Here is a 144,179-nt window from a genome sequence, read left to right on the forward strand (position 1 = left end):
TGGGCTAGTTTTACCCTAGAGACCATTAGGATTCAAGGGGACCTAATCTCTCAACTTAGAATGGCCACAGGGCGTGTTTACACAGTGGTGAAGGGAGGGGACGGGCCTGAGGTGATGTGTGCAAACACGCCCTGCGGCGCGTTTTAAGTTGGGCAAATAATTCCCTTTCAATCCTGAGGGACCCTGGGGGCCAACTAGCCCACCAGGTGCTTCCAGTAAGCGCCACTGCGCTGCGTTGCAGACAGGTGGTGCAGGCCGTGCCCCTTTTTACACCTCTCTGCAATGGTGTTTACTGGACGTACCTAGTGGGCTATTTTGCCCCTAGGGACCCTCAGGTTTCAAGGGGACTTAATCTCCCAACATAAAACAGCCACAGGGTGTGTTTACACAGTAGGGAAGGGAGGGGAAGGGCCTGAGGTGACGTGTGCAAACACGCCCTATGGCGCGTTTTAAGTTGGGGAAATAATTCCCCTTCAATCCGGAGGGCCCCTGGGGGCTAACTAGCCCGCCAGGTGCTTCCAGTAAGCGCCACTGCGCTGCGTTGCAGAGAGGTGGTCCGGGCCGTGCCACTTTTTACACCTCTCTGCAACACAGCTCTGTGGCGCTTACTGGAGGTACCTTGTGGGCTAGTTGGACCCTAGGGACCCTCAGGATTCAAATGAACTTAATCTCCCAACTAAAAACGGCCACAGGCCGTGTTTACACAGTGGGGATTAGAAATTCACTGAATAAATCATAGGATTCAGGGGCGTTATAGTTAGCTGGACTTTTCACTCGTACAAAACCATTGAAATTCCCCCGTTATAGTTAGTTCAGCTAACTATAACTCGCGCGCCCGCAATGCACTGCTGATGACATCACATATGACATCACTCATGACATCACTGATGACATCTCAAATGACATCTCAAATGACATCACTGATGACATCATCCTTGTGATAGAGTGGCAGACCTCCTCTCACCCTAATATAACCTTTGATACACACATTCAAAAATAGAAACTAAAATTTTCAAAACAATGGACATACCAATACCAGTTACAACAACCTATTCAGTAATTCTATGATCCACATACACATCCACTCATTCACCAACAGTCCTATACAGTCACTCATACATGTACTTACTCATCATATGTACTCATACACCTACACATCCTGTTAGACAACGGCACTCATCCATAGGGTTACTCACACACATAGTCACTCATGCTAATAAAGAATCAAACATCCATTTACTTGCATATACAGTTATACACACACCACCACACTAACGTCTACAGAAAATTACACATACTTAGTCTTTTAAACAATCACTTATAGAAACACATACTTATTCATATAAGAACTCTTCCAATCTCTGACTCTCACATATACTCACTTATATACACCAATAGTCACATATACTAGTTTAAAACTTATGTAGTTACTCATAAAGACACTATTAAGACAGTCATTCACTCACTAACACACCCATACACACACTCATCCACCCATACAGTCCTGCACACATGCTGTCATCAACACATACAAACAGTGAGTCACTCATTCATGCATCTATGCACTACGTAATACTCCCCACTGAACCATACAGACACTCAGACACTCATACTGATACTCAAAAAAACAGCTAATAACCTATATAGACACTCATGTAGTTACTCACCAACCCATGCAGCCACTTATACAATAAGTGAGAGACTGATATAGATATTTACATATTTAAACATTACTCACTAAGCCATGTATTCACTAATATACACTTAATCAGTCAGTTATACAATCAATTTCTCAAACAAAATCATCCATTTAGACACTTATATACCCATTTATTCTTCCATCGACCTTGAGATATACATATATAAAACAAATTTAATTTTCAGAAAAACACACAGTCACTGGATGATGTCATCAGTGATGTCATCAGTGATGTCATTTGAGATGTCATCAGTGATGTCATGAGTGATGCCACTGACCATGTCATGAGTGATGTAATATGTGACGTCGTCAGCAGTGCATTGCGGGCGCGCGAGTTGTAGTTAGCTGAAATAACTATAACGGGGGAATTTCTATGGTTTAGTACGAGTGAAATGTCCAGCTAACTATAACGCCCCTGAAACCTATGAGCCACCCCGCATATATTGTGATAAAGCCCCAGGGGTGGCGGTCCCCAGGGCTTGGGGGGCCCTTGAGCCCCCCCACCCTGTTATTTTCAAAACCCCGGGTGGTGGCGGTCCCCGGGGGTGGGGGGCCTGAGAGCCCCCCGCACCTATTTGAAAAAAGCCCCAGGGGTGGCAGTCCCCGGGGCTGGGGGCCTCTCTGGGCCCCCCTTTACATTATCAATATTGCCCCCGGGATTTGGACCCCCGGGGGCTAAATAGCAAGGAAGCGCGCGAGCCCACGCTTCGTTTTTTCTTTTTGTCGGCAGGATCCGCGCACCCTGCGTGGATTTTGCCGATTTAAAAAAATATTTTTTTTTTTGGGACCCCCTAAGCAGGCCTAGGGGGTAAGGGTATTTCTACCCTGCCCACTTTTTGCATTTTGCGCATTTGTTTTACTGTTTTCTTGTGCCTCGGTTCTACCGAGGCACAAGATGGCTGCCAACACTTCCTGGTTTGGAGTGTTGACAGCCAATTAGCATACAGCTTGTCATCGGGAGGGTGCGAGGATGCTGTGCAGCCATAGATATATATATGATTTTACTTTTGATTTTCTCAACAACTACTGAACGGATTTACACCAATTAACACAATTAACAAAAAGGCACGAGTCTGAACCAAGGGCTACCTCTTTGCCAAATTGGGTGTAATTCCGTTCAGCAGTTCAGGCTGTACCCGCGACTAAAGGTTCCTCTGGAAAATTGCATGTGGAAAATGTGTTTTGGGACCCCCCTTTTTTCTCAGCTCCCGCTTGACGAATCACCCCGAAGCTTTCAGGATAGGAGCGGACCGGAGCGCCCCATGAGTTTTGAAAATTACGCGAAGATTCGTCGACCGGTGCCAAAGTTATTGGAAATAGAATGTTGCGGATTTCCTATGGAAAATAGGTCCTAACTATAACTACCTACTGGCGACTGCCAGTAGGTAATATATATTCAATGTATATAAATGTTGCGCTAAGAATAGTAAATCTATAATTACCTATATATAGTTACCTTCTCAATATTTTTGACACAATATATATATAGACTATCTTGGTAGCTCATATTAAAAACTCCAGGTTTTTTCCGTACACAACCAGCTGACTAGCAGTCCCTGTGATCCTTTAATCTCCTCACCCTTTACCCTAACTTCTACCCAAGTACTTTTCTGCTGCCCTCCAAAACCATCTACTTTGGACCTGCATATGATGTGGCTCACAGTCTTTTGATTCTCTGTTGGTACCCTCTTCTATTAGGCTGTAAACATGTTTGAGTAACCTCCTTACATGCACACATGCACATATGAAAGGCATTTCTGATGTGCTGGGTGTTCCATTAAAAACATTAGCATAGCAGAGGATAAACAATGGTCCATATAGGCCTTTCACCCCATTAAGCCTTCTCTGTTTCTCCTCTGGTACTCTAGAGCATTCTGACATCACTGTCTATAAAATATTCAAAAGGCATCAAGTCTTTCTCCCGCAACTTATATCAGACATAAGATATCTCTTTGTCCATTGTTGGGCGAATTTTCATCCTGAACCTATATCTTGGTAAAGGTTTATTGAGAGCTAAGTTGGTTTCTTCGTGTGGAAAGCTTTGTGAGTTATGCATGCAGTTTTGAGTATAGCTCTTCCCTCTATTGGAAGCTAATTGGGCTGCTTCAGAGAGGGGGTGATGTGGTCATTTCGCCTCTCTCCTGATAGCAGCCTGGCTGCAGCATGCAGTGTTGCTTTAAAAGGGGCTAGGTATGTTTAGGGGGCACCTGTAATCATTGCATTATCATAGTCCAGCTTGGGGAGGACGAGGGCTTGCACCAAGTTTTTTAGGTCATCATTGGGTATGAAGGGCTTGAAATGTTTAGGTGTTTCAGCGGGTATAAGGCACTTTTTGCAGAGGAATTAATATGCTCCTTCATGCTTAGGTGGCTGTTGAGTGTGATTTTCAGGAATTTAACAGATTTAGAGATGGACAGTTTGCTGTTTAGTGCAGTGATGTTGTTGAGCCGCCAGCTTCTGGAAAGGGTTTTTTCTTTGGTTTGGATGAGGAAGAGTTCTGTCTTGTTGGGGTTGAGCTTGAGGTGGTTGCTGGTTAACCAGGATTTAACTGTGTGTAAAGTAGTATTTAGGTGCTGGAAGTCTCTGACTGATGAGATTTTCATGTAGAGTTAGGTGTCATCCACATAGAGGAGATAGGCAATTCCAGCTTCTTTCAGGATCACTGCAAGAGTTTCCATTTAGAGGTTAAATAAGGCAGAGTTGACCCTTGCGGGACACCTTGTGAGATTGGCGTTGCATTTGAAATTTCATCATTGTTGAATTTGATTAGCGGTGTGTGCCTGTTTAGTAAAGAGGCGAACCACTGCAGGACAGTTACTTTGCTACCTGGTCCCTTTGAGAGGGTGTTTAGGAAGATGTCATGGTTGACATGTCGAAGGCAGCTGATAAATCTAAAAGGACTAGGAGGCATGCCTTTCCTTCATCCAGAGATCTGTGAAGATCTTCTATGACATTCAAAATGGCAGTCTCTGTAAGTTGTATTTTTCAATGTGGATGTTGAGTTGTGCAAGCACACATTTTTTGATGGTTTTGGTGAGGAGAGGGAGGTTAATTATATGTCTGTAGTTATTTAGTTTGTTCGGGTTGATGTCTGTTTTTTTGATGAGAGTGGTTACTTGACCGAGTTTGAGGGGAGTTGGAATGGAGCTGCTCATTAGGAGGCACTTATGTTTTTGGTCCATAGAGGAGAGATGATGTGACTGAGCTCTTTTACAAGTGTTGCCGGGAGAGCTCCTGAGATGTGCGGTGTCGGCTTCATGTTTGCAAGTATTTTGCGAACTTCTTCTTCACTGACATGGTTGAATTGACACCAGGTTACATTGTTTTTCAATTGCAGGAAATTAAGGTGGGAGGCTCCAGAGAGAGCTCAATACTAGATACTTTTTAAGAGAAAAATGTTGCAATTCAAAGCACTTGGTCGAGTTGCTAATTACATATTGTGGGAAAGAGGATGTTTGCTGTTTGATGATGTTAAATAGTTTTTTTGAGTCTGTTAATGGACCGTTCCAGTTGTTCATGGGAAAAGGAGGATTTTTCTCAGAAGATATGTTTTTTGATATTTTTGGCGTTTGGCCCAGAGGATGGAAAGATTAGATCCAGATGGTTGCTGTCTCCTGATTCTTTCAGCTAAACGGAGTTGATGCCTTTCACTGTTAACGTGGTTATTGAACCAGGCTCTGGAGGGGATACTAATTTACTTCTTGAGTTTCAAAGGTGCGACAACTTCAACAAGTTCAGTGCTTTTTGTGTTGGAAGGGTTGATGAGGTCATTGAAAGAGCAGAGGCTGGGTGGAGGTAGGGTTTGGGAGTTGTCTAGTGTTTCTAATTCTGCTTGGGAGATTTGGTGCATATTCCTCACTCAGTTCTTGGGACCACTGGGTTTGGGGTGGTCCTTCGGATAGAAGGTATTGAGCTGGAAAAGTAAAAGATGGTGGTCGGTCCAGTCGGATGGAAGGGTGGAGTGCAAGTATAGTATGTTTTGCTTGGAGATTATTGTATCAAGGGTGAAGTACTTTTTTATGGGTTTGTTCCTTGCAATGCTGGGTAAGATTGTTTGCTTCCAATAGTGTGGTAAGGGTTTGGACCGGTGTTAGATTTGGCATCCTTGGTGTGGTTTCCCCATACTTTTTGTCTCTACCTCCTGTATTTTTTACAATTTGCTGGATTTTGTTTTTTTGCTGGTTTAAATGCGTTGAGTACTTTGCCAGTGCTGATCAGTGTCAAAGTGCAAGTGCTCCCTGTGTAAATTGTGATTATGATTGGTTATCCATGATTGGCATATTTGATTTACTGCTAAGTCCCTAGTAAAGTGCACTGTGTGTGCCCCGGGCCTGTAAATCAAATGCTACTAGTGGGCCTGCAGCACTGACTGTGCCACACACACAAGTTTGAAATGTGACTCCTACCTGCCACTACAGTGTCCGCATGTGCAGATTTTAACTGCCATGTCGGCCTGGCAAGTGCACCCACTTGCCGTGCCCTAAACTTTCCTTTCCTTGCATGTAGGTCACCCCTCAAGTAGGCCTAAGGTATCCCTAAGAGCAGTGTGAAGTGTATGTTAAAGGTGAGACATGTTATGGTGTGTTTTACATGTCCTGATAGAAATACTGTGCATTTTGTTTTTCACTATTGAGAGGCTGCCTATCCCATAGGTTAACATGGGAACTGCTTTGCAACATCTTACAAGTGAAACTTTCCATTAGGACAAGATGGAGATTTGGAGTTTCGGCACTCTAAATTCAGAATTTAATAACACATCTTTTAGTGAAAATGGTTCTTAAATTGTGTGCTTGAAAATGCCACTTTGAGAAAGTGGGCATTTTCTTGCTCAACCATCCTGTGTGCCTCTGCCTGTTTGGGCATTCACCATCTGGTTTTGTAGTGACAGGAGCTGGGGATGTGCATTCACTCTAGACAGTCTCCAGGGGGTTTGAGGTTTGTCCTGCCTTTCCTGGGTGACTCATAGCCAGGCTGCATATACTTTTCTACATTTAGAGTGGTGAGAGGAGTTTTCAATTGAACCTGAATAGGCTGTGTCTCCTCTGCACAATGCTGTCTCTACCTCCTGGAGTGAACCTGTGCCAGAGAGGGCAGAATTGGTTTGGACAGGGCTCAGAGACCCTTGCCACAAAGAGAACAAAAAGAAGATGGGGTATAACTATGAGACCTTAAACCCCGGAACTTCCGATCACTCCTGGAAACAAGAGGAACCTTTGCCAAGGAGAAGAGAAGAAGACTTGGGAGGAGGAGTACTGCCCCTTTGCTTTGCGTTGCTTTCCTGGGTTGGCCTGCAGTTGCTGCTTCTGCCAATGAGAGGACAAAGACTGTAACTTTGCTGTGAACCTGCTTGTGAAGAATCTCCAAGGGCTTCTGTGTGCTTGCCTCCTGTTCTGAAGTCTCAGGGGCACAAAGAGTTCCCCACCAGCTTCCTCGAATTTCCCTACTGGGAGTTATGACCTGTCACGAGGTGCCTGTTCCAGTTCTGAGCCTTTGGTAGTTGTTCCCAGTGCTGGGAGATGAAAAAGCTTGAAGAAAACAAAACAATCAACGCATCGCTCTTCCAGCATCTGTCGTGCTTGAACAATTCCCATGCACTGCCGCCCTGTGGCCAAAGAACCGATGCAGTGCCTGTCAGCAGATGAAAAATCTGTTGACCGCCGAGTCCAGTATACCAACCTCCAAAGTCTGAGATCACTGCACCGACTCCGACGCATTCCCTGCTGCGCAGCTGAAGAAATCAATGCAGCGCCTGTTTGCTGGCGCCGCTTCGACCTTCAGCGCACCTGGCTTTCCACGCATATCACTTGTGCGCCAAATTTTCTGACACATCACCCTCAGACCAGAACCTTCTTGGGTTTGATGCATCATTTTCCCAGACAGTCCGGATTCGATGCATCACATCTCCTGCATGCAGCAGAACCGTCGCATTACCTCCCCAAGGAAACTGATGCATCTCTGTGGTTTTTGACACTTCCCCTCTCTTTGGCTGTTTGGTGAATTTTGACGCATCTGAAGGTACATTGTGTAAAATCATGCATCCATAGATTTCTATGGACAGAATTGCTAGAAACCTTTTAAAAGTCATATTTTGAATTGTGTATGTTGGATTTTTGTCACTTGGGTCTTGTTTGGTTCAAATAAAGAAACTTTATTTTTCTAAACTGGTGTCTTCTCCATTGGTAGTGTTTTCACTGTGCTACTGTGTGCCTGGGTGCAAATACCTTATACATTGCCTTAATGATAAAGTTTTCATCTCATGGCAAACTACCAAGGGGGGTGAGCAGGCGGTATCAAAAGTGTGTAACATCCTTATCCTGACTTGAAGCAAGGGTGCCTACTTGGGCAAGGTGCATACCTGCGCCAACTAGAGACCCCCATTTCTAACAACTGGGGGATCCGTAGCATTGTTCAGATGTACTTTAAGGTCTCCTAATATAATGTCAGTGCTGTCATTTAGGGAGCTAAGCGAGCATAGGTCAGCGAAATCTTCCAGGAATCCTGGGTTATCACCTTGAGGGTGATAAATGAGATGACATTTGATGATGATGGGGCCTTTCGAAGGGAGAAGTTCACCTTAATATTCAAAGGAGGGGTAGTTTGTAGTGTGGAAGTGTAGAAGGAAAATACCTTTTTTTGTATAACAGCTACTTCGCCCCCCTCTGTACCATAGCGATTTTTGTGAATGATTGAGTAGCCCTATGAGATGAGGAGGCCGATGTAAGGGGATGAGTGATCTATTAGCCATGTTTCAGTGAGGAAGCATATGTCAATTTTGTGTTGTAGGATAGTATCGAATATATCAGTGGCATGTCTGACTGCTGATCGGCAGTTCGGGATGCAGGCAGTGGGGCGAAGGTGGCAAATTCGGAATAGGTTGACTGTGTTGGATGGTAGTTAGATGTGCTGGTGGCCTGGGAAGGCGAGCGTCGTTCAGGGTCCTATTCAAGTTGAGGACCAAGGCCTAGACGGATTGGGGCATTGTCAGAGGTTTTGCTCAACAATTCTGCTACACGGTGTGGCAATCCAACCATGCTAGTGCTGGGGTGTTGGTGCATGTAGTGGGTGGCTTTGTTGGTGGTGTGGACTGTGAGGGCAGGACAAGTGTGTGATACAGGGCCTGTGTTAGGCATAGATGCAAGGAGTAGGGGCATGGAGTGATTAGTCCTTGCATCGTTGAAAATAGATGATAATTCTTTCAGGATAAGGTTGATTTTAAGTTCTTTTCGGTGTGAGACCTGACATCTTTTGGCGTGTATCCCCTGTCTTTTTGCTTTCTGACCTCTCGGTTTCGAAACTGTTTTTGCTGGTTTAGTGTCTCTGCACACTTTCTCACTGCTGTTTAGTGTTAAAGTGCAGGTGTTCCTGTTGTAAATTGCATTATGGATTGGTGTTTTCATGTTTGGCATATTTGATTTACTAGTAAGTCCCTAGTAAAGTGCACTTAGAGTGCCAGGGCCTGCAAATAAAATGCTGCTAGTGGGCCTGCAGCACTGATTGTGCCACTCACACAAGCAGCCTGTAAAGGGTTCTCAGACCTGCCACTGCAGTATCTGCATGCTGTTTGTAACTGCCATGTCAACCTGTCAAGTGTACCTACTTGCCAGGCCCTAATCTTCCCTTTTCTTACATGTAAGTCTCCCCTAAGGGAGGCCCAGGTATCCCTGTGAGCAGGGCATGGTGTATGTTGAAGATAGATCATGTACTGGTGTGTGAGACATGACCTGGGAGTGAATTACTGTGTATTTCGTTTTTCACTATGGAAAGACTATCTGTCCCCCAAAATTTAGTATGCGTGGACTAACAATATAAAAATGTATCTTTTAGTAAAGATGATTTTTATCTTCTGTGTGTGAAAATGCCACTTTTTAGAAAGTAGGTATTTTCTTACTTAGCCATCCTGTGTGCTGGGTTTGTGGATTGACTGTCTCGCTTTGAAGTGACAGGGGCTGGGGAGGTGCATTCTCTTCAGACAGCCACTAGGGGGGTCGAGGTGTGTCCTGCCTTTCATTGATGAGTCAGGGCTGGGCTGAACAGACCTGGGCTATATTTAGAGTAGTGGGAGAAGATTTCTGTACACCTGACTGGGCCTGGTCCGCTTTAGACAATGGTGGCTCCACCTCCTGCCAGGAAGCAGGGCCAGAGAGGACCAAACTGGATTGGACTAGGTACATACACTCTCTGCCTAAGAGAACAAAGATAAACTAAGTATTAATATTGGGGCCCAAACCCCAGAACTTTAGAACTCGCTGGAATCAAGGAACCTGCCAAGAAAAAGAGCTAGAAGAGCTGCCAGGAGGATTACTGCCCCTTTGCTGTGTTGTTGCTTTGTTGGGTTGGCCTGCAGTTGCTGCTTCTGCGTTGGGCAGTGAAAGGACTGGACTGAAATTTCTTTACTTGCGCTGAGTATCTCGAAGGGCTTGGAGTAGAGCTTTCCTCCTTTTCTGAAGTCTCAGTGACAGCAAAGACTTCACTGACCTCTGGGTACCACCTCTGGAACCATGATTTCAGTTGCCACAGAGGGGGGAAAGCAGCCGACTCCTTCACTGACTCTGTTGCTGGCTCTGTGTCCTGAAGCCACTGAAGAGGGCACCACTGGATCTCGCACGACAACCCTGGGCTCACCAACAACGACCGCCACTGCCGCCACTGAGCCGCTGCTTGTACTGTGACATGTGGGCACCACACTCTGCACCGTTTTGCTTCACTTCACCACCCTGGGCTCACCAACTTGGTCGCTGCCTGCTGACTTTGACACCCATGACCGCACCATGGTTTGGGGGCACTGGATGTAAGTCTCACGACGTATGGCCATGTCCCACACTGCAGTCCGGACTGACGCCAGCTCCCCGTAACCAGCTCTGTTCCCTGCACCGTGATCTGTCAGCACTGCAACAAGCACAGCCTCACTCAGCATCGCAGTCCCGGACTCACCTACACCGCTGGACGACCGTCACCGAGCTGCTGCTTGCACCGCACGCCACACCGCTACACTTCGCGGCGATACCGCAACGGTTGCCACAACCCATTAGCACCATTGTGTCTGCAGCAGCTAAAGGGTACTGTTAACGAGTCTGCTGACACCTCAACCAACGAGGTCAGACAGAACTGTTGGATTCAGTTGTTTTCAATATCGAGGCAGCACCGGACGGAGCTGCCTACTCCAAGGAACTGCATTTTTAAGGTTATTCCTGCAAAGTGCATATTTTTAAGTGCTGTATGTCGGATTTTTATAGTTTTGTCTGGTTTTATATATATAAAGTATTGGATATTTTTCTAAACTGGTGTGGTGTCCTTTTGTAGTGTTTTCACTGTATTTCTGTTGGTTATGTGCAAATGCTTTACACACTGCCTCTGAGATAAGCCTGACTGCTCGTCCAAGCTACCAAAGGGGTGAGCAGGGGTTATTTCAGTGGTGAATCCCCCTTATTCTGACTAGGAAGGAGGGACCCTACTTGGACAAAGGTGCAAACCATTGCCAGATAGAGACCCCATATCTAACAGGCGGGCTATTGTGGGAGCTGTTGAGAGGTAGCAAGAGCTTCCGTAGCAAGCGGGGTGTGGTGGCGTTCGTCAGAGTCTGGGATAAGGGCTGGGCTAAGACCCCACCAGTTGGGATTGGTGGACTGAGTTGGGGAAAGTGGATGTGCACCATGAGGAGGGGAAAGGTAAAACTGGCAGTGAAGTCGCAGGGTGAAGGCGCCCGGAGCTGGGTGGGCTAAAGGGTGTAAGTCAGGGGAGCCAGTGTGATTGGTAGGAGAAGTAGGAGTAGGGTGTTCCTCTGGGGATGGTGAGGTTGCAAGGATCAGATCTCTGGCGAAGGGGAGGGGTGTATTTTCGCTTGGGGGGGTGGGACCGGATGGGGACTTGTGGTTTGGTTTACTGGCGGAGCGGAGCATGGTAGTGAGGGGAGAGGGGTTGAGCTAGGACCGCATGTCTGTGGAGGTGATGGTTCTCTAGGTGAAGGGAGGGGGGTAGGAGTGGAACCCGACAGCTAGGAGGTTCAGAGCATGGGTAAGTGATGGTCAAAGAGGGCTAGATTTTGTTCATAGGCTTGGATTAGTCAAGAATGAGCTAGAGGCAAGATGGCCGCCGTGGTGTAGGCTGTGTCACAGCCCGGCTCCCTCTCCTCGCTTCTGGAGAAGATTTCAGAACGGTGATTAATCCCGGAAAAAAGGGCTGGAGAAATATCTGCACGGAACTCCACATCTAAATAATTTTGTTACTAATCATTAACTTCTGAATGTTTGTCGGCGCTCCCAAACCCTTCTTTGCCACCAAAATCTGCAACGGTTGGAAGGCACTTACCAGCCGATACTGGAGAGAAGTCTGTGCTCGCTTCCCCACTGTTCACGTGTGGTGTGTCCTTCGGAGCTCTGTCGGTGGACGTGGTAGCAGCGTTTGGTCCAAGATGCCGCCGAAATCGACGACGCGTAGCGCGAAGACCCAGGCAGCAGCTACGGAGAACTTTCTGCCGGGGGATCCAGCAGATGGTGCGGTGGGCGTTCAGCGTTCGAGCAATCCACCTCAGAGGAAGGGGGATCGAGGTGCAGGAAAAAAGAAAGCCCGCGCGGGAAAGCATGGAGGAATGACTCTGCCGGAGCTGTTTGGTAAACAGACGGCTAAGGGAGATACTTTGTTGCAGATTGAACAGAATGAACAGACAGGTGAGACTCATTTGACTCTTTCTGATGCTGGCAACATTGTGTCCGGCAATATTTCACCGTTGGCAGAATCTGCTGCTTTACCTCCACCTATCCCGGAAAAAACAGCTTCAGTGGTGGCACAATTAACAGATGAAACCCGGGCATTCTCTGAACCTGGCAGGGGGGTTCTGGGAGTTGAAGTATCTAATACCTCTCTCTCTAAAGACTCAATTGATGATCTTGTTGGTTTAACAGCTGAAACAGTTCCAGTAGAGTTGAATAAGGAAGAGCTACTACAGGTTAATGCTGGTTCTCAAGAAATCACTGAGAATTTCTATTCCCTGTCTGATTTTTCATCGGATGAAAGTAGCAAGGAATGGTCTGAGAATGAGGCAGAAAATAGCACGGAGAATGAAGCTGACTCAAGTAAGGTCTCTCCGATTACTACAGTAAAAAAAGTTAAAAAAGGAAAGGAATGCCCTGTAAATGGTAATATATCCATAGGATCTACAAAAACTGGCCCGATTTCGGAAGAAACTTCTGCTTTTGGTTCTGAAAGTGATTCTGCCATACAACCATCTGAACATGGGATTACGTTGTCAACAATTTACAATACTATGTTGGATCATAGGGCCGAGATCAAAGCAGAAAATGTTCGTATGCAAGCAACCTGTAGGAAAGTGCAAAATTCTGTGAGACGGGTAATTAAGATTTGTTCGGTCACAGCTTTAAGAATGACTGAAGCAGAGTCAAGAATCTTGGCTCTAGAAGATATAGTAGCGGCGCAGAAAACTGAAATTAGCACTATATGTGATCATAAGGATGATGTAGTATTTAAACTGGCAGAATTAGAAAATCAGGCCAGGAGAAAGAATCTTCGTATTTTGGGCGTTCCAGAGAAAAAAGAAGAAGGAGTCGATGTTCGAAAATTTGTGTGTGATTTATTTGTGGAAGCCTTTCCGGAACTTATTTCATGGGACTGGTCTATAGAGATTCAGAGGGCCCATAGGATTCCTTTTAATGTGAGGAAAGTGAGGCTGGGAGAGGCAGAGAAACCTCGCGCTATTCTGGTTCGATTCAATAACTTTCTGGCTAGAGAGGCTGTGTTTGGCCTGGCTAGACCGGATAAGAAAAGACTGGCAAAAGATTGTTATTTTTTCGTCAGACCTGATTTTTGTAAGGAAACTGTTTCAAGACGTTGGCATTTAATATCTAGGTTTCAAGAGAAAGGTGCTGTCGTCTATTTGAAAAATCCTGCCAAGCTGAAAGTTATGCATAAAGGCCAAACTAGGTTTTTTTTTTCCGAGGTTATGGCCGCTGAATTTCTACATTCCTTGTAACATAGGATTTAATATGTATAAGGGATCTGGTCCCTATTAAGCTTCTCCTTGCAGCTGGGGGAGGGAAAGCGATAGACCATCTTATTAGGGCTGCTTGTCCCTATGCCTCATGTGGTGGTTTGGGTGGGATGGGTGGGTTGGGCGGGATGTGGGGGGCTGAGGGGAGGTTGGGGTTGTGGGGGAGTGTTGAGGGAAGGGTGCACGGGGGGTGAAAAATCATCAACTGCCTGGACACACAAATTTTTTGAGTTGGGAAATTTTAATTTTCATGTTAAGGGTAAAAAAAGCTATAAACAATATATCATCTTAATTACTTCGGTTGAGTATTGTGAGAAGATGTTGGTCTTATTAAGCAAACTCGGTTTCTCAAATTGGTCTCATGGCTAAGAAAATAAAAATTTGTTCACTTAACATTTGCGGGCTAAACGATGTGAAAAAAGAGAGGTTTTTACTAAATTTATTCAGATTATAAATGTTGATTTACTCTGCTTACAAGAAACTCATATTCCATGGGCTAAAAGGAACTGCTTGAGGAAACTTGGATTAGAACTGATCGCATGTTCTAAACAAACAGGAGTGAAGAGGGGAGTTGCTACCCTCATGAAACGAGGTCTGGGGGTATGTGTCAAATCGGCAGAGGATAAATGGGGGCGTTGGGGGATCAGTCTATGTCAGATTGGACATTGCAGATTTACAGTATGCAATCTTTATGGACCTAATCTGGACGATACGGAACTTATTCATTTTCTTAACCTCGAGCTAGCTGAATGGCCTCAGCCTTTAGTGTTATGTGGAGACTTGAATATCCATCTCGATGCCAATTTAAATATTAGGACATTTTCATTATATAAGGGTAGGAAGCCCCGTTTATTTACAGCGTTAAGGGATTTAATCATAGATCATGGTCTGTTTGATACTTGGAATGCAACTCATGTGAATGATTTAGGATATACTTTCTATTCTGCTCTGCACAAAAAATTCGTTAGATTAGATTATTTTTTTGTCTCTTTACAATATCGAGGTAAAATTGAGTTAGAGATTTTACCTAAACTTATATCTGATCATAATCCTTTAGTTTTGGGATTTTTTATTGATGCACAAATAGATAATAGACAACATTTATGGTCTTTGAACGGAGCCTGCTCGGAGATAGGGAATATCGCCAATCTATGGTTAAAGTGTTACAGGAGTTTTTTTTGCTCAATAAAGGCACAGCATCCAGACAAACTATATGGGATGCTTTTAAAGCAGTAGTCCGAGGGGAAACTCTTAGCTTCTCCCTATCACGACGTAAACAACTGTTAAGTAAATATAAAGAAGATTTTAGGATGGTTATGTTATCCGAACAGAAACTGGCTGAGACAATTAGGTTGGGTAAGGATCTAGAATGTGCTCAAAAAGAACTTGCTGTGAATAGGGCTAGAGCGTATTCTAATCTGGCGGATAAAATAGCCTTAAAATATAAACAATATAAGGAGCTGGCATACGAATTTGGCGAAAAAACTGGAAAAGTTCTGGCTAAAAGAATAAGGCAAAAAGCTGCATATAATGATATAACAAAAATTAGAGACGTCAATGGGGTTTTGCAAGAAACGAGAGAAGGGGTTCTGGGGGCGTTTCAAAACTTTTATCAATCCCTCTATAAACCTCCGTCTACTGAGATTTTAGACTATGATGGGAAGGATTATTTGTCGGGTATTCCAACCACAGGACTTACCGAAGCACAGGCAATATGTTTAAGGGCCCCAATAACGTGGGAGGAAGTTGAAAGAGCTATATTAGCATTAGCTCTGGGCAAAGCAATGGGTCCGGATCAAATCCCTTTGGAGTTCTATCGTACCTTTAGGAATATGCTAAAAAATTAATTATTGCTAGTGTGCCAACAAGCTTTTTTGGGTAATTCTCCGGCTTCTTGGTCAATGGCCACTATAGTAATTTTTTTGAAGAAAGGGAAGCTAGATACGGATATGGGATCTTATAGACCTATATCCCTCCTTAACGCGGATAGCAAAATTTACTCCAAAATTATTGCAAACAGATTAAAAATTCTTATGCCTCTACTGGTATCTAAGAGACAACATGGATTTATTTCACGGCGTGATACGACAGATCATATTAAGAGGATTATTTCTTTATTAGATTGGGCGCAAGCTACGAGTTCTTCTGTCGCAGTAGCTTTATTGGACGCTGAAAAAGCGTTTGACCGGGTATGTTGGAAATTTTTGTGGTCAACTTTAGTTTGGAAGGGCTTTCCGGTGGAATTTATTAAGGCTATTCAGGCTTTATATAAAAATCCAAAAGCAGCGCTTCGTATAGCAGGCCAACTCTCTGGTAATATCATAATCACTAGGGGGACAAGGCAAGGCTGTCCTACATCGCCTCTGCTATTTGCTTTGTATATCGAGCCATTTTTAAGTAGCCTGGATGATAATGCTGGAATAAAACCAGTTTGTATACATGACATAGCTTACAAGGTTTTTGCATATGCAGACGATATAGCTATTGTTACCTCAGATATTAAGTCTGCCCTCCCCAAGTTAATACAAGCTTCGGAGTGTTTTGGTAGGTACTCTGGATATAAGCTTAACGTTGCTAAGACCCAACTGCTTCACTCAGAGTTTGGACGCCCACAAGATATGCATTTCGAGGCGGAATCTATATATCTTGGAATAAAAATAACTGCTGATATCGACAAAATTGTTCAAATAAACACTGATACTGTAATTGCCTCTGCTAACAAAACCTTAGAGAAATTGGATAACCTTCATTTATCACTATATGGTCGCAGTAACGTTTTGAAAATGCTTATTTTTCCAAAGTTTTTGTACTTATTTAGAACTATCCCACTCTTATTCTCTATGTCCATATTTAATCGGATTGAAAGAATGTGTTCCAGGTTTCTCTGGAGCTATCATAGATCTAGAAGAGCTTTAAAAAAATGTACTTTACCTAGAGATAGAGGGGGTTGGGCAATTCCTAATTTTCAATTATATTATTGGTCCATTTGTTTACAGAATATGGGTGTCTAATTGTCTAAAGAAATTTATTTGGATGAGGCAATAAGACCTTCAATCTATGAGATGCTACTGGGACAGGAAGCTCGTCAATGTTTAGTTCGCATTATTGAACCGAGTTATTATAAGAAAACCAAATTTAAAATTGTTTTAACCGTTTTTGAGATCTGGAAGAAAATTAAAAGAAAAATTGGATTTACTACTAATTTAAACTATTATACACCTTTAATTAATTGCCCTTTGTTACCAGATATCTTTAAAGACCCTATTATGCATAGATGGCATCGGGCTGGCATAAGTCAACTGGGTGATTTGATGGAGGGTCAACATATAGCGTCTTTTTTGTCTTTACAACAAAAATATGGTCTCTCACGATTAGAATTCTTTAAGTTTTTACAAGTTCGGAGTTTTTTAGATAGAAATTGTTCTGAAAATCAAAATGTGTTTCAGAAGGTCAAAATTATTGAAGCACTTCGGAAACGACCAAGAATTGGCCATATCTATCAATTGTTGATGGCGAATTATCAAGATGACATACCGATGCTGGAAGATAAATGGATAAAGAAATTTAATGTGCAAAGACTTGACATGCATAGAGTTATAGAAATTTCTCTTAAAACGCTTTATAATGGATCATTAATGAGTCAACATTTTATGCCCATGTATGATTTATACTATACACCTGCTAAACTAACGAGATGGGCACCAGGTAAAGTGAACAAGTGTAACCGTTGTGATTTAAACGCTGCAGACACGATACATATGTTTTTTTTGTGTCCAAAGTTAAGTCAATTTATTAGAGACATAGAGAATTTCTTGTCAAACTATTTAGGTGTCCAAACACAAATATCAGCAGAACGTGTTATTTTGGGTGTACAAACTAGCAGCGTTTGTTTAAGAACTGATTTGGAGGATAGATTTTTATTTATATGCATTTCAATCTTTCGTTGCTGTATCACTACGCACTGGCTGGATGTTGAACCACCCGTCTTTAGCTACTGGCGAGCTAAATTACTGTCTGTTTATCATTTGGAAACTGCTGTTTATAAAACAAAGGGCAAGAATAGAAGGGCACTTGGGTTAAAATTATGGTCTCCAGTTCTCAATTGGCTATGAATAGAATTTTACGTTTCTGTATTGGTTACGTTGTGATCTATTTGATGATGTAACTAATTGGCTCACACTTAATATAATGTTTGTGTCCTGGCTTTTTGATGATATAAAAATCAATAAAGATTTTTTTTTTTTTTTAAAAGGCTTGGATTAGGATGTTCCAAGATCTGCAGACGTTTATGGACACTTCTTCTCTGAAGGACTGCAATGGGGATATGTCAAGCTTGGTTCCATAGGGTACTTTGTCAGTGTTACATGAGGGTGTTGACAGAAGTTCACCCTCCATTTGGCAGGTTTGTTTGTGTGGAAGATGAAGTCTATCTTATGGCCTCCATGGGTCGGACTGTAGTAGATATCTGTTATTACTGTTTCAAGGTGATCTTTGAGGACGTTATGCTTGAATTTTTTGTGGCAAGTTTGGAAAGGTTGATTGGAAATTTGATGCAGAATGAATTGGGGCTGTGCCTTTCCATAAAGACATTGCGATGGGAGAATGATGAGAATTCAGGGTGAACTGGGCTATCGGACTTTGAGAAAATAGGCCACTGATGCTAGCATGGGGTTGTATAAATATGGTACCGTGTAGGCAGGAGGTATCCAATGTGCACATACAGTCATCGTGCTGGCTGGTAAAGAATGTCAGCCTTATAAATGCGGGGCAGGCAGAGTCATCTTGAAAACAGATGTCAGGGTACATGCTAAAAAACATGGTAGACGTTGAAAAACATAACGCAAACAATCACTGACAGCAGTCTACCCTAATAAATAATATGAGCACAAGGAGCTAATATAGGTGTAGTTTATTACTAGGATCAAGTGAAATTTCCAGACCGGCGGCTTAATATTCCAGAATTTCTGTAATTTTGTGGTAAGCTTCTAACGTGAAATTCCAGAAATTATGCTATTAAGAAATGTCATGTTAGTCAGTCACACAGCTTTATTCGATCTTTTTAAAATGGATCATAAAAGCACAAGTTATCAACACAATATATACACATATATTCACATTTAAAATAAGAATTAAACAGTTGCAGTGATCTGGGTAAATTCATATAAAAACGTTTATGAAAAAATCAGTTCAGAATTTAAAATTAATTAATTAGTTGTTGCTACTAAAATGTCATCCCATCTTTTTCCTCTTCCTAAGAAAAGCCCGCAAAAATGAGGCAACAGAACAGCATACAAATGGATTCAGTAGAGTTTTTAAAAAGTACATGGCCTCCCGGAAATGTCATGTTGTTATGTGCTGTTTGCTGCACAAAATATTGCACATGGACGCAACGTGAACAACTAGAAACAGGCAGCTGCTGTTTGTGGTGCTTGAGTTGTTTGCATTACTTTATAGTGTGAAATGCAACACTGTACTGAAAACGAATGCAAGGACACCTTTAATGCTCAAATATAGTCCTACATGCCGGGTTTGCATTTTACATAATTTTGCGTAGCTTTCCTGAAATTTCACGTAAGAAATGCAAACGCAAAACACATGAATTTCACACACCTATTTCTAACCCTGGAAACACACATAAACTACTACTTGAGTAGTATTACTAGCCCAATATGCCTGAATAGAATGTTCACATGCTATTCTTTGTAATTCGCTAAAATGTCAGAAATATAGTCCAAACATAAAAGTACATTGCTCTGGTAGATGTCCAACCCCTGTTAGCCCTGCTTGATGAATCCACCCCCTTGTGAGAAGGATTCAACAAGGTTATGCTTCTGCAATATTTTCAAAACAAGATAGTTGAACTATGTGACTTTGTATTGAAAGCAAAGTCCCAAAGTTAATGCCCATACACTTATTTTCCGAAGTAAGAATAATGAATGTTATAACTAATTTAATAAATAAGTGCACAACTCACTTTATGAGTAGAGAAATTAGTAAATACAGTGAAAAGCTTTGTTGGAATAATGTAAAAAGTTGGAAAATGCAAACGTTTTAACCCTACACCACAGCACATTGTGAACATTCCAGTTGCTCATTTATAAGAGGCTTGTACAAGAGTGGGCTATAGCATATGGGGTGTTGTACAATGAATAATAAATATCTATCAGTAAAAAATTTGTAAATTCCATTGCTTGAATATAGATATAAACTTAAAATTACAAACATAATTTGGCACTGTCACACTCATAAGACTCCCAGGGTGCAAAGGAAATCATTTGGAATGTCCTCCATACAGCTCAGCAGAAATAAAAAACACAAAACACCACCAAATCCAAAAGAAACATTCATAACTGGTGAACTGGAATTTCCACCAGGTCTAACACTGTACTCTCTAATTAATTAATTGATGACAAATAATCCAATACTGTATTATAAGTGTAAGTGATAATACTATTGATGTTATCAGAATTCATAGCAGACCATGAACAAAAGTAATGGTTTTATATAAAAAATATATGAAATTCCCTTTTTCTTTCATTGCATGGCTCTCAAAACAAATAGAACAACATTAACGTGTCTGCTAAATATGTCTGTTCTTTCGATGCATTTGGACAAAAAAGCCCTTTAAAAAACATATGTTTTATGCCTCTTCCTTCCTTTCTTTCTTTCTTTCCCTTCCTTTCTTTTGCCTTTTTGTTTTATCTTTAATTTTGGATTTTTTTATCATATTATATGATGTATTTCAAACTGTCACATTTCCCTGTTTATATCCAATAAACTTCTCTTTAAACTTAAAAAACATATGTGACAAGTGCCCATTTGGCTGAAACAAAAATCACAAGTTATTAGCCTTATTCCTGACCACTGGGCCACAAATGTGCGAAAGACAAGGATGAACCGAGGAGATGGAAGGTTGTGTATTGTAGCTTCACAAATAACTCGGGAGAGAGAGAGCTGTCAGAGAATTTCAATTTATCTCACTTGTACATAATCAAAAAGTCTTCATCGCTCTGACAAAAAAGAAAAGAGACAGAAAGCTTCCCTCCCAGAGCGTGAAGAAAGGTCAGAACAGCTTGCCCTCATTGTCGAGATTGTAAAAGGTTGACACACAAGCTCAAGGGACACAGCAAAACAAATTAGAAAGCTACACTGATAGCTGGGAGAGCATACTGCTTACACTACACAGTTACTGGCAATTTATTTCTTTGCTATGCTCATTCTCAAAGTCCATGGGACCAAGAGGTATTGTAGGACACCTCGAAAATTGAATTAAGTTACAATTATAAAAACAACTAGGGGGCATATCATCAACGGCCAGCGATAATTATCGCTGGCCGTGTGTATTGTGCAAAATCCTAACACCGCCTATCGCCGGATTCTATTGCCCGGTTAGCGCACTATCAGCAACGCACATCGCTGAGGCGATAGAAATCCTGGAAATAGCGGCGATAGGCGTCAATATCGATGGATTACCTGCCAGGAAAAACTGCTCTAGAGAAAAACATTGCTGATAGGGAGATGTGGACTTAGCATAACAGTCCACCTCCCATGATACACATGGCTAACACTGAAAATTAGTAGGTGTTAGAAACCGGCCATGTAGCCGGTTAGCGCTAGTTTTATTGTCGCTAGGCCGGTTAGCGATTTGATTGATGATAGGGAGAACGCCTGTTAGCGATTAATATCACTGTAGTTCACACGGGAACGCCTGCCTCGCATCTCATTAGCGATGCGAGGCGTGGAAATAAGATTATGGGCGCTAAGGCATGGATTCACGCGTTAGCGTGTCCATGCTGATAGGGCGTTAACATTATCGCCGCTTTTCGCCCGAAAACGGACGCAAAAGCGGCGACAATGTTAATGCCGGCCCTTGATGATATGCCCCTAGGTTAGTGAAATGAACTGAGCGAAACCCTCTATCACATTATGAACAACTGATATTTAAAAATATGCCGGTCACCCAAAATTATTTTGGGCTTATTTTCCTGATAAACAATGTAAAATGTGAAGTCTTAAAGAGACATAAATATGCTGTAGGATATGTTATGCAAAGGTTTTTTTAGCAGTCTACATAATTGTCTATGGAAATTTCACAATTTATCATAAAAATTAAACTTTTTCGCTTTGTTATATTTATTCGAAAATAGCGGATTTTGTGATGAATCGTGTCACATATATCCTTGTTTAAAACTAAAAATGATTTTGCAGAATATAAACTTAGCAGAGTACAGTGTTATTTGTCGAATCTACAACACTACTGTACACAGAACAGCTCTGCAAAATGAGCAAAAATGCACATACATTTTCCAGCATGGGCTGAAGCAACTGACTTGAATAGCACTTCACGAGTGGTTTTGGCTTGGCTGACTTCTATAACACAAGCATTTACAATGCAATGGTCTCGGCATTGGTAAAGTTAGAGCTATTGGCATTGCTCATGACATTATTTTTATTTATGTTTTTGTTTTTAAAACATTTAAATAAACGGCATTGTCATGAGCCATGCCAATAGCTCTAACTTTAACAATGCCGAGACCGTTGCATTGTAAATGCTTGTTATTATTAAGTGCTGCTCTGGTTCTGATCCAGACTTGTCTCAATGAATTGTGATTTTATAGCTTTTATTGCTGAATGAAATGTTTGTTTTATCATTGTTCTACTGATCTTGCTGTGTTTTATAGATTTTATCTGAAATAAACAATGAGTTGATAAAACAAATATTCAGCGATAGTGAATTGTGTTTTCAATGATGTTATTTGGTAGCAAGGCAGCAACTCACTAATATTACTGCACCCAATATCCGTGACACCTTTCTGTTTCCCATATGTGAGGTCCTGTTTTGATTTAAAATAAACTGTTTATGTATCTTGCATGAAACAATAAAACCAATTTTATCGCTGCAAAATATCTGTAATATACGCTCACACATCACACACATTAAAAAGAAATGAAAGAAAACAAAATTTACAACAATCTGTTTAAGAATTATTCAAGGTAATCAGGGCAAGACTGTGCAGAACAGATCTGACTCTATCGGTGGGGTTGGGGCTCTGAAAGCCTGGGCCCTGGGCCAAGGCACACTTTGCCCCTGTCTTAAAACGTCTCTGCCTGGTTGCTCCTCAAAACATTGGCCCCAGTAAAGTGGGCTCTGTGGAGGGTGGTATGTATTTCTTTCACCCCCACAGCGGAAACTCAAATAAAGTACACAATGCGCATGAACTAACAACAGCAGAGAACAGCCCTGTGTTAGCACGCTGATCTTTACAGTTGATGGATATGTCAGAAGCAAGGTTCAAATTCGAAGGAACCAATCCCCAACCAGGTTTAGCATTTAGCAAGGCATTTACAGCAACGGCAAACCTCTTGCATCTTGACTCACTGTGAGTGAAGCAGTGTGTATTCTTTTCAGCACCTATCAGAGTTTCATTTATTCATACAACAAACAGCAAGAAAGAAAATCGCCCGTTTGCCGGAATCAGGCACACGTGGGTTGTGGAAAGGGGCTGGTGTTTTGTTCTGTTATCTTAGGAGCAGGGAGCCTGTCTCCAGACTGTGGAAACCCCTCATGATGGAAGGTCTGCGACAAGGAAGTAAAGCTGGAGTAATCAACGGACCAGTAAATTATCAAAATATTTTAAAAAAATAACCGGGCGCAGAGGAAGTAGAATTTATGCTAAGAGAGACCATGTCAGATATGGCTCTGTGCATTCATTAATTAACGTGTGGAAACATTATGCTTGAACTGGTAGATAAATAGGACGTACAAAGTGTGCTGGTTTACTATGACAGCAATCGGGTGCTCCTCTGCGCCAAACCAAAGGTTTCCCGAAAGATGCTCGAATGCCGAAAATAGTGTTTTCTCACCTCTTTGAAAGAATTCATAAAATTGCGCACAATGCCATGGTAGAGTGCTCCTTTCCTAATCTAGCATTAGCAGGAAGCAACATGCAGCTGTTTGTCGGCCTTATCTCGGAGAACAGCGCGCGCTGATTTGTTCACTTCTTTTTCACTGGTGAGTGAAGACGTGTCAGAGGAAAGCTCGTGGTGTAGACTTGGAAACGGTCTCAAAAGCTGATGAGTGACGACATGCACGCTGAGGGCCTTGAAGCCTGAGTACTGCTGATGAGCAATCAGTAACTGTGGTGTGGGGTTTGACTAATCTTTTTGGATCGCCCCTGTGGTCGAAAGCAAAGGCATTTCTGCCTCTCTCCGTTTGTAACAAACAGCGAGCAGCATCCGGGTCCTCACGCAGAGGCCTCCTATGCTCAAGAGAACCCTCGCAGAGGCAGTGCGTAACAAGTAGCTTCAACGCGTCTCACAGGAATAATTTATTTTGTATTTGTACCTAGAAGTGGAGTTAAGAATATTCGCTGGAGAGAGTCGGTCTTTTTACGAACAATGAGATCAGGTGAGGGAGCAACGCCGGGACACCACCGCCTTTCTCCGAGGCAGAGAAGAACTGCCTCGGAGAAACGCAGCCTCGGTTTCGGATTCGGGGGCGTGTTTCTTTTTCTCTCCTCTTGCCATTGGCTGGAGGAGAGAAAAACACGCCCTGCGAAAAGCAACGAAAAAACACGCCCCCCGATCCGAAAAGGACGGGGCTTCAACGGAGTGACTGGACCTCTTCTCCAGTGGCTGGCCAGCATTTAAGAGGCCAGCCAATGGAGAACAGGAGAGAAGAGGGGCGGGTGCAAGCCCCTCTTCTCAAAGTCACTCAAAGTCATTAAATCTCGGAGCGAGACTGCGCAAGCGCAGCCATCGCTAGCCGAGACTGCGCAAGCGCAGCCATCGCTAGCCGAGACCTAAAAAACGAATGGGCGAACTGAAACTTTGCAAAAACAACGCGAAGGGTGAAAATCAACAACTTTGCAATATGTTGTGCATCCCTAATTTGATAGATTTAAGAGCGATGCACCTAAATAGTCTTACACAGCCCAAAAAGTATTATTCAAAAGTTAAAATCATTGCTCTTGGGTTTTCTACGAATATTTATGGCCTACGGCTAAAGCCCGTTTTGCACTTTGCCAACATGCTGATACTTGTCACAGGCAGTTCCAGCACATCATTTATTCCACGAGCATAATTTATTCCATGTGCACATACAAACATAATTGTATAGAGCAGTGTTATTATGGAAACCAGCTTGCATACGCTTTAGTTTAGTTGCGTAAACCCTTTGTGAATATGAGGCAATTAAAGGTATTGCATAATATGGTAGGCTTTATGGGACTATGCATCGTCTCTTTCACTGTGCTACCTAATTTGGGGTAAAGAGTCATAAATAATTTTTACTTAAGATTTAGGGGATGAATGTAATGCCTTATGGGGAAAGGGTGTCCTGTATTAAATAGTATTAAATATAAACGATAATCTTCCATTATGTTGCATGATAAAAGTCAGGTGACACAGTTATGCTAGACATCATGGGCCCAATTCACAAAGCTATAGGTGTCTCTATCGCTCACTTGGCTGTGCAAACGCCTTCATTTATGATTGCACATTTCCTGAATTACAGAAACAGGAATGGTGTGATATTTACTTATTTATTCATTTATATGTCTTATATATGCTTTCATTAACATTTTGTTACTACACAACACCAACATCATATATACTATAGACTGTTATTCTCTTTCCAAGCGTTGTTGCTCCGAACAATATTAAACATAGTACTTAAATAGGCTGGTCAATCTCACAAGTAGCACAAATTTACCTGTGGGATTAGGCACCACAGATTTGTTTTGTGTGTCTGAGGACCACGAAGAGCTCAAAGAGTGTTGCAGATGAAAACAAACCTCCCACAGTAGATAATGGCATATTATTTGTCGAGTATATCTAAACAACTACACGGAGCATGTTGTTAGACAGTAGCGGCTCCTCGAGGGAGTGCTGCGGGGCGGTGGGGCGGGGAAAGAGCATGGTGGGGGGAAGTAAACTCCGGCATGCGGCCAAATGGGCATTGCAGTGTGAGCAATGTAATTTGTTTTATTTATTTATTTCTTTACATACCTCAGTTCGGCCGTATGCCGGAGTTTACTACCCCCCACCCGGCCCCAGCCGCGGTCGGTAGTAGGAGTACCTGCAGGGCGGTGACGTGGGGAGAGGGAGGGGCAGGGTGGGGGGTAGTAAACTATGGATTACGGAGGTTTACAGGTAAGTTAACATATAAATTAATAAAACAAATTTCGTTGCGTGGACTGCCTCCCCAAATGCGATGCAGTGCACGTAACGTACCTGTAAACCTCCGTAATCCATAGTTTACTACCCCCCACCCTGCCCCTCCCTCTCCCCACGTCACCGCCTTGCAGGTACTCCTACTACCGACCGCAGGTGCCCGGCCCCAACCCTGCCCCGCCCACCGCCCCGTAGCACTCCCTCTAAGAGCCGCTACTGCAAATGGACCAAAGGAATGGTGTGAATTTTCATACATGAACATGATTTACCACACAGAAATCTTCTCTAGTATGCTGCAATAACAGGAAAGCTAAGCTTGTAGTGGATTTGTGAATAGATTTACATATGAAAGTTGGTGAATACCCAAAATGTGCAATTTCTTTTTTCAACCCAGTAAACTGTTTCTTGCACGAGGAAATCCATTTCCAGGGTGGAATTTGGGAGAGAAAAACACACAAAATATTTCCCCCCTGGAGAATCAAAAAAGAAACGTTGCCAAGCGCAAATGCATTACAGGGAGGGTACTTCGCATGCAGAAATATTCACCTACACCTTTGGTAGTTTTCACAGAATTCTTTGAGTTCCAGCAAATTTAGAAATGTACTCAAAATGTTGTAGTAATCATACGTGTACAAATCTGCCATTCCCTACTTTTCTTAAGTGATCCAGAGTCAATGCATGCTTGTGTTTTCCATCATAGGGGCGATTAATTTGGGTTTTCTTTATTAGCATACATTTTGTGCACATCAAGGGTATATGAAGACCAGAGTTCCTGTTGACATTTAGATTTAGCACACAATATATTAGTATCACTATGGAACACCTTGTATTTAACATTATATTCCCTACTGCAAAGATCTCAACTATCATTTCCTTGAGTTTGTCTGACCTAGAATAATAGCCTCATACACACAAAATGTGTTGGATGGATGCTTGCGATAAGTCTAACCACTTGCAATTGCTTGAGTAGCCATCCAACCCATTGTTCTTTTGCCCACCATGCTAGTTCCGATTGGACCCAGCCATATTCAAATCAGTCTTGATCCTGCTCGAATAGAAATAGTCTAGCATGACCTGCAGAGAAAGGGCCTCTGTGAACCAGAACACAAGCAACCCTAGACTGGGTTCACCCTGATTGAGGCTCTTCATTTGGGTGTAAGTTAGTTCCAGTGGCACAGGGAACAAGGGTCCTGCGCCTGGGCATACCCTTGGCCACTTAGTGTGTTATCTCAAACTCACAAAAGGTGATGATAGGATGTTTGCAATAAATCTAACCACTGGCAATCGCTCAGGGTAGCATTCCAAATCATCATTCTCTTGCCCGCCATGCCACATCAGATTAGACCCAGCCATATGCAAATCAGTATTGACTCTGATCCAATAGAAACAACCTAGTCCAAATTACCAAACCACTTTCTCTCTGAACCAGAACAGAAGCAATCCAAATCCAGTTTCCCCCTGATTGGGGCTCTTCAGTCAGGTGTAGCTTGGTTACAAGGCGGAATGAGCAAGGTACCCCTGGCCACTTACGGCAATACATCAACAAGACAAAAAATGATGGTAGGATAATTGCAGTTTGCTTCCTCCCATGACATCATAGGAACTGTAAGCACAAAGACAAAGTTACAAAGCTCACGTATGAGAAAAGCTGAAGTACTAGAATTTTTTTAGACTTCTGTAGAAAGGCAATCTGAGCCTATTGACTTTCCTCTATTTAAACTCAACTAAATACCCTTATGCTTCTCATGAAAAATCTTTTGGATTTGGAATTTGATTTGGCCAGTACTCAATAGTGGTAATGAAAGGGCATCAAGGTAGGCAGATATTTGAAGTTGTGCGATCTCAATTTCTTTTTGCTACAGGTTCTCGTAACTTCCAAAGAGGATGATGGCATACCGTTCAGATCTTCAGCCCAGTAGCTGGTCTTTTACTCATTTGGGGGCATATTATAAAGCCAGGCGATAAAATTATCGCCGCTTTAGCGGCAGAAAACTGCCGCTAAAACGGCGATAATGGGCTTGATAATATGCTCTATGGAATTCCAATTGAAGCCTATGTTAGATGTGAAGGACATCTAACATGGGCTTCAATTGGAATTCCATAGAGTATATTATCAAGCCCATTATCGTCGTTTTAGCGGCAGTTTTCTGTCGCTAAAGCGGCGATAATTTTATCGCCTGGCTTGATAATAAGCCCCCAAGTTACTTTTATTTCCAGACTTACCAAAATGTACTTCTTCCAGGAGTCAAAGGACCAAACTCCAGCTATTTCTCAAACTTTCAGAAATTTTTTATCTAGCAGATGGTCTACTTTTTACTCAATTTTGTCAAGACCTATTTGCCTCAACACTACAACCATATTGATTAAAAATATGTGGAAGCCATCTTTTCTCGTTCAGTAAGGTGTCCACAGTCTTTTTTCCATGTTGTTGATTTTGGCTGAATATTCAAATTTAAATATGCATCACCTAAATGTAGCTTGATTTCTAATAATTCTTCACTGCCTTTTGTGTTCTGAAGAATAGAATTCTTCACTTCTTTCTTTAACTCTGTCAGTTAATTATTAGTCCTGAAGTAAACATATGTATCTCTGAAAGTTCTCTGATAGGTATAAACTGCAAGTTAGACATGTAATCCTTGGAATGTGGAGCACTTGTGCAGGAGGATATTTTAAACTCTTACTAATAAAAGAGTTATCTGGAATAATGTTTCTGTTTAAAAGAGCAGAATGTATATGCAGGTTAGCAAACAAATCTAAGCAAAACCAAAGGGGATGATGGACAGAGTGTTGAACATTGCAAGCTCTCACCCCCAGTCAACTGATCTGGGTTTAATCCATCATAATTCTTTAGCTCACTCAGCCACCCCAGTTCAGACATGGCCATATGCAAATTAGTCTGGCCCTGCGTCTCATGGGAACAGTCCAGCCCAAACTGCCAAGCCATGTCTTCCCTGGACCGGAAACAAGCATCCTGGGACCGGTTTTTGGCTAATCAGCCGTCATCAGCCAGGCTAGCTTGAATCCAGTGGCAAAGTGAGCAAGGGACCCACGTCTGGCCATACCCTGCCAACTTAGGGCAAACAAAGCAAAACCAAAGGGGATGACGGACAGAGAGTTGAACATTGCAAGCCCTCACTCCCAGTCAACTGATCTGGGTTTAATCCATCATCATTCTTTAGCTCACTCCGCCACCCCAGTTCAGACATGGCCATATGCGAATCAGTCTGACCCTGTGCCTCATGGGAACAGTCCAGCCCGAACTGCCAAGCCATGTCTTCCCTGGACCGGAAACAAGCATCCTAGGACCGGTTTCTGGCTAATCAGCCATCATCAGCCAGGCTAGCTTGAATCCAGTGGCAAAGTGAGCAAGGGACCCACGTCTGGGCATACCCTGCCAACTTAGGGCGAACAAAGCAAAACCAAAGGGGATGATGGATGAGTGTTGAACATTACAAGCACTCACCCCCAGTCAACTGATCTGGGTTTAATCCATCATCATTCTTTGGCTCACTCCGCCACCCCAGTTCAGACATGGCCATATGCAAATCAGTCTGACCCTGTGCCTCATGGGAACAGTCCTAATGAATGATGATGGATTAAACCCAGATCAGTTGACTGGGGGTGAGTGCTTGCAATGTTCAACACTCCGTCCATCATCCCCTTCGGTTTTCCTAGCAAACAAATTTAGACATAGCAAAATGCCTCGCTCCATGAGGTCTAATTGTGGACTGTACACCAGGAAAATGGAGGCATGGAAGTGCTTGTGGCAGTAGCAGTGGAAGGAGTTGAGGTATGTAGGCACGTAGGTATACGTCCTTTCCCAAAGACGAAGGTACAGGTTTGTCTTCTGCTTTGGGTTCAGTAGGTTGCAGTAAAAACTGCAATGGCAGATGCCCTGCATGCATCAGTTAATGGAGTTGGCATCACGAGGAGAGGGTGCAATTTCAGTGCTTGAGTTACTGTACCATGCTTATTCCAGTCCTTAGTCCATCATTTTATGCTCGTGGTGAAGATGAGGCAAAATAAGCAACACACAATGAAGATAATAATGAAGACCTTTTAAATATGGTTAAATAGAGAGAGGTGAACTGCAACACTGAGAGAACTGTTTCCCCCCGACAGAGGTACTGAACAGCACACTTACCAGAGAAATAACAATTTAACTGCCTCTTTATACAGCACAGTAACATTTGAAAGAGCTAGATAGGTTTTCCACATATGGGCATGCCTCTAGCATGTAGGACTTCACACTTAGGAAAACAAATAAGTAAGGGGTGGAATGGTTGACTTAATTTGATCACTGACAATTACTTTGGCCGCATTCCAATCCATCATTTTTTCTTAAAAGAGGCTGCAACATTTAGATGGTTTTTACATATTCATGCTCACTTGTATGTGAAATGATCATTGTGAGGAGTGGCCCCTCCCCAAATTTTGGATTAATGTTTGTAATTGTTTGCAACACAACTGGTAATTCCTCTTGATGGATTTTATATTGATTTTTCCACAATCTGCTTGAGCTTAGTTCTTATAGACATTTTAGCTCTGATAAATATTATATGTTTTATTTTTTAACTACAATTATGATGTTTGTATGATGTGCTTCTGTGTATATTTCTTCCAAAAAGCTTTTAATGTATGATGTAAGCTGTGAATGATCATATATTGATCGAATAAAGTACTACTACTACTATTGCTACTCATGCTCACTGTGGCATAATACTGAAGTGGCCCTCACTGATGAGATCAACAAAGTCGAAACTGGAATTTTATTGCTTGTGATCTCATCAAGAGGGGACATGTCCTGGCAGTTCAGACTAGAATATTTACGCTGGAGCAGGACCAAGTCTTTTTTATTAGATGGCTCGTCTATGTCTGGAGTAGATTTACTCACATGGAAATTCTGCCATAATGGTGGATTTGTTTTGTGAGCAAATCACATGTATGAGGGCACACGTCTACCATTCTTGATTCTGCAAAAACAGAAATAGGATATGCACAAGCACTGAAGGGGTGCCAGTAACAGACAAACTGTTATCTTTTTAACAGTCCTGTCCAGGATGTTGACCATAGTAGAGGCTTAAGCAATTATTTAGGAAGTATACAGTCCATACAATGTAATTTTAATGCCTACAGCGCAAGATGGCAGAAACAATCACATTTTATATGGGGGAACTCCCATAAAGCATGTTTGCAGTATATTCAACACAAACAAAAGCAGTAAGTCTTCACCACAGCTTCACCCAATTGTGCAAAGAAGAACTAACAGCCTAACAATCTGGGAAATGTGCCAGGAAAAACTTCTAACCTACAAAAAAATCGAAGTATTTGAAATAACAACTAGTCTGAAAAGTAAATGAACAGATGAGAATATTTTAAATTAAATAAAAAGTGAATTTGAATAGATTCATGAGTTTTGATGAACAAACTCTTCCCTTTGCAGATGCCTGTTCAATCAAAATTCATGAATTTAGTCTGAATAAAAGACAATGATATTCTATAACGTGGTACTTGTTATTACAATTGAAAATCATGCCTAAAACCTCATGCATTTCTGCTGACTAGCCATTTCATCCATTTGCCAATTATGTAATAAATATCTGTTTAGCAATGTGCCAAGAATCAACACTGAGGATAAGAGTTATCTGTGAATAACAGTAATATAAAAATCTCCCATATTAATCTATTTATCCTCCATTTTCAATAACTTAGATCTATTTATTAATATAGATATTAAACATTTTGTTCTTCAGGGTTTTTATTCACAAGAGCGGTTTATAAACTTTTACAGCCTCTTGTGAGAAAGTGCCATCTTTCTTGCATGGTATGCCCCCACGTTTTGCTGAATTGCTGATGTACTTTGACTGAGTGTGCCCTGGGCTCCTGCCAATCAGGTACCCAGGGCCTGTGTTCCTTCCCTAAAACTGCATTGAAGCCTAAACCCAATTGGCATCTCTGGCCACATGTCAGCCCCTGGTAAATGGTACCCTAGGTACCCAGGGCCCTGTGACCAGAGAAGGCCCCTAAGGGCTGCAGCACTTATTGTGCCACCCTTAGAGGCCCTGTACCCTGACACACACACACTGCATTTGCAGGCTGAGTGTCTTGGTGCAGAACAAACCAGAGAGTCGACATGGCACACATCTCTGTGTGCCATGCCCACAAAACACACTGCCCTGGCATTCCTCAGTCACCCCTCTAGCTGGGTGCCCTATGCCAGTGGTGTGGGTACAGGTGGCTGAGCCCTGTACCCCTACAGTACCCAGGTCCATTCCTGGGCACTGTAAGTGCAGTGCTGCCATTAAGAGTATAGGGTGCTGGGAGATCGTCATCACGAACTCCACAGCACCATAATGGCTGCACTGAAGACTGAGAAGTTTGATATCAAACTTCTCAGCACATTAAACCGACACTGATGCCAGTGTGGGATTTAATGTAAAATGCACGACAGAGGGCATCTTAGAGATGCCCCCTGAACCTAACCAACAACCAGCGTCCTGACTGAGAGGCTGCCTAGGCTGCCACCCAGCAGACATGTTGCTGGACCCCTGGGTAGAGAGCCATCCACTCTCGTTGGTCTGCAACAATGCACGTCCTGGACGAGGTGCTAGGTCTCCTCCCCCAGGATGGGCAGGGGAAGCTTCAAAGGCCTGCCGCCTTTCTGAGCTTCTCCAGGCCACTTGCTGTACTCAGCCACTGGTCCCTACCGGTTCTGACCCCCACTCTGGCGGGAAGATCAGCGGGAAAACCTAAGTGAGGAAAGGGGGAGTGCCAGCCTCTGCCAACCCCACCCCTCAGGTGGGGGAGGCGAGGTGAAGCACAACTCCGAGCTCTCGCCATCTTGAGGATGGGGATCCCTACCCAATAAGGACTAGGCTCCTGCCCCCCTCCCACTGGAGAATGGTAGGATAGGGGGTGTACCCACCCCAGGGAAGGGACCCATTGGCCTCTGACCTTCACCTACCTATAACGCCCCTAAATTTAGTATTTAGGGGCACCCTGAACCTTCGTTCCCCAGATCCCGATTCCGAAACTACCAAGAAGAACAAGAAGAAAGAAGACCTGCCGTGCAGCTGCTAAGAAGAGGACTACACCAACTGACTTGGCCCCAGCCCTACAGGAATGTCGACCCTCGAACCTGCTGCTTCTAAATCCCGGCATCTCCAGCGGTCAGCAACCTCGAAAACCCTGGAGGACCTGACTGCCTTGCTCCTCTAAAAGACTGGGACTCTCACGAGCAGTGGTTCTGCTCAAACAAGCAACAACCCCAGGTGCCAAGCCAGGAACCGCAAATCCAGCAAACTCTGCACCCGCCGAGCCCGGCCTGTGCCTGAGTGAACAAAGACCACAAGGACATCCCCCCGGTGACTGTGACCAAGAATCCAGCACCCAAGGACCCACCTCGACGCTCCTGATGAAGCCTGCAGCCTCACAACCAGGGACCCCCCCAACCGTGACCAGCTGAGGGTAAGATGTCCCGATGCCAATAGACACCCCTGCACCCGGCGCCCTGCAGCCCCCTGTGCCCAGCTCCTGGGTGCCTACCTAACCTACAGCTCCCCCACTTACCTCTCGAAGTGGTGGTCGCACCTGCCCTGTGTAAGTGACCAGGAGCTCAGCACCCACAGTCGTGTGGCCTGCCTTCAAGCAGCCACCAACCAAAGGCCCCCTGCCCGCCATAGGCTAACATTGGGCCTACTCTCTCTGCACCCGGCTGCCCCTGTGCCGCTGAGGGTGTAACAACTGTACCTATCTGACCCTGGGAGACCCCTGAGTCTATGCCCAGAACCTTAACTCTTCCAGTCGAATACTTACCTGAAAGCCGATAACTCACTTTTTCTCCATAGGGTAACATTGACTGGTTTTCACTTGGAATTTCTTCTAAGTGTTGAGTTTTGAAACTTTTAAATATTCACTAAAAATCACCTGATCAACGAAAACGAAATTACTCACCTGTTATCAGGAGAGATCCCAGTGCTGGATCTTTGTGCCCAGCACTGACCATACAAAGCAATTACAACTGTGATTACCGATAACCAAACTTTCCTCCATAGGATAACATTGACTGGTTTTTGCCAGCAAATTCTTGTGTCGATTTTTGAAACATACAAATATTCCTTAAAAATCGCCTGTGTAACAAAAACAATTTCTTTCAACTGTTTACAGGAAATGCATCAGGGCTGATTCCAGGATCCAGCCCTGAGTAAGAAAAACCTATGCAAAGTAATTAATATTGCGTTTAATTTAAAATTCCCTTTGAGCTCAATGTTATAATTGTGTTTAACTTGTGTTGCCTATTGCAACAACTGTAACTATTGCATTTAAAAGTCTATTGCTTATTGAAAGTATTTAACTAAAGCATCTCATTCTGAGAAAGTATTTTGATACCTACTTGTGGTTCTAAAATAAAACAACTATATATTTTTATATACAAAACAATTGGCCTAGAGTTCAGTTCTTGAGTGTGTGTGAGACCATTTGCTGACTGAGTGTGTACAACAAATGCTTTACACTGTCCTTTGATACTGCCTTACTGCTCGACCAAGCTACCACTTTAGAGACTTAGGGGCAGATTTATGTTGCACTTGCGCCACTTTTGCGCCGCCGTTGCGTCACTTTTGTGACGCAGCAGCGGCGCAAATCGTGCGCCATGGTGCGGGGTATTTACAACGTGACGCATCTGGGAGATGCGTCACGTTGTAAAGCCCTGCGCCACATGTAGGCGTTCCAGGGCAGGTGGGGGCGTTCCGGCGCAGGAACGCCTCCTAAAAGTGGCTGAGTGAAATCTACAAGATTTCACTCAGTCACTTTTAGGCCCATGCTGCGTCAAAACCCTGCGCCTGCTTGAAGCAGGCGTAAGGATTGACGCAGCATTGTACAGATAGGGCCCCCCAGAACATTGCTGGAGCTGCGTCGCGCTTGCGACGCAACTCCAGCAATGCGCCACTTTTACGGCACAGATGCGTCACGCATCTGTGCCGTTTTTGCCCCATGGTGCGCCGCATTATAAATGCGGCGCATCCATGGTGGCGCAGCTGTGGCGCATAATAATTGGCGCATCCCTGCTGATATGCAGGGATGCGCCAGTTAACATAAATCTGCCCCTAAGGTTATATCTAACTTTAGCCTCTGTCAAACCTCTGGGGACTGTGGAATCTGTGCACACTGAACCTTACTTTGGTGCAGTATATACAGAGCCACTTTCTTACACCTCTCTAACATTTCTCAGAACTTGGTTGTAAAAGAAATTTCATCGTAAATCTGTTAATTCACATTGTATAAAATAACATCAAGTGCTAAATAAAACATTAAATCAATATGTGCTTTTATAGTTGTAAGATGTGGGACACATCAAGCCCTTTTCTAATTCGCTGTCGTGGTAAGTGCACGCAGTCTTTGGAAAGATAGGCAAAAATGCCTGCTGTTCTTGCAAGATCCTGAGTATTATGGGGCAGATTTATGTTAACTGGCGCATCCCTGCATATCAGCAGGGATGCGCCAACTATTATGCGCCACAGCTGCGCCACCATGGATGCGCCGCATTTATAATGCGGCGCACCATGGGGCAAAAACGGCACAGATGCGTGACGCATCTGTGCCGTAAAAGTGGCGCATTGCTGGAGTTGCGTCGCAAGCGCGACGCAGCTCCAGCAATGTTCTGGGGGGCCCTATCTGTACAATGCTGCGTCAATCCTTACGCCTGCTTCAAGCAGGCGCAGGGTTTTGACACAGCATGGGCCTAAAAGTGACTGAGTGAAATCTTGTAGATTTCACTCAGCCACTTTTAGGAGGCGTTCCTGCGCCAGAACGCCCCCACCTGCCCTGGAACGCCTACATGTGGCGCAGGGCTTTACAACGTGACGCATCTCCCAGATGCGTCACGTTGTAAATACCCCGCACCATGGCTCAGGATTTGCGCCGCTGCTGCGTCACAAAAGTGACGCAACGGCGGCGCAAAAGTGGCGCAAGTGCAACATAAATCTGCCCCCATGTTTGTAATGTTGTACTATCCTTTTGCAGCACTCACAATTTTGTTACAGTTTGCCATAAGAGGGGCTTTTTTGAGTGGAAAATAGTATGGTATATGCTCACATGGATAGCAAATAACCTACACAAGTCAATCAAAAACATGGTTCCAATCAGGGAAAAAAGGAATTCTTTATTGACAATGCTTGACTACTTCCTACACATCGTAGAGGTATAACATATCAATATTGTCCTAGAATGTTTGTGTTTACCTGCATTTTGTCACACAAGGTGTAAATGCTGATTAATTTGCCTTACCGTGTCTTCTACACTCAGTTGATCAAGTGCGACCCTGCTGGGACAATACAGCAGAGGTGGGAACTAGCAAAAGACATCTGCCAAAGTGTTAATCATCTAGGTTGAGTGTGGGGACCCGCAGCTATAGGATAAGGGAAGAGTTTGTGGGTATCAGCAGAGCTGAATGGGACAGGGCACTGTTTGCAGGTATCAGGAGAGGTGAATGGGACAGGGCACTGTTTGCAGGTATCAGGAGAGGTGAATGGGACAGGGCACTGTTTGCAGGTATCAGGAGAGGTGAATGGGACAGGGCACTGTTTGCAGGTATCAGGAGAGGTGAATGGGACAGGGCACTGTTTCCAGGTATCAGGAGAGCTGAATGGGACAGGGCACTGTTTGCAGGTATCAGGAGAGGTGAATGGGACAGGGCACTGTTTGCTGGTATCAGGAGATGTGAATGGGACAGGGCACTGTTTGCAGGTATCAGGAGAGGTGAATGGGACAGGGCACTGTTTGCAGGTATCAGGAGATGTGAATGGGACAGGGCACTGTTTGCAGGTATCAGCAGAGCTGAATGGGACAGGGCACTGTTTGCAAGTATCAAGAGAGGTGAATGGGACAGGACAGCAACAGACAAAAGGGTAGTAAAAAGGAATTTTTTAGAAAAACTGTATTTTTAAATATTTATTTACAACAGAGTAAGAACGTGTTGAAATTAAATGCTGTTTTTAAATGTTCTAGTTTTTATACTGTAGCACTCGGACAAGACAAAGGCATCTCTTTTTTTTCCTTCAAACAAAATTAGGAAAACCTATTCCAGCACATGTAATAATCGAAATGGTTATCATGAGATATACGTTATGAACATTAACTTTGTATTCTGTGTATCTTCCTTAACAGTTCTTACTGCTTCTCTGCATTCACAATCATTGTTTCCAGCTGGTAAAACAAAAAAAGAACAGGGTGTCAAGTAAAAAAGATAACTTTTAAATGAGCACATATTAAAAAATTACCACACTCAGACTCTTTATGCAGGAAGACATGGGTGACTGAACCTGTCTTCGCTCTCAATGATAACCATGTATATTAGTAGGTAAGCTTTGCCACTGTCTCCCTTCATCCAGCAACACCAACTACCAAATGATCCCAGGAGCAGATGTAAAGTCCCCTGAAGATATCTTGAGTATGTAAAGAAACTGAGTATCATAGACAATCGCTGATCAATAGAAAAAAGTACTGCAAACACTGGCGGGGCAGTATTAAAAATACTTGAAGTTGCCAACTGCATGCTCTTGCGATGCCTTTAGTTGGGCTTCCCCATGGCCAGATTATCTTTACCAGCAAGCTAATGTTACAAGGACTGAGGTGGGAATTGTTACTGTGGGGGATTGCTACTCAGCCGGGAGATTATCCCCTTAGAGATAGATAATGATCGCAGAGTGTTATCTTCCCATTTAGTTTTTAACCTATGGCACACATTTTGGAGCTTCTGGAGCACATGAATACAGGAACCCTCACAAGATGATCTCCTACAGCCCCTAGTTACCATGAAACTCTAAATAAGATGGTGAGAACAAGTTTAAGCAACATTAAGATGCACAGGGAACCCAATCTAGGGGATCAAATAGGAATGGGAGAGTGTTCTGGCACACACTAAGAAGGTTTCTAGGAACAACCCTATTGAAATATGCACAGCTTAATTCTCTACATAAGACATATCTATCATTCCAAAAATGCAATGAAATGTTTTGGGGAGATTCCATCATATTCATCCATTGTGTGCCCCCTTCAGAAGACCTTGTGTGTATGGTATGGAATTGTCCTCTAATCATTACATATTGGGTACAAGTAACACAGTCTTGAAGTTACACTGTGTTGGAAATAATTTTGTGAGCCAGAAGCATGATTGTTGTGGCTGTTCCAATGTCTTAGCTAAATAGGTAGTTAATTGATTCCTAGATTTAGCATTGGTGTTAGTCAAAATATCGATAGCAATGACATGGAAGGAGATGGGAGGCCCCTTCTACATCCGGTGAAAGAGAGAAATGATGCAGTCAGCCAGGGCTGATGAGGTGGAACTGAGAGAGGAGGAATCCATGGCATACAAAAACGCAGTAGCTCATTTATGTGGCGAAGTTCGGCATGCTTTTTTAAAAAAATCCTGAGGAAACAGAAATGTTGGAATTGAAAAGTTGATTTTATACACCCGGATCTATTTCATTAATTGAGAAGACCAATAATTGATGTATGGGAGGAGCCTGCCTGAGAGGCGCAATCCAATTCACCCTTGGTATGTGCTCCTGACCCTTGAATTAACCTGCTCAATTCATAACAAAAAAAGCGTTACTGTACTAAGCTGGTTTATCGTTGACACTATGCTTATAATGTTCACGTTTGTCGACTCAATCAATGTAGATAAGATACTAATGAAAACTATTAATAATGTAGCAGAAGATGCTATGTGTGTTGCAATTGAGAACATGTATTTAGATAATTTTCAATAAAGAAGATTAAAGGAAAAAAATAGTACTGACTGCACTTTTCAATAGAGGCAGATATGTATTTCAGGTCATAAAACAGAAAAAAATAGACTAGTGGAAGCAAAGCGTTGTAATTTGATACCTTTCAAGTGGTTCCTATGAATTTTTCAAAAATTGATTGAAGGGTTTTAAATTGTGTTTTGAATGCCCCCATCCCTCCCTGGACAGGAAGGTGGCCCTAACATCCAAATTGGACCCTAGGATGACCATCTTCCTCCAAAAGTTCATGAAAGACCCAAAGAAAGGTATAGAAAGATCCTGACGGGCGTGCCAGGACAAACTCCTGGATGTCCTTGGACCACTAACAAACATTTTAGGCATGCCAAGGGTGCCTAGTCTTCGGGCTCATCAATTTTCCCAGAGGTGCTTTCTGAATGAGCGCAGCGCGCTATCATTTTCCTCAATAACGCAAATTGCACGTTGTTGATGCAGCGTCATCGATCCCTGCTAATAAAGGTGGACCTGAAGTTTGGGGACCTGGCTACTCTGAAGCAGGTGTAGTAGCACAAGGGCGGCTCTTTGGGGAACCCTTTGTTAAAGAGTTGGGAAAATTTGTGAACAGGTTCTGTTACAGGGATTCTGCCCATACACAGAACTATGCGCAGGAATACAGGACCTTGTGTATAGGGGCTAAGCCTTCCTACCGCCTCAGTACCCACAATCCCAGGGACCGACTAGTTATAGTGTCTCACTCGCTCTCCTAAACAATCATGAAGATGCAAACGATTAGACACCACAGAAAACAACACTCCCGACTCTCAGGAATCACATTAACAAGACATACCCTTTTGCTCACTCACTCGTACTTGTCCGCAATAAGAAAAGACAGAGACACTAGTATAGTTTAAAATATTTATTTTAACAATTGTGCTCTATAACCCAGTATACGAGCCACTACCAGCAGCAAAACGCATAAACCTAAAACAGCAATGTAGCAAGTCAATATATTATAACGGGAGATGTCATCTTATAATGACAGTGGATAAAGGGCTATGAGGCCTAACCACCCCCCACTTTGCAAGAAGAAATATTATTATATAATAGAAGATCTCTGGGCTTTGTCAGCACTTAGTGCCTAGATGGTGAATCTACATCATAGGAACCCCATGGCTCTTATCCCTGAAAAAGTCCCTCTTCAAGTGTGTATCAACCAAACATGCATTCTCATAATATCAAAGCACGAGTCTTCCGCAGCCGCAGCTGTATTAGCGTGTTATGGATAGGTGCTAGGGACTGACCAGATTAGAATAACAAGGGGCATTGTTTATCGCCCTTGCTCACTGTGTTCAGACTAAACTCCAGGAAAAGACTGAGAACGCACAAAGCTGGCGGTTCTCATGTGTAATACAAAAACAACAGTTGATGGACAGAATGCAGAACAATGTCATACATTCACCCCAGAACAGAGATCTGGGCCTAAATCCATCGTTTTTTTGCTCACCATGCCATTCCAGTTTGAACCCAGCCATATGCAAATCAGTCTTGATCCTGTGCCTCATAGGAACCGTCCAGCCCAAACTGCCAAGCCAGGTCCTCCCTGGACTGGAAACAAGCATCCCAGGACCGGTTTCGGGGTTTCACCCCTCTTCAGCCAGGATAGCTTGATTCCAGTGGCATGGAGAGCACGGGACCCACGTCTGGGCATACCCGTCCCACTCGGGGTGACAAATGCAAAAACAACAGTTGATGGACAGAATGCAGAACAATGTCATACATTCACCCCAGTACAGAGATCTGGGCCTAAATCAATCGTTTTTTTGCTCACCATGCCATTCCAGTTTAAACCCAGCCATATGCAAATCAGTCTTGATCCTGTGCCTCATAGGAACAGTCCAGCCCAAACTGCCAAGCCAGGTCCTCCCTGGACTGGAAACAAGCATCCTAGGACTGGTTTCGGGGTTACACCCCTCTTCAGCCAGGATAGCTTGATTCCAGTGGCATGGAGAGCACCCGTCCCACTCAGGGTGACGAATGCAAAAACAACAGTTGATGGACAGAATGCAGAACAATGTCATACATTCACCCCAGAACAGAGATCTGGGCCTAAATCCATCGTTTTTTTGCTCACCATGCCATTCCAGTTTGAACCCAGCCATATGCAAATCAGTCTTGATCCTGTGCCTCATAGGAACCGTCCAGCCCAAACTGCCAAGCCAGGTCCTCCCTGGACTGGAAACAAGCATCCCAGGACCGGTTTCGGGGTTTCACCCCTCTTCAGCCAGGATAGCTTGATTCCAGTGGCATGGAGAGCACGGGACTCACGTCTGGGCATACCCGTCCCACTCGGGGTGACAAATGCAAAAACAACAGTTGATGGACAGAATGCAGAACAATGTCATACATTCACCCCAGTACAGAGATCTGGGCCTAAATCAATCATTTTTTTGCTCACCATGCCATTCCAGTTTAAACCCAGCCATATGCAAATCAGTCTTGATCCTGAGCCTCATGGGAACAGTCCAGCCCGAACTGCCAAGCCAGGTCCTCCCTGGACTGGAAACAAGCATCCTAGGACTGGTTTCGGGGTTTCACCCCTCTTCAGCCAGGATAGCTTGATTCCAGTGGCATGGAGAGCACCCGTCCCACTCAGGATGACAAATGCAAAAACAACAGTTATGGACAGAATGCAGAACAATATCATACATTCACCATAGTACAGAGATCTGGGCCTAAATCAATCGTTTCTTTGCTCACCATGCCATTCCAGTTTGAACCCAGCCATATGCAAATCAGTCTTGATCCTGTGCCTCATGGGAACAGTCCAGCCCGAACTGCCAAACCAGGTCCTCCCTGGACTGGAAACAAGCATCCTAGGACCGGTTTCGGGGTTTCACCCCTCTTTAGCCAGGATAGCTTGACTCCAGTGGCATGGAGAGCACGGGACCCACGTCTGGGCATACCCGTCCCACTCGGGTGACAAATGCAAAAGCAACAGTTGATGGACAGAATGCAGAACAATGTCATACATTCACCCCAGTACAGAGATCTGGGCCTAAATCAATCGTTTTTTTGCTCACCATGCCATTCCAGTTTAAACCCAGCCATATGCAAATCAGTCTTGATCCTGTGCCTCATGGGAACAGTCCAGCCCGAACTGCCAAGCCAGGTCCTCCCTGGACTGGAAACAAGCATCCTAGGACTGGTTTCGGGGTTTCACCCTTCTCCAGACAGGATACCTTGATTCCAGTGGAATGGAGCGCACGGGACCCACGTCTGGGCATACCTGTATAACTTGGGTGTGACAAATACAAAAACAACAATTGATGGACAGAATGCCGAACAATGTCATATATTCACCCCAGTACAGAGATCTGGGCCTAAATCCATAATTTTTTTGCTCACCATGCCATTCCAGTTTGAACCCAGCCATATGCAAATCAGTCTTGATCCTGTGCCTCATAGGAACAGTCCAGCCCGAACTGCCAAGCCAGGTCCTCCCTGGACTGGAAACAAGCATCCTAGGACCGGTTTCGGGGTTTCACCCCTCTTCAGCCAGGATAGCTTGATTCCAGTGTGCATGGAGTGCACGGGACCCACGTCTGGGCATACCCTTATAACTCGGGTGTGACAAATGCAAAAACAACAGTTGATGGACAGAATGCAGAACAATGCCACCCCAGTACAGAGATCTGGGCCTAAATCCATCGTTTTTTTGCTCACCATGCCATTCCAGTTTGAACCCAGCCATATGCAAATCAGTCTTGATCCTGTGCCTCATAGGAACAGTCCAGCCCAAACTGCCAAGCCAGGTCCTCCCTGGACTGGAAACAAGCATCCCAGGACCGGTTTCGGGGTTTCACCCCTCTTCAGCCAGGATAGCTTGATTCCAGTGGCATGGAGTGCACGGGACCCACGTCTGGGCATACCCGTATAACTCGGGTGTGACAAATGCAAAAACAACAGTTGATGGACAGAATGCAGAACAATGTCACCCCAGTCACCCTAGTACAGAGATCTGGGCCTAAATCCATCGTTTTTTTGCTCACCATGCCATTCCAGTTTGAACCCAGCCATATGCAAATCAGTCTTGATCCTGTGCCTCATGGGAACAGTCCAGACCGAACTGCCAAGCCAGGTCCTCCCTGGAGTGGAAACAAGCATCCTAGGACCGGTTTCGGGCTTTCACCGCACTTCAGCCAGGATAGCTTGATTCCAGTGGCATGGAGAGCACGGGACCCACGTCTGGACATACCCGTCCCACTCGGGGTAACAAATGAAAAAACAACAGTTGATGGACAGAATGCGGAACAATGTCATACATTCACCCCAGTGCAGAGATCTGGGCCTAAATCCATTGTTTTTGTTGCTCACCATGCCATTCCAGTTTGAACCCAGCCATATGCAAATCAGTCTTGATCCTGTGCCTCATGGGAACAGTCCAGTCCGAACTGCCAAGCCAGGTCCTCCCTGGACTGGAAAAAAGCATCCTAGGACCGGTTTCGGGGTTTCATGAACAGAATCTTGCAGAAATAAAGTCATGTAGTAACGTGTGCAAAAGCGACATCATGGCAACAGAGCTCATGCTAACTTAGCGATGTCGACAATGTCCCTATCGGCCATTTGACAGTTCACCTTTTTAGATAAGGCCCAGTCCTCTATTAAGAGAGTGTTTACCTCCCGGGTTTTCCACCGGGCTGGTCGAGGTAGGGGCTGCTCGGCCGGCAGTGCTTATTCACAGTATCCTCATGGATGGCAAGGCTCCCAGAAGGCCAATACCAGGATCAAGCTTGCTTCACCAATTACTATCCAACAAAAAGCTAGCAAATCCAAACCGAAGGTGGCAGAGGAGCGGACGCTTCCTCCAGTTCTGGTGAGTGTTCTCCCTTCTAGAAGTAGGGGGGCGACTGGTGAATTTTCCCTATGCCTGGAAGTCCATCACAAAGGACGCGTGGGTCCTGTAAATGATTCACGGTTTTCAAATAGAGTTTTACGGCTCTCCTAGACAGGACTCCTGTCCAAAGCTCATACAGTTCTACTTGCACGAAGCCTAGCTCGTGGACGCGGATGTCGCAGCACTGCTTGCCAAAGGAGCCATATGCCTCTTGATACCCAATCCCCACGGCTCCATCAGCAATCTTTTCCTATCAACAAAGCTGATGGGGGCCAGGGACCATTCATCAACATACAAGAGTTCAATGACTGGCTGAAATATCAACACTTCAAACTGGGGGGTCCTGCGAACCTTAGATTGGTTGGTGTATCTCGACCTGAAAGACGCTTATCTGTCAATCCCAATTTTTCCACTGCACAGGTGGTTCCTCCAGTTCATCTGGCACCAGCAAACTTTCAAGTTTTCCACTCTGTCCTTCAAGCTCTCCCACCTTTTGTGGGAGAGCTTGAAGGGCTTGGTGCTTCATGAAGGTTCTCAAACCAGTTGTGGAATACCTGAGGGCGCAGGGGGTACGCCTTATTGTATACCTCGACAACATGCTCCTCCTGAGTCAGTGCAAACGGAAGCTGTTGCTCCATGGTCGATCTTCTGAAAACTCTCGGGTTTGTCATAAATGAGAACGAGTCCCTCCTGGTTCTCTTGCAGAAGGTGGTCTTTCTCAGGTTTGTAATAAACTCTACCAAAGCGATTTTGAGTCTTCCATTTCAGAAGGTGAAGAAGATCCTTCACGAGTTGTGACACACTCTGGCCAGACAACAAGTCTTGTTATGACAGATTGCTTGGCTGGTGGGTCTTCTCTTGTCCTCAATCCAGGCCATCTTTCCGAGCCCCCTCAATTATCGGCCATGTTGCGCCTGAAGGCCACCCATCTGCACAAGGCCCTCACATATTCTGAGATGGTCACCCTTTCAAACGAGGCCCGGGAGGAAATCCGATGCTGGGTTTTCCATATGGATGCCTGGAATGGGAGAGCGACAGGAGGTTTGTGGTCTCTGAAAGAACAGAGAATACATATCAACTGTCTGTAGTTTCTAGCCGGAACCTTTGCGGTCCATTGGTAGACCAAAAACCCGTTCCAGTCGTATGTGCTCCTGAAAATGGACAACGTCTCAGCGATCTGTTATATCAATCACTTAGGGGGCCCTCAATCTAAGACTCTCTCTGACCTCGAAATCAACTTCTGGAAGTATTGCCTGGACCGTCAGATCTCGGTCACAGTGGAGTACATCCGTGGTCAAGCCAATCAAGTAGCGAATTATCAGTCCTGCCATTTCCAGGACTCCAGCCTTTGGAAGCTCCATCTGGATATATTTTCGGCTCTCCAGGATCACTGAGGGCCATTCTCAGTGGACCTGTTGGCTCCCCAATTGGATTGCCAGCTGCTCAGGCTCTTCAGCAGGAGTCAGGACTTGCTGGCTACGGCCACAGATGTGTTTCTCCAAGATTGAAGTCAGGAGAACGAGTACATCTTTCCTCCTCTACTCAGTTCAGGCTCCAATGGGCAGACCTTGTAATGGTCACTCCGATCTAGAAGTCTCAAGTTTGATTTCTGGTTCTTCCAGAACTTTCTTGAGATTCTCCAATCTGTCTACCCCTGTTTCCATCACTTCTCCACAGTCCAGACCAGATTCCTCAACAGATGGTTCTGGAGGGATCGCTATCGCTGATGGGGTGGTTGATTACAGGGGACGATTGTCGGCCCTTGTTCTTTTGAGCCAAGCTGAGGAGCTCTTGCCCAAGGCCTGGGCCAGCAGTACGGTTAATCGCCTGAATTCGATGGACCTTTTGGTGTCTGTGACTGGGGTCTCAATCTCGTGGGCGCAGATGTAGTTCACGTTCTTAACTTCCTGGCTAGCCTGGTGTTGTATGGATTGGCATATCGCTCCGTTAATACATTCCATTTGGCCATTTCAGAGGGACATGTTCCAGTAAAGAGCTCCATGCTGGGGATCATCCTTTTGTATGCTGTCTCTTTCCGAGATCCGATTGTCTCTTCCCCTGGAACCACGATATTCTGCGCTTTTGTATGTCAATCAAGTGCTTAACTTGTTTTTGTGCTATCTGCAAAACCATTTTTTGTCCAAAAAGGAGCTGACAGCTAAACTGTCTGTGCTGCTCTGTCTTGTATCCTGTCAAAGGGTTTCAGATGTGCATGACTTTGATATCTCAGGCAGTACTTTCTCCCCTTTCGGAGTGTCATTCACATTCAGCAGGAGGACAAAATGTAACACTAGGGTTATTTCCTCTCCGTCTTTTCCAGAATCTCCCAAGTTGTCTGTAGTGCAATGGCTCAAGGCAAATGAGCAGGAGTCTGCAGAATTTTGCCACCCAGGTGAATGTCAACTCCTCATTGCCCTACAAATACCACATAAGGCGGTTTCTTCCCCCAGCATTGCACGTTGGATGAAGTGGGTGATGCAAGAGGCCGGTATTGACATGACACACTTTGGTGTACTTCTGTGCGGGGAGCAAAGGCCACCAAGGCATTACATTTGGGTGCCCTCCTGAGGATATCATGAATGCGGCAGATTGGTTTTCGGACTCTACGTTTAAGAGATTCTATTTCAAGCGGGTATTGAATATGGCTCATCTGGTAGTGTGCAAGCTTTGAACTACCATAATCTTCGTCTCTGGTCCTGACATAGAATAAAAACTTTTGTAGCTATCGTAACAGAAAGTTTCAATTCCATTAAGGACTCGGAGGCGAGTATTATCCCACCCTGTGAATTCTGATTCTTCTGAACCTCCCCGTGGCTAGTAGGTATTGAGTTTTATTATGCTCAGTTTTTGTCTTATATGTGAATACCACATGCACTCGCTGTTCTGTTGAAATGCAACTGCTGGTTTTTCTGCAGACTTTGTTCTAATTGAGGTCTTTTGCTAAATTGTCCTCTATTTCCTTGGGATGAAGCTGGGTAGACAGGAAGTGTGAGGGCAGAGCAACGGCATTACTCCCACAACAAAAGAGGCCAAGGGGACACAAACAAAGGACTATGTTACGGACTGGAGATGACTGACTGACTAATGCCTGGGACTGTTCTCCCATTGGATGTTATTGTTTTTTTCTCATTCCCAGAGTTTCATGGGAATGGTAGTTTGTAATGTGATGTTGTGAAATGGCTGCTATTGAATAAAGCAAAGGGAGATTAGCATAATCCTTGCCTCCAAGTCCTTAATAGAATTGAATATTTCTGTTACAATAGCTAGGAAATTCTTCATTGCTGTTATTATCTGTCCATGCAAATTTATTTTACGTAGGACACACTACAAAGATGGTGAAAGATCCCTGGTGGAGGCTGCACCCCTTGTCAAACACTGTTTAGAAGCAGGTCATAATGAGGATGACATCAAATTGCAAGTGTTGGAGGTGATATAACTTTACTAAAGAGGACCTAATATTACCTCAATTCTGTCCATCAGAGAGTTCACATGGATGGATCACCTAAAACAAAAAGACTTAATGATATGTATGAATTATGGAGCATGGTAGATCTTGATGCATAATGGAACATTAATGGGGTTAACAACCATAATGTAGGTGGACCTTTACGTATGTGTTGTGTTTACATGCCCAGACGGTTTTCACACGTTTGGTATTGTAATGATTATTTAGGAATATTTGTCTAGAAAGTAGACTATTGACCTTGAAATGCCGATTTGGATATAACAACCAAGTAATATATAATATAATTACTTTTGTATACACCAACAACCCATGTTTTTAGAGAATTTGTGTGATACGTCAAACCGACTAATGTTAGGTACCATCAGCCAATAGATGTTCGACTTGTACAAGTAAGAGTATTGGTATTGAGCCTTTTCGTGCACAAATGACTAAATACAAATGGTGCTGGGTTATGATGGGCTTTACGTGAGGTGAAGCTTCACCACACAGAGAGCACAATATACACTTGAAAAATGGTCACCTGACATGATCAATGTGCTGTCTATCTACAGTCCGTTGATCTTATTAGGTTGGCGCTACATGATGGATCTTCTTTCCATCCATAGTAGGGACTCTAAGTAGATGCCGGCGGACACATTGTATCCATTAGGTGAGACTCATTCACAATTTACTGGGGAAGGATAGACCCATCCTAATTGGTTAAATGTAAGTATGTTATAGCTAGTAATTGTTCTCCAGCTCACAACAGAGAAAACATGGGTTGCTTTTTCCTGAATAGATTTACTCCCCTAACGGCATTGCAATTGAGATATCCGTCCCTATGTGTGGGATCGTCTTACTGTGCACAGCTGAATTTCTGCTTTTTATATGTTTAATGAGAAAGGCGAAACATATCTTGAATGATTATTTGTAAAATGTTACAACTAGCAATATTTCTCTAGCTCATATTAGAAAAATCACACTGTGTTTTGTGTGTACAGATTTACTACAGAAATAGCATTCTGGCTTCTATTTCCCAGTAACTTGTGATACTCACATGGATGGTATACTACAAATAGCAAGTTATCAAAAAGTCTATTTACTACAGATGTGTTGTGCATAATGATGGCCTAGGATTGAACCCAACAACCACTTTTGATAAGCAGAAATGTCGACACAGTTTACTATTTTATGTAGAACTGTGGTATATTTTTACTCATGTATATTTTTCGTCATTTATTTCAGCATTTATCACACACGACAAACGTTCTGGAAGTTGGCTATCCTGAAATTTCCTCCTATATGACATACAGTTGTGTAGTTGTTGAGAGGTATGTGATTTTTCAATTTTTTAACTGTAACTGAGTATTGATAAATCACACTTTCTACACATAGAACTAAGCACCTTGCTCCATTTACCTTTTCAGGTTTTTAGACAGATGGCGCCTGTCCTCAAGAGACCGATCAAGTGAACATGGAGTTGAAAAGGTCGATTACACCCCTTAGGTAGGATGTAACCTGATTTGTTTAGATATGGAAACCTGAGCATGGGATTGATGAAATCCTGCCAATTTTTAATGATGTAGCAATCGACTTGTATATTTATGTGCTTTATAACTAGTTTTGTATATGTTCACTTTCGCAGCACTGCACCATCTGCACCAGGACCAATTATATGTAAAACATTTAGATCTACAAATATACTACATGCTTGAAGAGAGACTCTTGTATACATTTTTTTGTTGATGTGTCTAAACATACATGGATGAATGCCTGTCGGGGGAATATTGATATTGTGATCCTGATCTGAGTAACTCCCATGGGACAAAGCAAAGTTGTTTTCTGCTTGATTTTTTAAATCTGATTTAATGATGAAATCAGATTTTAAATAACTTTACCAGAAAAGTAACTTTATAAAAATGTACTTTAGACTGCCTGTGCCAGAACTGGCTTAAAGTCAGTTATACTCATTCATCACGCTTCCAGAGCTGGAGTATGCATGGTTGAGAGAGTTAACGATCCTGGCTCAGAGGATAGGAGCCTGTGGATGAGCCCAGAAAGATCCAATGGGTGTTAACTACTGACTACTTAGCAGGAATTATCTATCCAGGAGTGGACAAAACAATTGGCAGATAAATAGCTACTTTAGCACTACCTCTACAGATGTGAGGATGTCAAGGAGGGCTTCTACTATTCATTTGCAGGACCATCCTAAACAGCCAGGCTCCAGTCACAGTAGGAAGGAAAACCAGTTTAGATCCTACAAGATGTGAGAGGGAGAAGAGCTCATGTGAATAGTAGAGTTGTTAAGAGCTGATGAGAGACATGCCTGATAGCAGCTGAGCTTTGCCATCTTGAAACATGACACCTGAGTAATTTTATAATAAGGCAAAGAGGAAGTGCTGCACAAGGTGGCAACTGCAATACAATAGTTAGGAATGGTGGAAGAATTTCTACCATCACTGGCTAATACACTAGATAAATCTGACACCTCCAACTCCACAGAACATTCTTGGACCAGAGAATACCTCATCTGGAGAACGTCCTGCTGGAAGAAGAATCATGACTCCTGCTAGAGGGAGAGGACTCACTCAAGGACTCAAGTACTCCTAACTCATTCTGGCACCCAGAGACTGGAACTGCTCTCTAAGGGTCAAGTGGTTAGCTTCGGTTTTTCCTACTTCAAGTACACAAAATGGAGAAGCACTCCTGATACCAATAGGGCCCAGCTGGCTACTGAGGACAAGACCCTGAAAGACACATGACTTGGGGCAGACCTGGTGCCCAGAAGCCTGCCCTGAGGAGCTGGGGGTTGAGTGGCTCACCAGGAGGAACTTTCCAAGTACTCTGAAAAAGTTGGAACTTAGGGCCTAATTTAGAGTTTGATGGAGGCTTTACTCTTTCACATATATGGATACCTGGTCTGCCTTATTACAAGTGTCATAGGATATAATGCACTTGTAGGGAGGTTGATGGAATATCCATCACATTTGTGACAGGGCATCCCATCCACAAAACTCTAAATCAGGCCCTTAGTAATGTGTTTGACCTGCAGAGGACCGGAACAAGGTGCTAAAGTGTTCCCAGGGAGTGTGCCCCCAAGGTGGGCATGGAAATCAGGTTTATCCCACTCAGAACCTTTTGCTGCACTGAAAACTAGTTTAGCTGAACCTCCCAGCAAAAGTATCCAGCCATGTGGAGCTCTGCCCAGCTACAGCTTTCAGCCTTTCCCGCTGGTGGATTTTGACTTCCCAAAAAACTGACTAAACGCAAAGGTAAAATTTTGGACTAGAGTGAGGTGACATACCCATCTGACCCTCAAAGTGTTCTCACTGGCTTCAAAATCCAGGTTTGAACCCCTCGTAGCTCTTGGCACTAAAAGCAACAGCTTCAGCTGGAGCTCGATGACTATAAATCCGAATTCAAGGGAACCTCATTGGTGACAGCCTTGAACCATGTTCTGCTAGCAGATTTCAGCTTCTATAAAAAAACACTAAGGGACTGATTTAGATGTTGATAGACGGCTTTCTCCATCACTACGGTGACGGATATTCCGCCGCCGAAATATTAATCCCATTACATCCAATGGGATTTATATTTCGGCAGACAGGGTATCTGTCACCGACATCTAAATCAGGCCCTAAGTCAGAAAATAAAAACTTTGACTGGAACATGCCACTTGGTGTATCTGACCTCAGGCCTAAAATTATGCCTATGTCATGGTTCCACCACGAACAGTGACTTTTGATTAGTGTATTATTTTTTCTTCAATGACACAGAAAAGGGATTAAAAAATCACCTCATCACGAGAAAGAGGGAGCTAGACCTGAATCTTTTAAGGACAGTAGTGCAATGGACTACTGTTAGAAGTAGGTAACTCTTTCAGTGGTCTCATTACAGAGAGCGTCCGGAGACAAATAATCTTAAATGGCCACCCATATGTGCCCTTGTATGCTGATGCACCAGAGGCCACTTTTGTCATATAAGAAAAAGCAATCCAAGATGGTTGCTTATGTGTGCACATGTGTGATGATGCATAATCTGCCATTTTGAATTTTTTTGCCTTGGCCCAATTGCAAAGCACAAGCATTTTTTAAAGCAAATATCTTTGTGTCTCCGTATTACATGCAAGACTAATTGGCTTTACCAATGTTTGTTAGCTGTTTATTAGGTTTCTCTTCATGAATACTACTTGCACCATCCATATTTCAAAACCTTTTGGAATTCTAGGAAAGAGGCTAAAAGTATTGTCATTTGAATTGTTGAATTTGCTATTCGTTAAAGCTGTCTGTCAGGACGTTGGTTCAAAATGGAGTTTAGGTTCTACAAAATTACATTTTCAATTTAAAAAAAAAACACACTTAACAGCAATTACTTGAGTGAGGAAGCACACAATTTAATTATTCTTTTGCCTTTTGCACAATAATTTCTTTTCGGGAATACCTCATGCCTGCAGTGATGTGTATACCCTGGCTATGCGTTATACACAAGCTGTAAGGGAAAAAAAGTGCAAAAGTTATTTAAGACACTTAGTTGTTCAGAATTTTCGACCCAGAAATAAGCAGAGGACGTTTATAACCAGAAACTAAAAACAAGTCAAATGTTCAAGACAATACATAGGACATTTTAGCAGCAGAATGTTGTTTCCGGGACTTGAAATTAGTTGTGCTTTTACCATTTTCATAACCCCGTCCAGGCGGCGAGCACTCCCTCCCCGCTCCCCCATGTTGTTGCCATCGCTGCGCGCTTTTCCCTTAATTAGCACTTGACCACTTCTTGGTGCCTGAAAAGGTCGCAGTTTTATTTTCACAACAAACATTTTGGTAACAGGAAATCTTCATATTTCAAATTTCAACATTCATGGTCTTACTATAGTCCTTCAATGACCATGTTTCCCTTTTATCTATTGTTCATTATTTTCTCTATTCGCATTCTGGACCCAGCCGCCTCAATTGCCTGGGAGAGGAGGGAGGGGCCCCACTCCCTGTGTTTCGATTCACGGGTCTAGGCTTCAACTTGCTACCGATTTGGAGGGTGTCCCTTTCTGGGCATGCCCGGGCTGCAAGTGCCGTCCCGCTCGTCCTGTATCCTTTCGGGGCCCTCCCTTCTCCCCGGGGTCTCTGCCGTTTGGCATCCCAAGGACCTTACTTGAGAATCTACTCTATTTTCTTGCGGCTGGGTCCTTGTCATCTTCTCCGTCTGTACCCCTGCCGTAAGGCATCCCCGGGGTCCTGCGGGAGTGTCATCTCTGTTCTTTCTCTGGCGGCACGCCGCCCAATGGCTCCCCCAGTGCCCCTGCCGTGAGGCATCCAAGGACACTGTGCGAGCCTATCATCTATCTTCTAGTAATTTCGTTCTCTACTAGGTTCCTCGTGTCCGCTCCGCCACGCTCTCTACGGTTTTTCGATCGGAGGGAGCTCCCCCCTTAGCTCGGCCTAACCTCGCTACCTACTTGCCACCTCCTAGCTCGCATATGCCTACGATGTTCCGCGTGAACTTGTCTATTCCTATCCCCGTGTGGTATACCTCCTCCTCCAGGTGTTACCCTGACTACCACCAGTCTATGAACCCGTGCTGCCTGACATCCACCCCTGGGCCTTGTCAGCTTTGACCCTGGTGGTGTTTAGCTCACTTCTGGATTTTTTCTATGCCCTCTAGCTTCGCCTCCTCTAACTATGCTTAGTGCGTGGAGCAGGTATACTGGACTAGCTTTTCGTAATTGACATTAGGGGCATTGTTTTGGCCATTTTTTTTTTTTTTTTGCCAGGCTGGCTGCTTGGTGGCGTATGCCTCAGCGCAAATCGTAGGAATATGTCGTCATGCCATTGATTGTAAGCGGATGGTCATGCCTCTCACGGGCAGAGATTCCCTGCCTCAATTTGCAGAAATCCCTCGCTATGCAGAATAATTTTTTCATTTCTCGATAGAGATGCACCTGTATTCTGTCTCAAAGCACGACTTTACTACCCTTCAGCCGCTAGGAAGGACGTGGCCCCCGCTTCGCGTCCGTTTACGCGGTACTTGAAGCTGTATGGTCCACATTTGCTCCCTTTACCACCTCTGCCCCGCTTTTCTCCCTAGTTCAGTTGGGCGTTCCTGAGGTTGGCCATCATGCTTCTGGGTGCCACGAGTGGTGCGTGCCCCGACGAGGCCTTGCAGAATGCTGCCCTCCCATCGCCAGGCCTGTTTGCTGGCATCTGGCGTCAGCTGTGTATCTGTTCCCACGGCAATCTGGATTGTTATAGCCCCAGGCGGTCTTGGTCCCTTTCTGCTGTTTTTTAGCCTTTTAGACCAGGTTGGTGTACTTTTTCTTACGGGAGCCCTCCGTGGGTACCCCGTGACCATGGGTAGCTTTTGTACCGCCCTGTCCGGGTTTTGCTCTTTTAGAAAATTATAATATTTAATATGACAACAAGAATTGGGTTGTCCTACACACCTCAGGAACACACCGCTCTCACTTCATGTATGCCCCACTATTCATGGTACCACCACTATGCGTATTTTTTTTTTTGCTCTGTTTGTTCTTACCAACTTGTCCTTTAACTGCAGTGACCTGCAACTCACAGATCTTTGTTTAATAAAGAAAGAAAAATCAAAATGTTTTGCTTGTATAACAGAATACCATAGCCCCGAAACATTGTCTGAGAAAACATCTCTTAAATATTGCTTACTGCAATATCGTCTCATTGGATGTAGAATTTCTATTAACTCCAATAGGGCAATATATATTTGTTAACAATATTTTGCACACCAAATTTATGTGAGAAGATATTCTGGCAACTATAGGCTAGTTGCACATTCGCTGGACACTATACATCTGGTTTGTTCTAGCTAATGAAGGACTCTCAAGAGCCAAACCTCCCTGTGTATTCCATGTAAGTGTGTTTATCGCTGCTAGTTTGGTAACTTAATATGGTTGTACAGGTTGAGTCTCTTCTGAATGGTATTTTGTAAGGTACTGGGACTTGTGAGGTAATTGGGTCGTTTGTCATGGCTGTGCTACACCAGCATTGAACCTTTGAACCCTGCTATTTATCTACTGGAGGTGGATGGATTGGTTTGGCATCGCACCTCTGGTGGAGCACAGCGGAGTGGGCACCTTGCGGCATAATGCCGACATAAAGACTCTTGATTCTGGGAGCCAGCATGTCATAAGCAAGACACAGTTTTTAGTTTATGATCTCATTCCTGGTGCCTCTAGACTTGCCTCTGCTGGGTAATGTTTGTCACCAATATACCAAAATACCGCTCCCGTCAGACGAATAAATCCTTGTCATCACAAAGCTTCGAGTGATTTCAACAATTGAAGCCACCTCTGCATGCCCGAACCCATGCACGTCCATTAAGTTACGGGGGAACTGCGTGCTCTGCCCAGAGTCACCGGAAGTTGCCAACGCTTTATTCGTTAGGCCACCTCCTCTCCCCCTCGATCAACCTCAGAGCAGGGTAATAGGCCACACCTCTTGGCACTGCCTTGCTCTCTGGGTAATTAACCTCCCAATGTGCTAGCCCGGGGCTTTTTTTTTTTTTTTTATTGTTTAACTCTTCCCTCGCGCCCCGTGCACCCTTCGTGCGCATGTGTACTGCTGGGGGGCCTAGGAGACCCCCCCTCATGATTCGACCTATATTTGGCCTAAAAGTCGATTCCTGCCCTCGAAATCGCCATGTGCGCGTTTCTCGCCTTAAACGCGGATCTTTCTAACTGGGAGGAGTATGCCGCTGTCGCCGTGACTCTCGCGCGCAAGTACCCGGCACGTGGAGATTCAATGGTGTCTGCGGCGGGAACATGCACGCCACACCTTTTTGTAAAATGTTAGGCACGGAGAGTTTGCGGGATTTGCCCCGAGTCACAGGATGTTGAGCGTCCCTGCTGAGACTTGAACCTGGTTCCCCTGCTTTGAGCTCAACCGCTCTAACCGTTAGGCCACACGCACGTCTCATTTTTCCATATGTCAGGGTGGGAATTATTTTATTTCGATATCAGCAGACAGCCTGTCGGGGAAATCACCTTCATTCAAAAAATGGACTACATGGGAGGCAGCGTTGCCTTAGCTACGTGCTCTAAAATAATCGACAGTGACTTGCCTCGAATGAGATAATGCAACCTTTTACTCAGTTATTCTAGTGTCGCCATGCAAAACATTATGACAATTGCAAGCCTCAGAATCGGGCGACGTCCTCTGTCCTGAAAATTAATTATAAACCCCTCATTATGCCGCAAATTTTACATTTCAGAGGGAAGTGTTCGCAGGTGTGCAGTCGATGAAAAAATCGGCCACCCTGAACTCTATCTTCTTCCAGGGCCGGCTTTAGGGCGGAGCACCGGGTGCTTGCTTCCTGAGGGCGCCGTGTTTGAAAGTTTATTAAGCCTTTGCAGCACCTGCTGCAGCGTTTCTACCCGCCGGCAATTACCCGGCACCGCATAAATGTCAAGAAAAACTCGTGCGATTAATTATCTTCCTGGAGGGAGATCAGTGTTTTGTAAGGTTGAGGTTTTGACTTAGTGAAGTTAGTGCAGAGGTTAATATGCCTGCTGCAAAGAACGTGTACCAAGTAGATTGCAGACTGCATATAATGTAAACAGATCAGCAGATTACTGCTTTCAAAAGAGACATCTTTTCGTTACTTGCAATTTATAACTTAAAGTCCCAATATAGAATAGTGAGCTATTAACTTTCATCCCCGAACTGCATATACATCGCAAAATATACATTATTAGCACATTCCTTAATGTTGCAAAAAGTGGTTAATTTGGCTATAAATCGCTTCTTATTTTTAAAGAAAAACTCAACTATGCTGTTTCTTTTCCGACTCTGCGTGTGTGCTTCTCCACACCAAGCACTCGCAAACTATACTGCCTACCAGTATGAATGACATGTGACTCCTACAATTTCCATCCTTTGGCTTATGTATCATTTCCTATACACGTATTTACACCTATGATTGATTGTCTCTGTGTAATGCGTGTGTGACGCAAAGTGCTTGGACCACTACACTGGTATGAAGGCGCTATATAACTAATTCAATGCATCTGCGAGAGTGTGGTTATGGTGCCTTGGTCACTGTTAAAGGGTGCTAGTGAGCGAATGCGTGGTGGCGGTGATCATTGGGGGGGGGGCGCCGACAAACATTGTTGTACAGGGCGCCACCAGCACTAAAAACCGGCCCTGTCTTCTTCCCAGAGCGGTTCACAGAGATTGGACCCAGGCCGGGAAGGCTCAGGACTGTTTACCGGGCTCGAACCCTGCTCCGCCTTTTCGAGGTCGACCCACCACGTAAGGTCACATTCTTTCTATTATCAATGCCGGGGTGGGGTACTTAGCGATTGTGAGTAGGCTGGCCGCAATCCTTCTTACCAAACTGAGTCGGCCGTACCCTAGCTCCGCGCAGCCCCGCTCCTTACCTTTTTCACTTAATGTTCCTTCCGGGCTCGTTATGGGGGCACTGTCGCCCGCACCGTCTTCCTCCTTTCGGGGGCACCGCCGCCCGCACCGACCCACGCGTGGTTCGTGTACTGCCGTGCTCCTACCCAGTTGCTGCTCAAAGTCTGCCAACCGCCCCGGGGTGGGTTTTCGCGAGTACCGCTGTTCTGGCTCCAGGTGCCTCCGGGTGGCGGTACCGGCGTACTGCCCAGTCTCGATCCAGCTCCTCGCAAACCACCGGCCGTTGCTCCTGTTGCTCCGGGCACCGCCGTATTGGCTCCAAGTGCCCGTGAGTCCTGACTCTGTGGTGGACCCTGCCCGTACCCTCGACAATAGATGGGGCGGGGTTGGAAGTCGCCTTTTTTCTTTCCGACCAAAGGCGCGAAATGCCATATAGCGTCCTTGCGTCGTCCTCTTCTCCGGTCAGGTCGGTCAGCTTCCCAGGCATTCCTTTCTGTCTCTGCCTTCCGTGTGTTGGCGTGGCTTTCCGTCTTCGCTGCTAAGGCGCGAAACCCCCTGATACCGTTGTTCCTTTCCTTCTTCCTGCCTCAGGCGTGTATACCACAAAGGCCCCCAGCGACGCCGCGCAATGGCCGGAAGGTAAGGTCTATTCCCAGGTCTTTACTAGGCAAATGGGGGTAACAGGGTACTTCTCTGGGAAGCAGGCAGTGTCCGTCGCCACCCGTAGGCCCCCCGCTTGCGCCTCTTGGTTTATGCTGCTCACGGCGGAGGCGGCTCCACTCCTCCCGTGCTTTTCCGCAGCGAGTCGTCCGGCGGTACTTGGCGGCCAGCTGCTTCGCTCCCTTTTGAAAGGCGCTGTGAACGCCCGCTGCCGGCGCTGCCGTTGGGGAGGGAAAGCCGATGCCTGGGCCCCCTTTAGTTTGGGCCACGGTTGTGCACGCTCCCCCCCGGTCTTACGCTGCTCACGAAGGGGGGGGTCTCTTCTTCTTCTTACGCAAGGGGGAGGCTTGAAATGAGATTTCCTGGGCCGTTGGCCCCTCTTAACCTCCCCCTTGCCTACCTTTCTCGCCCCCTGATTGGGGGGGAGCTTCCTTTGTTTGCGGGCCTATCCATGCCCTCCCCGGCCTAGCCGGGTTTCCTAATTGCGGGGGCGTGGCGTGGGGGGGGTCCCGCCGCCGGCCGGCGTTCTACCCAGGCCTCCATCGGGTCCGGCTTTGCCTTCCCCGGCCCTGGTCCTTATGGGCATGAAAATCCCAGCAGCCTTGCTGGCCAGGACTGACTCTCATGTGTTACACATGACAAGGTGTCTTGCGCAGCTACGCAGGTGTGCATGTGTGCCTTTATGTGAGAGATATATGTCTGCATATGTACTTTTGTATCAATGAGCCAAGGATGTCATGCTAATATAAATATGCACAGGTAATATATCACAAGGAAAACCCTATATGCCCACGGGGACCAGGTGCTGTGGGTCTCATTTAAAATGTAGGAAACCCCTTCAAGTATTTGTGGAGCCCCCCAATTAATGTATTCATTTGACTATCCAGTGATATCTTCTTATTTGAATCACATAAAAAAAGAAAAACAAACAGACAGAACAGGTTCCTGTTGCTAGTATATATTATCCCAATGTTATGCAATATTTAGAATGACATGATATCAAAAGTGAAGACAATGCAGTGTTCATGGTGAGTGCATAAATACATAAAAAAATATATATGCAAGACACTGTACAAGGTCTACATGATTTTCAATATGCATGTGCATGAACAATTGCTAAATACTGTAGATCACACTTAATCTGGGAACCTAGGGGGAAAAATGTCAAAGTTTCGATCCTGTGTAAGTAAAAAGGTATCTTCAGGACTAAGGGGCATATGTATCAAACGATTTTTTAATCGCAAACGCTGCGATTCGCAAAATAACAGCGTTTGCGATTAAAAAATCGGTAATCGGGATGTATGAGCCAAATCCCATCGCAAAATTAAGGAATTGCTAATTTAGCGATTTCTTAATTTTGCGTAAGCATTTAAGAAATCGCAAATTGCGATTTCTTAAATGATATGTCAAAAGCACCCAAAATGTGTGAATTATCCTTAAGAAATCGCAAATTACCACCAACTTCCAGTTGGTGGTAATTTGCGATTTCCTTTCAAAATGCACTTTTTTGAATTTTACAAAGTGCCACGTGGCGCTCATACATGCCCTTAGGGCATGTATGTGCGCCATATGCACACACACGCTCATTTCAGGGGTGCATCAGGGTGTCATCATGACACCCTTGCACCTTTGAAATTATTCTCAAATTGCGATTAGCAAATTGCGATCCGCTATTTGAGAATTACTTCCCATTCATTCCTATGGGTCTCCTGGCCCATAGAAATGAATGGGCAGGTATTCCTTAATTGCGATTTCGCAATTTGCTAATCGCAATTAAGGAATTTTAAGAAATCGCAAAAAGTTTGCAATTTTTTAAATACATCCCGTTTTGCAATTCTCAAATAGCGATTCTTTAAAAATCGCTATTTGAGAATCGCAAATGGTGATGTTGATACATATGCCCCTAAGGGGCATATGTATCAAGCCCTTTTCCCGTTCGCAAATGAGCCGATTCTCAGAATCGGCCCGATTGCGAACGGGAAAAGGCGGTAGGATGTATCATCCCAAAAGGGCATCGCAAATTAGAGAATTGCAAATTTGCGATTCTCTATTTTGCGATTGCATTTAAGGAATTGCAAATTGCGATTCCTTAAATGCGATTTAACAAGTACCCAAGTTGTGCGAATTCTCCTTAAGAAATCGCAAATTACCACCAACTTCAAGTTGGTGGTAATTTGCGATTTCTTTGAAAGATGCACTTTTTGGTATTTTTCAAAGTGCCATGTGGCGCACATACATGCACTTAGGGCATGTATGTGCGCCACATGCTCACACATGCTCATTTCAGGGGTGCATCAGGGTGTCCTTACGACACCCTTGCACCCTTGAAATTATTCTCAATTTGCGATTCTCTAATTGCGAATCGCTAATTGAGAATGTCTTCCCATTCATTCCTATGGGCCTCCTGGCCCATAGGAATTAATGGGGAGGTATTCCTTAATTGTGATTCGCAATTTGCTCATCGCAATTAAGGAATGCCAAGGAATCGCTAAGAATTTGCGAATTTTTACTTACATCTCGTTTGCGATTCCCAAAGGGCGATTCTCAAAAAATCGCTATTTGAGAATCGCAAATAGAGAAATTGATACATATGCCCCCTAGTCATATGGCTCAGAACCTGCATATAGATAGAGACAGAAACCAGGACCAGTCTCTCAACTTCCAAAAGTGTTAGTAATTGAGTTTTTATTTATCCACATACGAACTAGATTCATAGAGACTTACTTGATTTACGGAGGCTTATCCCTGAAGTAGGCAATATGTCCACTAAATACTCCTCATTGGGGAGTGTTTTGTAGGTCCTTCTATTTTGCATTTAGACTTTAGACTCTGACAGTTCAGGTGCATATTGACTGATGAGTGGTCCAGGTTTTTGTCTCCATCTATATGCAATCCAATTCAGCCGGCAACTCCTGTTTGCTGGTCAAATAAGGTTTTATGAGACATATGTAAAATAATGGGGGCCTTAACTTCGTAGTAGGTGAACCATTTTGACAAGATTCTTTTTTGATTAGCAACATCAATTAATTAGAGGTCATGTTTTGTCACATTGTTTGGAATAAAGGCAGAGCAGTGACTACTGTTTTCTACTACACACAAAGTAATCAGAAGGCAATTTAGATAATAATCCAGCATGCAATGATTTATTCTTCAAAGAAACAGTAGGTGAAAATCTCACAATGAATGTGAAAGGAGTGGGCATTAACTGTTTTGGCTTCTTTGGCAGAGCCCTTCTAGATCCAGATCTTTAGAATTACGTGACAAAGAACGTAAAAGATAAAGAAGCATGTTTACAAATATTGAAAGCACTAAAACACCCTCAAGACTCATGTCAAAACATATCCTAAATAGTGTGAAAACTAAGGCCTAATTTAGATCTTGGCGGACAGGCTGCTCCATCACAACGGTGACGTATATCACGTCTGCTGAAATATAAATCCCAGAGGATATAATGGGATTTCGTTTTTTGGCGGACGGTCTATCTATCACTGTTGTGAGGGAGTAACCTGCCTGCCAAGATCTAAATCAGGCCCTAACTATGGTGGCTTTGGAACCATAGCAAAGAAACAAAATCACCAGGCCTGTAAGAAGCATTTGCAGGCATGGGTCAACAACTTGATGCTGGGCCCACAGAATACTTCCTATTATGAAGATCAATGTCATAGACAAGGCTCTCTGTTGATTTATTTTCTATTTGTCTCATCGTTTACAAGCAGTATTTCTGAGACCTTTTGTCTTAGATTTTAGAAAAAATGATTCGTGGAGTCCCTCAGGAGTCGGTACTATAACCTACCCTGTTCAACATTTATGTGGCCTCCTTTAAATCTTTGATCTGCACATCTGAAATCCATTTCTACTCGGGGGAGAGGACACGCACCTTACAGCGCGCATGAGTTATACCAGCAAAAATTAACTAGGGGTGGGCGGAAAGCCCCATTCCGCCTGTGGAATTGGCGTAATTTGACAACTCTGCATTACTCTTGTAACACAGAGTTGCAGACAAATTTCTCCAATCGCCGTGTAGTGGAATTTTTTTCCCATGTGATTTCAGAAATGCGTGCCGGCGAGCGAGAACTGGTGTCCCTTAGTGTGATTTTCTAACATGAGCAGACGTGAGTGGTCACGGTCGGAGGGCTGCTTCTCAAGTAGATTTGCTGCCACTCTAGCAGATTTTCTGATCAAGTGGCAGCAAAATTAACTTGAATGGCTGAGCGCTCTTGCGCACCGCATGTTGCCATTCATGCTGCTTGCGCAACTAGTGCCAAACTGCAGCGCAACCTGCATATTTTCTGCCCATTGGTGGAACTCTGTGGAATCTTGCAGAGTTTTTATGTAACTCGGCAGTATTCCTCAGAGTGAAACGCTGCGATTTCCGCCTTCCCCTATTATTAACATGGCTGACTGAAAGATTGTCTGCAATCTGTCATTATTTGAAAGACAACAAACATTTTATGCAGCAATACAGACAAAACAGAGCTAAAGCTATATGGGTACATCTCAATCAATCAATCAAACATTTGTAAAGCGCACTACATACCCGCGAGGGTCTCAAGGCGCTGGGGGTGGGAAGGCTGCTACTGATCGAAGAGCCAGGTCTTGAGTGTTCTCCTGAAGGTCAGCAGGTCTTGGGTCTGTCGTAGGCTCAGCGGTAGGGTGTTCCATGTTTGGCGACGAGGTGGGAGAAGGATCTCCCGCCGGTGGTAGTTCTTCGGATGCGCGGAACGGTGGCAAGTGCGAGGTCGGCGATTCGTAGCTGGCGGTTGGGGATGTAGAAGGAGAGTCAACTGTTGAGGTAGGCAGGGCCGGTCTTGTTGAGTGCCTTGTGTGCGTGGATGAGGAGCTTGAAGAATATCCTCTTGTTGACGGGGAGCCAGTGCAGGTTTCTCAGGTGGGGGGTGATGTGGCTGTGGCGTGGTACGTCGAGGATCAGTCGTGCCGAGGCGTTTTGGATGCGTTGTAGTTGTTTGATGAGTTTTGTCGGGGCTACCGCGTAGAGGGCGTTTCCGTAGTCGAGTCTGCTGCTGACGAGGGCTTGGGTGACTGTCTTTCTTTTGTCTGTTGGGATCCATTTGTAGATTTTGCAGAGCATGCGGAGGGTGTTGAAGCAGTAGGAGGAGACGGGGTTGACTTGCTTGGTCATTGTGAGCGTTGAGTCGAGGATGATTCCCAGATTGCGTGCATGGTCTGTGGGTGTCGAGGCAGTCCCTAGTGCCGTCGGCCACCAGTAGTCGTCCCAGGCTGAAGGGTTGGAGCCGAGGATGAGGACCTCCGTCTTGTCCGAGTTCAGCTTCAGGCGGCTGGCCCTCATCCAGTCGGCGACGGCCCTCATTCCTTCGTGGAGGTTGGCTTTGACGGTGATGGGGTCCTTGGTGAGGGAGAGGATCAGCTGGGTGTCGTCGAGGTAGGAGATTATGTTGAGGTTGTGCTGTCGGGCGACGTGTGCAAGCGGGGCCATGTAGATGTTAAACAGTGTGGGGCTGAGGGAGGAGCCCTGGGGTACGCCGCAGATGATCTCGGAGGCTTCGGATCGGGGGAAGGCAGACGCTCTGGGTTCTGCCTGAGAGGAAGGATGTTGTCCATTCCAGAGCCTTATTTTGGATCCCTGCGGGGTGGAGTCGTGCGCGTAGTGTGCGGTGGCAGACGGTGTCGAAGGCGGTGGAGAGGTCTAGGAGGATGAGTGCTGTGGTCTCACCGTTGTTCAGCAGGGTCCTGATGTCGTCGGTGGTGGCGATGAGGGCGGTCTCGGTGCTGTGGTTGCTGCGGAACCCTGACTGAGAAGGGTCCAGGATTCTGTTTTCTTCGAGGTATTGGGTTAGATGTTTGTTGATGATCTTCTCGATGACCTTGGCCGGGAACGGGAGCATGATGATCTACTGAATGGAGACCTAATGAATTATAGTTGAAAAAAAATGATTCTATGCTTTCATTTAAAACACTCATTACTAAACTATTGTATAGTTGCCTTCTTGCATTACGGACTTTAAGGAAAATTCTTCACTTGCTGTCAGAAGCTAAAATGAAGACAATACTCTAGGCCTTAGGGCTTTCCTGGCTAGATTGCTGTAATTCTCTTTATTTGGGATTTCCTGTATATTTAATGTAAAGACTTTAACTATTCAAAATGCAGTGGCTCGAGTTTATCTAGGATTAGTTAAAAGAATTCCCACATCTCGAGCCATCCTAATTCCTTACAATGGTTGCTATTTGAACACTTTCGTGCTGTGTCACAAAGCCATCTATTGTGCACCTCCTGAAAGCCACTGCATGCAAACACAAATGTAAGCATTATACTCCCTATAAAACCCTTCGATTGCAATATGCGAATCCTTTACTGCTTCTATGCTTTTCTGAGGCTGGTTTTGAGGACTGAGCATTCTCTTTCATTGCTGCTGAAAGTTGAAACCGCACGAGCTTAGAACAATTCCTAATCTTCTCTGATTTTGAATATGCCTGAAAACATATTTTTTCAGTAGACTATGGGGTATTGTCACAAGAAAGTGTGATAACTACCGCAAGAGTAGCTTAACGCAACTCTCAACATCGCAGCCCATTGCGAGAAAATAACCCCGTGTCAACGTGGAATTCACAACAAGGCGGTACCATGCGGTAGTCTGCCAAAACCGCGGACAATGTTCGCGATACAACCACCACGATGGAGATAAAAACACAAACCACAACACAAAAAACCTGCAATGGGCCAAAGCGCGATGAGGAAATCAGCGATAAGCAGCGCCAGGCCTGCAACACACACCTGGCAGGCGGGAAAAATCACCATAAAACTAGAAAAAACACCCAAACACAAACTGACCAATACCCAAGCACCATGGAGGCAGCTGGAGCAGGCGCAGAGGACGAGCGCAACCCCACAAGCACCCCAGATGACCAGCCCAGGACCTCGGGGACAGGGAAGGGCAAGGACAAGAAGAAGAGGAAGACAAAGTTCAGTCCGCAGGCGAACAGGATCATAGTCACGGAGATGATGGAACACCATCAACAACTGTTTGTCACCTCCAATGTGTCATTGGGCACCAAAACTGGAATATGGCGGGACATCGTGGAGAAGGTGAATGCCGTCAGAGACCACAAGCGGACAATGGACGAGGTCAAGAGGCGATGGAATGACATCAAGCGGAAGACCAAGGAGAAACTCGCAGCCAACCAGAAAGCAGCAATGCAGACTGGAGGTGGGGGCCCAGCGCCATAGCTCGTGCTGGATGACATGGAGGAGCTGGTGTCAACAGTCATCAGTGTGGATACTGTGGCCGGAGTCGGGGGACCGGACACTGCTCGACAGGACACAACACGACCGCAACAGGATGAGTGACCACCAGGTACTGGGGGGATGGGTAGAGGTGGCCACAATGGCACACATGCACAATCAAGCAGAGCACAGTGCACACCCTCAATGACTCTGGGTCATCGCCCAGATCTATAGACTGTCACAATGTACAATGCCATGCTGTCTGAATGTCAACATGTACCATGCAGCTACAAACATGTGGACACATTGCAATGCACCATCTCCCCTTCACATTGCAGGGCCACCTTCCACACCCCCTGCAGAGCAGTCCCAGTCACTCTTCACTGATGACGAGGAGGACAAACACAGCAACGTGGAATTCACAACAAGGGGGTACCATGCGGTAGTCTGCCGAAACCGCGGACAATGTTCGCGATACAACCACCACGATGGAGATAAAAACACAAACCACAACACAAAAAACCTGCAATGGGCCAAAGCGCGATGAGGAAATCAGCGATAAGCAGCGCCAGGCCTGCAACACACACCTGGCAGGCGGGAAAAATCACCATAAAACTAGAAAAAACACCCAAACACAAACTGACCAATACCCAAGCACCATGGAGGCAGCTGGAGCAGGCGCAGAGGACGAGCGCAACCCCACAAGCACCCCAGATGACCAGCCCAGGACCTCGAGGACAGGGAAGGGCAAGGACAAGAAGAAGAGGAAGACAAAGTTCAGTCCGCAGGCGAACAGGATCATAGTCACGGAGGTGATGGAACACCATCAACAACTGTTTGTCACCTCCAATGTGTCATTGGGCACCAAAACTGGAATATGGCGGGACATCGTGGAGAAGGTGAATGCCGTCAGAGACCACAAGCGGACAATGGACGAGGTCAAGAGGCGATGGAATGACATCAAGCGGAAGACCAAGGAGAAACTCGCAGCCAACCAGAAAGCAGCAATGCAGACTGGAGGTGGGGGCCCAGCGCCATAGCTCGTGCTGGATGACATGGAGGAGCTGGTGTCAACAGTCATCAGTGTGGATACTGTGGCCGGAGTCGGGGGACCGGACACTGCTCGACAGGACACAACACGACCGCAACAGGATGAGTGACCACCAGGTACTGGGGGGATGGGTAGAGGTGGCCACAATGGCACACATGCACAATCAAGCAGAGCACAGTGCACACCCTCAATGACTCTGGGTCATCGCCCAGATCTATAGACTGTCACAATGTACAATGCCATGCTGTCTGAATGTCAACATGTACCATGCAGCTACAAACATGTGGACACATTGCAATGCACCATCTCCCCTTCACATTGCAGGGCCACCTTCCACACCCCCTGCAGAGCAGTCCCAGTCACTCTTCACTGATGACGAGGAGGACAAACACAGCAACGTGGAATTCACAACAAGGCGGTACCATGCGGTAGTCTGCCGAAACCGCGGACAATGTTCGCGATACAACCACCACGATGGAGATAAAAACACAAACCACAACACAAAAAACCTGCAATGGGCCAAAGCGCGATGAGGAAATCAGCGATAAGCAGCGCCAGGCCTGCAACACACACCTGGCAGGCGGGAAAAATCACCATAAAACTAGAAAAAACACCCAAACACAAACTGACCAATACCCAAGCACCATGGAGGCAGCTGGAGCAGGCGCAGAGGACGAGCACAACCCCACAAGCACCCCAGATGACCAGCCCAGGACCTCGGGGACAGGGAAGGGCAAGGACAAGAAGAAGAGGAAGACAAAGTTCAGTCCGCAGGCGAACAGGATCATAGTCACGGAGGTGATGGAACACCATCAACAACTGTTTGTCACCTCCAATGTGTCATTGGGCACCAAAACTGGAATATGGCGGGACATCGTGGAGAAGGTGAATGCCGTCAGAGACCACAAGCGGACAATGGACGAGGTCAAGAGGCGATGGAATGACATCAAGCGGAAGACCAAGGAGAAACTCGCAGCCAACCAGAAAGCAGCAATGCAGACTGGAGGTGGGGGCCCAGCGCCATAGCTCGTGCTGGATGACATGGAGGAGCTGGTGTCAACAGTCATCAGTGTGGATACTGTGGCCGGAGTCGGGGGACCGGGCACTGCTCTACAGGACACAACACAACCGCAACAGGATGAGTGACCACCAGGTACTGGGGGGACGGGTAGAGGTGGCCACAATGGCACCCATGCACAATCAAGCAGAGCACAGTGCACACCCTCAATGACTCTGGGTCATCGCCCAGATCTATAGACTGTCACAATGTACAATGCCATGCTGTCTGAATGTCAACATGTACCATGCAGCTACAAACATGTGGACACATTGCAATGCACCATCTCCCCTTCACATTGCAGGGCCACCTTCCACACCCCCTGCAGAGCAGTCCCAGTCACTCTTCACTGATGACGAGGAGGACAAACACAGCATAGACGCACAAGCCCTCCTAGACATCATTGACATCATCCGCGACTCACCTCCAGGATCAGGGCTGGCCAGCTGCATCGAGGAAACCTCACCCACCACCCAAACCACCCAGCAGGAGGCACCCACAGACCCGGCAGTCTCCCAAGACCCCCAGGAACAACACACGGCCTTCCAACGCCGTGTGCTGGTGGCCCAGAGGGAGACGGCTGAGCAGGTGAGGGTGGGGTTCGACCTCATGGCCACCAAACTGGAGGCCATCCATGGGTGTCTAGGCCTGCTTCATGGTCTCCAATGAGACCTGACTGACATTGCTGGAGTCCTGACGCGGACAGAAGAACTCATGAAGGACATGGGGCTGATGGAGGCGGAAAAGATGGCAGCCACTGCTGCACATCAGCGAAATGTAGCTGGGATCTACCATGCCCTGCAGATCATCATCATGGCATTGCTGCCACGAGGCGTGGTGCAGATGAATGCTGCTGCCCCCACACCATCAACATCTCCACCCCCTGGTGTGCCATTGCCTCACAGTGCGGCAGACGTATCCACTCCGGCACCTGATGTGTCAGTGGCACACAGTGCCTCAGCCGGTACTGCCACACCCACAGGTGGGGCAGAGCACACATCCGGGGATGAGGGCGTGGATGGGTTTGTGATCAGGAGGCACTAGCATTCATTTCCGCCACCTGGCCTTTTTCTGCTTGGTGCCGCACATGGCCTCATGACCTTCCACTGATCCCCGATACACTCCGATGCACTCACCTTGGACAGCGACATGGACTGCCATATCCTGTTTGATGACCAATGACATGGCGCCCAGACTGCAGACTGTACTTTTCCTCTTCCGCAGTACTTGTTATCCCCGGATGGACTCTGGCTGGCCCTCCATGGGCCCATATTGTGTTGTGTGCTCAGCATTGCCCTGTACCGCTCCAGCTGCAGAACTGCACTGGATGTGCAATAAACATCCAGTGACGCACTGCTGTGTCATGTCTTTCATCATTCATGTATGAATGGAGGGTCAGTGATTCCCCTTGCGTCAATGATGCTCATCCTGTTGGATGCCAGTCAGAGGGTGCTACATTGCATATTGTGTACCTGGCCCCATGAACACTACAACAGGGACACACGCATCAGTCACTTCCATGTCCGGACATGGACTGAACCACGTCCAGAGCCCACGAGTCATTGTTGCAAGCCTTGCGTTGGTCCGGCCTACGGCAGTCCAGACTACGCCGCTAACGCTCCAAGGGGGGCCCTCATTGCTACCCGTCGCAGGCGTACTCGCTGGTGGTGTGCAGGTTACTGGTCTAGTTGTCAGCATGTCACAGCCACTCCCTGAGGGCAGGTTAGCACGCACACCACACCCATCCGGCACAGGCATCACAGGCCATGTGACTACGCCAACATAAGGGGCTGACGACGTCACAGTCCTCTCTGCCGGTGGTGACTGGATGACGGACACTCCACGGTTCTCAATCATAAAGGGCCCATGAGATGTTGCGCACAGGGTTAGTGACACCCGAGGCCTTGCGGCCGTCACGGGCCTACTACCACTTGGCACTGACTGGGGTTGCACAGGGTTAGTGGCACCCGGAGCATTGCGGCCGGCACAGGCCTACCACCACGTGGCGCTGACTGGGGTTGCACAGGGTTAGTGCACCCGGAGCATTGCAGCCGGCACAGGCACCCCGCCCTGGGACAGTGACTTTGGGTGCACTGAGTTAGTGGCACCTTAAGCTGCTGAGCGGGTGTGCAGCCTGCAATGATACCCCGTCCCGGCGGTCCAGACAGCTCAGGTTTTGTGTGCCCTGCTGGACCGCAGTGGAGGCCAGAGCCAGCAGGCAGCGCGGGCCTACCGCCATGTGGCGTCGCCTCCGGGATCCCAGAGTTAGTGGCACCCATTGGGCTGAGCGGGTGTGCAGCCTGCGATGATGCTGGGTGCACTGGTATGTCCTATACCATGGAGTAATCAAGACCCAGCACCAGATGTAAGACCTGGTGGCCTGTGGAGCGGGGCTGCATAGTGTGGAGTGTGCCATGTCCGCGGGCCCCGGGCTTGTGGCTTGCAGCGGCACGTGGTGGGACCTCCTGTCTACACGCTGGTGGCGGAAGGTGAGCAGTGAGGCCTGGGTGTGCATGGGCGGGCATGCTCCGATGGGCAGTGGGAGGGGCTGGGGTGCCTCTGCCTGGGTGTGCATCGGCGGTCAGGCGATGTTGTCTTGTGCAAGTGTGTGTACTATGCCAATCATGTATCTGGACTCTGTTTCAGATGACGGCTCTGTCTCAGATGTGTGACCTGGTGTACTGCTATACATACCGGCAAGTGGTTGGAGACACACCAGTGGCAGCAGGTAAGCAGTGTGGCCTGGGTGCGCAGGGGCGTCTCTCTCTCTCTCTTTCTCTCTCTCTCTCTCCCTCTCTTCTTCTCTCTCTCTCACCCCCTCTCTTTTTCTTTCTCTCTCTCTCTCCCCCCTCTCTTCTTCGCTCTCTCTCTCCCCCTCTCTTCTTCTCTCTTTCTCTCTCCCTCTCTCTTCTTCTCACTTTCTCTCTCTCTCCAATTCTCTTCTTCTTCTCTCTCTCTCGCTTCCCCTTTCTTCTTCTCTCTCTCTCTCTCTCCCCCTCTCTTCTTCTCTCTCTCTCTCCCCATCTCTTCTTCTCTCTCTCTCTCCCCCTCTTCTTATCTCTCTCTCTCCCTCTCTTCCTCTCTCTCTCTTTCGCTCTCTCTCTGTCCTTTGATGTGTGCAGGACACACCTTCTCATCATGATTTTTGTCTTGCAGGCTGTGACCTACGGATTGTCTCAAGGGGAGCCTCCATGTGTCTTCATTTCATTTCAGTGTTTATTTTAATAAAGTTTTATTTGTTGCTTCGAAAGTGAATGTGTGATGCTCATTTTTGTGAGGACACATGCATGTCACCAGTTGTGATTGTGCGACATCAAGCGGATTCTTTTGTACATGTTTAGGTGGAGCTGATGTGGCATGTCTTTGGTCGGGGGGTGCCGGGGAGGGGCGGTCCTGGGGGTGGTGGCGGTGGGTGTTGTTGCCCTTTCGGCACTCCGGGCTGCATGTTGAGTTGCCTGGGTGCATCTGTTGTTCTTCAGGTGTGGCTCTGGGCTGGGCTCACTTTTGTGGTGCAGGCTGTGGTCTGACTTTGCACCAGGTCAGAGCAGGTGTTATTTTCCTGTTGCTAACGCGCCTTATCACCTGTTTTGTGTTCTTATCGCAGTTCTGCCTGGTCATTGTGAATGTTGGGGAGTGGTGTTGTCGCGGCTTTTGGCACGGGAATGCCTACTCTGCATCTCATTAGCGATAGTTGCGGGGGTCATCTGTGGCGATGTTTTTTGCAGCTGCTATCGCGGGTAAACTGATGCTGCGGGCTGTTAACACCAGCTTGTGATTGGGGCGATAAGTTTATCGCAAATTTGGCTGCAATAATGTGCCGTTAACTCGGCGATGGATCCTTGAAAATACCCCCCTATCTTTTTTCCTTGAGTGTGAAGGAGCCTGGGCCCATTTACACAGAATCTTCCGATCGACAGACTTTTTAAGCAGCTTGAGAGTAAGAGGGAGAAACATCTACAACACAATACAGTGTAACCAATGTAGTTACACAATAACTCACTCTACATCTGATACTGTGATTAGTAGGTTTTAATCAAAAATTCTAAAACAAATTGATGTAAACCAATCTCAACATGAGTGTAAAATTGTATAAAACAAACAATATGAATCCAAATCTCCTAAAGCGATTTACCCCGCATAACAAAAGGAACACCACTAATTCTATAACAGAAATACATATACCAAGGAAAAAGAACTGAGTATTAAATTACATCAGCTAATTATGAAAAATAAGCATGAACATGGTATCTGTCCATACTCTATTCACAAAGAGCACCTCTAAACTAAAGAATTAATTTAGATGAAATGAGAAAGGTGTCATCTGTTAGAGTTTTCGGTGGACAACTCCTACGAAGGGTCATGTAGCATAAGTCCATAATCACAGAAAAGAGGTCTGCACTTCTTTAAGTCCTAAGAAGAAGTGTCACGTCTGTCCTTCAGTATATTACAACATAAAACATTAGTTTAATTTAAGGTATAACCCACAATCTCCTTCCAGGTATTTTCCATTCTTTCAGCACAAATTGGACACTAATGCCTCCTTTCCCACATCGATAAGTTACAACTTTATTCGTCATTGGTCATTCTTCTCCTGCTACATGGGAACTCCTCTCCTTGCTCTTTTCCGCGGTTATCTCTGCCAAGCTGCAATCTCTAATACTTTGCTATCTAAAAAAACACAAAAACCCTTTCTCTAAATAACAAAGCCTTGTCCACCTACAGTGGGAACACTAAACACATGCAACATTCCACATTGATGGTTAAATGCAAATTCAAATGTTAAACTGCAAATGTGAACTTGCTTTAAGGCAAAGGCTTGAGGCCTCTACTGATGCCATTTGAACAGCGCACTGGATTACAAGTTGTGCAAATTATATTAATAAAATGTAAAATGTTAACAAATCAAATTATAATGCAGTAGTATAATCATATTCACTTGACAATTTAAACGTCAACATTAGTCTTCATAAATGCATCAGTACTTTATCCACACATGAAATACATTTACGAACATTCCTCATGAAATATTAATGCGTACGTATTGTACACCTTTGTCAATTACATTTCTAAACACAAAACTTATAGGCCATTGTCTCACAAGAGATACCTTTAAACATACAATACCCCTTCTTCCCTTAACCACATTAGTTACACAGAATAAAGTTCTTAGAGTGCTGACTACACATGACTATAATGCACTCCTACAGTATTTCAGGGTGGAACCAAAATCATGCTGTTCCAAGTGTCATGGGGGTTTCTGGTGCTGGTGTGATGGCTGTGACAAGACGTTTTCAGACTTTTCTATTTCCATCATTTAGTTTTTCCAGACTCTACTATTTTAGTTTTTTGCCTTTTAAGACTCTTCTATTTCTTTCATTGAAAGTGTGACGTTTTAGACAATCTTGGAAAAGCTAAATTGCGAGCATCCTATGTATTGTCTTTCCAGGACTGTTTATAAACTCTAAACATACCTCATCAGTATGATAATCGAGTTAACGCATTTGCTGCCATAATTGTTTGTCTTATTATTGATTTAGTGTCTACTATTCCTATTATTACTTTCCAAATAATATCTAAGATAACATAATATTGACAATCAGATCAATCAAAAACTCAGGTATCCGACTATAAGAAAGAGAGAGACTTTGTGCCAGGTAGAGGCAGAGGTAAAGCCAGATTGTAGCATCAGCCTTAGGCAGAGGCGGCAGCAGGGAGAAGTGGCCTTCAGTCAGTTGCTGTTTATGCTCCAGTCTCATACAAGTTGAATTAGAAAAAAGCCAAATTCCTATACCATGACAAAAACATAGGTATGCTGCATAAACAATCTCTGAAACTCAAGAACAGGCTTGCTATTTACTGCCTTAGCTAAAATTAACATAGCACCTAGAAATAGCATGAGGGGGCTAGCATTTTAGAACAAAAATGTTAGTGCTTTGCTGCCTTGCTTTCCATATCCTATGTGGTGACCATTCATGCTTTATGCACACCATAAGGATTTTAAATAAACATTTTAAAATATGTCTTGTTTTTTTGTGCTGTGTCAGAGAGGGTTGTTTATCAATTAAAAAGGATTTGGATTTCCAGAGTTTGCCTTGCGGTGACGCTCAGTAAAAAGCAGCTATATGTAATCCCATCCTAACTGGGCTGAACTGACATATAGCCAATTCTCCAATGGCCCTTACTCCATCAGGCCATCGAAGACTACAGCAATGGCGGTGACAGAATAGTCATCACTATAGCCAAACCTATGGTCCTCTCGCATTTAAATCAGGCAGATGGACCACTATGTTGGTTGGGAGGGAACTCCATCGCCATTGCGACGGAGTTCTCTCCCCGCCAACCTATAAATCAGCCCCAGAATATAGCACTTGCTAGACAATATCTAACCAATATTTAATTTAACAGAATGCATTCAGTATTGTAACAAAATATTGCCCATGGGCTATAAGAACAGTCCTGGTATATTTGCAGCAAGGATCATGGAAGTCTGATAGGAAGGTCTCCCTCTCTAACACATGATTTGGTTGCTCCTGTATCTATGTGGAATGCATACCTTTTGTCATTGATAGCTACCATCACAGTGGGTTCCTCATCTGGCCCGTGCGTTAATGAGAAAACTGGACACATGGAAATACTCTGCTGGCACCCTCATTGTGTGTATTCTCCCGCAGGATTTGCCTGGAAAGGATTTCTTCCCCTCCCAACTACACCTTCTTGTCCACTTTGGAGTGGAGTCCTGGACGGGGGTGCTTGGTAGCTCTGCTGATGCAGTCCCTGCTGCGCTTGGGGCATTGGTGGCGGCTACACCTTTTGCAAGGGTGTCTTGGGCACATATATTATTTGTGGAGTTTGTTGTGGCTGTACTGTCATATTACTTGGTTGACTATACATTCATATTCTTCACTTTTTCTCATTCTCTTCATATTGCATGCTTTAATAAGATGCCCAAACCTCTCACAATAATACCATGCCTTATCCCTTCTTCGAGGACCCATCCTACCTCTTCTTACTCCTCCTCTTCCTCCTCTACTACTTCACTGTGTCCATACATTGTGATGCTGCTGTGGGTACTGCGCCGTTGGGTGGCCTTTTGCACCATTCCCACAGACATTGCAGTCATCCTTTCTTCGCTAATTTCTGCTGCACCAACTTGGCTGCTGCTTTCTCTGCTATTTCCTGTTTACTTTTTTCTTTTTTTTGCTTTTTCTTGTGAAAATGGATTATGTGTGCTTGAATTTCGGTCCAGGACTTGGCTTCCAGTGTCAAAATGCTATCTAAGCTGTCCTGCACATCAAGAGGTAACCCTTTTATGACTACATTATAAAATAGTACAGCATTACCTCCTGTCACTTCCCAGCCCTGACCTACTTCCTGGGTCCATTTTTCTTTCATCTTATTGATGTATTGGGAAGGATCCTCATTTGGTTGCATAGACTGAGTCATGAGGAATGCGATGTCTGTCCTATCGGGGTACATTTTCCCCAGCTGATCCTACACTACAGTTCTGACCAGATTAAATGGAGACTTATCACACCTTCTATCAGTGAGGGTCACATTTCTGGCTCCTGCCTTTTGAAATACTATGTCTGTTTCATCCCCTTTGAGGGACCCAAGCAGCCATTTTACACCCTCCACTGCCAGATATATACCTGCAGTTTATTTTTCAAATTCCCTGATCCATTTCCCTGCTCTCCCTGTAATCAGTGGCAACTGTTTTATGAGGTTTTCATTGTTTATTTGTGGCCAAGGAACATAATGTGGTGCCCCATGTCCCTTACGTATAAAGGGCATCTGATGCAAAGGGATGGTGGTGCTGGAGCAGAGTTTTCAGTTGAAAATATATCGGGTTTTTAAGCTCCAGTTTTGTTTATATGTTTTGATTAAAAATACTAGTTTTTAAAACACTAATTAATAGTTTGTCTTGTTAAGGTCAGACTAACCAACATTACTAATGAGAGAAACTACACGTGGGAATGCATATATGTTGCTTAATAATAATGTGCGGTTCTAATTAAATGAATGTTGCAAAGTGCTATTTGTTTAAAGCACAAACGCTTTTTAAAATAACGTGTACTAATGCTTTATTGCGTTGCAGAAGGCTAGATAATTACATACACATATGGGTATTAGTGGGGATTGACACTGTTTAATCATTATGCTGTGGTAACGTTGTTTTGTGTTTCTTTTAATTAAGATGGTCCGTTTTGACCTAAAACAAGATGGCTGCCTTTTACAGCCTGCACTCGAGTGATTGAATTTTGATGGGAGGCCTTGCTGAACATGGTCGAGAGTCACCTGACCGCAGCCTTTGCCTGGTTAGAAAGTTTTCCGTGAGGACAGTAGCTCTGGGAATGATTCCAGCTGCCCTTGGACAAGGATAAAGCCACAATGAACAATAACTAGCCTGCGGTGGCTCTGCTAAGATATCAAGGAAAGAACATTTACGAAAGATACATTTGCAAACTTGAGTTTCCTTCTTCCGTCTTTTTATTTTTGTGATTTTTCCTGAGCGGAGGTTTTCTAAATGTAACTGAGTGACATCCTTTCCTGCTTGCTCTGCTCAGCGGCTCAACGGATATTCAACATTAGTTTGTTACTTTTAATTTGTTATTTTCTCTATAAATATGTTATACTAGAGAGGGTCCGTGTTCATTGCAGTTCATTGCGGACTTCGTATCCATTCGCGTTCGTTCGTTCTTCCTGAACTTATGCTGGGGACGGCAGCTCGAGAGACTTTACCGAGAGACCTGTCCTGACCCATTTAGCTAGAATAGGTAACTATGAGAATAATGATTTTGCTAATGATTGACTTTCCATTTGAATTAATTTAGATAAATAAGCATTTGTTTGAAATACAGTGTTGGGTGTTCATTTCTTGTCATTATTGAGTTTTCAAATGTATCTCCCATGTTTAAAATCATGACTCAGGACAATAACCTTACGGTTACATTGACCTCATTGTAGATGCAGATTGGTTTATTCCTTTATTCAGCGTAGATAGAGTAAATAGTATGAGATTTAGTGTGATGGGCCCTAGTGTATGATGTATGTATGTGCGTGTGACTGTAGATTTACTCTGTCTGTGGAAGCAGGGAGATTTTATATGCGCCGATCTGCAGCAGTGGCACTCAGGGGATGGTGCTGTCTGGCATACTTCTGCCATATACGCAGAGTTTTCCTTATGCAAGGATAGTCCCAATAGGGATCACCCTTACCATACAGAATGCAATCTTTGGCATTCGTCATGTCATGGGGGTCAAAGGATCCATCTTGTGGCCATGGACTCATTTGTGGAGCTAGCCACTCAGTCAAGTCTGCTAAATTATCTACAAATGGTACAATACTGTGGCAGCTATTTTCTCCTTTTGTCACAGTCTCACTGAGAGTGAGTTCTGCGCTGTGCGAATTTGATTGGGCACTCATTTGCTGTGCTGATCTGTTGTGGAGTGTCGCTTTTCCTCTAACCTCACTGGATCCCATTCTGTGGTCTGGCGAACCATGGGTGCTTTGGAATTGTAACCACTCAAGCTCTATAGCTCTGGGTTTTCTACTTCTTGAGAACACATCTCGCTCTCTTTCCCTTGCATCAGTTGGTTTAGGCAGTCTCCACGTGCCCCTTGTGTAGTCTAAGTCAATGAGTGGTCTCTCTTGGATATCAAAAGTAGGGTGACTTGTTTCTGGGGTTGGGAGCAGTTTACCCATGCTCCCCACACCCTCGTGTATGGATTCTATCCTGACTGCTAACTTCCCAAAACTTCTCTGACTTTGTGCTTTAGTCATCATCATACCCTTCTCTCCTCACTTCATTTCTCTCTTACCTACTCTCACTGCATGATATCCAGTCCTGCACACTCTCTGGTGAGACTATTACGCCCCCTTCTCCTACTACCAAGGGAGCAGACTATCTTCAATCCTTCTATGCTCTTGTTCCCTTCCTTGAGACATTGGCAGTCATGGCATATCTAAAGTCCTATGATCATAGTCACTCCAACCCTGCATTCCCTACATCCCTTTGCTGTGGGGTGGACATTTTTTCTCTAATTACTCTACCTGTAGTATCCCTTTTCTGAAGCAACCGTGATATTGCTGATGAAATATGTGACTGGTCATCACTTTCCCCTGAACTCTGTTCTTCACTCTTATCCTGCTGGGGAAAGGCTGGATCTAGATGCAGTACGAACTGCGCCTCTAATTGCCCTCAAAATTGGGGATCCCTACCCTAGTTGCAGCCTGAGAATGCTTGCCTTCTTTGGCATTTCTGGGGTTAGCTTGGGAGTCGTCGTCAGGGAGGGTGGAGGGGTTGCAATTTCAGGGTTCTCAAACCCTATTTCTTGCAGCTGTACCAGTGGGTAGATGCTAAGCACTGTGGGCGCCGTGCTCATAAGGTCATATGGGGGTGGGGGAACAGACGGGGTATCAGGGGTATCTTCTTGTGAGGAATCTTTTGACTGCTCACAAAATATTCTCCATAAGGCTAGGGTGGCTTCCCCTTTCTTTAATTTGGCTCCTCATATTTACTTTCGAGGTATGTGACAACATGGTAAATTATCCTATTATTGAACGTTCCTTCTTTGGCCAAGGATATGTAAGCTTTTTTTTGGCTTTAAACCACTCCAGGCTATACTTTTGTAATTTCTTCTTGTCACCGGGGAATTCCTTCTGCATCTGCTCTAAGGGGGTCTCCATTATTAGGCATATTTAATACTTTAACTTTTACCTATTTTCCTACCGGATTAAATATTTTTAAAGAGGACTTGCATGAATATTTATAGTGGGAAAATCTTGTCTATTTTTCTACTTATCGTTTCACAATATAAATTAAACTTTTAATTTTGCTTCACCAATTCTATGGGGCACATTACAATATAAACTTTTCATTTTGTGCAATGTATATTCAAAACACCAATTTGCACATTATACAATACTACACAACAACATCATACTGTGGCCACATTTCATTCAAATATGCACACGTTTACCTTCAGTCACACAAAAAACACAAAACAAAATTCCGTTCTACGGCAATAAACACATCTCTAATCTACTCTTGGGTAAATGCAACCCCTGACTAATCTCCTCAGAGGAGATTCTTTTCAAATCATGCATTTTAGAAATCATGTAGAGAATGCCGGACATTAGGTCTAGGATTGGGAATTTGAGTGTTCAGATTTTAACTGGAGTTAAAGTTTAGCGACACCAACCTTTCAGTTGTTCCTCAGTATCAAATGGAACACATATTTACACCTTCCAATTTCAAATTACCTACAAAGGCCACTTCGAACTTGTTGCTGAGAATCACAGGTTAGCTAGTTATGTAGGTGCCTTGCTGAGTGTGCAACACATATACACAATCCACCTACACAGAAAATTGCATGTGGTACCCTTCTGTCTTTTATAATCTTAAATATTATTTTTATATCATATTTACATTACATCTGTGGTTAGTAATGCCAATGAGAACACACTAATACATAAAAAAGGATCGTGATCCACTATGTCCCCACCTCAAAAAGACAGCAGTCCCCAGATCCCTCCCAACTCCCATCCACAGGCAGAACTACAGCTTAATCCCGGCATCTGCTTACTTCATTAAAAGTACGCTTTGGTCTCGCTGCAACGGGGGTAGGTGGTCTTCCGGTGCCAGCCGTCAGGTGGGAGGCAAAAAGAATCTCCAATTTGGCTAGCCAACTGTTGCTGGATGACAAAAACTCCCAATTCTGGAATAAACACACAGACTCTTCTTGGCAATGCAAAGACAGTATTTACTAACTGTCGCAACAGGGAGAAAAACAATACGGACTGCACCTTAGCCCTGCTTAGGGTATATCTGGGGTTTTTCTCAAATGCCTGTTTGCAGACAGGCCTTTTTATACAAATCATTACCATACTTTATTACACACAGTAAATAATAGTTGACTTGCAAGTTACAGATTTAGTATGTAAAACACTGAAAGACATGTGATCACATAACCCTGGATTCCTCAACTAAACTATTACACATTCTGAATTATACTTCTGACAATGCAGAATGACAGAGCATTCTTTGGCCTATGAATGCGTGCTTGAGACCTTCGTGTGCTGAGAACTTAGTTTCTTCCCTGCACCCATTGTTTAATCAACAACTGTGTGCTCTGGGCTAATTTGATTATGAACCCATTGTCTAACCAGGCCACAATCTGTTTGAAGGCATGTTGTGTGCCAGGGTACTGGTGTGTTGATATTGTAAATGCTTTCAAGTCTGTTAGACATGAGTTAGCCTTTAACTGAAAACCCTTTCAAGTTTCCTATTCCACTACATTCTTAAGCGAACTGTACATCTTGCTTGTGTCAGTGTGGGAGTTGGGCCTATATGGTTTTTTTTACCACAAACAGCTGTGTGGTTTCTGCTTGAGCTTGATGTTGAGCAATATTTTCATGTTTCATATTTTCTACAGAGTGTTCATTTTTTACATTTCCTACCACAAAGTTTTCATTCCCTCGTACAGATCACCCATTTCAGAAGTTAGATAGCTCACGAACATTAGTAATTTCTCAACTGCCTGGTTCACAGAAAAACAGGAAGGTATCCATTGATCACATGAAAAAGTGCTATGTGGCCAATTCTGCTCAGTAGACCTTCTTGACACCAAAGTGCCTTCAAAGTATCCCTTCCTCTCACAGCCTCTCCATACTCTGCAGGGACTATCACTAAAAGACTACAGCCACTTTACAAGACTGACTTCCATTCCGGGGACTACAGAGCCTACTGTGTCTCCATCTAGACACCAAATACTAACTTCCATGGAGGAATCAGACACTGCAATTTCAACAATCCCAACAGTTTACTATGAGCATCCAACCGAACCAACATCAATCGAATTGCCACTCCAAGAAACTGGTCTATATAAGAATGGTTTTGATAAAGATTTTGTAATAAAAGACATACCAAACATTCGACAGGTACTCATAATCCCCAATGGCTTCTTGTTTCCTACTGGTTCCAATGATAGATGTTTTATACTACTGTGTTCCTATTTCTGCATTGCTGCCAGAATATTTTTCATAATGTGGATTATCATACTGATTACAATTTTTCTGCTATTTAACAGACATTATATTCCTGATGAAACTATGCCAATTCCAGTGGTTCGGGTATTACAACTGCGTTCTTCTCATAGAGCAAGTCTGGATAATCACGCTGTGAACATCACTGCATATCCTGTGCTGGATGGTGGAGTTTGGAAAACAAATCCCCTATCAGATCATGGGACCTACTAAGCAGCTCCAGATTCTGATTGTTTCAAAAGTGTCACTAGATGATATAATAATTCCTGATTCCTTTTCATCTTAATGGGTCATTAAAGTAGACAAACAAATACACAAATGCTTGTATGCCTATGCTTCACTTGATAATGAAGTCCCTTAGTTGGAAGCTGATAATCATAAAGAAATGCATTGTTTTCATCCTTTACATCATTACATTCATAGAGCCAGTAACCTCAGATAAATACATAACTATACACAAGGGAAACACTGCTGGGTTCCCACAATAAATAGCTATTCTAATTTTCAGAAAAGTTTCCTTATTTTAATACTAAGACAGGTCAGACTCATCTGCTTTTTATCATTCCACGAGACCAGAAAAATTTCAAATTACCTAATTACAAATTAGAAAGATAGATATTTAACCAAATCTACTGAAAATATGGCTTTACAAGATTCAGAATATTGGAAATAAAACATTAATGAAAAATTTGGGGCACTAAATTTTAGCAGATTATTTACACATGTATAATACCCAAAGAAATGATTTTCCGGAATAAAACAGTTCAAAAGACAAATTGCTTGGGATTTGAGTCCTTTAGAAATTTGAAAGCACCCTCTATTTCAAACTTCAAATCCACACAGTTTTCAGATTGGAATTTGGGGAAAAAATGAAAATTTGCAGATTTGAATGAGATGAATCAGAATGGTACTTTTACTGTGTTCCAATCTGAAGGAATAGCTCTATGGCCACTTGATACTAAAATATGTATGTGTCGATTTCCTTCCAAGACTCCTGGTCCTTTAGCTAATTGCCCAGACATCAATTCTAATAAAGACACTTCTGTCACTGTCATCACCTACAGCGTGGTTAAGCTGTAACAGATGTGGCTACTACAACCTAGCTGCTGTGTAGGAACATTTGTCCACAATTAGTGAGTACATGGATTTTAATTATTTTCTTTTGGTCCCACATTCGGATAAAATAAATATTTTGTGCTGTTATCATGTTATATCATATATTAAAAAACTACAGGCTTATTCAGAAAGAGAAGGCACTAAAAGAATTAGGAGAAATTATGCAAGCAACCTTTAACGTTATTGACAGCCCAAAACAAGTACACAAATTAAACACCTTAATCTCATCAAGCCTCAACCTCCTAAAGGAAGAATTAAGTCTTTTGCAACATAGAGAAGCTCAAATTTTATATATCACATAGATAAACTACACACATTAAAATCCAACAAAGTGCCATTACAACACATAAATGAGAATGCCGTAACTGTGCCTAACAATTAAACTTTCGGCCAAAAAATAATGTCTAAAAAAGAAGCCATCTACCGCCTTTTGAATATTAAGGCGGTAAAAAGTACCCTACTTTCTATGGCACAAGACTCATATATTGCATTGGCTCCTACATGGAGCAGTCTCCTCTTCTGCAATTCCATCAAATATGCACGGGTCCTGTAACGCTTTTAAGCCAGATTTAAATTGGAAGTTGCTAGTCACGCCTGTTCCATTTATTACTTTCTACCATATACTCCTATATAATACTTATTATTTTATAAGAACAAATTATACATGCTGTGGCATGGCCACCTGGTTCTCCTACTTTTTAACTGTGCAAATAAATATAAAATGTTGAAGTATAACCTTGTATCCTCCTCCATGTAGGATATTTGAAAATGCTCCTTGGCCTAAAGTAGATATGGATTATATGTACCTTGATAAATTAAACAAACTTGTTGGGCTATTAAAGCAGAAAGCAGTGTCCCTAACCTCAGCAGCAGAAGCATTTACCTTACAAACACTCCTCTCTGTGAAAGAGATTGCAAAACTCCTGCAAACCCAGTTTCCAATTCATTTTGCAGATCTGGTGCACACTCTCTTTTATTTATCTAACATAACCATCATAGTACACTTTTTCAAACTATGAGATCTGCTTGGTTGACTGGTTTTAAGACTGCATTTGGGCAGATTCCTTCATCCATTGGTTCACTGCTCTCAAGCATGTTTGGTGAATTTTCAACAATTATTTGCTTGTTGGCTTTGGGTTCTCATCTTTTTTCTAGCTAAGAAATAAAAACAGGTCAACTGACAACATGGATTACAACTATCCCACCAAAAAGTGCCAAGATAATTCAGAATTTTATCTTAGATTCAAATGGATAACTGTCCTGAGTGAGCACTGGACCCTATTGGATGATAGGTCTTTTGGTGCATAAACTGTTTTCAAACAACAGTCCTGGAAATCCTACTGGAAATATCTCAAGTGGTATTCATCAACATACAAGAAACTTGTCAACCACAAGCGTATTATTGTGCACAACAATTGCCAATACAGAATTATGCTCAGTATGATGCCCATCCTTTTTCTAATGTTTAAACCACTGACACTTTCAACATCTGAGCCACCTGTTTTAACAAGAGTCAATTAACAAGAAATTTCTCAATCGTTGGATTTTCTGGATATGAATGATCTGTTGAAGTGCATATGCCCATCCACCGGATCAGAGGTTGCTGAATCAGGGGTGAAAAGTTTGGTTGGAGACCATTCCAATGCTATTCCACTAAGAGTACAATCTCCTATGGCAATAATCTCTGAAGTTTTATGGAAACTGCATGGCATCATCAATGATTGGAAAGAAATGAACATAACTAAATCAACTCCCAGTATATCTATATATAAACAAGCTTTATTCGATTTCTATTTAAGAAAATCATAAAAGCACATCATAAAAATACATGGTTATTCAGATTTAGCAAACATCAGCTCCTTTCCCATGGAAATAAAATTATAATGCAGATAATCCATCACAGTGTTATCAACTTTCTACATTTTATCACGTTTTTCAGAAACTTTGTTAAGATCCACATCATAAATTCATTTTCTAAAAATTGTAAAGCTAAAAACGCTGGTCGGCATCTTTTAAAAGCAAGTTTCTTTAAAAACGGCACTAACCATTTTTTCCTTTGTAGTTTATAAAATTTACAGAAAAAAGCTACATGAATTGTTGTTTGCTCTGAAGAATTATCACAGGGGCATAATTGTATCACCCTAGCCCATTCATTCATGTTTGGGAAGATGGTTATACGATGGAATATGTCTAATCTAAATCTTGCTAACAACAATCTATCGTAGGAGATACGCACTAAAATGAGATAAGGTTGGATACTGTAAATTATTACTATCATCTGATGATGCAGTACTGTGGGCTTAGCGATTTCGTCTGATAGTCGAAATGATTCAATTAATGATAAACATTTGGCTTTCAGCTCCTTTCTTGACATCACACTCATTGTGCTTGGCTTGTTGTAAAATTCGGGGTACCCTAGGTCACACAAAAAGTCCCGGACATATTTTAGCCATTTCATTTTCAACACACCAGTCATTCCCAAAACGTCAGTTAGAATCTCCCGATTCAGAGGGGTTTCCTCACAGCTCCATATCCTATACCAGAGCATAATTGGTTCTGTTTTAATTAAGTCTGTTAAGAATGGAACCCCCAGTTCCATGTGACAAACATACGACGATACACTACTCGGGAGTGCCGGAATATATCTTAAGAACTGATTTTCAACCGTTTGTAAGGGTTGGATATTACAATGTCCCCAGACTCCTGCACCATACAAGGTTATCGATACACATTTGGACTTATAGATTTGTAGTAGCACTTGAGGGGGCCTCCTTCCTAATTTTTTTGAAAAATTAACCAGTGCTGCGGTAGTTTTCATAAGAGCAAGTTTTCTCGTCTGCACAGCCTGGACCCATGTAGCTTTATAATATAAATATAAATAGTATTCCCAAATAACTAAATCTATTGATAACATTTATTTTTTGATTGTCAATAAACATCTCTCTGCATTTATTACTACCTATACCACACCTCATAATGAACATTTTTGATGTGTTCACCCTTAGACCTAAGTCTTGCATAAAAGCTGCAAAGCCATCCAATAATCTTTGTAGGCCTACTTGGGTGCGACACATCAGGAAGGCATTGTCCGCATACATTAATGCCGGTATAGCTCGACTTTTTATCATGGGAAAATCTTGTCCCGCTTTCATCAATGCTTGTTGTAAACCATTTGTGTAAAGATTAAAAAGAAAAGGGGCCAGCACACATCCTTGCCTGACCCCCTTCTTAATTGGAAAAGGTACTGTACATTCTCCATTAAGACTGTAATGGACTCTACCCTTGGCATTCTGGTAAAGATGTTTTAAAAAATGAATATTAGTGTAGTCCACCCCCATATCCCGAAGGACTCCCCACAGCCTCTCATGTCTTACGCAGTCAAAGGCTGCGGTGAGGTCAACAAACGCTAAGAATAGCCTTCCTTTTTTTAAAAGAGTATATTTACCGATAAAAATATTCAAATTAAGACTTTGTTCGATGGTTCCCAATCGCTTACGGAATCCAAATTGCAGGTCTGAGAGTGTTTTATTTTCCTCGGCCCAATCTTGTAGTCTCTCTAATACTATCCGCCCGCTATTTTCGCAGAGGAATCTAACAAAGATATCGGTCGTTAACATATGGGATCTTGTCTATTTCCCTTTTTAAAAATGGGAACTAAAATGGATTCCGACCAGATCTCTATGAGCTTAAAAGAGCAACTATCCGTAAGTACTTGTGTGAGTATTGGACCCTGTAGCTCTAAATTACTCTTATATAAATCCACCGGAATCCCGTCAGGGCCAGGCGCCTTTCCTCCTTTACTAGCCAAAATTGCCCTGTTTACCTCATCCAAAGTAATATGAAGTTCATTAACGTTTGTCGGACGTAATGATATACTTTCATCGCCTCCCTCATTTAAAGTTTCTACAGCATTTACAAAATCGTGGTTGTCAAAAAGTATCGAAAAATGCTCCACTCACTGCTCTTCCGTAATCGCTATTTCAATAGTTGGGGTGTCCCACGGCTCCAGGAAGGGTGCCCTTAAAGCTCTCCAAAAGCCCGCTCCGTCCTTAGACTCAGTGGCTTCGTAAAGGGTCTGCCAGAGCTCTTCCTTTAACATCTTTTTGCTTTCTTTTTTTGCATTGTTATATGCCTTCCTCGCCTCTTTTAAAGCTATCGGATTTCTTGGAATGCTATGGGTCATTCTTTTCAGAGTTGCACATGCCTTTGTACACTCGAACCAACCTTTGGGCTTTCTGATGGAATTACACTTTTGTACCCATAGGGCTTCATTAATCGATCTTGTAATATGTTGGAAGGCTGTCAGAACTATTTCATGTGTTACATTTTCACTTAAAATGGCTACCACTGCCGGATTACTTTTTGCCACAATTCTCTGTGTGATTTCTAGTGAATCAACCATTAACCATTTCAGGGCATAACCATTTTTTCTATTCATTTCCAAGTGTTGGGGGGCATGGACTTTTTTATGGTCGTGCTTTGTTTGGGGTATTAATAAATTCAGGGAAACGCTCAGTGGAAAATGGTCACCCAGGATAATATGAGTTTCGAATTTCCTCATTCTAGGCGCTAGGTTATTGGAAAGTAGGATATCATCTATTGTTGAGAAACATCCTCTTCCATTAAAAGTACTTTTAAAAGGCACCTGGTTAAGGCTTATCTTGTTTGCAAAACCCAAATCAAGACCACATGCCATTTCGTTTAGAACGTTCCCGTACTGTAAATGTGAGAAATGGGTTTCACTTTTTCCTTCTTCATTCATGATACCACACACATCAGTTCTGTTTTTGGAGCACAGTGTAATGTTAAAATCCCCTCCCCAAACAATAAGCACATCCCCTTCACCTTCACTTTGCATTGTTTTCAAAGCCTTTAACAGATTTTCCAGGATTCCCCCAATCTGGTCTGTTTGTGCATTGTTATAAACATTTACCAGTGCCCCTCTTTGCTTTCTCCCAATATACAACTCCATCACTTGATAATATACCTCCTCATATATCAGTGCTATTTTCCTGACATTTAGCATGTTGGATATGTAAATGACTAAACCCCCTTTTGCCCTCCCATAATTACCTGCAACAGCAGCCATTTGATACGTTCGATATCCATTCATATGTATAGCCTCCTTTAGCCACGTCTCTTGGAGACATATAATATGAAACCCCAATATAAAATCAGACCACACTGGATTGCCTATCTTTGATTGCAATCCCGCAATATTCCAGAAAGCCATTTTCATAAAATTGTCATTATCACTAAATGTTCCTTAGAATCCGTCTTCCTACATAGTCCTTTACTGGGCTCTGCCTTTCTTTTCCCCATGTTGGCAGTTGGTATCAGTCAATCAGGTTTAGTCAAAGTTCACACACACAAAGTCCACCCAAAAATACTATCCTGCTGTTAAACACAGCTAAGAGTTTACAAAAACTACTGAAGTTTGATGATTTAGTATATAAGGCAACTTGTGAAGTTGGGCAGTGACAAACAATTTTTCCTTCAAGCTAGCCGACAGACAAAATTAGTACAATGACAGTTATAGATAGCCACGTCAGGTACTCACCAAGGCAACCGACCATCAGAACCAAGGGAGGTGGCCCAGCCCGGCCTCCTCCGGTCTCTGACGGGCTAAGACAGGCCCGTCTTGGCCAGGTCTTTGCCCGTGCCGAGCCCGCGCGCGTCCCGTGCTGCGGGACCGGCTCTGAGATCTTATTGCGTCCTCCAGGGAGCGAGGGTAAAGTGCTGCGTGTCCGGCCCGGCAGAAGTCAGGGTCCGTTAGGAAAGTGCAAGATGCTATGCTGTATCGTTGCAGAGCGGTCTCCCGTGCTGCGGGACCGGCTCTGAGATCTGATTGTGTCCTCCAGGGAGCGGGGGTAAAGTGCTGCGTGCCCGGCCCGGCAGAAGTCAGGGTTTGTTAGGAAAGTGCAAGGTGCTATGATGGATCGTTGCAGAGCAGTCTCCTGCGCTGCGGGACAGGCTCTGAGATCTTATTGCGTCCTCCAGGGAGCAGGGATAAAGTGCTGCGTGCCCGGCCCGGCAGAAGTCAGGGTCCGTTAGGAAAGTGCAAGGTGCTATGCTGTATCGTTGCAGAGCGGTCTCCCGGTAAAGAAGGGTAAAGAATGCTTCTTTTTTTTGGAAACAAACTGAAGAGAAGTGTGCTAAAGGACAGTTTATACCTTTTTCTTTTGACATTCTTTTTCGCAGCCACAATGGTAAAAAAACAAAGGGGCCGATTCACAGAACTAATATGAGACAAAATCCTAAACTTACTACTTTTGGTATTCACAGAAGGCACTTACGATTTTGGGTATTCACAGAATGCACTTACAACTCCTAACTTTACATTTGCACTCGGGCCGGAAATTCTGCACCCTGACCGTACTTTCCACACCCGGAGCGTACTCTCCGCACCCGGACCATACTTTACAGCTAGGGCCGTCCTCTACGGCTCGAGAATTTCTCCGGCTGGGGCCGGATAAAGTGTAATCAATGGGCCGGATTGTATTTTTTACAAAAAAGAACATTAGGAATGTGTGATAAGTGGTAGAGGAGGTCATGAAAAACAGTTTGGGCAGGGAAAAGGGTACGGTCAGACACTACATCATAACCCAGAAAAGTTTTCTCCTTTGCATCATGGTACATGCTGTTTGGGCTCCCCTCAGTTTTGACTGCACAGCATGAGTGTATGGGTACTGCCTGAGTGAATGGATGAGTGCATGAGTAGTGCCTGAGTGTAATGTTTGGTGGAAGGGTAATGTCTGGGTCATTTGATGGATTAATAGCTAAAATAAGATATATTGACGATCATATCCTATAGAAACTCAGGTATTTGACCATAAGACAGGGCTATTTTGGCAGAGGTCATGCCATATTGCAGCCTCAGCCTATGTTGCAGGCAACAGCTGGGAGAAGTAGTCTTCTGCCAGTCGCTGTTTATATTCCAGACTGAAGCAAGCTGCAAATAGCCAAATTGCTATTCCATAATGAAAACACAGGTACGCTGTGCGAACCAGCTATGTAACTAAAAAAACTTACTGCCTTAGCTACAGATAGCATAGAAATAGCATGAATAGCATGAGGGTGTTAGAATTATAGAACTTAATAATGTTAGAGCTTTTCTTGTTTTTTTTTCTTGTCTAAGAAATAATTTGTTGCCTTGCTTTTCATATCCTGTGTGGTTGCCATTCATATTTTATGCACTAGAGAAGGATTTAAAAATGAACATTTTAAAATACATGTCCTGTTTCTTAGTGTTCATTTTTAGCGTGTTATTTATTTCCCGAAGAGGATTTGGAGTTCCACATGCCCATAAACCCATCTTCTAAGAATGATTGTTACTTCCTACAGAGTATTGCTCAGTGGGTTTTGTAATGATTGCAGTCCGACTGGTTTTTAAATTTGTATTGGCACATTGTCTTTGTGCCAGGGGTTTAGAAATCTGATCCCTGCGACTCAGGAGGGGTGTAACCCCAAAGAATGTATCAGTGCCAAGTGACTTACAGGTAATTGCTGCACTTTATAAGAGTCTATTTTTAAAAAAGGTTCTTCTAACTAATAGCTTTTTTTATTGAACTGGCTTGATTTTTGCTTTATTGACTGTGCGCCTGGTTGTGTTTAAATGACGGGACTGTTAGATGTTAGTGTTCTATTTTGATCTTTTATAATGAAAAGAAGAAAACCAGGGCCGGACTGCCCATAGCGGCACCGGGCGTTTACCCGGTGGGCCGCTAGAGTGGGGGGGCGGTTTTGGGCCCCTGGGGGGCAGTTTTTGTTACCGAGGGAAGGCAATATTAGCCCCCTGTAACAAAATCGGCCAAAACCGGCCCTAGCAATGCGATCAATTGCCCTAGCCGCAGATACAATTTTGAGCAAGTCAGTATACTCCAGAAAATATAAGATCACTCCCCTCGGTTTCTTTGCTGTAGAGGAAGACGAGAAAGATGACAACGGTCCCAACCGATGGGGGGCAGTTTTTGTTACCGAGGGCAGGCAATATTAGCCCCCTGTAACAAAATCGGCCAAAACCGGCCCTAGCAAACAGCTCGGCCGCATCCCCCTCCTCTCCAGGGGGGCAAGCCGAGCAGTTTGCCAGGGCCGATTTCGGTTCCCAGTCCAGCTCTGAAGAAAACATGTTCAACTAAATAATGAAGAGCCACAGTCTGACCTTATTTTTACCTGCCACAGCAGCTGAAGACCCCACAGATGACTCTAGAATTATGAGTATTTCTCCATGACTAATGATTCGGGGAATATATATTTGAATTTTTAGTAAATCTGAAATAATATAGTGTTCACCGATGATTCTTCTCTTACACTGAGACTGTGTAGAGCACTGTGATATAAAACTTAAGGTGGTTTAGGATATTATGGGGCACATGCATCAAGCCTTTTCCCGTTCTCAAACAGGCCGATTCACAGAATCGGCCCATTTGCGAATTGAAAAAGGCCTTTTCCTATGCATGTAGGTTTTGGCATTTGCAATTTAAGGAATCGCAATTTGCGATTCCCCAATGCCGATGCATGTAGCCTTTCTTAAATGCGAACTGTGCATTTAGGAAATGCTAATTACCATCAACTTCAAGTTGACGGTAATATGTACATTGTTTGTAAAATGCAGATAAATGCATTTTTCAAAGTGCCATGTAGCGCTCACATGCCTTTAGGGAATGTACTTACCTTTTTTGGTGGGGTGCTTCAGGGGGGCCTCAGGCCCCCGGGCACCCTTGGATTTTAATTTGCTATCAGCGTTTGCCAATTTAGTAATCGCAATTAGCGAATGCAATTCCGTTCATTCCTATGAGCCTGTAGGTCCATAGAAATGAATAGTGTCACATTACCTAATAGCGATTCGCAATTTCCGAATCGCTATCAGGTAATGTTAAGGAATCGCACATTTTGTTTGCGATTCCTACATGCATAGCATTGTGCGATTGCCAAATAGAGAATCAGTAAAACCCGCTATTTGGGAATTGCAAAATGCGGGATTGATGCCTGTGCCCCTGTGTGTTTATAAAATTGCAAAGGTTTACAATGTCTCAACAAGGTTCTAACAAAGTTAATATGTTTGCTCCATGGGAAGAAGTTTTTCTTTTGCTACAAATGGCAGAGGGCTGAGACTCAACCTCCATTTTAGGTCAGTTTAAGCATAACGTTTATTTTTAGATCATTCTAGAGAAGAGAGTCCGTTGAAACAGGATTGGCCGTTGAAAGAGACAGCCTATCAGAAAAAGCAACTGTTTGAGTTAGTGAGCATGCTGAGTAGATCCTGTGAGGGGCATTTATCTCACTGTCATTCTGTCACTTTTGCGGTAGACTGTATTAAAAAATGGTTTGCAGCTTCTTTCAAAATGAGGTTGTTCATTTCTGCTCTCGTAGTATCATATACATTTCCTCTGTGAAAAATAGACATCTAGTAGGGGTTGGTGAGATGATTGGGCAAAGATTAAGGGGCTGGGAAGTAATCATTAGGAAAATGGTGCATACCCCCTGTAGAGGGTAAATGAAAACCTTTTAGATTGATGTTCCAGTCAATTGCCTTTACGAGTCCTTGTTGATAAGACTAGGCCTCATTTCTAGATTGAGCTATGTGAAAAAAATAACATTGTGTGTTTAGAAAGGGTTTAGGCTGTGGCGTCTGGTGACCTTAAAGTGAAGGGATGTAATCTTTGGCTCAAATTCCAGGGAGACAGCCGGAGTTCTCAGTGGGGTCAAGGGGGGACTCACTCAGTCCCACTCTGGCTCACTCGCACTCACTCTATCTCATTCTCACTCTGACTGACACACTTAGTCTTACTCATTCTTATTTAGACTAACTCAGTTTCACTCAATCTCATTTGTTTTCACTCAGTCCCGCTCACTCTCATACAATCAATCTCCCTCTGACACCCCTATCACTCAAATTCACTCTGACTCCCCTAGCATCAATCAGTGTAATTTCGTTCCTCTTACTTCCACACATTCCGACTCACTCTGGCTCACTCATTCTCAGACTCACTTATTCTCTGACTCACTCAGACTGTGACTCCCTCAGACTCCCTCATTCTCAGTCAGTCCCACTTATTTTCACTCATTCTCAGTCAATCAGTCTTACTCTGATTCATTCAATCTCACTGACTCACCTAGTCTCAACCATTATCACTAATTCCTGCTAAGTCCCACTCACTCTGACAAAATCAGTCTCACTGATTCTCACTGTGCCTCACTCATTCTAACACTTTCAGACTGTGACTCACTAAGTCTAACACACAGTAACAATCACTGTCATTCTCCCTCACAGTAACACTCACTGTCCTTCTCCCTCATAGCTATACACATTGTCATTCTCTGTCACAGTTACACTCATTGTCATTCTCCTTCACAGTAACACTCGCTGTCATTCTCCCTCAAAGTTATACTAACTGTCATTCCTCCTCACTGCAATTCTCCCGTACTCACTATCGTTCATTCACACTCGTACTCACCCTTCCTAGCACTCATTGTCACTCACTAACTCTCTCTGCTGATTCTCTAATTTTCACCGATGCAAACACATAGACACACACACACACACACACACACACACGCACACGCACACAACCACATTCACATGCTGTCTCACACAGACACACTCTTACCCACAAACATTGATTAAAACATTGATTCATGGGAGCAGTACATTTTTATCGATCAGAATATAGAATGAACTTACCCATATGTACAACATAGAATATTTACAAGCTTTAAAGCGTTTACCTACCTTGTTGCAGGTCTTGTTTGGAAGATTGCTCCTTTCAACTTCTGGTGCTTGGGCTTGAAACCGAAACCTCTAGCAGCTGCAGATTTTAGGTTTTTGTCTCTGCTCCTTCACCCCACCTGTAGTGTCCTAGCCACAAAGGACACGGACGCAAGGTCAGGATTCAGGTAGTTTCTTTATTAGCGACCTTCCCTTTCCGATACCCACTATCTAATGCCCTTTCCCGGGCATGACTCCGCCTCTTCCCTTATCCCACCTCCTCAGCCTAGGAGGTCCTAGCGCCTAGCGTTTCAACGCAATGCTACATCTCCCCCTTTCTTAACAAAATGAGTTAGATCACTTTTTCCACTAAATAACCAAAAGGAATGTTACATAGTTATAGGTCTCTTAATGGTTCGGCGGGGACGGGTATTGACGTCTGGACAGTCTAGTTCTCCTCCACCAGGAATCGCTCTCGGTGCATGGTCGCTGATTTCAGTTGCACTCTGTCTCGTTTCTCCAGTGGTAGGACCATTGAGTAGTTCTTGCACTTTAGGACCACACTTCTGAAAGTGCGCCACATTCCTGGTGATTCTCTTATCATCCAATTCCGCAGTGATCATAGTTCCTTTTTGTTTGGTGACCACTAGGGGAGTTTCATGATAGCGACAATCAGTCTTCTTTTGCTGTTCTTGTTTCACTAGTACCCAGTCACCTTCGTGAATCAAGGGCGGTGCAGCTCTTCTACGACGATCTGCATATGTCTTCATTCTCTCCTTCCTGAGTCGGTCAGTGCTAGCTATGTCATCTGGGTCAGAATCACGGAATACTGCTCCATCAGTCCAGTCAACCATGGGTATTCTGGTGCGCACTGGCCGGCCCAGCATTAGGGTCGCGGGACACTAACCAGTAGTGAAATGAGGCGTGTTTCTATAGGCCCGCAGGACTTCATTTAGGACCCTTTGAGCGTCTTGTCGCGACACTTCAGCCTGTTGGATGGCTTTCTTTAATGTGGACATAAATCTCTCAATCATTCCGTTAGCCTGTGGCCACAGAGGTGTAATTTTGCGATGCTTGAAGTTGAGATGCTTGGCAAAGTCTGCGAAATCTTGACTGTTGAATGGAGGCCCATTATCCGTTTTCACTCTTTTGGGAATGCCCCAGGCGGCAAACACTTCATCCAAACTAGGTATTGTGCTAGACGCTTTGGTTGACGCAATGAGTTGTGCAATCGGAAACTGTGAGTACTCATCCATGATAGCCAGGATATATTGTCCAGACTTAAATGGCCCAAAGAAGTCTACAGCAATATGCTGCCACACACCCTCCGGCAATCGGGACATTTGCAGTGGTGCGGGAGGATCAGGTCGACTGACCAGTTGACATTGGGGACAGTCCTTCAATGTGATCTCTACCATTTGATCTAGGACCGGAAACCATACTCACTCCCTCAGTGCTCTCTCGGTGGCCACAATGCCTTCATGTGCCAGATTAATAATGCCTTGCCGCAAATGTTTCGGGATGACTATTCGATTGTCTCTTAAGTGCAGATCATTTGTGGCTACTGACAGTTCCTCCTTCACGTGCTTGAAGGCGGCAAGTTTATGTCTGTCAACTGCGCTGTTTGGAGTGTCGACATCTAAGTGTCTCCAGTCATTGTTCTGTATACGGCGCTTTACCTCTTGCAGAGTGACATCTTCAAGAGTGGCATCTAAGATGGCTTCCAACGGGACTGCTGGTGGTCGGGCCTGATCCACCACAAAGCATATGTATTCCTCGGCTACAGACGATCTGCACTTGGTTGTTTCTTTGGGGTGCCTTGACATGTAATCAGCAGGGTTTTCTGCTTTTCCGGGCTTGTGCACAATTGTGCACAATTGTGTACGTGTATTCTTGGAGGCGAAGGCCCCAGCGTTCTATTGTCTGTGGCATCTTAGCTCGAGGATTACCAAAGATGGTAATGAGGGCCTGATGATTGGTGATCAGTGTGAAATGTTTTCGGTATATGAAGATGTGGAAATGCTCACAGGCCCAGACAACAGCCAAGCTTTCTTTTTCAGGCTGTGAATATGCTTTCTCCGTCTCAGTTCTGCTAGCATAGGCAATTATGTATCGTTGATCACCTTCCGAGTCATATTGAGCAAGAATTGCTCCCAGCCCCACGGGACTGGCATCTACAGTAATTTCTGTCTTTTTCTTCGGCTCAAAGTAAGCCATGTTGTCGGCTGACTCCACAGCCGCTTTGATTTCGTTGAAGGCTTGTTCACATCCCGCTGACCACTGGAACGGGTGACCTTGTTTTGTGAGCTGTCTCAGGGGATAGTTGATGGTTGCATAATCTTGGATATACACAGTAGCTGGCCATCCATAAAAAGGAGCGAACATCTCCTGCATCCCGGGGGCTGGGGGTGTCATTCAGCGCCGCCACTTTGTCTGGATCTGATCTCATTCCCGCCTGGGAGAAGATATGGCCGAAGAACTTCAACGTGGACTTGTGGAACTCACACTTGGCTTTATTTAACGTGAGATTGGCTTCCATTAGTGCATGACAGACTCGTTCTAAGGCGGTGTTGTGTTCTTGTGTTGTGGACCCATACACCAGGATATCATCGCTGTACTTTAGGGCATTGGGGATGTGATGAATCGTTTTCCTACTGGCTTCTTGAAAGATTTCAGCAGCAGAAGACACTCCGAAACTGAGTCTCTTGTATCGGAAGAGGCCAATGTGCGTTGAAAAAGTTGTGATGTAACGCGACTGCTCATGTAATTCCAGTTGGTGGTAACCTTTATTGAGATCCAGTTTGGAGAATATCTTTGCTCCGTTGAGTGACGCAATCATGTCGCTGATATGTGTCCTGGGGTGTCTTTCTCTTTCAATGGCGGTGTTGGGCGCCCTCATATCAACACACAGCCGGACTTTGTCAGGTTCACCTTTTTTCGGCACAACGACTACCGGAGAAACCCAGGGTGTAGGTCCATCTGTTCTTTCAATTATGTCAGCTTTTAGCAGATCTTGTAGCTCCTGTTCAACTGCATGTTGGAGATGAAAGGGGACCCGTCGATGGTGTTGAGCTACTGGAGTTATTTGTTCGTTATTGTGTAATCGAATTTGACAATGAGCCATCTTTCCCAGGCCAGCAAATAGCTTTTGAAATTTTTGAGCCACATCAAGTTCGTCATCAACCCTGTACAAAATGTCCACTAGTCTTAGCCGCTCGGCAGTCGGAAGACTCAGAAGGCAATCAGCCTCGGGCCCTTTAATGACATGGATGTAAGCAGGAATGTTGCGATCTTGATATGTGAGATGCGTTGAGAACTTCCCCAAGCACGGGAGTGGCTTTTTGGACATCCAAGTGTAAACTCTCACATGAGCAGGGCTTAGTCGCGGTGGTGGCTTCATCCTCTGATATTCCCCCACTGGTATATAGTTTAGAGAAGCTCCGCTGTCCATCACAAATTTGGTCCAGTGCTTGCCGATTTGGATGCTGAGCCAAGGATATTTCTTCAGTCGGTCGGGGTCAGCGACCATACACACATATTCATCACTGTCCTGCGAGATGGGAGACAGTGACCTTTATTCTTGAGAAGACGTGTGTTGAGATCGATAGCTTTGGCGAGACTGGGAGCTGGAGCGGGAGGATCCTGTTGACGAGTCTCTGTGATCACGTACTGCTTTGGCCTGATGACGCGTGCTCACAGATCAAGATGACCTTTCCTGATCTCTCTGTTTGTTTTTTCTGTAAGTTCCGCATACGTTCTCGAAGTGGTTCTCCCCTCCACACTTCTGGCATTTCTGACCCATAGCGGGGCACCCGTCCGTGTGAGGAAAATCATAGCCACACCGATAACACTTGAGATGACGCTCCCACCGTCTGTTATTTCGACTGGAGCTACGACGTCGTTGGTGCACAGGCTGCTGTTGCCTCTTGGACCGCGATGACCTCGGCTTCGCTGGAGAATATCTGCGTGTGTTGCGGGATTGAAGCCTGAACGCTTTTCACTTCTCCCTGCTTCCATCTTTTTGGTATGCTCTTCAGCCTGATCATGCACCCGTGTCATCTCTTCAATTTCGTCCAGCCAATAGCTTTTCTTTAACAGTTTCCGTCTTAAGGATTCGGACTGACATCCTTCAATAACCCTCAGACGAAGGGCATCTTCGGTCGAGAAAGAGTCAAACTCGCAATAGCGTGCCAGATGTCTAAGGCGAGTGATGAAGGCGCACATGGGCTCTTCTTTTTCTTGAGCCGCCAGGTTAAACATGTATCTCTCATAATCAATGTTCTTTTTGTGCAAGAATTTTCGGTTTAGGGCTACACACACATCAGTGTAGGATGCCACATCGGCTGCAGGTAGTTCCTTTATGATTTGGCCGACATCTTTTCCTATTAAATTACGTAGTGCTATCAGCTGTTGACCGGCGTCCGTCACGTGCGAACTCTTCATGAAGTCTTCAAAATCCTCAAGCCACTCCTTCCACCGAAGACCCATACCTCCTCCTGTTTCGAGGACCAACGGTTCAGGTGGACGCAGAAACGACACTCCAAGCATCCCCATATGTCCAGCATTGGCCTGCGCCGGACCTGCTCGACGAGATGGTGAGGTAGACATGGTGATGAAGCGGCCTGTCAGTTGACTTTACCAATGCTTGGCGAGTTTTCGAAATTTTCAGTTGAATGTATCAATGCTTGATGACGTTCAGGTTATTCATTTACAATGCTTGATGACTTTGAGGCTCTTTCAGTTGAATTTGCCAGTGCTTGATGAATTTCAGATCATTCAGTTACATTTACCAATGCTTGATGCTGTTTTATGAACTTCGCCTGACTCCAAAATGGCCGCCAGAGGTTCCTCGCAGGGGATTGAAGCAGGCGCCTGACTCTAAGATGGCCGCCACGAACTCACGCGCCCCACGAGATTTAGCCTTGCACACACCGGCAACAGCTTCTCAGGCAACCGGGCCTCTCCCAGTATCTGGACACGAAGGAAGGCACTCACCCACAGGTACCAGGGCTCAGGAAACATGCGACTGGGTGGGCACCCAGATCGTCGTTACATGCAGGGAACGTGGGACCTCCACGCTCCTCCAATGTCGGGGGGGCCCGCAGGTGTCCCTCACTCTTTATGCTACTCCAGCGTCGGGGGGGCTCTCAGCTACCCCTCAGTCCGTCGGCAATCCAGACACGACCGGGGTGGGCACCCGGATCTCAGCGCGCCGGAATGAACGCGGTCGGGTAGGCTCCCAAACCGCACCACGTGAATCCTGGAGAGCGCTCCACACGCTCGCGCAGCTCCGTCCGGTAGCCACACTCACAGGGCACGCACCCACATCGCATGGGCAGTGGCCACCCTCGTCGCCAGTTGTAGTGTCCTAGCCACAAAGGACATGGACGCAAGGTCAGGATTCAGGTAGCTTCTTTATTATCGACCTTCCCTTTCCGATTCCCACTATCTAATGCCCTTTCCCGGGCATGACTCCGCCTCTTCCCTTATCCCACCCTCAACCCCCCTCCTCAGTCGAGGAGGTCCTAGCGCCTAGCGTTTAAACGCAATGCTACACCACCCTTTCCCAACTCTCTGACAAGGTAGCAAAGAGTGGGATGAAAGGCTGATATGTGTGCAGCTATGGGTACAGTGGCGTAACGAAACTTGAGGGGGCCCCCCTGCAGGGTACGTGGAGAGGCCCCCTCTGAACTTAATCTGGAGCTCTCCAGCCGAAGTGCAGTGCTGAGGAGGCCCCCTGGAGGTTGGGCCCCCCCCGCACTGCGAGGGGATGCGGAGGCCTGTGTTACGCCCCTGTATGGGTACCACAGGGCTGAAGTCTGCATTGCCCATGTCTACATTTAACTGTGACGCCTAGCACGTCACAAACAGGGGAGGCATAAAGGCGTGCCAGGGCCCCATTGTCAGGAATGGAATTTCTTCAGTCGTGGCGATCTTTCTCTGAAGGCTGGCGCAGGCGCACATAGGCATCAGACACAGGCTGTGGCCGGACCGAAGGAAGTCGACCTTTTTATTATACCAACAGTGAACATTAGATTATTATTCACTCTTTGCATAATAAAAACAAATGGGCCAGTAAACAAGAAGGGTGTGGTCCGTCAGCCCATGAAGAGGAGCCACACTGGGATAAGGTAAACGTAGCCTAAGTCCAGTAGAATGATACATCATCTTATGTCATACCAATACTGTGCTGAAGAGTGCAAATTAAAAAAGAGGTTATGCTTTGAATTTTTTTGTGTTTTACTCTGGCACTGTTCAGTTTGTGTCCGTATAATGGCTAAACTGCAGTGTTTCTATCAGTGTAGCAACCATACCACAGAGAAGCTGGAGAAAGCACACTGTATCCGGTTCACCAAGAACAGTTAAGCTAACCAACAAGAGAAAACTTCTGCTATTTGTTCCCACTGGAATACTTCAACATTGGCATCTACTCATCCAAGCATTCAGGTGTTCTCTGTCCAGTCGTTCCTTCCTTTTATTGCCTTAACACAGTGATTCTTACCCTGTGGCCCAGGGACCCATGGTGGCCCGCTAAGCCTTTTCAAGGGTTCTACCAATGCTTAAAAAAATGCAATAATATTAACAGATTAATAAACCATATATAAATATATTGAACATGTTAAAACGTTCTGTAAATGTGAAGGAATTTGAAATGGGAGGCTAAAAATGAAGGGCCTGATTTGGAGTTTGGCGGACGGATTTCTCCGCCACAAACGTGACAGATATCCTGTTCGCTGTATTACAAGTGCCATAGGATAAAATAGACTTGTAATATGGCAGACGGGATTTCCGTCACGTTTGTGACGGGGTAACCCGGTCCGCCAAACTCCAAATCAGGCCCTAAGTTAGTATCCTCAGATTGATTAGTGGGAACAGTCCATGTGCATCGACCAGAATATACTATGGACGTGAGTAGCCTAAATTAAATATAGAAACGCTCCAACCGTCCTATTAGAATTACAATTGTTTTGTAAATATTTGTTTGGTAATTTAATGAAATATTTCATGATTTATGTATTTATTGAATGCTTGTTTCTGTTTTTTTGTGTATCGTTTTACCATTCAGATCATCGAAAATGCTTAGATCTGGATCCCTGGCTTACCGTAATGGCTCATTGGGGTCCCTGTATTCCAATAATGATTCAGTGGGGGCCCCCGGGTTCCAGTAATGATTAAGTCAGGGTCCTCAGAACTCAAAAGATTAAGAACCACTGCAGCAGCTCAGAGTCCATCATGCTACAATGGAAGGCAAGCAACATTACTGTTCCCACTCTGGCCTATCTACACAGAAACAAAAAAGCATTGTGTACTGTTCTTATAAAACTATTTTCGCTTTTGTTGTAGGTATAAACAGGTTCGACCCCAGGCAGCATCCTCTCCCTATCACATTAATGAGGCTACTCAGTTCCAAACCTGTGGAAATTCTAGCAGCATGGTGTGCCTGTCAGAAAGGTTCAGTGATTCCACTACACACAGCATCAATTGAGCCAGAGATGAGCCCTGACACTCATTTTTAGGAAATGGGACGTGTTTTCATCATCATAATTGGATTCAGAACAAGAAAGATAAAAGCAGATAAAGAAAGATAGGAAAACAGTGACAAAGGGAGAAAGCAAGGATGAAAAAGAGCCTGTAAGCTTAGACAAGAAGTGTATGGTAGTGGAAGAAAATGGCATGATGTGAAGTCAAGACTAGTCAGTCTGATATTCATCATCCGTGGCTTTCAGTAGTATTTCAGGAAGGCTCCCATAAAATGAAATAAACAATTGTGTAAGTTTTTGCCGTATGCCTGAATGTTTCATTTCCTCCCGTGATATGGACTAAGCGACAGGGGCGGCGCCTCCGTTTGAGCGTTGTTACACTGAAATGCCTCAAGGGCCGAAAAATAAAATTGCAAGGAAGTTAATTCATTACTATTTTGTTTTTCGTCACCCCGTTCCGAACAAGGCATCAGGACGGGGGCGGGGCTGCTGCTGACTGGCAGCAGCAGAGAGAGCAGGGCACTTTCAGTTTAAAGTGCGCATGTCTTTTTGGCCGGCCATCTTGCGACGACCAGTCACACAAGAGCACTTGAACAGCAACTCTGGAACCATCAGGACAGGCATAACAATATAAGAAGGTGCTGAACACGCACCTCTTTAAAACCTGTATATCATGACACAGCAACAGTCCACTTTCGCAACTACAACTGAACTACCAATCCAATCATTACCTGACCTTGTCTTTGCCATTGCCTTGTGGAGCACTACACACAAACCACATACTTCCATGCTCAAGACAACTTTGCATATGGTGCAGAGAGGGCTTGTGAAAGTATCCCATCATATCATAGGCAGCTGGATACATCATATATTGAATTACAGGACTTAGATTAAGTCTACAGTATCGACATTACACAGGTCTTACTTTTAAAAAACATTTGTTCAGTCATCAAGGATAAATGTTACATTCCTTAAATTGGAGGCAATGGAACAGTAGCAGCATGAAATCTATATATAGAACTAGTCTTTCTTTAGGCAGGAAGGCAGTAATCAATCATCAGTTTTTTGTTCATGCAATGACACAGAAGATCCCAGCAGGTGCATTTCCATCTGTCTGCTGTTGTTTTGATTTGGTTTCTTTGTCAGGAAATCAACCAGCTCACTTGCGTTATTTCCAGCGTTATGAGAGTATTCTCTGGAGTTTGTACATGCAGCCAGTCAGAAAAAAAAACAATTGAACAAAAAGTGTGTGAAAAATCATCTCTCTCTAGTGTTCCATATGGTGTGGTAATGCCCTAAAGTTGTTGCTTTCTGGGAGCGGACTGCTGAGAGCTACTCAAGCTTTTCCAGCCTGACATCCAGCAGAGGACCTAGCGCCTCCACCCCCACTCCCCCCAAATAAGGAGAGGAAAACCTTTTTAGAGCTTCACAAATCGTTGTAATTCAACTTTTTAAGTTCTCCACATAACATTCCCTTGATAGATTTTTGTCTGAGCCATATACTAAGTACAGGTAATACCCATCCTCCTCTACTTTTGTGGCACCTATCTCCCAAGTAAACTTTGAAGTATTTCGACCTAAGGACATTACCTTGGTTTAGTTGATATTAATAAAAAAGTTGTTTTCTTGGGTGGATACTTGGATTCAATTGAGTTGCCTTTAAAGGTCCATCTGAGTTAGCGCCAGGATGATTAACTCATTGGCATAGGCCAGAAAAGGGACTTTAATAGGCCCAGGCTTCATGGAATCATCTAGGCTATAAGTGAGTATGTCTGCTAAATCCAATGTATACAGGTTAAAAAGAAGTGGGGCTAAGATGCACCCTTGCTTTAGACCATTGAGGGTGGGAATTTGAGGAGAAAGCCATGACTATTAGACAACCTCATTATGACCCAAGTATTGTGGTGGAGTTCTATAATCAGGTTTAAGAGACCTTAGGAGATATCCCACTCCTGAAGCTTTCTCCACAATCTCGTTCGATTCACCTTATTGAAAGCTGTTGAAAAATCTATAAAACAAGCAAATAGGTTATTTTTATGTGTGCGGGCTTTCTGCCCTATCATGGTCAACACTATGGTATTACCCAATGTGCTGCAGTTAGTGTGGAAACATGAATGATGAAAGGTAATCTTTTTAAGTTATCCACTCAAAGCTGTACATGAGATAGTAGGTGTTTAGCAAATAATTTCCCAGCTGCGTCCAGCAAGGCAAGGAGGCGATAGCTACTTGGTAAAACTTTGGGCCTCATTTATATATGGGGTACAAAATTGCTCCTTTCTATGAAGCTAAAGCCCGGCCTGCATATATCTTTGAGTTGAACATAGGAGTTAGAATGAAGACCCATTTCTCGGTATCAAGCTTCATTAGGGCAATAGGGAGCCCAATGATTGATGAAACATTAGTTGCTGTTCTTCCTTTGCCATTTTATAGTGGTTTATTTGAAAGGTAATGCATTACATGCAGCATTTCTGCCTTGCTTTTGTCCTGAACATGCACTTGGATACTTTACCCCAGTTTAGACAGCACTCCAGGTGGCATGAAGATCATTCCTAATATGTTATTGAGTTGTATGGTGAAACAGGGAATGGGGTCTTGCTGTCTGAGGTATTAGGGGCTCAATCAGCTTGAAATCTTGATAATCCATGAATGAATCTAACCTACAATAGGAAACTGGTAATATTAGGGATGTAATTTAGGACCTAGTTTCGATTGTACTGGACTGTGTCGGATTGGTACAACAACACAAATGTGGAGAATATCTTGTCTGCCTTTTTACACGTTTATTAGGATTTAATGCACTTGTGATTAGGAGGACAGTATATCTGTCACATTTGTGATGCAGTACCCATCCACCAAAATCTCAATCAGACCCTTAGCTAACATTCCCATGCCTCCACATCACCCATGCCTTAAAAGGACTCCAATTCTGCATGATGGGCAAAGACATCATCAAATTTGTATTTCCCATCCATGGCCTGCGTTTATTCATTAAAAACCGGGTCACAACTTTTCTGGGTGTAGATAGTTCTCTATTACATTGGAATTTTTATCAGAGCATTTAGAATACAATTGGTCAAACTCTCTGCTTGACTTGTTTATCTTTAAAATCATTCTTTAAGAATACAACTAAAATAAGCCTTTGATTAGATTATTTGGCATTTTGTTATGTATTATCACTCCTAGAAAACCTGGATCAAATATGTTATAAAATAGTACCCCTTTTGTCAAAAAGAAGCACCACTGTAGTACACTCCAAATGTCAACATATTAGTAACATTAAGTAAGACATGGTGTAGAGCCGACACTCTATCTGTCTACATTTAATGCTCTACAAGATTCATTGTGAATGTGTCCTTGTGAATGATGTGAGGAAAAACCTAATAAATCATCATTACCTTTCCTAGCCTCTCCTTCGAACAGGATTAGCACGTTTTCGACTACTCAAAAGCACATTTCCGCATAAATCAATCATTCTTCACTTTTTCTCAGTCCTACCTGAGTGTTGTCTGCCACGTCATAGCAATGGTGCTCCATTATAGCAGTGCTGTCAAAATACGGAACACCTATGGTTCACACAGGCACTGGTTACCATAGGATCACCTCTCAACCTGTGCATCTCAAACTAAGGAAGGGAGTTTGGTTAACCGAAGCATAGCTTAAGATTTCAGGAAACTAGGATCTCTATGCCTGAGGGAGGCATGAGTCGTGCTTTAAAATTAGAGCTACAAAAGGGCTACTGATGCTTAGGGATCTTAAGGGTCACTAGTAAAGGATCTAGTTCTTTGCCATAACGCCTAACTTCTGTTGGCTGCCTTTCAACTATCGACTGTCAAGCATTTCTTTTAACCCAAAGACAAAGAGGCAGATTTTCAAAAATTACACGCAACGCAGCACAGGACCCAAAAAGGGAGCAGGAGAGTGCCATAGCTTCAGACATATGGCTCTCCTCCCCTCTCCCTAGCGCCAGCTCTGATTTCAGCTGCAGTGCACCACGCACACACTTTAGCGCTATACCGCAAGGGTGTATGCATGAGTGTAGCATAGGTTTGGTACAGGAAGGGTGACCTTCCTGTAAAAAATACCATGCCTAGACAAGTTTAAAAGCTTTACTCACTTTGTATGTGTGCTGCACAGTGCAGCACGCACACAAAGTCGGAAAAGAAAGAGAAATAAAAACATTTCTCCTGTTAGCGCCTCCTTTGAAGTGGCGTTAACATTTGGCGCTAAACCCTGTCTACAATTCTTTGTAGATAAAGTTTTGCATCAAAAGGCATGGGTAGTTGCATGAGACAGCCCATGTACCACCCATTTAACATCCCCTTAGCACTAAGTATCGCAAAGCAGTGCTCCTTGCTACATTCCGCTTGTTTTACGGTACTTTTCATCACAAAGTTTTGCGCTGGAAAGTAAATTCCGCCCCAAAACATTTGTGCTGGTCAGCGTCACTTTTGTGACGCTAACCCAGTGCAAAATGTTTGAAAATCTACCCTAAAGTCTCAATAATCCATTAATAACATAACAATATGCTTCAACTTTGTCTGACACGCACACCTCTGTGCAGGAGAACATATAGATGCAGAAGTTATAAACCCTGAACTCCGGTAAAAGAAACCCCCAGTTAGAAAATAAAACAAATGTCATTTTAAACCCTGGTCCTACTAAAGGACAATAGAGTCACTGTGCAGTGGACAAGCATACCTTTACTCAACGGTTATTCCAATGCAAACACATTGTCAACCTCTGACAAATACACGCAGTCACAAGGCTAGAAGGGAACGTACAGTGGAAAATAGAGTTAATAAATTGCAGATCCCTTCTAGGACACAAAACAGAGATTAGGCTCTTAATCGAGGATGAATACCTTGATGTATTATTTGTAACAGAGACTTAGCTCAAAGACTGCTCTACACCAAATCTAGCCATTGCCCTTCCTCCGGGCCATGCGATTAGAAAACAGGATCGGGGGGAAAGGTCGGAGGTGGAGTGGCCATTATTTATAAAGAAGAATACAGATGTATTGTCTCACCTCTTTCTGTAATCAACTGCGATATAACACAATTCAGTATCAGACTATCCCCCACCTGTACTTTCTCAGGGACACTCGCCTAGAGGCCACCTGGACCCTGTAATACATTCCTGGAGATTTTCCCTGATCTCATAGCAAGTACCACCGCTAGTAAAGGATCTGTGACCGTACTAGGTGACTTTAACCTACACCTACATGAACATAATAACGCATCCACCAACAGATTCATTCAAGACCTGGAAGCGATGCAACTTAGACAGCATGTGAGATCTGTCACATATGTATATGGGCACACCCTAGACACGATCTTCTCCAACGACCTCAAAATAGAGGTGGATACACATATACCAGTTCCTTGGCCAGACCACTTTTATATCTCAATCACCTTGGCGAAAACACATACACAAACAGTAGTTCACAGCATCACAAATGCAGGCAGGAAATGGCCTAGACTCAAACTAGACAGCATGGTTAATTCCCTAGAAGCACAATTTCTAGTGCTGACAGGGAATCTAGAGGAGGCAGACATGATATGGTCTGACTGGTTCAACCAAGCAGTGGAACGTTGTATTCAGAATGACAGGCCAAGGATCCACTGCACTGGTAGAAAAACAGCATGGTTTAATAGCCACCTTGCCTCTCTGAAAAAAACATGCAAACAAATTTAAAGAAATTGGAGGAAAACATATGATCCTACTGTCAAGTGTCAGTATAAGATGGCCATCAGACATTAACATAATGAAATTAAACAAGCCAGGCACTTCGAGGAAAAACTAAATTCAGATCTCAACTCCTCTAGAGAACTTTTTAAGGTTGTTAGATCTCTTACTACTACCGAGCAAGAAGTTTCCCCTAAATTATCATCAAATGAGAGATGCAACAAGCTCTTGACTTTTCTAAAAACAAGGTGGAAAACATTTACAACTCGATACAAGGGAACACTCACATAGATAGTCCAGATGTCCCTCCAGGAACTTATGACCCTTTGGCACAGGTCACAGGACCAGTACTAGAGCATTTTCCAGATGCCAAGCAAAGAAACCACTAGAATGATTCTGCGGAATATCAAATCAGGCTCTCACCAAGACCCTGTACCCCCGCATTTTCTCTTGCATGGCAGGGACGCCACACTGGCAACCACATCAGAGCTGTTATCGCTGTCTCTCTGTCAAGGGATAGTTCCAAAAAAATGGAAGCATGCCATAGTTCAACCGTTAATAAAGAAGCCCCACTTAGACCCTACAGACCTGGGGAACTTCTGCCCCATATCACTTCTACCTATTTTAGGAAAAATAGGGGGAAAATACGTTAACCATACCCGTTCCCAGTTTCTGGAAGAGAATGATGTGTTGCATCAGACCCAAATGGGTTTCAGACCACACCATGGTACATTGTCAGCTCTGCTGATGGTCACTGTGGAACTCAAGTGAATTCTGGGGGTCTCACCGCAATCCTGCTGCTTGACCGTAGTGCGGCTTTTGACACTGTGGATCATAACACCCTGATCCACAGGCTGTAGAAGGCAGGTATCCGGGATAGCGCCCTAAACTGGCTATCTTCATTTCTAAAAGACGGATCCTTCCAGATAATGGAAAGCGAGCACCTCTCAGATGTTCTACATATCACATTTGGAGTCCCACAGGAATCGGCTCTTAGTCCCACACTATATAACCTTTACATGCAACCATTGGCCAATATACTTCAGGAATTTGGCTTATCGCATCTTATGCAAATGATACACAACTGGTAGTATCAGTGACAGAGGGCCCTAAGTCCAATTACAGCCAATTGGTTCCCTGTATGGAAAAAGTTGCCAAATGGATGGTCAGCTGTATCCTAAAGTTGAATGGTGGTAAAACAGAACTGATGTTCCTGGGAAATAATTCTGTGCCCCGGACTACTATCAGTTGGCCAAAAGAACTTGGCTGCCCCCCACCCCTAAAACTTCCATAACGAACTTGGGAATGTGGTTGGATCACAATCTCTCCATGGAAATATAAGCAAGGAAACTGGCAGCCACCTGCCTTGGAATACTCTGCATGATTCGCAAGATTCTAGCTCTTATCCCTGAACTGACCAAGAGAACCGTTGTACAGGTCTTGGTAGTCTCTCGGTTGGACAACATTAACTCCCTCCATCTGGGTTCCCCTAAATACATGGTGAACAGATTACAGGTGGTTCAAAATGTGGCCGCCAGGATACTCTGAGGCATACCCAGACAAGAATCAGCGAAAGCCTCACTGAAACTGCTCCATTGGCCGTGATCCAAGCCAGGATCAAATTCAAATGTTTATGTCTGGCCCACAAAGCCATGAACTGAGAGGGCCCAGCCCTACGTGCCATAAACGTCTCTTAGATCATCATCAGGCCTGCCCATGAAGACAACAAGGATAACGAGATCCAGATGGGAGGAAGATCTTTCTCACACCTAGTCCCAAGGCTGTGGAACTCACTGCCCAAAGAAATTAGACTGCTAAGAGATTAACTAAGTTTAAGGAAAAAATAAAAACGTGCCTGTTCCCCTGATGATCTACTAATCCCCTTGCACATCACAGCCTCTCCGCAGCGCTGGAAAGCTCTTGGGCAGCTTTATAAATCCATAAAATATAAACATCCGTAGGCATATATTAAAAATTAATAAAAGAAGAGATCTCTATAGAAGGGTATTACTATTACGTCTGACCAACTTTATGTTTTAAAGAGAGGACAGTGTTAAAAACATTATATAATGTACAGTACCGTATGATGAAATGCATTGCCAAATTTTGCTTAGTTGGAAATTTTAAAGACTGGGCTTAGCTGATGACATCACAGATCCTGACTATTCTCTTCACCACATTAGTAATCGTTGACCTGCAATGACCAATAAGTGCACACAGAAAAGAATTATCTTCAACTGCGATGTAACCAGATTCCTTTGCAGTCGCTGCACTGTTAATGCAATAACTGTAGTACAGTACGGAAGGGGGAACCCTTAGCTGCCTAATAAACACACCCTGGTTGGGCCTCAACACATGGCTAACAGAATCTCTGCTCAACCCCTGTTAGCTATAGTACAAGCGACAGGCAATTTTCCAGAGGAATATGTGTTAAGTTCGAGTAGTTGCACCAAATTTTAAAGAAAATCTACAATACAATAACATGAAGAGAAACAAATAAGCAAAGAGAAACCAAAAGGCAGTAAAAATCTGAAACTCAATTAAGGGAAACCACAGATATGCTTTTTAAAAGTGTTAAAGCAAAAAGGGGCTAGAAAAATTAAAGCGCCAATAAACAGTAACAGTTTGTGATTGACTAGGATCTGGGCATCATTTCTGAATGATCTCAAAGGAGCAGATATTGGATACAGGAAGGGATTCCAAATCCCATTTTTACTTTCTGACTTAAATTTGTTACTAGAAGTCAGAATCCTGTAGTGGGGTAAGGTCCAAGACTGAAGCCGGCAAGTGTTCCTCAAAGTTGAATTCTTTTTGGAGAGCAGTTGGTTTTGGTGCCAACATCTAAGAGTGGTCAGCTGGACCTTGTTGGAGTCAGGAATCCTTGAGCTTTTTGTGTCCAGCGAGAATGCATGCAGAGGTAGCCACCTGACTCTCGGAGAGCAGTTTGAGTCCATGCATAACAGGTAGAAAGCAGGAGTATCCTTTCAGCAGAAGGGCCTTCTTCCTCAGGTATACTCTTATCAGGTCTAGAAATGTTCTGAAGGGGTGGTGCTGAGGTGGCAGTCTTATCCTGTGCACTAGTCAGGGATTGGCAACTTTTTCCCACCCAATCCCTTCTACTTTCTTGCCCCTATGTCCACCTCCTTTTGCAGCACTTCCTCTTCACCTTACGGTAGAAATTCTCTGAACCCATAAATCTAAGTTGGCTGAACATTTCCTCCTCTAGGATGGACTCAATCTCTCTAAAAGCATATCCTTATATAGATGAGGTCTCCCCCATTCTGCCAGAGTCCAACCTAGTTTTTCCCCCTGCTGGAGTTAGTGCCAGAGGGTCTAGGAGGTTCTTTAGGAAATTAATGTGAGCAGGCTCACTTGGCATCTACAAGTAAAATAAGGAATAATACCTGAAGCCCGGAAAAAAACATGTCTTTTCTATATTTTTTACCCAGACATGTTCTGCAGGTGGAAAATCTTAGAGGAAAAGCAGGTATTTTTGAGTTGCAGACACAAAAGGTGGACAACTAAGTCAAACTAGCATAGGTCCATCATCCTTGTGGACCCTGAGAAGCTTTTCATTAAAAGCTTGCAGAACAGCATCCTCAAGAATTGAATCAACAAGAATGATAGACCTACACTAGTTTGACATGGTTGTCCACATTTTGTGCCTGCAACTCACAAGATTCTAAAAGTTATACTTTTGGGTCACACTTGTTTCCCCACTTCTTTTTTTTCTGCAGTTACATTGTGTTCATGCTTACCTATGTATATCGATTAGAGGTTGTTCTCTGTGTACAAATTGGTGCTACCTGCACAGCTACCTGCACTTCATAGTTACTGCTCTCCTGCTTTGACGCTCTCCGTCCCTGTGGCCATCTCCGCAAAGCTGCATGTCCTGCGAGTTGTGGGAGCTTTTACGGTTACCCCTTTCACCTCGTGCAGACAGTCCTCTTGAAAGGTCTGCCAAGTCCTGTACTGGAATATCCTGGTCAAATGTCACTGTTATTTACTTGTTCTAATAATTCTTGAGGAGCTGTTCTGCAAGCTTTTAATGAAAAGCTTCTCAGGGTCCTGGGGATATTTGTTCTTCAAACTATTCAAACAGCTCTGAATCCAAATCTTATCAATTAAAATGCGGATGGGGTCCAAAGAGTGTACTTTTGAACTCTAACATTGCTGAAAATCACCCCACCTAGATCTCAAATTTGGGTTAAACTGTTCACCAAACACCATGATAAGAGGTTTTCCAATGAGAACCGTGGAGAAAGCACTGGAAGCCCCACACCTGACTTTGATCTTATGGATATCCCTACCCCCAATATAGATGGAACATTATATATGCCCCCCTGGGGGCAAATGGAGTGATAATCTCTCTTCTGCCCCCCATGGCACAAAGCTCACTAGACACCAGGGTACCTTTAAAAATAAATAAACATATTGGTGGAGACTTCTCATCATGGGCATGCCCATACCCCACCACAGAAAGGGCACATACAGTCTTTATGCACTCCCCCCAGTTGATGCATAGGGTGATTACCCCCAATCTGCCCTGAGAGGCAGAAAGGCTTCTAGACACCCTGGAAAAAAACACATGGGGTAGGGGCCGCCCAACATGGGCATGCTGACTCCCTGCACCCCAAAAAAGGGCTCAACAGTCTTTCTGCCCACTCCTTGAAGGTGGATGGGGCGATTGCCCCCAATTTGCTTCCCCTGGGGGGTGCAGAACGCCCACTAAACAAGAGGACTGCATTCATGCAGTAATGTTTTGGGAGGAGGTCCCCTTCATGGCATGGGCCTGTGCTCTCCCCTCCCCAGGGCCCAATAGACTTTCTGCCCCCGCCCAGGGGATAGACAGGGGTATTCACTCCGGATCTGCCCCCTGTGAGGGCATACAGCACATTAAACACCAGGGATTTCAAAATGGTGCCAAAACAAACAACAGAAGATGGTGGCCTACACTTGCATTGAACCATTCCCCTGCCTCAAAAGGTGTTATAGTATATTTCTGCCTTCCCGGGGGCAGATAGGATGTCTGTACCATTTGGGGACATTGGCCCAGATCTTCCCCTTGGAGAGCCCACTAAATATCCGGCATTTTACATCTGGGTCAAAAGAAAGGGGAGTGGGCGTTGCACTCTGGCACTGACCACACCCCCACTGCAAAAGGGACAACCCAATCATCCTGGGGGTTTGCCCCCAATTTCCCCCCAGGATAAGAAAGCCCAGTGGATGACAGGACTATTTTGTTTTTATAAAATAATGAGGAATGTCTGGCTCATCCTGATAACAGGCCCCGCCCTCACACTAAAGCCTCAACAGTTGTTCTGCTCTCTTTCCACAGGCAAGAGAGAGGACATTTGATTCCTTTTGGTGTTGCTTTTCCATATAGGTCAGGAGAGTGGGGCTACATCCCAATATCTTCCCACTTAGTGATTGGCTGAACATATTGGGCTTGGGTAGATCACCACCTGGAGAAAGGAGCCCAGGGTGGTTTACTTTGCATGGATCCTATGATGTTTTCTTACCCACAATGCCGTTGCAAACCTCACACTTTGCCTAAAATCACAAATTTGCATGCATTCCTGTGATGGAAACTTCCAGAATCAGGTGGAATCTACAAAATAGCAACCACTCAGCGTTACCCCACTTGTACTGATAAAAATGCCAAGGATCAAACCGAGGTCAATGGGAGCGCTTGCGAAGGGAATCCCATTGACCTCGGTTTGATCAATTCATGTTGCATGCACTAGTCCCAGCCACACAAGTGCTGCAACATTTTAATCGGCACAAGTGGAGTAATGCTGGGTGATATGAATTTTACGGGCTGGTCCTGATTCTGGAAGTTTCCATCACAGAAATGCAAGTAAAATGTGTTATTTTAGGGAAAGTTTAAAGTTTGCAGGACATTGTGGGTAAGAAAACCTCATGAGATCCACACAAGTCACCCCACTGTAGATTTTCCCAGGCGTCTAGTTTTTTTAAAAAGTACAGTTTTGCTAGGTTTCCCTAGGTGCCAGGTGAGCTAGGGCCCAAAATCCACAGCTACCCACCAGGGTCAGTTTTGGGTGGAAACATTTGATTTGTCCATGTTGTTTTGGGCCTTTTCCTATTGTGGCCTACCCGGACAGGTGAAGTACCATTTTTATCGGGAGACTTGGGGAAATGCTGGGTGGAAGGAAGTTTGTAGTTCCCCACAGATTCCAGAACTTTCCATCAAAGAAACATGAGGAAAATGTATTTGTAGTCATAGTTTAAGCTTTGCAAGGGATTCTGAGTAATGAAACCTGGTGATTGTCTCACAAGACACCCCACCCTGGATTTCCCTAGGTATCTAATTTTCAAAAAAGTACAGGTGTGCTAGGTTTCCCTCGGTTGCGGCTGAGCTAAGGCCAGTTTTGAATGGAAAAATGTGATGTATCGATGCTGTGTTTTGGTCTGTTTCCTGTTGTGGGCACTAGGCCTACCCACTTAAGTAAGTAACACATTTTATTGGGACTTGGGGAATGCTGGGTGGAAGGAAGTTTGTGGCTCCTCACAGATTCCAGAACTTTCCATCACAGGAATGTGCCAAAAATTGGTTATTTTGTCAAGTCACTCCACCCTGGAGTCCACTGGGTGTCTATTTTTAAAAAACATGCATGTTTGCTAGGTTTCACTAACTGCCCGATGAGCTAGGACCAAAAATCCACAGCTACTCACATTGGGGAAAAAAAGATCAGTTTTCAGTAATATGTCCATGTTGTATTTTGGACCTCTTTATGTCTCGGGCACTAGGCCTACTGACACAAGTGAGGTACAGTTTTTATTGGAAGACATGTGTGAGCATAGGATAGTAGAACATTTGTTATTACCAGTTGGATTTCATTTCATTTATGCCTTACAAATGTATGCCAGTAAGAAAGAAGACATTTTGAAAAATACAATATAAATCAAATACTACTATGAGCACACACAAATTCAGAAATGTACAAATGACCACTGCTCCCAGACTCCTTATCTTTTGCCCATTTCAGAAATACATAGGTTTCATTGGGATCCATTTTTCACTTTACATATTTCATCATATGAGTTGGTATATACTTTGTACACAATGAAAAACCATTGTACGGTGCAGCTCAGTTGTTAGGTACCTTGGGTTCTTGGAGAACACACATCTAGTAGGGTCTAGCAGACATAATGAACAAGATACTTAACTTCAGTAATGCCTTCTCTGGTACAGGCTCTATCTAGCTGCAAATTCTTTACCTTAGAATTATTCCTAGGCATCAGACGGGATCCAGATGTTTTTTATGAGCAGTAACCCTGTGCGCCTGTAGGTGGCATTGATCGGGTCTGCGTGTCGTTGTTGTCGCTAGATGTGCTGTGCCCAATCCCTATATAGGCTCCACCACAGCATGCTGATGTCAGTTCCTTTTCGTGATTTTCCACGCCGGGAGCTCTGAACCATGAAGAACACTGACCCTTGTTGTGGAAAATTAGGGCCCTTAAAGGGGAACAGACATATCCATACAACTCCGTTCGCAGAAGTGGGAGGATGGGAGGGTCTGTAAGGTAGCTGCGGCTAGCCAGAGTCTTTACCAAATAAGGCATTACCAAGGGAAAGTAGCTTGTTCATCTGAAAGAGACTTCTAACTGCAGATTCCTTACTTTAGAATAGATACCAAAGCAATACCTCCCTGGAGGTGGGGCTGCATTACAATCTTTGACCAAAACGTCCTGCAGGACTGAACGGGCAAAGTGCCCATCTACAGACCTGACTGTCCAGCCAGTAGTGTTTAGTGAATGTATGCAGAGAGGCCCACTTTGCTGCCTGGCAGTTGTACAGTACCGGGACTCACTCCACATGCTCTGGTTCTGGTGCAATGAGCTCGCAAAACCTCATGGGGTTGCTTCTTGGCCAATTCACAGCTAATACTAATGCACAGCATGATCCATTGGGAGATGGTCTGCTTCTAAACAGCCTTTCCCTTCTTTATTTCGACATACCTCACAAAGATTTGGTTGTCCACCCAGAACTCTTTCATGCAGTCAAGGTAGAATGACAACCTCTTTTTGGGTCCATTTGGTGAAGTCACTCCTCTTCTTTAGAGGGATGTGACAGAGCATAAAAATAGGCAGGGTGATGGATAGGTCTACATGAAAGGGCGTGACGACTTTCGACAAAAAGGAAGACCTTGTTTGAAGAACCAACTTGTCTTGATAGATGTTCAACTACTGAGGCTTAGATGGCAAAGCATGAAGCTCACTGACCCTATGGGAAGATGTTATTGTGTCCAGGAAAGCCTTCTTTATGGTAAGGAGCCTGAAAGGACAGTTGTGCAAAGGGTCAACGAGAGTGCACACCAGCAACATCAGGACTAGATTAGGATCCCACTGAAATCCTGTGACCTTCTTTCTCGAGTGGGATCGAGAGAGTTATGGTGTGGAGCGACAAATGGCCCAGGTATTCATGTTGTGCTCGCATTCCAAGCACCAGAGGCGTACACCAGAGGCGTACCGCAGGGCTTGAAGACGGTCTTCCTAGTGGACATCCCTGTCACACCAGGAGAACAACTCCCAAAAAACTTTCAACAAAATGTTGAAAAAGTACATTGATAAAGTGACTGAAGGGGTAGCTCTCTCCGGATCTGCACTGATTGGCATGGAAAGAAAAGAACTGATGTCAGCTTGCAGGAGTGGCGCGTATATAGGTACAGCACATGTCACAAAAGGTGCGACAATGCCACTTGGAGCCGATCAATGCCACCTACCAGTGTGCAGGGATAATGCTCAAGAAAAATTTCCGGATCCAGTCTGACAGCTGGGGATAATTCTAAGGTAAGAAATCTGTGACTAGAAATCTCTCTCAGAATGTATATAGCTTTTGTAAATTGCCCATTGTGACAGAAAGTTACATATAAAAACATTCTCTCAATTCATCTCTCTTTTTATCTACACATTTTCAATATTTCTTTATTTCAACAGTCTTCTGGAAACCCTTGAGGGATCTGCGCATATGGCCCCTTGCTGAATTCATAATTCTGCAAAATTTTCAGAAATCTATAGCTCTCCTGGATCACCCATGGGTTTTACACTGGTTTCCACCACAAACAGGAAGTAGGTTGGGAGCACAAAAACGTGGAAAAAAAATTTTTTATGCAGTTCTCCGTTTTCCTGAAAGCTGGGAAGATGGTGACTTTAACACAACAAACCTTTTGTTGATGCCACTTTTAAGAAGAAAAAAAACATTTTTATCCGTAGCACTTTTTTCCTATTTTCCCCAAAAAACTGAAACCTTTGCTATATTTTCTCTATTTTCTCCAGGGAAATGCACGAATCCTGGATACCTTTAGAATCCGCAGGATATTAGAATAAAAGGATACAAATTTGACATGGATACCTTATGTCAAAAAAAGTTATGAAGCCCTAAGTGGGAACTACCCCAAATAGCCATAAAAGGGCTCATTACTTGGGGGGAAAAGGCCCAGCAGTTAGGGGGTTAATGTGTTGTGATGGTGGTGAGACCCCGTCCAAGAAAATCTTATACATTCATGGTTGGGCCAACCCCAGTTTCTAAAACTAGAGTCTTTTTTTTGGAGGGGGGTATTGTTCGACTCTGTTTTGAACTGGCTACCTCTAATATCTAGAAAGAAAGGTGACTTTATGAGGCCTTATGCAGCTGTTTTTAATTTTACTTCTTGACTGGGTAACAGACCAATTAGGGCTCTTTTACAGATTTACATATCTAAGTGTATCTCCAAGGTAACCTATGGTAGTGAGATCTGAGGCTACAATACCCACAACGAGTTGCAAATTGTAAAAAATAGTTTTTTGAGACGGCTATAATGTGTACTTTTGTAGGACTGGATATGGCTTATCTTTCTGACATTCTAGCTCATCGTCCCCTTTCTTTATGTATGAAAATTTGGCTTAGGAGGAGGGTTCTAATCAAGCATTTTGAAGGATTGTCTGGCCCTTGAATATTTTTATCATATCCTCTGGCTTAAGTATATCAGGGAGAGTTTTATGAGTTTGGGTAGAGGAAATTTATTTATTAATCCAGATAACATTTGTAGGAAGGATTTCTATTGGGTGAAGGAGTCCTTCTTTAGAAAGCGGATGTTGGATAGAGAAGAAGGGGAGTTGAGGAAGTCCAGAGCTCATAGGCACATCATTTTGAAAACTGTGCAGTCAACCGAGCCATATCTTTATGGATTGAAAGTAGTTACGACCATTATTTATTGACTAGGTTTCGATTTGACTTCTTTCATCTCCTCCTTGCTCACCCTCTCAGTGAGAACAAGGGTTAGAATCTTTTGCTCTGTGGTTGCAATGGTAAGTCTCCACAGGACATGCTTCACTTTTTAATGTTTTGTAGATTTAATGAAGTGCCTAGGAAGTCATCTATTATACCCATTTTTAAATAAGGCAAATTTTAGTCAAGTCCGACAGGCTTTTATCTTTTTACAAATGCTCTCAGGTAATACTGTACTCTATGGTCTTAGGTTTTTTAAGGTCTGCTGTTAGGCTTAGATCCAGCTGTGATTAAAAACTGTGGGTTAGTTATGGTTGATTGCTGTCTTTAAAAGATTATCTTTTTATTTATCTAATTGTATTTGTGTATTTCTCCTAATTATTTTAGCTGTTTTTGCCAACCCAATATTAATTTAATTGTATTTCTATTGAGGATGGTGTTTTTTTTTAATGTTGCACATGTAAGTATTGTATAATTGAATTTTTAATGTTGAATATGTATTTTTATAATTGAACTTTTTTTTACAAAAGCCGAATAAATTCTGATTGATTGATTGATTGATTGATTGATTGATTGTTAACACATGGACACAGACAAGCACTAGTGCAGTTTTTATGAATTGCATAATAAAGCCACACCCACTGGTTGTGCCAATGCTTGTTCTTAAATTGCTAGCGAAATAAAAAAAATGGGCTCTTGCACATTTGTTTGAGGCTGCACTATATTGAGATCCGCAATGTAAGTAACTGCAACAAAAATCTTCCTTTCCGAATTTAAACAGTCACATTCTCTGATCGGTGAGAACATCAGGGTATCAAAGGCACTTAAAACATATAGATGTATAGTTAAGTAGAGAAGTTCAAAATGTTCACCTATTATTACATGCATCCCAAGTCTTGCCAGATGTTTTGCAGAATAGAATCTAATTCAACTTATAGGAAGGAAAAGAGTTTATGTAAGTGCTCTTTAGCTCTTTAGTGGCAGAGCAACCAAGAAAAATATATTGTAACTTTAATGCACATTTTTTTGTGCCACACTGTCCGCTGAAGATTTCTACTATCTCCCACAGACAGGGTCGGGCTGGGTAATCAAAAGAAGCCCTGGCAAAAATGGTCAAACCAGCCCCGTACCCTTCAGCTCCTTGTTCCATCTTTTTCTTTCCATCCATCCCACCTCTCTCTCTCCTTCTTCCGCTCTGATCGCTTTCTCTCTGCCTTCCCCCTACTTCCTCTCTTTTTGTCTCTTGCATCCTCCTCATACCTGCTGCAATTAACCTCGGAGAGCTGGGGAAAATGACGGAGGCAGCCAGAGCAATCCTGGGCTTTCAAAACTGGCCACAAAGGGCTCCAGCCCACTGGGGAAATGCTCAGTGGAATAAAAGGCATATCTCGCCCTGCCCGCAGGACCCCATTTTCCAAGCAACCCTTCTCCTTGAAGCCCAGTGAAGATCTGAACCCTGTTCCTCCACGTAAAGCCCTCCGCCTGGTAAAGCAGAGGAGTCCAGCAGGGCATGAAATCCAGGAGGAGGGCCTGGTCTATTTTCCAGGCATTCCGCTTGAAGAAATTACATACAATTAATCCAAATGTAAATTATATACCTAGTCAATAAGTATACTGAACATCTGGCATGAATTTGGCATACTGGAGCAGCATGAGGCATCACTGTTTTACAGGAACTGTGCATGCTTCTATTCACGTGGCAAAGACTGAGTGGGTATTCCAATGCTGTACAAAGGCTTGGAAAGCTGTTCTTTGTTCGTGACTAAAATACCCTATTTTTATCCCCAACTCCTTTGTTTTTCCACTCACCTTTGACAACTTTACCCTCCTTAACTTCTTAAATCTTGCTATTTTGCATGGTGAACCTGTAATTTTTCTGCCAGGCCATTACCCAATCCCACCTCCTTCCATTCAACCTACCTATACTTGTGATTTGTGCTTCATTTTGTCTCTCTTCTTCTGTTCACATTTTCACTGTTGCCAACTACTGCTGCGTCCATGAGTTTGCATATTGAAACAGCATGCCTTTATCCACGAGCAGCATCTTGTACATTTACACTCCCCCAGTGCTATAAGTGCTATGCCGTTCACTACCTATATATTTATGCATGTCTTCGAAATTCGCCTTTTTATTTCATAGCTCAATCCGTTTTCCTTCTTGCACTGATTTGCTATTCCACATTACCTGAGTATTAACAGCAAACTCTGTTCCACTCTTATCAACTCATCCAATGCTAGGGGTAGCAAGGGTGACAACACCCCCTTCCGCCCCCCTTTTGAGCCCGATGGTTTTACCTCTTACCTTAAAACCTCAGCAGCTTCATATTTGCTGCTGGGAGGACTGGTGAAAGAACAACTAGTGTAAATCACAGAAATAACAGAAAGTAAACAGGACTCTTGAAGCCCAGTTTGCTTTCTAACGTCCTGTTTACTTTCTGTACCTGCTGCTACCTCTGTGAGCAGTGAAACCAGGGGCTTCCAGGACAATGATAGAGGCCCCAAAGGCAAGCCTTTGGACTTGTGAAGCATAGTAGCTGCTTCACAAGTCCTGAGGGTAATGGGACCTATTAACCCTCCCCTTTGTGGATAAATGTGTTGGGGGAAGCAGTGGGGTGGGTGGAGATTGTAAACCTATAGAATGCTATTTAGTTATATTTTCTATGCTAAGTACAGTTCGAACTATCCCTTTAACCTACTTTGATTTACAAATCAAATAGTGCTTTATTCGATCACTAGTATCATAAAAGAAATATACAACAGCATGAAGAGACATTAAAAATCGATAATAGTTTGCATCAAAATTACGATTGAAGTTAAAACATGATTAAACTAAATTAGCTAGTTGCTGAATTTATAGGATAAAAGAAGGATACTAGTAAGGGAATTAAAGTCCTAGATGGTGATCATTTTTCCTTTGAGAAATTATAAAAATAGACATGTATAAGGCAATAAAAGGAGAAGCTTTAAGACACCACCAAACATTAAATGTAGAATGTGAATATGTACAGACTATAGAAATAATCTCATATGCAGGGAGAATATATCACAAGACAGGACACTATATTTGGAAAGCACATGCATTACTCCAAAAGGTTCAAGATTGGAGATCTCTACAACTTATTACAATGAATGGATAATGCAGGAAAAACTACCATTTTATCGAGCCACACGGCATAAGTAGGCCCTTCAAAGCTTTGTGTCTGATAATCCAGGCACGACTCAAAAATTTAGCCACCCCACAAATAATAAGCGTGCTTAAGTCAGTTTTGAGAATGCGCAGGGCGACCTTATGATCGTGTGTGCCCATGGATATACAGATTGGTTTTATCCATTTGGACCTAACAGTAGAGTAAGCCGAGTATGCAAATAAGACGTGGGCCACACTTTCCAACAGGGCTCTGCAACAGGGACAAGCCTCAATTTGATGATCGTGCAGGTTCCATTTAGAGGTTGTTACATGGACTGGGAGTGTACCTAGTCTAAATTGGATGTATAGCAGCCTATCGCGTGGAACCTGGATTATGTCCAGGTAAGGCTTTAAGGCTCTGCACTGCTTATGACTGGAAAATTCCTCTGTCAGTCTCCCCAATTTTGTTTTGCTCAACTCGTTGGAATCAACCCAGTTCCAATAGATACGCTTCAGCTCTGTCTTGTTAAGTGGAACTTGAGTGTCCCATGATTTCGAAAGACCCAGCTTTGTCAGCATCTTTCTAACATCGGATATCCACTTAACCCTATGCCCCACATTTAGATTAATAACTTCAGTCAGGGCAGCGGCATAATGTACAAGTTCAGGGGTGCGCATTAGGCGTGCCCAAAAGAGCAATGGGCGCAACTTGGCAATATCCCTGATCGACCGTCTATCCATATCAAACATTTAGGGTGTTAGTGGGGTGTTGTGAGGGAGCATAACCAGGTCCCTCACAAACTTATGCTCAGATCTACTGATGTCCTCAATATTGTCAAAGCCCCGTAGCTCCGCACCATACAGTGCGGTGCTAACCGCTTTGGCTCCATACATTGTGAGGGCTGGTGCAACCGGCCTACTATATGAGGACCGGTATTCTTTACTTAAAGCCCATACTATACACTTATGGTTCATAAACATCTTTGATAAGTGGGGCTTCCAATCCATTTTATCAGAAAGCTGTATGCCCAGATAGTCGAACATGCTTACTCTTTCCAAAAATTGTCTTTTAACATTAGGTTGGTTTTAAATGACTTGTGGGGATTAAAAACCATAAATTTTGTTTTGGTGGTGTTTATAACTAGAATCACAAAATAGTTGATATCTGTTTAGCAGTTTTTGCATCCCAGAGGGAGTTTTTGATACCAACAAGGTATCATCGGTGAACAAAAGGGTTGGGACTTTGTCGCCCGCCAGGATTGGTGCGTCGGCCTGGTCCTCCTGGAGAAAACTTACCACCTCATTGACATATAAAGAGAACAGGGTGGGGGCCAATACACAGCCCTGGCGGACTCCTCTGCTTACTGGTATCTTTTCCGTAACTTCCCCTTGGGGCCCCCATCTCACTTGAGCATAGTTTCCTTCATGTAGACGAGTTAAAAAACTAAGGACTGGGGGGATACTCAGGTCCCTCAACATCTGCCACAATCTTGTCCTGGGTACAAGGTCAAAGGCAGTTTTCAAATCAATAAAGGCAAGGTAAAGACTACCCTTGCCAATAACAATGACCTTCCAATATATAAGTAGTAATCTAAAAACTTGGTCGATTGTGCCTGTGTTGGACCTGATCCCAGCCTGGTATTGGAAGAGAACATTTTCCTCTTCTGCCCAGGCCTTAATTCTCTGGAGGAGAACCCTCCCTACCAGCTTCTGCATAGCATCAATTAGACTTATTGGCCTATAGTTTGATGGGTCTTCCCTATCCCCCTTTTTAAATATCGGGACCACCAACACACCTTGTCAGGACTCTGGAATTGGGCCTCCATTAGCTATGGTGTTCATCAGGAGTTGGATATAATACGACCAGTTTTTTGGGTCAGCCAGAAAAAGGTCGCTTGGAAGGCCATCCTGTCCAGGAGCCTTTTTTGGGACTATTTTAGTTATTGCCATTTCAATTTCTACCATAGAAAATGGTTCACTAATATTCCCTACCAGAGGGATGTCTGTTGAGTCGCTTAACTCCTCCAGACTACCGCCAATGGGAACGGAATATTGTTTCTTGAAGTGGTCATGCCACTCTTGGCTTGAGATATGGTTCGATGGAGTGGAGGGATCTCTGCTATTGCCCTTATTTACTAAAAATCAAAACTGATTCTTATTTTTCTCCAAGCTAGTGACTTTCAAGCTCTGCAAATGTGCTTCATCCCACTCAATTTTGGCATGATGGAGGGTGGCCTTATACTCCCTTCTAGCTGATTTGACCAGGCTGGGATTCTTAGACCTGATCGCAGCAGCTAGGGCTTGTCTATTTAGCCTACATTTCTTGGTGAACCACAGATGTTCTCTTTTTCGGGGGACCGGAGGTTTGTTATGATTATGTGTGGCTACAAAAAAAGTACTCAGCTGCTCTATGGTGCGAGAGTGGACTAGAGAAGCTCCTGAAGAGGGTATAGTGGCCGACATGGTGGCCTGTAGCGCTAAGATACTTGTCATGACAACTTCCTTGATGCCAGCTAGTTTTATTTCTTGGGATGAAACCTTATGCTATTTCAGATATCTTTTGCAGTTCGAAGGGGCAATGTCTATAATGGAAGTGGGAGCCCTAATAATCTGAGTAGTGGTAAGTGGAGTCCAAAGGGATTTTAATGTCATACAAAGAGGATTGTGATCGCTATCAGTTGTAGTGCACACATACATGTCTACCATTTTATCCCATAGTTTCACATCCACTAGGATGTAATCTATGCGCGAAGGGGAACCTGCTCTATTAAAGGTGTTAGCCCCCTGGGCGTCTGAATGGGTTCTACCATTAGCTGCTCTGAGGTCATGCTCGACTGTCAGAGCACTTAGTTGGATAGCGAGCGAGGTCCATTTGCTTATTGGTGGGATGTTTAAGGGGGGAACTGTCCATTTTAAATCCCCATCCTCTTGCGCCAACATATCCTCTAAACTCAGAGGCTCGAAGGCACAATTAAAATCACCTGCAACTATAGTATTAACGTGGGGCGAGCAACTGGATAAACAATGTTCTAAGATAGTGACAACAGATGACTGTTGGCCACCCTTCGTGCCTCTGATTTAAACATTAAACAGCACCAAAGTGTCCCCACCACTACGTCCTTTAATAGATAGTCTCAAAATATCTGGGCTTTGAGTTGGCTGGACTGGAATTGAGCAGCCAAGGGCTATGCTCACCCAAATAATCAACCCACCTGACGGACGTCCTCTCCCTTTTGTAGTTGCTGGAATAGAGTAACAAGCGTAACCAGATTTATAAAGTGGAACCAGGCTCCAAGTCTCCTGAAATAGACAAATATCATGATCCTCTATCAGGCTGTTCCAGTGTGGAAATAGAAGCTTGTTTGTTAGCCCTGCCACATTCCATGATTTAGCTGCTGTGGGCATAAAAACCGGGTCAACATCAGAGGTGCGAGTTAGAATTAAGTTACAAGTAGAGTCTAAGAAATCGGGAGTTGGTATTATATCTTGCGACTGCAAGTGGTGATCTCATCTGGGCCCTGGAAGTTATGCTCTGGCACATCCCTCATTTCGTCCAGAGTACCTTTATTAGTAGAAAGAGCAAGAGGTACTTGTGGGCTATGGTTGTAACTAGAGTTCAGGATACTTTGTTCACTGTAATGGGTGGACTCGACATGTAGTCAATCGACTACTTCAAGCGTCGAGCCACCCTCTAGCAGGGATTGGAGCCTAGCCTCTAAGAAGGTATGTGTATACCTAAACTGTATAATTGAAGTGGTGGGGGGGCAAGTTCAAAATTCTCAAGCTAGGAGATTTTCAGCCAAGTCAACATTGGAGAAAGTAAGTTCAATACAATCATAGGGCTGGGCAGGGATTTAGTGTCTACGTGCCCTTGTGATGTCTTCGCGAATCACTGAGCGACAGCCTCTAGTGTGCCGTATCCAATGTATGACTTTGTTGGTCAAGGAGTCTGCATTTTCTAAACCGCTAATCGGGCCAAGTTTGGGTAGGTTCACCATATAGATATTAGGGCCTTGAAATGACGATAGGGTATGTGGTTCTCTCCGTTGTAAATGTTTTGGTGGAATATACCTAGTCTGGGCAATGTCCGTAGCTTGACGACAACCGCCCAGAGTAGAATGGTCCTTGGTCAGTGCGGCTAGAGTGATATGAGGTTTCTTTGTTGTCATGGACCTGGGATTACTCGAATCTTCAGGTTTAGGACCTAGCGAGATGTGACTTGTGGGAATTTCTGAGGGTGATTAGACTTCTTGGCCCATGACTGCCCTTACTGTGCGGGTTGGCCCAGCCAGGGAACGAGTCTGCTGATTTTGAGCTGGTACCAGTTTCTCAGGCAGTATTGACTTGACCAGGAACGTAAGCTCCTCAATCATACTTTTCAGAGAAATAATCTCCGACCTTAGAGGGTCACAGGGCCCAGGTATGCTAAAAGAAGGCTGCTCAACGATGCTGCCTCCCTGCAGCATACACGGTGGAGTCTCTTCTTCCGCAATAAGATCAGAGGCAGCTACAAGTGGGGCAAATCTATTAGAGCATGGAATATTAGGCTTTGCTGAATTAACTTCCTTACAAGGTTTTTGATCAAGAGCTGCATTACCCTTCGTCACAGCAAGATCACTTTCATTACTATTACTCGAGTGGCCAGATCCCTTACGAGCATGTTTCTGAAACAGTGTTGACAGTGGTAAGGGTTTAATTGTTTGGAGGAAGCTTGGCGCTCAAGCGTGTACGTGGTTTAGTCAAGTGAACAAAGATGTCCGGTGCCACAAGGTCAGGGGGGACAAACCCAATGAAATTACCCCTGCAATGCGTAGGTCAAGACCTACAACAAAAACTGAAAATGAGATCCTGTGCACACGTATGGATAATTAGCCGGTTCTGTATGTATTCAATAAATGCCAGAAGGAGTCAGACAGATTCTTAATAATGGATAAACACCGGTCGACATCAGGCGTGTTGCGTGCAAGATTCCTTTTAATGCAAAATTTTCAGTTCAATGTACAAAAGAAATTTATCAGCCGACACGTGTTTCGTCACAACGTGTAGCTGTTGTGACTCACCAGGGCTAAGGAAGGAAAAGGGGATAAGAAAACATAAATACAAATAAATATATAATGACCACAAAAGGATTGAAATTGAATAAATAATAATAAATGGAGCCATGGCAACAGTCAAAATGATGTAAGCCAAGAAAAGGAGAATGTCAAAAGACCGGCTCGACATAGGTGTCGGTGAGGGAGACGGAGGATTCTACGGAGTGCTGGGAAAAGGGGTGCCAAGTGAAACGAATGGTCAAGCAAGTTCGTGGTCAACGAAAATGGAGAGTGTAAACAAGTGAGGCAGGCAAAATGTTGTAAACATTACATTGACCGTGTGAAGACTAAGTCTTGCCCGAATGAGTTGGTGTCTATGATGCAAAACAAAAAAATTATAACCGTGGGATGATTAAATATAAAAGGAAAGAATAAGTAAGTGCCTGTTACAGGCAAGGTGGAAGATAAACATAGTGAAGTAAGCGGTCGTATAACGTGTCTATCACAGTCTAGTGATCCAAAATGGGAGAAGTACGAGGGCAGTAGTGGTATAAGCTAAACGTAGTGAGTCATGCCAGTGACAGGATATAGAAAGGCATGAGAAATGATTCATCACAGAAGGCGATCAACTTATTTCATCAAGTAAACACATAAATGGTGGAAACAGTCAAGGACGAAAAACCGTCAATTGAGAGCACATGTTGATCTGGAAACGATCAGAAGGTCACAATGGGAGAAAGACCCAAAAATAAACTAAACTAGGATATCTGAATCATTTGAGAAAGGTGACAGTACTGAACGATAATAATCATGGTAAAAGCAAGAAGCGTAATAAACAGGAAACTGAAACAAAGTCAAAAAGTGACAAAAGCAATCCTCCGTCTCCCTCACCGACACCTATGTCGAGCCGGTCTTTTGACATTCTCCTTTTCTTGGCTTACATCATTTTGACTGTTGCCATGGCTCCATTTATTATTATTTATTCAATTTCAATCCTTTTGTGGTCATTTTATATTTATTTGTATTTATGTTTTCTTATCCCCTTTTCCTTCCTTAGCCCTGATGAGTCACAACAGCTACACGTTGTGACGAAACACGTGTCGGCTGATAAATTTCTTTTGTACATTGAACTGAAAATTTTGCATTAAAAGGAATCTTGCACGCAACACGATTGATGTCGACCGGTGTTTATCCATTATTAAGAATCTGTCTGACTCCTTCTGGCATTTATTTAATACATACAGAACCGGCTAATTATCCATACGTGTGCACAGGATCTCATTTTCATGTTTCTGAAACAGTAGGTAAGCGTATGGGGCTTTTGGGATCAGAGGGGGATTGGATAGTATTACTAAGAGACCCTAGTTGATATTCCACCAGTATGTTCTCACACTCACTAATGAATGTATCAATTCTGTCGAGGACACAATTACTGGCGGCATGTTTGCGTGGTTTCTTAGCCTTTTTCCCCTTTCCAACCCCGCAGTTCCCAGTGCCTCCCACCCCGCTCCCTCCATAATTTTCCTTTTGCCCACGCTCAAGATTCTAAATTATTTTAATGGCGACAATAGGTAAAAAGCAGTTAGCACAATTACTTTGTTGGTTGGTTAACCTTGGTAATAATTATACGTGGGATAACAACCAAATTGGCCTGTTAGGGGATAAGGTTAGAATGACAAAGTCTTACAAGTCAAGAAACAATGAGTCCAAGGACCAAGTCAACTAGCCACAGTTTGGAGTCCACAAACGTGCCAAATTATGAAAACAGTACCTTAGTCTTGGTGCTTGACAACCGTTGTATAGAGAATGGAAGAGGGGTGGCCCTGCCCTGCCTCTTCCTGGCAATGACGGGCAAGAACGGGCCCGCTCTTGGCCCGGGCTTTCCCGAGCGTGGCCCACGCGTGTCCCGCTCCACGGGGGTGAGGCAGCGCTTTACAGCGCGATAGTGCTGCCTCCCCCTCACCTGTGGCAGCGGCGACGTGGCGGAAAGTCAATGCGTTGCACCCTGGGACTTCGAGTCCCACCAGGGTGTGTGGTGAAGGTGAGTAACGGCCTTAATAACAGAGATGAGCAGGCTAACAATGGCAGAGGATGGTAGGTAAGACACCCTGGGCTTAGGCTCCCACCAGGGTGATAGAAGCAGCAATAAAGTCAGTTTCAAGCCCCGCTAGCAGAACACTGGTGCCACTGGTGTGAAATCCATGTATCACAGGCACTGTGTCTATTTCACTGGGCGCGTTCCCTGCACAGTGGTGCTGGAAACATTTGTGGGGGTACTGGCCAATGTCATCATCTCACTAAAATTAGAGGAGTTCTGAAACCTCTGATTGTTATTAAGGGGTCCTTTGAAAGAAAACCAACCCTGCCAGCTATATCCTTACTAGATACCTTCTCTCTAATTTTAGCCTCTGCACGAATACCTTACCTTAATGAGCTGTGGTTAGACTTACTTAACAGTGTTCCTCCTCTGCTTTCCCTTTTATTCACAATCTACACATTCTAACTGTTCTCTTCTTTCCTTTCACTGTAGACATTTCAAAGTCACCTCCTTCAATTTATAGTGTGTATGCTTCGCCCTTGAAGCCTTTGTGAAATTCCTCATTTTTTTGTTTTTACCAAGAGCCTACTGGGATGTGGCACTGGCGACAGAAAAAGCCCCCGAGGTCTGGCGGCCCCCTCTGGCACTGGCAGGTCCCTGGCCTGAGAACTCAAGTCTGGGTCTGGCATGTACTTTGCAGGGGGCCTCCTCAAGTTTCGTCACACCACTGGGATGGGGTGATGGCTAGACAAGCAATCAGTAACTTAACATGTCAAAGGGTGGGCCACTTGGTGCCACACTGTTAGTCTTCAACAATTATGATTTTCTCAGATCTCTGTAAATTTAGTAATCATCATGTATGGAGGGGTCGTATGCACAAAACCAGTAGAGATAGACAAGCAAGAGACAAATACTGGGATGTGCGGAGAGAGGCAAATAGAGAGACATTTTAGATGTTTGAGCTTTACTATACAAGTTGGTCCAATCATTCATTCCACGATTCATGGAGAAAAAGACAAGTACAAAGTGAGACGGGAAGGAAAAACAGACACTGATAAGACAACGCTGCCCTTGTAATGAAACATGTGCTTTAATAGGGAATGTATAAGTAAATGAATAAGACAAAGATCATGCACTGAGAGACAGACAGGAAGTGAGGGAAAGATATATTTAGACCATCCTGTGAGATACCGCAAAGAAATACACAGAAAAACAGAAACTGAGGTGAAAACGCAGATAGAGTTACAGAAACTCAAAGATGATTAGGCAGAAGCCATCTTAGCACAATGGAAGAAAGCATCATGTAGGCTTGCGATTACGGATTTGAACACCCAATTGGCTGATGTAGAAGACTGAAATGTTGTTTGACAAAACATGAGTGGTAGTATTGTGAGAGACCATGGGTCATGGATCAGGCAGGGGGGGTTATAAGGTTATTGTAAACAAGAGGAAATTAAGTAGTTTCCTGGATGCTAGGTAGTCATTAATCATTTCTATTTAATTGAGGAGCATGTTCCAGAGGTTAGTGCCATGCAGTGTTACTCAGCTACAAACTGCTTTTTAGGAGTAACAACACACAGCTTTAGATTTTAAGAAGACCTGATGTAATTATTTTTGTAGAAATGTACAGTAAGAAATACAGTCGGTGAGATGGCTTTGGCCCAGTCACCTTTAACCATTGTCTTTCGTATGTTTTTAATGGTTGCCATTGTATGGAAAGGCGGTTCATCCAGACTATTGCATTTTGTGTGTGATTACACTGTTTCATATGTCTTGGCAGTTGGCTTTTTGATGAAGCATCGAGTATCCATTTTGTTAGACTGCAGATGGACATGCTGAATAGCTTGTAAAGGAGAGCCAGTGTTCGTTTTTTGGTGTATGTATTTCCAGACATGATGGCATTTTCTTTTTCTATTTAGGGTTTTTTTTGTTTAGTAAGTGTGTATGAGTTGGGTGCAGAAGCCTGTCAGAAAGACACAATGCTATTTACTATTTGCCTCATTGTGTTCAATTGTTATACTGAACTCTCATGATAACATGTTGTTAAATCTATAGCTTTTGTGTTCACAAAGTAAAGAATTGCATGTAATCAGGCTTTCATGAAAAAAGTAAAGAAAATACCGGAGATTTGTCACAAGTACCTGTTATGCAATATTTTGCCTTCTACGCCTTTTATTTTCTCCACTTGCAATGAAAACGTCATCTTGTGGCTCTTTTTCATAAAATCTTTCTTTGAGGTACAACTTAATGCGGCTGATGTAGTGTCTTCACAAAAGGACTTATTATATTTGTAAAATACATCATGCTTTGTCTTCTCCTGCATGACTAGATTTTTTGTATATTGCATGCTGTAATTCACAAGCAATATGCATAAACAGTTTACTGTATCAGATATAATAAAACTAGTTATCTGTAATCACAAAAGTGTATCTTTTTAATAACACTACGTTTTTGCTTTCCCTTAACTTTGTAAGCAAGAAGTCTAGAAAATGCTTTAAAAATGCAAGCTTTTAAATATCTGACAAACGTCATTTATTATATGTTGTAATGCTGAGTCTAGTCAATATTTAACCTAGAAATTAGACTCTGTAAACTAGCACACACACACACTCACATATGGTAAACAACTGTCTAAATAATGTGACATATTTTCTATGCCACCAACAGGATGGATTGAACATGTTTTGAATAAACCACTCTATGTCTGTATTATGACGTATACAAAAGGGTCATCATAAATGGTGGTTTCAACAGCACCATCTCTAAAAACTTTACAATTAATGCTGTATCAGCTGCTGATTATCATAGACAATATGCCAAGGGGTTTATAGGCGTCTTTCTGTTTTTTATGCAAATGCTTACATTGACACATATTTGCAACTGGAGTAAACATGCCACTGACTACAAATAGGGGCACATGCATCATTCTGCGAATCTGCCCCTTTGCGCCCAGTATTTTTGCATTTGGGATGCATCAACCCAAATGCAAATTCGCAATTTAAGTCATCGCAAACTTTGCGATTACTTAAATTGCGAATGCATTAAGTGAATCGCAAATTACCATGCATTTTTCAAAGTTCCATGTTACACACACACATGCCCTTAGGGCATGTGTATGTGCAACATGTGGTCACATGGCAATTTCAGGGGTGCATCAGGGTGTCCTTTTAGCACCCTTGAAATTGAATGCGCAATTTGCAAGTACGTTTTTGGTAGTTACAAATTGTGCATGAAATTCCCATTCATTCCTATGGGCCTCTAGAACCATAGGAATGAATGGGAAGCTATTCCTTAATTGTGAAACGCAGTTTGCAATTCGCAATTAAGGAATATGTATGAATCGCAAATATTTTAGTGATTCCTACATGCATAAGGAATTGCGTTCCCTAAGTAGTGATTTCTAAAAAATCACTATTAAGGAATCACAATTCCTTATGTTGATGCATGTGCCCCATAGTTTTCTCAAGGTGACAATTTTCTTATTTACTTCCAGGAGCGACTTGTCAAAATGTTCATTGCAATGCTCTCTTTCAGATGCCAAAAGTAACAAAATAATATTTTTAGTGACCTATAATTTACCTTATTGCCACTACAGTAACAAATATGTTTCCTTTAATTCTTTACTTCTTTCAAAGACTAGGGTTCTCATCAGATTCTCTTTAGCATCTAAGGCTCCTCTCTCTTGGAAATACTGTCTACGCTAGATCAATCCAAAACTTCATCCAGAGGCTGTAATTAAAGGCATCATAACTCAGGCATCCATGACGTCTCCCATAATACACAGCATTTTACAAAGCAACAAAATACAGTGCTTTGTTGAAAAAAATGTGCACTCTGTATTGCAGCATCAGATTAAATGGTACTATTTAAGCCCACAAACCGCTAAAGCCAAGGGGCCCGATTCACATAACTAACTTACTACAAAATCCTAAACTTACTACCATTTTGGTATTCACAGAAGGCACTTACTTATTTTGGTATTCACAGAAGGTACTTACCCATTTTGGTATTCACAGAAGGCACTTACTCATTTTGGTATTCACAGAAGGCACTTACTCATTTTGGTATTCACAGAATGCACTTACTCATTTTGGGATTCACAGAATGCACTTACTCATACTAACTTTATGTCCGCACTCGGGCCGGAGATTCCGGCCCGGTGGTGGAGATTCCGGCCCGGTGGTGGAGATTCTGGCCCGATGGTGGAGATTTAGGGCCAGTGGCGGAATCTCCACCACCGGCCGGAATCTCCACCAGAATCTCCACCTCCGGGCCGGAATCTCCATCTCCGGCTCAAGTGCAGACATAAAGTTAGTATGGGTAAGTGCATTCTGTGAATACAAAAATGAGTAAGTGCCCTCTGTGAATACCAAAATGAGTAAGTGCCTTCTGTGAATACCAAAATGGTAATAAGTTTAGGATTTTGTAGTAAGTTAGTTCTGTGAATTGGCCCCATGGCTATTATTTTAACCATGGCCCCACATGAAACAGCATAGAAATGAAGTTGTAATTATACCAATCTCTGGAAATCAACTTTACTCAGCCAAGCACTGTGACACATATTAAGAACTGAGTCAATTATTCTGAAGATTATGCTTTCATAAAACGTTTCTTTATCCAGCACGCTTACAATTGTCAGCAGAATGGATCCAGTGTGTTGTGAGTTAAATTCCTAAAAAATGCATTTAATAGTAAAATGTTGTCAATGTCAGACAATGTCCTTGTATTCATATGTATTTTCCTCTCTGTATGACTCTATGAATGTCTGTCTACTTATGTTTGTATGTGGATATGAACGAGTGTATATGTCAATTTATAAGAGTCCCTGTGTTTGTTTTCGTGTGTTTATTCTTAGTGTATCCAACCACAACAACATCAACAGCATACACCAATACAAAACAGAATACATACATGTAAAACAAGACAAACTCATTTGCTTTTCCAATGTTTTTGTTTTTTACTTGACAGCCAAGGTACTAAATCGAAGAGCTCTGTGTAGTGGTGTGTAGGCTGGATTCAATGCACATAAGTTATTTTGGGCCCAATTTAGATCTTGGTGGATGGGTTACTCCATCACAACGGGGACGGACAACCCGTCCACCGAAATATAAATCCCATAGGATATAATGGTATTTATCTTTGGGCGGACGGAATACCCGTCCCGGGAAACATCCTTTACAATACAGTCATTACATCGCACTACATGTACAACGCAGTCATTACAACGCAACATCCTTTACATAGCATGCCATTACAACGCAGCCAGTACATCGCATGTCACTACAACGCATACCATTACAACGCATGGCACTACAACCCATACCATTACAACTCATACCATTACAATGCATAGTTTTTACCCCCACACTATCCAACACTTACTCCACTGTTGCACTCACTGGAGTGGGAATAGTAATTTTTACCCCTACACTATCCAACACTTACCCTACTGTTGCACTCACTGGAGTGGGAATAGTAATTTTTACCCCTTACACTATCCAACACTTACCCTACTGTTGCACTCACTGGAGTGGGAATAGTAATTTTCACCCCTACACTATCCAACACTTACCTTATATGCAATGTAATGGTATGCGTTGGAATGGCATGCGTTGGAATGGTATAATGCAATGTAATGGAATGCGGTGTAAATGTAGTTTCTAAAAATGCGTTGCGATGAATGTTGCGATGTAAAAACTGCGTTGTAAAGGCATACGTTGTAAATGTATGCGCTGTAATGTCATACATTCATCCGCCCCCGTTGTGACAGAGTAAACTGTCTGCCAATATGTAAATCAGGCTCTCTGTTATTGCTGCTCACTCTAAGCACACTGCCAGGGAGTTTACAATGTGCCAAAAATTTAAAATTTCAAGTGGCTAATGCACTTTATTCTGCGCCTGGGAGGCATGAGCTTCCAGGTCTAATCTTAAAGATGAGTGGAGCACTCTGTACACTTTCAGTTAATGTTGTGAAAGGCAGACATATAAATACTACGGGCCCGATTCACAGAACTAACTTAAGACAAAATCCTAAACTTACTACCATTTTCGTATTCACAGAAGGCACTTACTCATTTTAGTATTCACAGAAGGCACTTACTCATTTTGGTATTCACAGAAGGCACTTACTCATTTTGGTATTCACAGAATGCACTTACTCATTTTGGGATTCACAGAATGCACTTACTCATACTAACTTTATGTCCGCACTCGGGCCGGAGATTCCGGCCCGGTGGTGGAGATTCCGGCCCGGTGGTGGAGATTCTGGCCCGATGGTGGAGATTTAGGGCCAGTGGCGGAATCTCCACCACCGGCCGGAATCTCCACCAGAATCTCCACCTCCGGGCCGGAATCTCCATCTCCGGCTCAAGTGCAGACATAAAGTTAGTATGGGTAAGTGCATTCTGTGAATACAAAAATGAGTAAGTGCCCTCTGTGAATACCAAAATGAGTAAGTGCCTTCTGTGAATACCAAAATGGTAATAAGTTTAGGATTTTGTAGTAAGTTAGTTCTGTGAATTGGCCCCATGGCTATTATTTTAACCATGGCCCCACATGAAACAGCATAGAAATGAAGTTGTAATTATACCAATCTCTGGAAATCAACTTTACTCAGCCAAGCACTGTGACACATATTAAGAACTGAGTCAATTATTCTGAAGATTATGCTTTCATAAAACGTTTCTTTATCCAGCACGCTTACAATTGTCAGCAGAATGGATCCAGTGTGTTGTGAGTTAAATTCCTAAAAAATGCTTTTAATAGTAAAATGTTGTCAATGTCAGACAATGTCCTTGTATTCATATGTATTTTCCTCTCTGTATGACTCTATGAATGTCTGTCTACTTATGTTTGTATGTGGATATGAACGAGTGTATATGTCAATTTATAAGAGTCCCTGTGTTTGTTTTCGTGTGTTTATTCTTAGTGTATCCAACCACAACAACATCAACAGCATACACCAATACAAAACAGAATACATACATGTAAAACAAGACAAACTCATTTGCTTTTCCAATGTTTTTGTTTTTTACTTGACAGCCAAGGTACTAAATCGAAGAGCTCTGTGTAGTGGTGTGTAGGCTGGATTCAATGCACATAAGTTATTTTGGGCCCAATTTAGATCTTGGTGGATGGGTTACTCCATCACAACGGGGACGGACAACCCGTCCACCGAAATATAAATCCCATAGGATATAATGGTATTTATCTTTGGGCGGACGGAATACCCGTCCCGGGAAACATCCTTTACAATACAGTCATTACATCGCACTACATGTACAACGCAGTCATTACAACGCAACATCCTTTACATAGCATGCCATTACAACGCAGCCAGTACATCGCATGTCACTACAACGCATACCATTACAACGCATGGCACTACAACCCATACCATTACAACTCATACCATTACAATGCATAGTTTTTACCCCCACACTATCCAACACTTACTCCACTGTTGCACTCACTGGAGTGGGAATAGTAATTTTTACCCCTACACTATCCAACACTTACCCTACTGTTGCACTCACTGGAGTGGGAATAGTAATTTTTACCCCTTACACTATCCAACACTTACCCTACTGTTGCACTCACTGGAGTGGGAATAGTAATTTTCACCCCTACACTATCCAACACTTACCTTATATGCAATGTAATGGTATGCGTTGGAATGGCATGCGTTGGAATTGTATAATGCAATGTAATGGAATGCGGTGTAAATGTAGTTTCTAAAAATGCGTTGCGATGAATGTTGCGATGTAAAAACTGCGTTGTAAAGGCATACGTTGTAAATGTATGCGCTGTAATGTCATACATTCATCCGCCCCCGTTGTGACAGAGTAAACTGTCTGCCAATATGTAAATCAGGCTCTCTGTTATTGCTGCTCACTCTAAGCACACTGCCAGGGAGTTTACAATGTGCCAAAAATTTAAAATTTCAAGTGGCTAATGCACTTTATTCTGCGCCTGGGAGGCATGAGCTTCCAGGTCTAATCTTAAAGATGAGTGGAGCACTCTGTACACTTTCAGTTAATGTTGTGAAAGGCAGACATATAAATACTACGGGCCCGATTCACAGAACTAACTTAAGACAAAATCCTAAACTTACTACCATTTTCGTATTCACAGAAGGCACTTACTCATTTTGGTATTCACAGAAGACACTTACTCACTTCGGTATTCACAGAAGTTAGGAGTCCTAATTTTAGGACTCCTAAATGCTTACTGTGAATACCGAAAGTCTTAAAATTAGGATTTTTCTCAGTTTAGGAGTCCAAAAGTTAGGACTCCTAACTTTACTACTACTAAACTGAGAAAAATCCTAATTTTAAGGCTTTCGGTATTCACAGAAGGCATTTAGGAGTCCTAAACTTAGGAGTCCTAACTTTACTACTGCTAAATTGAGAAAAATCCTTATTTTAAGACTTTCGGTATTCACAGAAGGCATTTAGGAGTCCTAAAGTTAAGAGTCCTAACTATACTACTACTAAACTGAGAAAAATCCTAATTTTAAGGCTTTCGGTATTCACAGAAGGCATTTAGGAGTCCTAAACTTAGGAGTCCTAACTTTACTACTACTAAATTGAGAAAAATCCTTATTTTAAGACTTTCGGTATTCACAGAAGGCATTTAGGAGCCCTAAAGTTAGGAGTCCTAACTATACTAGTACTAAACTGAGAAAAATCCTAATTTTAAGGCTTTCGGTATTCACAGAAGGCATTTAGGAGTCCTAAAGTTAGGACTCCTAACTTCTGTGAATACCGAAATGAGTAAGTGCCTTCTGTGAATACTAAAATGAGTAAGTGCCTTCTGTGAATACCAAAATGGTAGTAAGTTTAGGATTTTGTCTTAAGTTAGTTCTGTGAATCAGGCCCTACTTGTTCCTATATTCAGCCCAATAATCAACACATTTTCTCCATAAACAGTTACAGTGATGAAAACAGTGGGGACTGTTTGGTGTTCCTGTAGCAAAATGGGCTACTAGTTGAGGGGGGTGAAAACCTACTCAGACAGTGACCACAACTCCTGTCAGGGTGAAACATGCAAACCCTAAATTGACCTGCACTTAACACTCTGGAAGCTTGATACAAAAGCAGTCAGGTTTAATTTAAGAGGCAGTGTGTAAAGAATTCATGCAACACTTCAAACAGTAATAACGTGAAAACACAACACAAGAAAAATCCCACACCAATTAAGAATAATAGAGTAAAATATAATAATTTATTTGAGACCAAAGCAACAACAATTCAATCAGTAAACTGGAGAAATGCAATTTGGAAGATTTAAGTGAAAAAGTTCAGGCCAACCGCAGTAGACCACGGGCCAGATACAGGGACCAACTTAGATCCACTGGCAAAGTACCTTAAATCTTTGTTTGTGGAACATTGTGCGATCCCGCGTTAAGGATGTGTCACGCAGTGGCGGTTCTGAGGATGCTGCGGGCAGTGAGGCGGAGTCCTGATCATTGTCGAGGTTGCCATTGATGAGAGGCTTGTGTTGTGAAGGCTTGCATCGACGATGAAGCGGCGGGGCTAAAGTGGGGAGACCTGTCTCGTTGTCGAGGCTTCCCGTTGACAAGGAGTTTGCAATGTGAAGGCCTGTGTCAAGGATGCGTGCGCCCAGTGGCACTTCCTAGTAGTTTGTGGGCTGAGATGTGAGGTCCTGCATAGGAGATGTGTTGCGAAGTGCCGGTTCCAATATGGCTGTGAGGCAGTGCATTGCGCTGTGTGGTTCTGTTCAAAGACCACAGCTAGCCTGGCAGAGCATCTTTAGGCTTACCTCAAAGGGTCCAAGACTGAGATGGCACCACTTGAGGATAGAACAGGCAGAGTCCAGGTTCTGAGTTCAAGGTGATTGGAGCCTTTTTTGTCCTTGAGGCTCTGATAAGGAGGACAGACAACTAGCTGGCATGCACATGGCCTTCTTCAAGGTATAAAAATCAGTTTGGCATGCCTTTGTCCAGAACAACTGTCTGGGATGCTTATTCGAAGTCAGCTCTGTCAAGAAGCAAAAATGGTGCCATACCCCTTGACAAATCTCCTCTAGTAGCCGGTGAGACCCAGGAAGGCCCACACCTACGTCTGGGTCTTGGGGGGGGGGTTCCAAAGACAGAACGATCTGGATTTTGGCCTGGAGGGGATGCACCCTGCCTCATCCATCTTGGTGACCCATCTAGACCACTGAACCCTGCTCTATCTGACACATACTGGTCTTGATAGTCAGGCCTGCACTCTGCAGAGCCTGAAGCATTTCCCTGATGTGGCACAGGTGGTTCCCCCAGCTACAACTGAAGATGGCAATGTTGCCTAGGTAGGCAGCACTGAAGTTCTCCAACCCAGCCAGGACCTGCATGACCAACCTCTCCAAGGTGGCAGGGGTGTTCTTCAACCCGTACGGTATCTTCCTGAATTGGAAGTGGCCTTCCAGGGTACAGAAGACAGACCTCTCTTTGGCGCCCTCAGTTAAGGGAATCTGCCAGTAACCAGCCGTCAGACCAAACATGTTGAAGAACATTGCTGCCCTCAACCGATAAATGTGCTTATCAACTCAGGGGATAAGGTGAGCGTTGGTCTTAGAGACTGAATTGGGGCCTGGTAACCCACACAAAACCAGAGTTCTAGGTTGAAGCAGGAGCGGGCATTCGTGGGGACCAGTACCACTGGGCTGGATCAAGGGCTGCTTGTCGGCTCAATTATCCCTAGCTCCAGCATTTTGGAGACTTTCTACTTTATGCTTGATCTCACCTTGTCAGCTAGCCTGTAGATACTCTACACAGGCATGCTGTCACCAGTGTCAATACCATGAGTACACTATGTAGTGAGTCCTGGGATTTGTGAGAGGAGAGAACTGCCTCAACACTTGGCAAGTACCTCAGCTGCTCTAGGGGTAGGGGAGAGATTGAAACCATCCACTGATCCATCCTGCACCTTGGAAGAAAGAAGGTCGGGGAAGGTTCCGAAGCCTCCTCAACTCCATCATCCGCAAACAAAAGCATGGTAACCTCTGACCTCTTATTGTGGGGCTTGATGCGATTGACATTTAGGAGCCATAAAGGGTTCCTGGGGGTCTTGAGATCTACCAGGTAGGTGGAATTCCCTTTGCGCTTCCTCGCCTCATAGGGCCTAGACCATCATTCTTGTAGGGCTCTGGGCTCCACCACCCAGCTCTTTTGGCCAGGCTGAAAATCGACCAGAGCAACCTTCTGGTCATACCACTGTTTTATAACCTCCTGGCTTGCTTTCAGATTCTCCTTTACCTCCTTCCAGAAGTGCTTTATCTGGGTGTGAAGGGCTGTATGTAGCTGACCACATCCTGAGGGGGGTTTCTTGGGAGCTTGCTCACACCACTCCTTCAGCAGGCGGAGAGGTACCCTGACAGGGTGCCCATAAAGAAGTTAAAAGGGGCTGAATAAAACTCCTTTCTGTGGTACCTCCCTGTTCTCATACAACAGACATGGCAAGAGGACATCCCACTTCCGCATTCAAGGGATCTGACAGGCCCACAATCATGCCTTTTAGTGTCTTGTTGAACCACTCAACAAGATCATTGGTTTGGGAATGGGAGGGTGTTGGTGATAGGGGGCGGCGATGCAGAGTCCTGCATCATCATCGAGGATGCCATCGATGAGAGGCTTGCAATGCGTAGGCCTGCTTTAAGGATGCATCGCCAACAGGCAAAGTGGTGATTCCAATACAGCTGCAAGACGGTGCATCACGCTGGTTTGGTTTTGCACACAGGACCACAACTGAGAAGGCAGAGCACCTTCAGGCCCACTTCCAATGTGCCAGGACTGGGTGGCACCACCTGGGGATAGAACAGGTAGAATGAAAGTGCTGACTTCAAAGTGATTGGAGCCTTTTCTGTCCCTGAGGCTCTGACCAGGAGGCCAGTAAACCTGCCCGTGGAGTCACTACGGTAGTCCTGGGTTCATGGTGCAGATCCAGTCCTTCTTATTCACCCACCAGGGCAACATGGCTTCAGGGTATCAGTCCTTCCTGCAGGGCGTGGGTCTCATACTCTCCATGCCATTGGCGTCAAGCTAGCCTGGCTGATGAGGGGTGAAACCTCGAAACCGGTCCCAGGATGCTAGTTCCAGTCCAGGGAAGACCTGTCCTGGCAATTTGGGCTAGACATTTACCATGGGCTGGGTTCAAACTGAAATAGCATGGGGAGCAAAACAAATGATGGATTTAGGCCCAGATCTTTGCACTGGGGTCAATGTTTGACATTGTTCAGCATTCTGTCCATCAGTTGTTCTTTTTTCTTCCTGCAGGGTGACACAGCAGTCCTTCTGAGTCTTCCACAGGTCCAGAGGTGTACTGAAGAGCTGGGTCTGAGGGTCCAATATTTATACCTAGTTCACGCTTTGAAGTAGGAGAGGTTTCTAGAGGCTCCTACTTCCAAAGGTGCTTGGAATTTCCTGCCTGATAGCCCTGGCTCCAGCTTGTCTGGGGTCATAAAAGACCAGTGTCAAACGCTTTGTGATGTGGCAGAGCCTTTGTGATGTGCAAGTGTGATAGGTGACAGCTCCGCACCTATCAAGTCATAGATGGCCCATCCTGCCAACACCTATTTCCCCTTTGTTTCACTGTCTAAGATCAGTACACAAAGGCCAACTGCCAGCTGCGCCTAGTCCTATGACCCAATATACAGGCTGCAGGCCCCACATTTTTAGGAAAAGAAAATGCCAACTTTCTAAAAGTGGCTTTTTTAGAATTGTGACTTAAAATCCTTCTTTATAATTAAAGGGGGTTTTAAATTACAATTCTTTAGACACCAAACTCAACTTTTCTATCTGCTCCTAATTGAAAGTTTCAACTTATTAAACGTAACAAGGTAACCCAATGCTTTCCTATGGGAGAGATAGGCCTCACAGTAGTGAAAAATGAATTTAGGCGCTTTCAGAACATGTAAAACTTGCAAGTACATGTCCAGCTTTTTTAATACACTGCACCCCGCCCTTTGGGATGTGCAGGTCCTACCTTAGGGTGACTTATAAGTATTAAAAAAGAAGATTAAGCCTGGCCAGACGTTTACCTTGCCAGGTAGAAATGGCAGTTTACAACTGCACACACATGCTGCAACAGCAGGTGTGAGACATGTTTAAAGGGCTACTTAAAAGTGGGTGGCACAATAAGTGCTACAGGCCCCCTAGTAGCTTTTAATCTATAGGGCCTGGGTACAGGTAGTACCATTCCACTAGGTATGTAGAACGGCCTGGGTGCAAGCCAATTGTACCATGTTCAAAGCGCAAGTAAAAGCACTTTAGCAATGGTTAGCAGAGGTAAAGTGTGCAGAATCCTTAAGCCAGCAAAAACAGAAAGATGGAAGGCAAAAAGTTGGGGGAAACCACACCAAGGGTGTCAGGCCCAACAGTACCTTACTAACGTAAGCTGGTGTTTACAGATTTTGATGGCATGATCTTTGGATAGATTGAAAAAATTTTGTCAGATATCACAGTATGATTACAGAGGTTGGCAACAGGACATAGCATTTGTCCCATAACTGGTGGGCATCAACAAATGGTGGAACAACACAAAATGGTCTTTGTTTCTGCACCAACAGGTTCAAGCCTATTGTTCTTCATTATGTGTGTATATCAGCGAGAGAAGAATGTGTGCCATCTGCCTAAGTCTAGCAGTTGACTCTTCCCTTTCCTGCAAGACATGACACTTCCCTTTCCACATAAAGTTTGATGTCTAAGACCATATCTACAGATAAGGTCTGTATAATATTAACAAAAGTACTAAGGAGTCCAGATCTTTTTTGCCTAGACCACAGATCTTATTGAAATCCTGGTCACTGTACAATATTTAATGCCTTAAATGTAGCGGCCCATATTGCAAATGGCAGCCCTGTTGGTCCTTATTAGAGAAGGGTCTGTAGCTTTTCCCCTGCAGTAGGAGAAACCTGTAGTCTTACTGTGACGGACTGCTGATATATAGGATGTCCCAAGAACCCCAGTCAGAACAGAGGCGAGAACTGAAGGCCCCATCACTGTGTTGGTGGGTGAAGGGTAGGCGCTTAACAATACATTGGGGTACACTTCTTTATACAGTACGAACTGTTACTAATTATTCTCAGTTAAATCTCAATGTACTGCAGAGCAGCCACAGGGGGGGTAGAATGCCATTTATAGCTCCTGGTCGGAATAGGCAAAAACACCCAGAAAAAAAGAAGCAGAAGTACAATTTATGTTAGAATGTGGTCCATAAAAGACCTCAGTTTGCAAAATGTAGAATAGGAATAGAGTGATATTTGTTATATATCGGTGTAAGAGTATGGTCTGCTGTATATTGTAAGGCTAATGCAAGTCACTAAGGAGTTTCATCACCGTATAGCGAAACAATACCGAACGCAGAGTTCATTTAGAAAGTCATAGAAGTATAAGGTGACTTGCAATATCTTTACAGTTTATACAAACAGTTCTTTATTCCTTATAATACATGGTCACTCCCATCACTTATCCCACAAATTGCTTGAATCCTTGGTGTCTTGCACTTTCATATGAAAGTGATACTATAGTTGCAGACACAAAGCATACAAGTAGAATCTATAAGACAAAATTAAACGAACAAAAAGAAGTTAGTAATTAGTTACAATAAAATCAGATTTAAAATACCATAGTTCAGAATGTGCAGAATGTGGGTGAGAAATTATGTATTTCCTCCAATGGACTGCAATTTGCAAAACATAAACTTGTTGCCATAAATATCTCCTTTCTGCTAATCACTGTTCATTAAAAAAAAAAGTTCAGGAGAATGATAGCCAGTTCTTGTTTTTCTTGTTTAAACTGCAGCTAGAGTTATGTTCTGTGACCTGCCTTTCACCTTTACTGTTGGCTCTGACAGCAGCCATTATGACATCACAACTCAGCGGTAAATAAGTTATTACAGCTGAGCAGCTACATTGTTTCTTATTTACACGTGACTAAAAAAAAGCACAACTCACCTGTAATATATGGGATAAAGTGCCCCCATGTACATTATGAGGATATTGCAAGTCACCAAGGATCTTCTTTACAGGGTCATGAGACTGGGAGATGACTTGCAATATCATTGCAATATCCATACAATGTACATCAGGGTTTCTTAATTCCTTATAATGCATTGTCAAGCCATCATCATTCACAAAAACCACTTAAAGTCTTAGCGTGTGACTCTTCCATAGGAAAGAGATAGGACGTTTGCAGACACAATGAAAAAAAGTAGAAGCTGTGCTGCAAAATGTAACATCTAAAAGAGCAGTTAGGCATGTGTTGCAAAAATATAATAAAATCAGTTTAATACAAGTCAGATTAGAAAAAAACGCAGCAGCTTAGAATGTGTTTAAACATCCTGAGAGATTCTATCTTGAATATAATTTCCTAAAGGGGCAACAAATAAACATGTTGCCTTGAACATCTAATTTCTGCTGATCACTGTTCATCTAGAAAAATAGAGCAGAAGAAGAAAAGCCATGTTTGCGTTTTGCTGTTTACACTGTAATTATGTTCTGTGTCCTGCCTTTCACTGGGGGTGCTAGCTCTGACAGCAGGCATTATAACATCAGATCGCAACTGTAAAAAGCTATTACAGAAGAGCAGCTAAATCATTTCTTTGCTAGAAACGTCACAACACACCTGTAACTAAGAAATGGAAAACCGGCGTTTATACAGGGATTGCAGGCTCCCGTGTATTATATATTGATTATTGTTATGTGCAGACAACATTAACCCACACAAACCCCTATCACATGTCCTGATGAATGAGTATGACCTGATAGCAAAGTACAATGCAGACCCATGTTGAGTTGACATTGAGGGCTTACAAATCATGGACAAATGGTTTTAATCACCTGGAAAACAGTCAATAATCACGTACACTTACCCACCCTTAAACAATTCTAGATGATGGGCTGTTCTAGGATTACAGAATAGAGTGAGGCTATTGAACACAGTTTGTGCATCTATAGGGGCTATAAAAGGAGGTGGATTTCCGCTGAGAAGTGGATCCAGTGGTGAAGCCACTAACTAGTAGGTCAGAATTTACTGGCCTTTCTATTACATTCATATCTCTGGAGCCATGCCGTCAGTAGACTTAGAAAGGGATACCAGGTCATACACTACCTCAGGTTAAATGAGAGAGATCAGTATTAGTTAGTGTGTCTACTAACGTGTTTAGGAGGATGTACTGCTTCTCTGTTGAAACAATAGTTGTTCCCCTCTCTAGAAAACGCGATATGCCCGTGCATTGGGATGGATTGTTTCTTTCAATTGTGAGCAGTGGATTTTGTCTCTATAAATATCAAGCCACATCTTTGATGATGAAAGGCCAGATTCATGATTTGTTGTATAAAAGTAATTGTTTCAAAAGTGGCAACCGTGTCTGTAAAGTGCAGAACACCCAGATTACCCAAAAGGCATCATTTATAATTAGGCTTATGCTCTGCTAATCCTTCATAAACTGAGTTATCCTCTGATGTGGCAAAGCACTTTGGCCTATAAGGTGGGAGCATTATCTACAAAAAAAGGAAGGGTGGGCAGGCTCCCAAAATCAGGGCACCCGCTCAATATCTTTTTTATTTTCCATAGACAATTATATATTATAAATCTAAAATAGGGGTCTATTTGTTAACAAGATGCCTGCAAACCGCAAGAATGTGGCATCAGAAGTCCTTTCAATGCTCTAAAACTAGTGGCCTGGGGCAGATGACCTACAACCTAAAGGTTTCCAATTCTGGAGAGAGATAAAGCTCTGCTGCCGGAAACTAAGCCGCTGCCTCATTTCTAAATGAGATGAGAGAAACATTTAATTGTCTGGAGGGGCACCTTCTGATTTTTGGTAGCTGCTCCTTGTGTTCCAGTTCCTGAAAGGGGCCCATAGTCTGGAACTAGAGATATTACAGTGGACAATCTTCAAAAAATGTACATTTTCACATTGTAGTTATAACTACCACGTAGGAGTTCTGAACTTGGGGCCTGATTGCAGAGACCCTGCCCTGAGTGCGGAGACTCTCCCATGACTGCAGGGCCTCCACCAAGAGTGTGGAGACTCCCACATGACTGTAGGCCCTTTACCACGAGTGCGGAGACTCCCCCATGACTGCAGGGCCTCCACCACGAGTGCAGAGACTCCCCCATGACTGCAGGTCCTCCACCACGAGTGCAAAGACTCCCCCATGACTGCAGGGCCTCCACCACGAGTGCAGAGACACCCCCATGACTGTAGGGCCTCCACCATGAGTGCAGAGACGCCCACATGACTGCAAGGCCTCCACCACGAGTGCAGAGACTCCCCCATGACTGCGGGCCCTACACCACGAGTGCAGAGACTTCCCCATGACTGCGGGGCCTCCACCACTAGTGCAGAGACTCCCCTATGACTGCAGGGCCTCCACCACGAGTGCAGAGACAACCCCTTGACTGCGGGGCCTCTACCACGAGTGCAGGGACTCCCCCATGACTGCAGGCCCTCCACTACGAGTGTGGAGACTCCCCCATGACTGCTGGCTTCCACCATCAGTGCAGAGACTCCACCATGACTGCAGGCCCTCCACCATGAGTGCGGAGACTCCCCCATGACTATAGGACCTCCACCACAAATGTGGAGACTCCCCATGACTGCAAGGCCTCCACCACAAGTGCAGAGACTCCCCCATGACTGTAGGCGCTCCACCATGAGTGCAGAGACTCCCCCATGACTGCAGGACCTCCACAATGAATGTGGAGACTCCCCCATGCGAGAAGGATCAGCAATGCAAGGAACCGCAGGGGCAAGGGAGACAGCTACCCAAACTAATGTTGTCCAACAGGACACCTCACTTTCTCGGGGCATCACATGTACTGGGAGAGCCTGAGCTTAGGTTACTCTATGTGCACCATGATCTCACAATGTGTAGGAAATGAGGGGTACTATTTATGGAAGACTATATGGGGCTACCAAGGTAAGCCACCAGGCAGCCTCCCCTACTTAGGATGCAGGAAAAAGGACTGTAGCCCATGACTATTCATCAACTGCCACAAACCATTAGTCGTGTTATAGTGTGGGCTTTGGGGCAGTGATCACCCATGATAAAAAGTGTACCATTTCGAGTCGACACCATCACCAGCAGAGTCAAGTACTTATTAAGAATTCATACAGGAGTCCTGCCAGGATACTGGGCACATGAGTCTCCTGTGCAGAAAACATGGTACATGGAAAACATGGCACATAGTGCTTCCGAAAAGATTAAATCAGTAGCAGGGCTGCAGAGTGTTGCAATGCCAAGGACTTTCAACTCTACAGACAGCATTGAGTAAGGGGAGTAGAATCACCATGAGGGTAATCTTTCAGTTTGGCATTTACCCAGACTTTTTAATTTTACTAAAAATGTATATATAACACACTAACTAACATGGCCTTTCGGTTAGTCCTCTTTATCCAGTGTCCTCTTGTGTCAAACACATTTTTCTTCTTCCCACTGCAGTCTACAGCATGGGGCAGTGGACCAGCCCTTTTAGCATTTGGCTAACTTCAATGTGAATGATGGCATTTGGCTCTTTTACCAGGATCACACCCACACAAAGTAATTCCCTTATGTGCCAGGAAGTAATTCACAATATGTGTTTTTTGAGACAAACAGATACATTTGCTTTTAGGCGATTGTTTTTTTTGTGGGTTTTTTTGTAATATCTGTTTATTGAATACAAACAAATAGGAAATTACACATGTCGCAAAGAATGAAGGGTATGGGTGGGGGGAAACAAAAAGTGGTGGCAAAAAAAACCATCAGTCTTGAGACCCTGCAGAGAGGGGGTAGATTCAGCTTTCAAAATTTTCAAACACATATGTGATGAGGGCATAGCGACTGTCCAAAACTTCCAACAACCTCAGAGAGAAAGTTCTCGCCAGCCCCTAGGGAGAAGCCATGTAGAAGGCCAAGAGGCAAAGGCCCAGCTAAGGTGTCACTGTCCGATAATGGAAGAACATAACTACGCAATCTGGGAATCAAACAGTTGGTCAAAGCTAACAAAGTCTGGTCAGGGCGAGACCCCCCGCCCAAGTGGGAGTTACAATTCGTACTGTGACAGTATCAATACACTTTGCAACAAATAACATAAGAACCATCATATAACAAGAAAGAAAGAAGGAGACAAAGAAAAAGAAGAAGAGAAAAGGGAGGGGGAATCAAAAGAAGGTGAGGACAGGAAAGAGAATGAGGAGAAAAGCGGATGCGCCAAGGGAGTGAGGAGGCGGGGGAAAGGCCAAGACCCAGAGTGGAGGTTGGCAGTCATAAGGTTCGAAGAGCCCATCCAGCAGGCAAAATAGACAACTCCTGGGAGTCCGGTCTCCTGCCTCTAGAGAAAGGCTACAAGGGATCGTCAAACAGTTGTAGAGCCCGCAGTCTAGGGGGCATCAAACGGGAGTGTTCAGTTTTAGTAAGGTGG

The 144,179-nt window shown here is 43.9% G+C and overlaps 1 long non-coding RNA gene across 1 annotated transcript; it reads right to left on the bottom strand.

The window, feature by feature from the left end:
* Positions 1-36,099: 36,099 nt before the first annotated feature.
* Positions 36,100-86,409, bottom strand: LOC146805103 (uncharacterized). Its single transcript, XR_014967424.1, has 3 exons — positions 86,026-86,409; positions 77,891-78,022; positions 36,100-37,076 (listed from the first exon to the last, which is right to left on the bottom strand). It is a non-coding gene; the product is annotated as an uncharacterized LOC146805103 (long non-coding RNA).
* Positions 86,410-144,179: the final 57,770 nt, after the last annotated feature.

This window comes from Triturus cristatus, chromosome 8, assembly GCF_964204655.1.
Source record: "Triturus cristatus chromosome 8, aTriCri1.1, whole genome shotgun sequence".
In the NCBI taxonomy this organism is placed as follows: Eukaryota; Metazoa; Chordata; class Amphibia; order Caudata; family Salamandridae; genus Triturus; species Triturus cristatus.